Source organism: Lytechinus variegatus, chromosome 4, assembly GCF_018143015.1.
Source record: "Lytechinus variegatus isolate NC3 chromosome 4, Lvar_3.0, whole genome shotgun sequence".
Taxonomy (NCBI): domain Eukaryota; kingdom Metazoa; phylum Echinodermata; class Echinoidea; order Temnopleuroida; family Toxopneustidae; genus Lytechinus; species Lytechinus variegatus.
The window spans coordinates 10,485,283-10,624,065 of record NC_054743.1 but is presented as its reverse complement, the minus strand read 5'-3'; the positions used below and the strand labels follow the sequence as shown (position 1 = coordinate 10,624,065).

At 36.6% G+C, this 138,783-nt stretch overlaps 7 protein-coding genes across 11 annotated transcripts; 3 read left to right on the top strand and 4 right to left on the bottom strand.

Moving 5' to 3' along the window:
• Positions 1 to 13,287: 13,287 nt before the first annotated feature.
• LOC121413353 lies at positions 13,288 to 33,685 on the bottom strand. 3 transcript variants are annotated; one of them, XM_041606140.1, is made up of 13 exons: positions 33,506 to 33,685; positions 28,948 to 28,999; positions 26,028 to 26,323; positions 25,195 to 25,354; positions 24,090 to 24,255; positions 23,692 to 23,855; positions 22,248 to 22,324; positions 20,809 to 20,909; positions 20,334 to 20,444; positions 18,836 to 18,953; positions 17,829 to 17,975; positions 16,418 to 16,504; positions 13,288 to 14,630 (listed from the first exon to the last, which is right to left on the bottom strand). In XM_041606140.1, exons 3-13 carry the CDS (start codon positions 26,227 to 26,229, stop codon positions 14,488 to 14,490), a joined length of 1,476 nt encoding a protein of 491 aa, XP_041462074.1. In that variant the 5' UTR covers positions 26,230 to 26,323; positions 28,948 to 28,999; positions 33,506 to 33,685; the 3' UTR covers positions 13,288 to 14,487. The 3 variants fall into 3 exon arrangements, with proteins under 3 accessions (XP_041462074.1, XP_041462076.1, XP_041462077.1); XM_041606142.1 differs by having other exon boundaries at positions 33,624 to 33,668; XM_041606143.1 differs by lacking the exon at positions 33,506 to 33,685 and adding an exon at positions 32,362 to 32,380.
• Positions 33,686 to 36,473: 2,788 nt separating this feature from the next.
• On the top strand, positions 36,474 to 39,365 carry LOC121412546. The gene is made up of 2 exons (XM_041605337.1): positions 36,474 to 36,568; positions 37,604 to 39,365. Exon 2 carries the CDS (start codon positions 37,622 to 37,624, stop codon positions 39,275 to 39,277), a length of 1,656 nt encoding a protein of 551 aa, XP_041461271.1. The 5' UTR covers positions 36,474 to 36,568; positions 37,604 to 37,621; the 3' UTR covers positions 39,278 to 39,365.
• Positions 39,366 to 44,190: 4,825 nt separating this feature from the next.
• On the top strand, positions 44,191 to 45,910 carry LOC121412545. Its single transcript, XM_041605336.1, has one exon. It carries the CDS (start codon positions 44,213 to 44,215, stop codon positions 45,806 to 45,808), a length of 1,596 nt encoding a protein of 531 aa, XP_041461270.1. The 5' UTR covers positions 44,191 to 44,212; the 3' UTR covers positions 45,809 to 45,910.
• Positions 45,911 to 54,994: 9,084 nt separating this feature from the next.
• Positions 54,995 to 65,591, bottom strand: LOC121413352 (gastrula zinc finger protein XlCGF58.1-like). 2 transcript variants are annotated; one of them, XM_041606138.1, is made up of 5 exons: positions 65,459 to 65,590; positions 60,164 to 60,289; positions 58,873 to 58,965; positions 58,193 to 58,327; positions 54,995 to 57,124 (listed from the first exon to the last, which is right to left on the bottom strand). In XM_041606138.1, exons 1-5 carry the CDS (start codon positions 65,478 to 65,480, stop codon positions 55,047 to 55,049), a joined length of 2,454 nt encoding a protein of 817 aa, XP_041462072.1. In that variant the 5' UTR covers positions 65,481 to 65,590; the 3' UTR covers positions 54,995 to 55,046. The 2 variants fall into 2 exon arrangements, with proteins under 2 accessions (XP_041462072.1, XP_041462073.1); XM_041606139.1 differs by lacking the exon at positions 58,193 to 58,327 and having other exon boundaries at positions 65,459 to 65,591.
• Positions 65,592 to 78,499: 12,908 nt separating this feature from the next.
• Positions 78,500 to 97,803, top strand: LOC121413350 (charged multivesicular body protein 1b-1-like). Of its 2 annotated transcripts, XM_041606137.1 has the most exons (6): positions 78,500 to 78,685; positions 83,393 to 83,490; positions 87,891 to 88,106; positions 89,627 to 89,778; positions 91,281 to 91,432; positions 97,709 to 97,803. In XM_041606137.1, exons 1-5 carry the CDS (start codon positions 78,670 to 78,672, stop codon positions 91,393 to 91,395), a joined length of 597 nt encoding a protein of 198 aa, XP_041462071.1. In that variant the 5' UTR covers positions 78,500 to 78,669; the 3' UTR covers positions 91,396 to 91,432; positions 97,709 to 97,803. The 2 variants fall into 2 exon arrangements, with proteins under 2 accessions (XP_041462071.1, XP_041462070.1); XM_041606136.1 differs by lacking the exon at positions 97,709 to 97,803 and having other exon boundaries at positions 91,281 to 91,458.
• Positions 97,804 to 98,588: 785 nt separating this feature from the next.
• Positions 98,589 to 120,126, bottom strand: LOC121413349 (four and a half LIM domains protein 2-like). The gene is made up of 5 exons (XM_041606135.1): positions 119,906 to 120,126; positions 118,992 to 119,178; positions 104,283 to 104,452; positions 102,870 to 103,056; positions 98,589 to 102,269 (listed from the first exon to the last, which is right to left on the bottom strand). The coding sequence occupies exons 1-5, from the start codon at positions 120,074 to 120,076 to the stop codon at positions 102,124 to 102,126; spliced, it is 861 nt and encodes a 286-aa protein (XP_041462069.1). The 5' UTR covers positions 120,077 to 120,126; the 3' UTR covers positions 98,589 to 102,123.
• An 11,505-nt stretch (positions 120,127 to 131,631) lies between these two features.
• Positions 131,632 to 136,802, bottom strand: LOC121413348 (gastrula zinc finger protein XlCGF57.1-like). The gene is made up of 4 exons (XM_041606134.1): positions 136,636 to 136,802; positions 135,346 to 135,438; positions 134,664 to 134,798; positions 131,632 to 133,601 (listed from the first exon to the last, which is right to left on the bottom strand). Exons 1-4 carry the CDS (start codon positions 136,739 to 136,741, stop codon positions 131,968 to 131,970), a joined length of 1,968 nt encoding a protein of 655 aa, XP_041462068.1. The 5' UTR covers positions 136,742 to 136,802; the 3' UTR covers positions 131,632 to 131,967.
• Positions 136,803 to 138,783: the final 1,981 nt, after the last annotated feature.

Below are 138,783 nucleotides of genomic sequence, written 5' to 3'. Positions count from 1 at the left end.
GAAGAATAAAACTGTTGGCTGTAAGTTTGTCTCTTAAGAAGGAACATACTCCGTAGCCATGGTCCTTGACAGTTATAACTCTTGTCAAAGAGGTATACGAGCCACATCAATTCTGGCAGTAACTGCAGAATATGATTACACCCGGTGGGAAACGTCCTAACTGCTACTAGTAGGACTTTGCCTCTTAGAAGGCGATCTGCGTGCGTTTGAATTCAGCTCGTACTCCTTTGTCCCCAATATGCTTGTCAGCATAATCGAGGCCTTGAGATTCAACTTCTTTTGGATCGGCCCCTGCGGCCTTCCGAAATTGAGAATCTCTTTAAGCGTGGCATGGTGAGTGCGCGGTAGCTTCTGACAGTCTTCTTGGGGTAGAGTGTAATTCACACCCGAAAGGGAGATAGCAGCCGTAAGGCACTCTCTAACCCCTGACGACCGTTCTCTTTTACTATGGGATCTCTTGACCGGACAGTCAGGGCCCTCAATTGAAGAGGAATCATTCTAGGTTGAAGGACGTACCGGTATTTTAATCCGAAATGTTCTCCTAACCCCACCTGAAATCTTGCATTATCCTGTGGAGCTTTGCCATTAATCTTTGGATTGATTCTCGTATGAAATTTGGGCTGGTAATTAGTGCCCCCTGTGGGCGATAATTCATGAAAAAGGTATTCAGAACAGCTCGGCATGTCCTTGAACATTTAACAGTTAAAACACGGCCGATAGTAGTTTGGATCTTCATTGCTGTGAAGAGTAAAATTGATGGCTGTGAGTTTGTCTCTAAAGTAGAAAAATGTTCCATAACCAATTCTTGAAATGTATATTGTCCAAGAGGCAAGCCTTCCTTCTGCAGTTGTAAAGTATGGAGAAAGAAAAATAGGGGTATAGATATCGTTACCAATACAACGGCATTCCCCTTAGTCACACTTACCAAATGCCGGATCATCAATAATCCTCATCAGACTTGGTCCACATTAAAGCACACATTTCCTAGGTGTTTAGTAGCATATGTACGATTATGTACATTTTGTATACAATATGTTAAGATCCATTCCATTGCCTGTCTCTTAGTCTGCAGATACGTACTTGTCACAGATGTCGATTTATGTCGATGTGACTCACCTATCTTTTCTTGTTCTCCATGATTCCTCATCCCTTGTTTGTACTCTTCCGCCTTCCTCCTAACCCGCTCAATTGTCTCGTTCATTCTGGTAGAAGTAAACTCAGGATAAAAGGATGAAGGCCGACTTCCTTTCAGTTTGTTGTATAGTGTTGACCTAGGTATCCTACATTGAGCTTATGCCTGCCTCTGGGACAGTTCGCCCAGACGAACCCTGTTCAGGGAATCCTCCAGTGATGCCTCTGAAGCCACGCGAGCCTAAAAATCAACAAGTAACATACCACTTACCTGTTTTCAGGTTGATGTGTCTTGTCCAATGACAAAATATTAAGTGGCATTATTGAATGTCTTGGAATAAGAAAGAGAATTTATGGGCTTTGCATCAAAGTCCTCCTGTACCTTATCAGCTTCTTCTCCAGTTAGCATCTTTTGATATTCACCAAAGCGTTTTGTATATTTGATAAATACTTCATCTAACTTGTCCGCCTCTCTGGTGACTTTGTCTAGGTTTTCTGGATTCAACTAGGATCTTACTAAATCTCCCCATACTTGAGAGAGCAATCAGGCATGTACATGTCTCATTGCATCATTATGTAAACTACCATTCCATGTTGGAGCATCAGGGTTCAATCCAATCTTAGAGGCACTTACCTCACCAGCGACATCGTTTCCTCCATCTTCCTCCTCTAGTAATAACTTACACTCAATCTCAGCCTCTTGAACCCTTGTACTGCCTCAACATTTGCAATTTGTTGTCCAAGTTTTAACTGTTCCATTTTTAGACGTTGTGTTTCCCTCATCTGTTCCAGTTTCAACTTAGCGACCTCGTCTTTGATTCTAGCGTCCCTCGGCCTCGTTGAACTTGTTGTCCAAACTGACTTGTTGCTCCCTGAGGACCTTAGCGACATGCTGTCATCCTCCTTTATGGGTTCGGCAATCATCCAGACTGATAATCGTTCATCAAACTATTCCTTGTTAATTCGCTTTGCATCAAAGTCCTCCTGTACCTTATCAGCTTCTTCTCCAGTTAGCATCTTTTGGTATTCACCAAAGCGTTTTGTATATTTGATGAATACTTCGTCTAACTTGTCCACCTTTCCGCTGACTTTGTCTGGGATTCAGCATCAATACCTCCAGAGGGGTGTTTCACAAAGATTTAAGTATGACTTAGTCTTAGAGTCGCACTTAAATGCCGAGTTGCGTACGGTATGAAAGGCTTGACCGCATTGGTTAGATCGTGCCATGAGGACGCGCACTACCGCGTATCTATCAATAAGATTGCGCGTTGCATATGATGTACGCGTCGGCATTTAAGTGCAACTTAAGTCATGCTTAAATCTTTGTGAAACACCCCCCTGTTCTTTATATGTTTAGAGAAAACATTCCAGCATCTACATGTATGTTAAGACGTGGATCAATCCTTATTTTGTTCACATGGGATTCCTCTGACATTACCACTCCTATGCTTGATGGAATTACTCCCTTTCCCGTGTCTTTATCACTGGAAAGCTTGTGGCTTATGCCGCTACATTCCTGCCCCAATGAGCTTTCCCATCTATTAGACCATTCAAACCATCAGCTAGTGGTATTATACATGACATCATAAATGAATGGAACATTAAAAAATAATTAATATAAACACTTCAAACTTATATGACTGAGATTTACATGTATGCAGCACGGGAACATTTTGGGTTGGGAGAATCTTTTACTTGACAATACAAAACAGTGCAGCGGAAGGGTTTGATACAAAGAATCCCCCTCCCTGTCCGTCTACAGAGTTAGAAATTAGATAAATACTTAATATGATGAATTATTTTAATATGTAATAATCACACATCACAGAATCAAACACCATCAATCAACAACATTCACACGATGTTATTAACTAATATAAATAATAAAATCTTGATGAAATAAACTCACACATTATATAAAGGATATATGTTCCTTTAATTCTAACAAATTAACATTATGTACATAATATTTTACAGTGATAAAAAGATGATGTAACTCTTGGTTACATAGCCATTCAAAAGACACAGTGATACCTAAAACTTATTAAACTGAACATAACTTTGAAACAGTTGTCAAACAACTACTGATATCAAGACTTACATAATTTTTTTGAGACATTGAGTGTCTCGGTGCAGAAATAAAATGTTTCATGGTGAGACATCTGGTGACCTGAAAATCATGAAAAGGAGAAGTTACATGAGAGTAACTTTATGGGGGATGTTTCCTCTCCATATCAAAAGTTATGAATGAGTTAAATAACCAAAATATGATTAAATATTTCTAATATTAAATGTCAAATATCACACTTAATCTCAACTAGGATAAGTAAATCATAAGAAAATCAAACATTAAATAAGATGTAGATTATAGAAATACAGAAGGTACTGTGATTGGCACCATCTTCTCTGCCCATAAGAATCTTCTTTTCCAAATAAACCTGGACGAAAGTTTGGGCTCCTTTTCATGAGCAAGAGATGATTTGTGGTGTGAGCGGCTCTTGATCATGAGCATCCATGCTCGGTTGGGTTAGTGGCCGAGCGTTCAATATGGCTTCCACTTCCGCCATGACTGTGGAGAGAACTTCGTCGGAAACAACTTGTTCATTGAGAAGGCGTTCTTGTGAGTCAATCTGATCATTCGCTCGCATGTGGCTAGCTGTCGCGTTATTGAATGATCACTCTATCCCCTTCTGATGGAGGATGCCTTCTCAAGTGTTGTGACATGGTGATTGCTGGGTAGAATAATAGGGTGCTTTGCTTCAACGTCAACGGGGGCGTTGCTAATACATCCTCCGACTCGTAGAATGCCATCCTTCAGTACTGGATTGAGTTTGTCGATCGATCTTTGTTGTGGAATTCTTGTTCCTGGACAAGTCTGATGATTTCTAGCTCTGCACACTGCAGTTCATCTAGCGTCAGGTTCTTCTTTAGAATCATGTGCGACTGGTCCCTTGGTCTTCGCTCGGAGAAGGGTGGGTTGGCTCGTTACAATATGATACATCCAATTCATGAGATCAAAATAATGAAGATAGGGATACTTGCACCAAGTCTGTCATTTCTCGCAATGTGTGTGGGGCACAAGCCACTCTTGTTTCGCCCTCAAAAACTCCTCATATGACATCTTGCATCGTTCGCCGTGATTTGATTTTAAACATAGACAAGATGTCTTTACCTCGTTTCTCTTCTCAACAAGAGCATAATTTGCTACAGCTCCGATGGTCCCTGACGCTGAAGCTATGCTCACTCCATGCATTGAATCAACGGGCGCGAGTAGTCCACCATTCCCAAAGAAGGAGAGGGCTATGAAGACCCGCAGGGAATCATGCAATGCCTTCGACCTGCTTGTCGGGTGTTCCAGACTCTCCCGCAGTAAATCAATCAGGTGTAGACGTCAACGTCTGCTAAATCTGTACCTTTCTTGTTACTCAACGTCACAATACAGATCTAGGAGGTTGGTGCAGTTCATCCTCTCCCCCTCAAAGCTCTGCCATCCTGCTGGTGAATCTCCTCTTAAAGACTGTCATGATGATCCTTACTCTACGCATTATTTTGCCCAGTTTAAGCAACTCTGATTCCTCATTTTAATTCACATGCGAAAAGCTCTCTTCACCATCTCTTGTTATTTACTTACATTGCTCATGTCATATATTGTTGATTTGATTTTTTTCTACTCTTGTAAACCACTATCATGATTTTAATTGTGTTTTAATAGTTTAATTGACTACAATTGAATACTTTCATCTGAGGGATCCACGATTCACAAGCAGAGCTTCACAGTGGACCTATTAAAAAAAATGAAACGTGATAATTAGTTTCCTACTAATGCTTTATTCTTGCACAGTGCCTCCTTTGTAATTCTCCCTTTTCTTTGAATCCAGATAAGGATCAATTTTCACAAGACTCCAAGGCATGTTTGGTGCATATAATTCACCGGAAATCTGTTAACCATATTCATTGGTAGTTAGTAGATGGGCTATCCACTATGTGGTGTTTTGGATCTTGTTCATTTATGGCACATTGCTTGACTCTCTTTCTTGTCCAATTGAGTACACTTGTCACATCTGTGGTCTGTAGAATATAACGTTGTACCCTTCACCATGGCTTTTGCAATCATCACCAAGCATTCATACCGTATACAACTTGGTTCAGAGTCAAGATAAATGTTCATGAAAACCCAAAACAATAGTTACCAAAACTTTGTCATCTTGCTGGTTGCTGCCAGCGGCGTGGACAGTCATTCCCTTGACTCTGGAGAATTCTATGCTCCGATTCCGGCTGAAAGCCCTCCTCCCACTCACAATGAGAAAAAGCTGATCGTTCTCATGGATAAGCCACCACGTCATGTTGACAGAAGATAGATCGATATGAATGAATGATAATAACGGGCGCAGGAAGTACCGTACCATGCCATTAATCGCTATCAGGCATTCATACCGTATACAACTAACTTGGTTCAGAGTCGAGACAAATGTTGATGAAAACCAAAAACAATAGTTAGCAAAACTTTGTCATCTTGCTGGTTGCTGCTACGGGCATGGACCTTCATGCCCTTGACTCTGGAGAATTCGATGCACTGGTTCCGGCTGAAAGCCCTCCTCCCATTCACAATGAGAAACAGCTGATCGTTCTCACGAATAAAGCACCACGTCATGTTGACAGTTGCGGGATTGTTGCTTGCAGAGGAAAGAAGCAGGAACGTCATGGGAATATGACGGGAATCCCGGGCATGTCTTGTGGAGCACATTGATGGCATTTATAGTATTTTCATGATGCTTGCATAGGCAGACATTGTGTGGGAGCTTTGAACTGAGGAGAACATGCTTGGGACGTAGCTCAGCAAATTAGGAAAAAACAACAAATAAAATAATAATCGATTATAATACGTTTATACTACGCTCTTCCTATTAATTGGACCATGTTTATTCACTTAGGACCCTATAGAAATATACTAGAAGTCTTTGACAAAAGGCTATGGTATGACGCATGCGAGAAAGGGTAATATGAATATTCATAATTCTAACTAAGTGGCGTAATTTCTTTTTTTGATGGATTGGCTGCGTGACAGCCAGTGAATGAATTACTATTTAACGACCTCTTGTTTTTATTTGAAAAGCTTCTTTTCATGTTTTTTTTTTCTTCATACTTTTCTCCTGTTGTAATTTTATTTCTTAGATCTCCCCCTTAATTTCTTTTCACTTTCTTTATTCTTTATCCCCTTTCCGTTTTTATTATTTTCATATTTTGTTTCTCTACTTTTCTTTTTCGTTTCGTGGTTGATTTTCTTTTCCTTTCTTTACTGTTTCCTTTTTAAATTTTTCTCTTTTTTTCTTCGTTTCTTGTCTTTTCTTTTCCCTTTCTTTTTCTGTTATTCTTCTTTTTCTTTACTTTTCTACCCATTGTCTCTATTTTTAAATCAGTTTCTTCATCTTTTTTTTTGAGAGAGATTATGGACGTGTTGTCGCACATTTTTTTATGCATAATTGAAAACAATATTAATTGCTACATCTTGTGAGTAAAAAGATGATTTGATAGCCTCACTTATGTGGTTTGTATTGGCGCTTGAAATAACAAAGCCTATTGAAATTGAAGTCTTATTTCAAATGACCAGAACTTTGCAATTCGACCAAAAAAGATCAGTATGGGATCCAGTTGACTGAGTGCTACTAGATAAGGACACAAGTAATAATATTGAGACCAGTAAACAAACTCCAGTAGACTAATATCAATTAAGACCACTTCAATTTCGAGTTAGTAATTCACGATCAGTTTGACAAAAGGAATTTCAACATGTAACTTTTTAAATGGACTGGTCTAGCTTAGTTCATCCAGTCTAAGTTCATATGGACAGATATTCGCGCAGTATTGAACCAGTAAAACAAGTAACCAATGTTGCAATTTCCAGATCGAGTTACCAGTTGAAATTCTACTGGTCAGACTGGTCCAGTTTAAACTGGTTCTTTGTGATTTATTACTTTCTCCAATATTTTGTGATGGAGGGCAAAGCACGTGCTCTTTCCAAATCCTGTCGGAAGAATTACCATGCTGTCTTTTCCAATTTGGGCCTCTTCCAGTGCCCTTTTTTGGGGCACCTTTAGTTTTATTCTGAATTCTTCTTCAATTTCCTCCATATTTGCAACGCGATCTACGTCTCTGACATCGATGTGGACTCAATATTGACCTAGATTCTAACTTATTACATCTCTAATTTAAGTTGAAATTCTACTGGTCAGACTGGTCCAGTTTAAACTGGTTCTTTGTGATTTATTACTTTCTCCAATATTTTGTGATGGAGGGCAAAGCACGTGCTCTTTCCAAATCCTGTCGGAAGAATTACCATGCTGTCTTTTCCAATTTGGGCCTCTTCCAGTGCCCTTTTTTGGGGCACCTTTAGTTTTATTCTGAATTCTTCTTCAATTTCCTCCATATTTGCAACGCGATCTACGTCTCTGACGTCGATGTCGACTCAATATTGACCTAGATTCTAACTTATTACATCTCTAATTTTAAAAAAAATGTATTTTGTAAACGCAGTCATGTTTGTCCATATATAGATTGAGATAAATATAATTTTGATGAAATTAATTCTTCTTTAAATAGTGTATTTTTTTTTCTATGTTAAATGCAAGCAAGAATGATATCCATCACTGAAATACCTAAATCGCGATTTATTTGATATGCAAGTTCGTAATTCGCCCGAAGTTTTCTTATCTTTTCTTGTAATGCATATTCATTAAACCTTAACAGTGACGACATCTTATAAATATTCATGTTGCGCATGCGCATATATGTTTTTTCATTTACTTCAAGATGGCGATTCGTGCAAAATCCGAAAATTGATTCTCTATTGTACGATTCCATCGAATTTTCGTAATTTTAAGGAGAACGTATCTTGAACCCAGTTTGTTTAGGTAAGGTCAGTCCTGACTCATAATTTTGGTTTCTTTTTATCATCTATGTTTTTGTAATTTAGGGATTAATCTGGTGCTATTATTTTCCTTTTGTTGTTGTTTTCTGCTAGCACGAAGATAAAAATCAATTTATCTCGTTGCCTTGTCCAAAGGCTATATCGATCCTCCATTGCTTCCTGTACAAACGACTTTTAATGCACACCGGAAAAAAATCCCTCCATTAGTTTTGGGACATTACTTCTTCATTTTGAGGATTGTGTATATTGCGGCTTAAGTTGTAAGTATGTATTGATTTCCTTCAGTACAATTTCATCCAATTTCATTCCTTTTCCTGTGAATCCTGATGCTCATCTGGTTTGATGCGGAAAGCTGGGGTGAAGCACCACGCAGCCCGAACACACCTGATTCACTCACCCTGTGCGTGCCTAGCCTGGCTTGCGCTGTGTTGACTGAGGTAGATCTTTCTACTATCGTGCCTTCGTGTGAGGTTTGCTGGGTTAGTTGGTTTGTTTGTGAGGTGGCATGATAGTGACCAGCTGCATTAGCTCCTTCTTCGTGTCCTCAGAGATGCCACGGGCTGATGCCATTTTTGGAACTGAATCCACCGTGTTCTCCCCATCTGTGATCAACTTAGTGATCTCTTTCCTGGCAGATTCGAAGAAAATATACCTCTTCGTATTCTTCCTGATCTTCATGTGAAAATTTTATGTAGAGACTGTCAGTTCCTCTCAGGAATTCTTCCACCCTCACTTCTCGCAATCGGACCTTCATATTTTTCTTAGACTCGGCATCAAAGTGGTACATGTGAGTGTGGTCCAGTACTATGCACTCATTTCCCTTTCGGGAAGACTTGATCTCATCCTGGTAGTCATGGAAATCATTTATAGCGGTCTTTGAGTTCAATTTCATTGAAATATTGCCATGAATGCTGTCTGCTGCCATAAAAGAATGCCCAGGTTCGAGGTACTTGATGGCAGTCTTCTTGACCTGATGATTTGGACCATCCACAATTCTGGTCATTGCTGAGAAGAGTCTAGTTTTTATTTTGGGCCGTACAGTTGTCAGCATAGATCTTAGATCTTGATCTCTTCCTTGTCTCTATTCGCTCGTACAAAGTGCAGGTAAGCACTAGCAATATTAAATACCATCCTGCCGGCTTCACCTTCATGCCAGAGAACACATTGGGGCCCTTTTTGGAAGGTGAAGCGAATGTCTTATTTAACAAGACAATCTTGCGGGCGAAATAGTGCTCCTTGGCTAAAAGTTTTGGCATAGATATTGCCTTCTGCATGTCAGCAGTAACAACCAAGACGTCTGTTTGATCCATGAGGGCTGTGTCTCTGTGAATGGCATCCCGTGCCTTTGCAGCTTGCACCTTGTGGGGGGGGGGGCATAATTTCTGCATTCTTCACAGTTACAGTCTTTGCAATTGTGTTCTTCATCATTTACATGTTTGTTTGTGTGTAGTAGGCATACCTGACAAAGGTCCATTTCAGGCTGGTTGAAGGATATGTTCTGCTCTTTGAATATTCTAAAGTATGTGGAATAGGAACATTCCTTTTCTGGTTGAGACGAAAAATGCTGATGAATATATTTGACAGAAAGTCCAGCCGGGAGATGCCTGCTGAAAGGGGCATGCTCCCTCTTTTACATAGTGAGATACTTGTGGCCTAAAAGTATTGATGTGCTCGATAATTTCTGCCTTGAATTTGTCTGTACTTTTGTTTGAAAGTACATGCTTCCCCTTTGATCTCCAGTAGTTCTCACTGCTACATTGCCTGGAGGCACAGAGATTTTTTTTGTTTAGAGCAAAGTATACTACTTTTGGAGAAAGTACTCAGAAAATACTTTTGGCAAACTTGGATAGCCCCAAACTTCAAGCTGCAGGCTAGTTTGGGTTTGGGACTTTGATAGACCTTTCTGCCTAATTACACATCGATCCCTCACCTTTCGATCTGGCAATAGGATGTATGCGCAGATAGACCCTTTTGCCAGATTAAATGAACACATCTTTTCCATAATTTAATCTGGAAAAAGGGTCTATGTGCAGATAGACCCTTCTGCCAGATAAGATACCAGTAAAATTAATTTGATATTGGTGTCCTCTGGTATCTTGAAAACGTAACACAAAGCTTGGCTATGAATGTAGGACAGTTTTATATGATTGATTTCATTGAATACAGTATGTAATTGTAAAAATCAAGCGTACTATTAATCGCTAACCTTTGTGTGATCCGACGGGTTGGAAAGCCAGTGGGATACAATTTATTGTACTTTAATTTCCCAGGCAACATGGCCTTGTAAAGTGTTGTTTGAATACCTAAATAAAATACCAGTAAAAGATGTTACTTAGGAAAGAATTAGTTTATATTTTTTGAACAGACAAAGAAGCAAACAACGCATAAATGTTTTTAAAGAAGCAATGTACTGCATAGATTTTATTATGTATAAATTGGAATAGGAAAGGCAAGCAGTAGAAAAACAGTGAAAAAGAAAAAATATTCTATTTCAGATCTGTACAAATGCAGGTATGCAGCCACTCACTCTTATGAACAAATATTTGGTTTACAAGTACATTTTTGTTATGCTATATAATGTACATTTGAATATGCTATTTATTGAATACAGTAATCTGTGCACAATGAAGAAATAAAATAAAGATGACTTTACATTATGTGTTCTGTTCTTGGTATTCTTTTGTGAGCTCACAATATTTGAGTACATGGACTTGTTGTACTGAAGGGGAAATTTACCCTGAAGAAAAGTTTGTGCTAAAAATACCGGAAAAAAATGAAAATAAAGAAATCAAAATTTGAATCAAGGAGATGTTGAAAATCAGCCAATTTTTAGGGAGTTTCCCCGACAATCAAGGAAACACATGGACAACAAATGTACATGTATGAATACAGACTGCAAAAACATCAGTGTTGATTTAACACCAGCCCAGAATCTATATAAGTCCACACCAGAGAAGTGTTAAACAGCACCAGTTTGGTTTCGGTCTAACACCAAATAGGTGTTAATACACCAATTAGTATTAAAACAGCATCGGTTTGATTCCAAACTGGTGTTGTTTCAATACTTCTCTGGTGTGGACATATATAGATTCCGGGCTGGTGTTAAATATACACCGGAGTTTTTGCAGTGTACAAACAAGGACATTTTAGCAATCACTTCACGGATGCTTTCTATAACACATAGAATCTTTTGTCAAAAGCCCTTCATAACAAAGCAGCATTTGTTAGAAATCAGTGGATCATAGCAACAGTGACGTCCTAGATTCTGGACATACAACATATTTGCAATAAGCCAGTTCGTAGTTCCACTATGCGCATGATCAGAGGAAGGTCATTTGTACTTAAGTGACATGGTGGTTTAAAATTTAATGAGATATGCACCGACTTCGATGTCTTGATTATTCATATATTCTTTTGAATTGTGTTTTTCATTCACACTCACAAAAAAAACATGCGTCCACGAATGACTGGTATATTTCAGTTTGCCAAGTACATTGTACAACATCCTCTAATATGCATTCAAAGTAGAAATGCAACAAATACCTTCATAGAGTGTTCATTGATGTGCTATTCTTGTCACCTGGTCTGTTCAATTTCTTCATCCCACTATGTAAGGCATCCTTACATAATATCTTGCTTTGAAATCTGCCTATCTCAATGAAAGAAATGAAATATCATTTGACCAAAATTGTCCATGAAATAACTACGAACCGGTCTATTTCTTGTCCGGTCCAGTCCAAATCTCAAGATGTGCTGTCCCAGTCAACCAACTTTCGACAATGACCTCTAATCTGTCCTTTGTGATTGTGATGGACACTTTCAATAGATTACGAATGTTGCAGAAAGCGTGTGTGAAGTGGCTGCTAAAATACGCTATTGTTTATCAAGCATATAAAACTGGAGAGAACTTGCATTTTCTACTGAATACTTTGATCTAACAAGGTGACTTCAAGATGTAGTTTAGATGAATCACACAATAGTAATGAGATTGCTCACAAATGAGAATAAAATACAGTTGGAATGAATTAACACGACTTGACGAATAATAAATACATCTGACATAAATAGAATATTAAAAAAGGAAATAAATATTTAAAAAAGAAATTAAATAAGTTGCGTAGGTACTGTACATGTATATTCATTTGCTATGTTTGCAACTCTTAAGTGATACAAAGATTTGAGATGGATTTCATTTCCACACTGAAATTTTGAAGAAAAATTAGCTTAATTAAACATTCGCTGATGTGGTTTACGATACACCATGTGGAGTGTTATAGAAACAGTGGATAGAAGAGAAGAAATGGATAGGCGAGAAAGTGGAGATTTGAGAGTAGAGTATTCTTCCTTGAATGTAGTCCTGAAAAGGACTAAACCAGAAGAGAATGATGAGTTGAGAACAGCTTGAGTAGTAGAGCTGATGAGGAGATGCTGGCTTGAGTCGGCGAGTAGAGATGATGAGTAGTAGAGAGACTCGACGTTTCGGACAGGTTGACTGTCTTCAAGAAAGAATACTCTACTCTCAAATCTCCACTTTCTCACCTATCCATTTCTTCTCTTCTTCTATCCACTGTTTCTATAACACTCCACACGGTGTACCTTAAACCACATCAGCAATTGTACATGCCACCATGCAAACCTTCAAACAACATCTTAATTAAACATGTTTGAGATGATCAATGAGTTCAAAATTGAGTAAAGTTTGCAAGAAGGTAAAAAAAAATTGATTTCATCTTCTCATAATAATATTGAGAATAAACTATTTTTTTCATACCCTTGTTCAATATTTGAATAACACAATTTATAATATTCTGAAAAATGCAATTAAACCATCCTTCATTTCCTTTCTGGAAGTAAAATATATGCCAACATAGAAATTAAGAAATTCCCAATTAAGACAGGTTCGCAATACGTGTACCTTGTAATGTATATAAAATGAACATCTCAAAGGGTTCTCCAAAGTCTCCTCAAACCTGTTCTTTACTGTGATTTTGTGAACACTGATCAGTGTATCTTTGTCATCTAGGCTCATAATGTACATATCCACGGTAGAAAAATAATTTATTAAAATCTTATTCATACGTATATCTCACAGTATTCAATTATCACCCAAATAAAATGTGAGATAATTCACAACACACATACATGTATTCAGTTTGTTTTATGTAAGCTCTCATGCTAAAATACCCCGATAAATGGTAATTTTCAGACACTACAGGCAATTCTATGCCACAAAAAATAAAAATTCTTATCATCCCCCAAAAGCCCATTATACTACCTAGTATGGTTGAAGGCACCAAAACCACACCCTTATTAATTCTTTCTCATTTCTTATTAAAATGCATGAAAAAAATGACTCTGCCCTAATTCATGAATCTTATTTTTGTTTTGATAATGTGAGTTTGTGACGTATAAAAAGCATCCATGTACATGTGCTTATCTGAAGACATTCTTCAAGGACATCAATCATTCAGCATGTCCACTTCTCATTCTTGAGTCAAAAACTCAAAAGAAAACGAATCCCCAATGAGAATATAGAGTTAATAAATCATACGAATGAGACATTCTTCTATATTCAGTCATGGTCATTTCTCTTTGGTTTTGCACCCCCCCCCCCAAAAAAAAAAATATATATATATATATATATATATAAATATATATATGTATATATATATGGGAGGAAAGACAGTACTAGAAATTTATTAAAAACTATGAAAATAGATTGATACATTCTTTACCTCATATAGATAATGATAATCAAGATATTATTACCAGAGAAGAAAAATTACTTGAAAATATGAGTTATTAGATAAATATGTTTATTACACAGGTAAAGAATATCAGTTTATGAATACACACTCGTATTTTATACATTTCATTGAAATCATATATTTGAACTATATTTCAGAATCAATGTAAAGGAAGCAACATATATATATGAAATAAGTTTTGTAGTTTATGATTATGGGATAATTCCGTTATTTAATTGGAGATTTGTCTTAAGATCTTACAATGAAGACAACGGAAATTAGTAACACTGTAAGACTTTCATAGCACACCTTTCTTTTCCATTTAAATATTTCATATTAAAATGTATTAAATAAAACTTGACCTTTTGCATGAGGAATAATAGTTGTATAAAAATTAGAAAACACTAATAGAAAATGTATAAAAATATGACTTTGTCACAACTTGAGCATACACTATACAAGCACATGTACAATTTACAAAATTATATGTGTATATGGGAACCTGGCAGGATCAATTCTTTGAATGTTCCGAGTGTCGTCGAAAAAAAAATGGTAGCTCGAGCTCAAGCTGGGGTTATAATTGCAGCACTTTGTATCCTCAGGCAGAAAGTGCTTTATAAATCCAGCTATTATTATCAATGAATATATTTCGCTGATTCAAATTATAAAAAGAGAAGTCTATAATCATAAAACAGGCCTGGGTATGTTGACCTGTATGTCAGGATATGAGTTGCATAAGCTGAGTAGTCTGCTGCCCTCTATGGTAAGAACTAGCGTATCTCCTTGTGCAGTGAGTTTGATTTCTTTGAGTTGTGCTTCAGGAAGATCTATCAAGACAAAATATCAAGGAATACATTAAATATGAAAAAAAGCATGCTGGTGGTGATGATGATGACAAAGATGATAGTGATGATTGATGGTGGTGGTGATGATGATGATGACAATGATGATAGTGATGATTGATGGTGGTGGTGATAATGATGACAATGATGATAGTGATGATTGATGGTGGTGGTGATGATGATGATGACAAAGATGATAGTGATGATTGATGGTGGTGATGACAATGATGATAGTGATGATTGATGGTGGTGGTGGTGATGATGATGATGACAATGATGATAGTGATGATTGATGGTGGTGGTGATGATGATGACAATGATGATAGTGATGATTGATGGTGGTGGTGGTGATGACAATGATGATAGTGATGATTGATGGTGGTGGTGGTGATGATGATGATGACAATGATGATAGTGATGATTGATGGTGGTGGTGATAATGATGATGACAAAGATGATAGTGATGATTGATGGTGGTGGTGGTGATGATGATGATGACAATGATGATAGTGATGATTGATGGTGGTGGTGGTGATGATGATGATGACAATGATGATAGTGATGATTGATGGTGGTGGTGATGATGATGACAATGATGATAGTGATGATTGATGGTGGTGGTGGTGATGATGATGATGACAATGATGATAGTGATGATTGATGGTGGTGGTGATAATGATGATGACAAAGATGATAGTGATGATTGATGGTGGTGGTGATGATGATGATGACAATGATGATAGTGATGATTGATGGTGGTGGTGATGATGATGATGACAAAGATGATAGTGATGATTGATGGTGGTGATGATGACAATGATGATAGTGATGATTGATGGTGGTGGTGGTGGTGATGATGATGACAAAGATGATAGTGATGATTGATGGTGGTGATGATGACAATGATGATAGTGATGATTGATGGTGGTGGTGGTGATGATGATGATGACAATGATGATAGTGATGATTGATGGTGGTGGTGGTGATGATGATGACAATGATGATAGTGATGATTGATGGTGGTGGTGGTGATGATGATGATGACAATGATGATAGTGATGATTGATGGTGGTGGTGATGATGATGACAATGATGGTAATGATAGTGATGATGATAGTGATGATGATAATGATAGTGATGATTGATGATGATGATAAAATGATGATGATGATAATGATGATGGTGATGATGGTGGTGGTGGTGATGATGGTGATGATGATGCTGGCCGATGGTGATGATGATGATGGTGGTGGTGATAACACTAATACATATTTGATATTGCTGAAAGTTGTGGTCACTGTAACGATGTAAATGCAATTCAGCTTGTGTGTCTGTTTATATTCTGTCTTACAAAAAAGATTGTGAAAAATATTCAATACCCCTTCAATTTTCTAATATCATTTTTCTTTATCTTTTTTTGTATGTATTGGGGAAAAGGTGCCGTGGCACATCGGATATGTGTTGGGACTTTGAACCACAAGGTCCAGGGTTCAAAACCCACTGCAGCACCTCCATCCTTTGGCAAGGCATTTATCTGTTTTACCACACAGGTGTAGTAAATGGGTATCCGATCAGAAGAAATTCCTTGAATGCTTTCATGCCCGAAAAGAGTAGCCGAGCTAAAGCCAGGCAAATAATATGCAGCACTTAAACTTTGTATTTAATGCTATGTTACATATCACCATAATTTGGGGTAAAGCACACAGTGGCAGGGCTATACACAGACAAGCCATGTGGTGTATTGCACAAATAAACAGGTGGGATGTACTTACAAATAATACTCTTTTCCTCAAAGGTGAAATTGTCCACACCAGGAATAAACATTTCTCCTTTTAGTGGCATCAGGAACACATCATTCTCTGCAAAAGACAAGACCGTCAAAATGATTTTTCACTTTAGATAACCTTCAAGTGAGAGGCCAAATAATTTACCAATTCAAAAGAAAACATAATATCAGTGAAACATGGTATCAGTGAAACAAAGCTTAGCAGTGTTTTTTTTTCATAGGCCCGTATTCTGAAGTCAGGTTTAACTTAGACCATAAACTAACTCTGCTAAAATTATGGGAAGCCGAAAGTGTCAACATTTTTATCATGTTGTATGTTTCTTGTATTTACTGTACTCTTTCCCGATTCATTGATGGTGAAGACAATCATCTATTTATACTTCCTAGACAATTATGAATGATTTGAGAGCCAAATAAGCTGAAATATGTTATCTCTACTGTTAGTGATTTATGTAACAATTGGCTATCCATCCTTAAACCACAACTTTAAACCTGAGTTTAAGTTAAACCCGACTTCAGAGAACCGGCCATTGTGTTTAGACATGGTGAGACATATCATCCAAATAAATCAATCCTAATAAAAGTACAAAACATGGTGATTGATCTGCATGTATAGGCATTGCTATCAAATACCAACTTTATGTACAGCTGATCAATTTAAGCCCCGCCCATTATGCAACCATAGAGTTATATACACATATGCATACAACGTACATTGTGTATCAAGGCCAAGGCCGGGTGGGATTAAAATCTTCGGACCTCTTTCAGGATGGTGTTTAAATGTGAACTCATTTTAAAAAGTGTATCAGGTATCTAAAAATAATTGTTATCTTGTCACTTTGTAATTACTTGAGCATTCAAGTTATCCGAAGTGTCTAATTGAGATCTGCCGAAAATTCGAACAGTGTAAATTTTGCTAATCGATTAGCAACCGGCAGTGAGCCATTCGTTCAATCGATGTTTACTCCCAGGCCTACCGCCCATCGATTCGTAAAGTTTTGGTACTATTTACGGCTCGGGGTAGTATCCCCTGCTTGTGGTGTCAGATGTCATGGATCACCTGTTCAGATTATTATCATGATGCACAACGCATGTAGAGCGTTGTGGCCCAGTGGATTAGTCTTCTGACTTTGAAACAGAGGGTCGTGAGTTCAAATCCCAGCCATGGCGTAATTTCCTTCAGCAAGAAACTGATCCACAATGTGCTGCACTCGACCCAGGTGAGGTAAATGGGTACCGGTAGGAAGTAATTCCTCAAGAAGCTGTGTGCGCTATGAACGCCTAGCTTAGCCGGGTAATATAGGAGCGCCTTGAGCACCTAACAAGGTGGATATGTGTGCAATATAAATACCCTATATTATTATTATTATTATGATGCATATACATGTAATTATTACCTGAGATGAAATTTGAAGCAGTGGTTCCCTGAATAGATTTATATGCTGATGATCCTTGGATGGCATTCTTCTGATTCTGTTTGTTTATCTGCTCAGCTTTCTTGGCTTGGAGAGCCTTCTTCATCTTGGCTGGGTTCCCAGAACCATCTGAAAAAAGGTTTCAGTAAAATAAGGAAACTTGTATGACCAATGTTTGTCTTAACTGCACATATTCAATTTTCACGTTTGTTTTGTGTGTATTTTTGTTGTAGGGTCTCCAAGGATAACAGTATACCAATTACTGATGGAGCCATCCTACTAAAAGAAGACTGATAAATAAACTAGTAAATAAATAAGTAAGTAAAGTACCTGTAAGGCAAGTAAGTAAAGTAAATAAGTAAGGTAAGTACATCAGTAAGTAAATAACAAAATAAATAAACAATTCTACCGACATGAATGAGATAAGAATTAATATGTCCTACAACAATGCACCATTATTCATTATGTGAGTATATATGTTTACTTGTATGTCCATGATTATGACATGGTTTCATTTTCAGTTAGGTTGATCCCTGGCTCCTGACTCGTTTCATAAAGACAATTTATCTTAAACAAATATACTATCTACCAATCAAATTGAATGATTTCAGTAGCTTTAAACTGATGACGATGATTATGACAAAGGTGATGATGATGATGGTGGTGGTGGTGATGATGATGATGGTGATGGTGGTGATGATGGGTAGTGATAATGATGAAGGTGATGACAATGATAATAATGATTATAATGCTAATGATGATGATGATGGGTGCCCAATGTAATTTCATCATTAAAGAACACAAGTAGAGCATCTCATTCTCCTACCACAAGGTTGGTGGCAGGGGCCGTGGAACAGTTTTCAAAGTGGGGGGGGGGGGGGCTGAGCCAAATGTGGGGAGGGGGCTGACCAAGCAAAAAATCAATCTTACGGTCATTTTTATGTTTTTGTACAAAGTTTTTGAAAAAAGTGGGGAGTGAGGCAACTTACTAATGATAACAGCTTTATCATCATATGCTTCAGCGCTGAAAAACATGGCCAGATTATAGACAAAAACCAGTGAAGCCCTTGAAAACATCTCTGATCTTGATAAGGTATTGATGAGCACCTACAAAGAGTTGAGATGAAGAAAATAAGCATGATTAAATTCATTTCACTTAATTCTTCCACAAATAAGTATTTCTCTAAAAAAATGAAAAAAAAGTCAAAACTGGCAAAAGAAATGAATGCAATAAATCTATTAAAATGAAGTAAAAGATATAGATTCAGAGGAAATATTCCATAATTCATTCAAAGGAGCATTTAAATTTCCATTTGCATGTACCATACATCACAGAGACTTGTTGATCAGATTTACATTCATCGGATGCATCCTAATGTAATACAAAATCATGAACACGATTGTGTTAGATTGAGTTTTTACAGACGTCTTATCAATCAGATATATGATTATTTACCATCCGCAAGACGTGACCATGAGGAAATGTCACAAAGATTTAAGTGTGAGTGTGTGACTTACAAGTCCCATTGAAATTCCCAGTGGTATAATCATGCTAAGAACACGTGTGCTATTGCATATTAATCAATAAGATTGTGCGTTACACATTATGCAGAGCTGCCAACCTGAAAAGGAACATTTCAGTATTTTTGAAGCTGAAAATCAGTATTTCGGTGAGGAAATCAGTATTTTTAAAAAATACCATAGGACCAAACATACAACTGAACTTTAGAAATCAGTATTTTACATGAAACTCAGTATTCTTCTCACTTTTCAGTACTAAATACTGAAAATCAGTACTACTTCGCAGCTCTGATTATGTGCACATTGAGTATGACTCCAAGGGGGTGTTGCAAATATTCTGTAGCAATTTTACAATGCATAGATCAATGAAGCATTAGCAAATCAGATTACGCTCCTTGTTTCAAGAAGCAGATAAGCAATCAATCACAAGTTTACAATTGATTACAAGAGATATGATTAATTTAGGCACTGAAAATGGACTTGCAATTGATTGCAAATTTCTTGCAATGCCCCATTAGTCAAAATTTACTTTGGTGAAACACCCCCAATGGTTTAAATCATCAATTCATAACTTCCCCAACGCAGCTTAGATTATAGATGCACGCCACAATATCCACTTAAAGAACACTTTAAGTTACAATTTCAGAGAAGCCAACTGTTGGAAATACGGATTAGGGATGATTTGAAACTAACAACAGACTATGTGCCAGGAGCGCTTGACTCTGCTGGCCGGGGATGCTACATGTAGATGCTCTCTGATGCAATCTGAGACTTATTTTGGCAGATTAGAGTTGATAATAGTAAGGGCAGGACTCTGGTCTTTTTCAGGGGCCTTCCAATGGAATCAAGAGAGTTGGTATCTCTGCAATTTATTCTATACGTGAAGCTTTCTACTAGCTATATGACATTGATGGGATAGATAGAGCTGTACATCGATAGAAATGAAGAGTGTATAAAGATACTTACAGGTAGGAGTATTTCAGCTTTCATTCTGTCAGATAACCGATTGTGTTGGTTTGTTCTTGTTTCCCAAACCTTGGCTCGCTTCTCAAAGTCATGTCCTGCTTCGACCTTGAACTTTATACAAAGACAACAATAAAATCACATTTATGACCAATCAACCCTGATACCAAGGGTTATGGAAGAAATCGAGGCAATTGCTGAGAAATCAGCAAAACAAGACAATGGGTCTTTTTCTAACCAATAATAATACACTGTCCCACATAAGCTCTGTATTGGCGATCTTCAGTGTGACTGCTTTTCAGCTAAGATTTCATGATTTCACAAAACATTTTGAAACTATATTTTCATTAAAATTTTCATTTTGGGGGTTATACAATAGCAAGCATACTTTTACATTGCTGATGAAATTTGAACATGGCTCATTTACATATATAACTAGTAATCATAAAAATTGTCAGAACTACAGTTAAAAACTCACTTTATTAGTGATATTTTGAATAGTAGATTTCTTAATCCTGATGGCTTGGCAAGGTCCTACAGCACGGACAGAGCATGTGTTGTCAATATTGGCGAAGAGACCTACGAGTGGACAACAGAATAAAAAAAAGTGAAAAAAAGGTCAATACGTGCAGCAAAATTGTTTAAAAATGTAGATTGTACTTGGACATATATTTCAGTTGAAGATTCAAACAGATGCCTGCAGAAATTGGAAAAAAATAAACTTGACAAAGAGATAGAGGTATCAGCTCATCAATATATTTGGATGAATCGACTACAGTAATGCGATCCAATCAAAAGCAAAGCAATAATCCATGTCATTAAAAGGACAACTCTTAAACCAGGGTTGTCATCCTAGACTTTCTTTATGACCAGTTCAAGGGAATGAAAACTAACAAGATTTCAGGGCTTTAAGATAAATTCCAGTTTTGGTTACGACCTCAAAATGACTTTTTACAGAATCTAATAGAATGACCACACAAGTGTCTGTTTGTATGAATAAAAAATATGGACCAAAGGACTCTGGAAGAAATTGTGTAATTGCTGAGAAATAAACAAAATAAGCGCGGATTCGGTCACTTCCGTTGGGTCTTTATTCCTGCAATAATAATACACTGTCCCACGTGTGCCTATCTGTGTCGGGGATCTTCAGTGTGATCGTATTTCAGCCTAGATTTTATGATTTCACATAATTCAGTTTATGTAACCGTACCAGATCTAGATCCACGATGATATAGTCATACTTAACCTTGGTTTTACAGACTTTCTCACGAAATCAGTGTTTTACTGCAACTACTATCATTTAGCCTTAAATAAAAAATTGTAATTTTTCATAAATCATATTCTTTGTCAGAAGGGAAATAAGTACCAGTTGAATTATAGCATTGAGAGTTGGTCTTGAGTATCAACCAGTGTGGTAGTACAAGACTGTATAATTTCAATTACATTCACATAATTTTTTTATCAGCGAATGAATTATACAATTAGTAGTTTTAAAATTTTTATAGTTACTGTTCCCTTTTAATAATTTAAAATACCTTAGTTTGATTCATTTAAGTAACAATATTTATTTATGTTACTAAGTATTGTTATCTTTGATTTAGATTTTGACTTTATTTTCATGTATGATTTGATGATTTATGTTGTTCTTTATGTTTTCATCAGGTCATCGATGAAAAACAGTTTTATACTGATCTTTTGTACCTGATTAAATATGTTCTAATAAATAAGTAAATAAATTTCAACTTTAACTAATGTCTGATTAACAGAAAGTTATGTGATCAATTTGTAAAGAAGCAAATTCAGAATTATCATATTTAGGTACACTGTATATGCATGATTGACACTTACTTGTTGAAGAGAAAGGGAAACAATGGGATGGCTGAATTGAAGTGAATTAGGATAATTGTTTATGGTTACCTTCTTCTCCAATCCAAAATGGCCACCTTTCAACATCAATGACTGTGATGGATTCTTTTTCTCTTCTGACCTCCACTCTGTCAAATAAAATATGCCAATCAAATTCTTATACAGTGTGTCCCAGAAAAACAACCCAGACAATTGTTGATGATCTATCATAATTTGATTATCTACATCACTAATGAAATAGACTGACCAACTTTTGTAAAATTACATTGTAAGAGTCTGCTTTTCCATCTGGTATAACTCAATGAGACAATGATAGGTTCTTGTATCATTTACTTGTGATTAGAGAATGAGAAATCCTCAATAATTCAGTTTCGTATTTTTGTTGGGACACACTGTATGATATAAGACTCAATTAGGCATCAATATTAAACTCTGGAGTTGAATAGGTATCAATAGTCTTCCAATTCCTGAAGGGGATTATAACTGTTACTGTGAAGTAATTCAAGCAAGAAATTCTACAGAGTGTCCCAGAAGAAAGGAATCTACTACGGTATACCCAGTTGTTTTATTCACAGACATATGGATAACTACATTTCAATTACATCTACCTACATAAATGCCTATTATTATTATTATACAAGTTAATGAGCAAGAAGAGTTTGAAATCTTTATGCGTAAGCAACGTTGCACAGAAAAATTGATTAATGATACCACAACAGTATTTATTCCATGATAAGATCATCAGCAATTCTTTTTTTATTCTTTGTTAAATATTTTTCACTCATCTCTACATAAGAGTATATTCAGATTCACACATTAGTTTCTTCTAATGATATTCATGGTTTTTAATCTGCCATGCCTAAATGATTTTGTGGTCTAAAATCATAGAAGGGAATCTACAATTACAGTAAGTGCCAAATTCAAACACAAAACACATCTGACACGATGGTTGAAAATTATAGGAACCTAAAGGCTATCGCACACTTTACGACTGGTCCGTGATCCGATTTTGGAGCAAATCGCACTTTGCTCATTTTCTGAAAATGTTAATGAAAATTAACTTGAGGTTCAAAATAAGAATACTAATATGAAATTTTTGATGCTTGCAAGCCTTTAATATACAGTAAAAGTCAAATTGATATCATATCATAGCCCATCGTACCATTGCTATGACGCCATTTCGACTAGACATTAAATTCGCTTTTATTTAAATAAGGATGATAGCATAGTCACAGATTTAAACATAGGTATTTGTACGATGATTTAGAACATTACACAGTAAGAAATTTCAAGTAAGTCTCAATATTAGCATCAAAGTCTACTATGTTTTATTCCAAAGTCGGTTTGCAGACCAATCGCAAAGTGTGCGGCGGACTTCAGAAACCTTGGAGCATCCATCATAGGCCCAGAGAATGCACTCCAAATATAATCCAAATATGACTGAAATTTACTATTTTTTTCAAATTTACATTTTTCAAATAAGATTGTGACTTACTTTCCTCTTGTGACGATGACAATCTCTTCTGATTTATCTTCCTCCATGACCATCATTGTCATATCTGGGATGAGTAAGACTGGATACTGTATACCAATATCATCCTTGCATTGTTTGACTAGTGATGAACATGCATCACCCTTCCATTTGCTAAAGAGTGGTATCTGAAAGAAGGAAAAATAAGTCAATAACATATTCAATTTATTTTTCATTCTTCAACATAATACAAATAATTACAAGATAAATCAATTCAATTTGAAAAAAGCATGAACAAAATTCAACATTAAATAAAGATATACGTATTCAATGAGTGATTCAAATATAAATTAACATGCATGTCAAATTTAAATCAATATAATCAATATGGTTAAATCAATATAATCATATATAATTGTTACCCTTTCCAGCGTGGTTAGACAGATCCTGTTCATGAGTTGTGCCTGGTCTAGCTTTCCGCTGGTATCAAAGTAACGTTGTCTGACGTAGTAGTCCATCAGGTCTGTTGATACCACCTCACCGGTTGCCTTCCGAAGGTTCTCTTCTTTCAGTAAGAGGAACTGAGCTCTGATAACAAGGAGGGGAAACATACTGTAGTAGCTATCACGAGTGATCACTTAAAGGTTGACAATTAGAAGGGCGTGTCATTTTAGCAACAGAAATATCACATACTTCTAAAAACCATAAAATCTGAACTCAACTCAACCTTTTATTGCCTGTATAAAAGCATATGACATTTTACCACATCTCATTACCCTTTGGAACTTGATTTCTTTCAACCCCTTTCAAAATATGAGAAATAACAAGAAGACACAATATTTTTAAAAAGATCATAAGAAACTAGAAAAGATAAAATAGTCACTAGGTCAATGATATTTTGTGCATTGTATCATATCGCTCTGCCTTGCTCGTTTTTAATAATCTCTAGGACAAGGAAACTTCCTGGGAGGTGTTAGCTAGGCAAGACATAACTCTGAATTTTTCCACTCTTAATGATTGAAAATGTAATACACTGTAGATAATCAAATTATGAAATACAATATATTATACAAAACTTTCTTGGAATACAGGTAAAGCCAGCCACATGTTCTTTCAGACCTGCCAACCTCTGGGAATGAAAAACTGTATTTTTCCCCAAGAAAATGCTTGGCGCACTCGCTCATTACGGCGCTCCAGCTGCATGCAAGCTAAAATGCGCACGGCTCTTGCAGATGAAAAAAAAAAAAAACATTGAAACATGTGTATACCTCACCCTGGTTTTAACAAAATGATTGAAAAAAACAAGTTACCTGAAATCATATTGATCTAATAACCATATTTGTGTACATTTTTTTCCAAAAAACATATTTTTTGAAGAAAAATGTACTGCTGCATTTTGTTGCAAAAACGTACTAAATACGCCTAAAACGTACTGGTTGGCAGGTCTGTTCTGTTGTCAGCAATTATGTCGACTTTCATCATTCCCTTCAAACCTCCATCTCCCATAATAGTGGTTTTACTACTTACTGAGCTGATGATTGAGCAGTCGCAGTGACAGGAACATAGAAGAGGGTCGAGATCTCTCCAAAGAACTCACCAGGAGAGAGAATGGCTACAGGTTCATTGCTGACTGATAGGACCTTGACTTGACCTTTGACCAGGATGTAGATACCCTTGGCTCGACCACCTGAAAAATTAATAGCAACAACGTACATGTAAAATAGTGAGTGGGGAAATTTTGTACTTTATCACATGTACATGACTTGTTGCATAATTGGGATCTTTTTAGTTTAAAAGGGAGCATAGTAAAACAAGGTGCCGGCATTAAAAAAAAGTTGAAAAAGTTCAATATGCAGTTAATAGTGAAGCGATTATCATGGGTATGAGGGATCTAGACATGTTCTGATTGGTCTACAGTACTGTCTTTCAAACTCTCTCTCTCTACTATAAGGTGTGGTGATTCTGTGTCTACTGTTTTCATTATCAAAATCTAACTTAAACTTTGTCTGATCTGTTTGATAAGAAATAAGTAGTTTATCCAAGTGACCGACAGTTTATCAAAGGAGACCAACTGGTTATTATACGAAATGGTGAGTGGACGAAATGGCAATTAGACAATGTGGATATTGGACGAACTCAAGGTAGACCAAATGAAAGTATAAAACAAGTTGGTGATTTTACGAATTGGCATTGGACCAAATGAAAATGAACCCCAAAGACCTACCAAGCCTAAATTCTACTCCGTCTGTTTACCTTTAGTCAAGATATTGATAAGATCATGGTACCCACATACTTTCTCCACTCCCTGGGGAATAGTCTGTCAAGACCCACCAAGCCCATTTTCCACACAGTCTGTTTACCTTTTGTCAAGATATTGATAGGATCATGATACTCTAATCTCTCCACCATTCTAGCAGCAGCAGCTACCATCTCAGCGTTGATGGTTCCTGGAGGGAACGGGAGGCTGTAAAGACATCTCTGTAGGAAGCGTCTCTCATCCTTGCTTAGGTTCAGTCCTGCTTGATCATCCTGGGTCTTGTTCTTGCTGGTACCTCCCCCCATCGCTGCTGCCGCAGGGACTGTCTGGGAGGTATTAGCTGGTTTGGGTGTTGTGTGTGTTGTGTCCTCAAGATAGACAGGCTTTTACTCTGTTAGGCTGTAATTGAGGTAATGGTAAGGTTTATTATTGAAAATTCATTCGCAGCCAAAGGCTGAATTGCAGAATATTTTACAAAACAAGTACAAGAATATATGATAATCAATTGCATAATGACAAAATGCTTAAGAAATAAAAATATTGAAGGGTAGTGGGGGGATGGACTCGTACAAACTGACTCCGGGTATCACACAATTTGTAAAATACTTTGTGAACAGATACGTAGTAGCTTGTATGGCTGTATAAAGATAAGGCATACACTGTACATCTTCATGTACATGGGGGTGGTCAATTATTGCTAGCCGGAATACCAACAGTTGGAGATACCTAACAATAAACTATTAAAAAAACCTACAGGTATAAACTGTAAAACAGTTACAATTTTTTACCTAAAGCTGGTCACGTTGAGGAGGTGTGTATTTATAGGGACGAAGTGAGAGCCCTGTTACAGTCACATAAAGAACTATTTGGGAAAAGCTATACAAAAATAGCACTATGAATATCAGGAACAACTTAGTGGCAGCTCCAATGCAGAGCAAGCGCACACTTCACAACAAATCAATTTTGCTCAAGATTGATGCTGAGAGTCTTTTGCAAAATAATGCATGCACAGTTTAATGACTTTGCTAGCTTGAAATAAGTCTGTATTATCCATTTGATACATATTCAGCACATTTTAATTCAAGTTTTCAGAAAATTTGTGCTGGAAAGCACTTCCAATTTTAACCCAAGAGCCAGGTGGAAAAGTTATATTTAGTTCTGTTGATAAGGGAACAATTATAAAGAATTTAGATGGGGAAAGTGTAATTAGCTTCTTAAAAAAATTGCTCCGTTATCTGAAATGTAAGACTTTTGTTGACTCTAGTAAAATATTATGTTATTTTGACTATTGATATTTGACCATAGGGCAATAATAATAATAATAATAATAGAACAGCTTTTGTATAGCGCATTACACCTTACAAAGGTCTCAATGCGCTTTAGAAGAAAAAGAAAGATGAGGGGTAAGCTGCTGGTAATGCTTTGTTAATATTCTTTTCAGTTAAATAAATATGTTTTCAATGCAGTTTTAAATTGCCCAATTGTGTCAACTTGCCTTAAATTTTGTGGGATGCTGTTCCAGAGTTCCGGCGCAGCATGCGCAAACCCCCGTTCACCATAAAACTTTGTCTTAACAATCGGTACGTTATATAAATCCTTATGAAGTGATCTAAGATTTCGAACAGGTTCATATTTTACAAGTAACTCTGACAGATAAGATGGAGCCATTTGTCGAAAACACTGAAAAGAGAGTAGTAAGATCTTGAACTTAATAAGGGCATGCTCTGTTGCTAAATACATGTACACTTATCCACAGAAGTATGTACTTGAATGTTGCAATTTGATATTATCAGTTGTGAACTTATCATAACAGAAACGTGAATGCCTTGTAAATTATACAGGTATGTAATCATTGAAGTCTGAACAAGAAATAAATGGCCAAACACCTCATCACTACAAAGTTGTTTTCCTTTAATGGCATTTATTTCATAAGCAGAATAAAAAATCCAAAGTTGTAGCCATCTTGCTCTATGCTTGACATGTATTATTCTGCTATGCTAAATGCATGTAATAGTGGAGTGAATTCAAGTGAGATGAATTATGTCTGTACAAGCATGTACAACATAAGAAATGTTTGACTCATAGTCTTGCTTCCCTAGCATTCCACAACACTTGTACTGTTTTCATAACACCAAATTATGTTAACCTCTACACTGACCCTCACTCAGAATCCAACTGACTTGAAAATACACTCAAACCCTCAGCCAAACAAAGACTACACTGAAAGCCCCAAGCAGTCACTTTCATTGTTATAATAACAGTTAAGTCATTCACACCTGCCCAATTAAAAAAAATACATAAACTCACCCCACGGTCAATTTTGCACAAATTTGCAGTTTCAGACAAACATCCATAGCTAATAATGGAACCAGTTAATAATGTTCTCCCATTTACAAGCCAGCAACAAAACTCTCCTCTGATTACTATACTACAGAAGTCAAAATTATATAAATATTTATGCATCAGAACAAAATTATCCTAATGAACCTGCTTTATATATTTGTTTGTATTTATCATATTTATGATTATTATCATTAATACTATTCTTGTTATCATTGCTATTATTAACATTGCTTTCTTCAGTACCAGTACTAAAATGGTTTTTTTTCTTCTCACTTCAAAAATCAAAGCAACATCCTTCCAAAATATCTCTCGGTTTGAAAACTATCCTAAGTCAGCAAGTAATTTTATTTCATGTGGGCAAATTATGATCTGGTTGAAAACCTCCATGAAAAAAAATAAGGGCCTACAATTTGAAAGGAGGTGTGAAAGCACAAGTGTAGCAGAAAATGTGCAAAAAAATGCAATGCTGCTGTGATTTTGAGCTAACAAGGTCTAAAGGATAAAGGAGTGGAAAAGGCAATTTGGTATCCACAATCACTACTTTGGATTTAAAAACCCTTTCAGACAGAGTCACTCAACTGAAGCCTATAATGAGAGTTTGAACAATACTGCACAATATACAAACTATAAGTGTACAGCACATATAGGATTTAATACCAGCAAGTTCCAATGATATTTACCTCACTCATGCAGAATATATCTTCATCTTGAGAGTGAAAATTGCATCCAGCTCTGAAATGAATAAAACACAGAATGTTCAAGATAACATGAGGAAATGAAATCAGACAGAAACTTTGGGCAATTTCATAACAACAGTAAGGTGTGATGCATCAATAGCTGCCCAGAAAACCAAACAAAATCAAGTCTAACTTCCTCCAGTTAAAGGGGTACTCTGGGCTGAAAATATTTATATAGACGTAAAATCACTGAGCAAAGTGCTGAGCATTTAAAATCTGACAATAAATAATGTACTAAAAATGAAGTAATTGAATTTTAATTTTGGCATTAATTTGTGAAACAAACCATGAATCTTGCCTGATTTACAATCAATAAAACATGAAAAATTAGCTTTTGACTACAAGATGGCATTTGATGTTCTTCTAGGTATAAATGTGAAAATACCTCATGATCAATGGTTCAACGTTTCAACAAAGTCATATAAGAGTGAAACATGATTTTTTTTCAACTGAAAACCTGTGAAAACAGAGAAACAAAAAATCATAAGATTAATAAATTGATTGTATAGCATTACAATGTATGAGAGCATGCATACAATTGATGCAGAGTGATTTATGAGGATTAACTTGTGGAAATATGCACGTAGGTGATATGAGAGCAAGTTAAACCAAAACTTAAAAAAGCAAAACAATGACGCACTGTATGTGACATGGCCTCAAATCATTTGACCTTTTGGTCCCTTGATGAAATTTGCCTCATCATCCTCACCATAAAATGGTGGATATACATGTACACGCAAACTAAAAATCTGGCAACTTTTATTGTGCATAAGCAATGTAGATGTATTGATGATTCTTAAGATTGCCCCCCCCCCCCACCCCCAAGTCAAGAAAAATTGAAATTCTGAAGGTTCAATGTCACTTTCCAAACACAGAATGAGAATCGCATATTATATGTTATCACAGCTAGTTCTTAAAAGGGGAAAGATTATACTTTATTTCACTGGACAAATAAATTCATGCCCATGTATGGCTCTGTCCTGTCCTTTAACATCATAAGTCATGTTTATTGTGTGGGTTAAGTCTGTCATCACCCCATGTGCTATATCAGCACAAGCTTGCCACAAATCAATATTTTTTCAACCTACTCTACGAGAATGGTTTGGTTTTTAGTTTGACTGAAAACAAAACCCTATTGGAATTGTACTAAATGTATAAGGGCAATACATGTTTAGGTAGCGTAAGAAATCCAAATAATTTCCTTGACATGATCTACACCAGAGCAGGTTTCACTTTCGGAAAACACAGCTAATTCTTAGTTTTCTCTTTAATAACTCTGTGCATTTTGTATGCAATGTTGCACATGAATGGAAATTTAATAAACCAAAAATTAGTTTATTCTCTGAACTCAATTTATTCTTTGAACTCAACACACTACTATAATAATAACTGTAGGCCTACCAGTACCATCTATGAAATAATTACAAATATCAAATTTAATATGGTCTACTCTCAGTGCTAATATCACAGGAAGCCAAAAATGTCAACATTGTGTTTACATCCTGTATCTCAGGTTCGCTGTGCTGTTTTCCAATAACTAAAAGTAAAGAGAATTATGAATCATTTCAGTAGAAAATAAGGTGGTAAATTGAACCTGTACTGTCAGAGATTGGTGTCACAATTGACTGTCCATAGTTAAACCACAACTTTTATACATGTAGACCACGGGCCCATCTAAAGTTGCGATTAATCCGATCGATCTCAACTATGGAAAGCCAGCAAAGTCAACATATATGTATGAAATGCATGATTGTTAAAACAAATTTCTAGATATGAATGCATAAATATATCTATAAAGTCACTGATTTATAGACAATTTTGTGTGTTTTCCTTTGTTTACAAAGGGCATTTTGCAAATATCCTGTAGAAAAAATTATGACACTGATGGATTTCCATAAAATTACGTCTTAATATTGGATCAATTTTAACTCTTTGTAAGACAGGGCCCAGTTCTTAGAATAAACCTCGGTTCAGAATATTGCCCATGAAGAGCTGAGTTGAAATCATTGACTGTAGAATGGATGTTCGGTACAGAATGATAGCATTCATTTATTTTAGAGTTTATTTGATTTTACTGTATTTTTACACTAACTACACATACATGTATGTGTACAAAAAAAAGAAAACTATCAGAAATAATGTCAACATGCTGATTCTTTTATTTCGTAAAAAGAGACAGCAGTTAAACCTATTGCCTCAAAGAAGACTCAGAGTTTAGTCTTTAATGCCTGTACTTTCCTAAAAATGTGTCTCATCTGATCCATTGTGATAGTTAGCAAAAATTAAAGAAAAAAAATCCATACACAGTCTATGTGAATACTTTACATGTACTTCAGAAAACCTTTTAATATAAAACTCTGACATATCCCAATGACTTAAAAAAAAACTTGCAAAAGATCTCACAATTATGTCTATTAATATACAAATTATTTGTGGCTATCTCTTTCAGGAAATTGCTTTCACGCCAGTGGTACTTTGCCCGAATGGGAAATAAAAATGTTCTTAAAGAGAGCTTGTACAGATATTCAACTTAATACAAAGTTCATGAATGGTGACCAATTGAGTTTGAGTACACAAGGGAAGTTTGCACAAATTCCCAACGAATTGTTAAATAAGACAGTCAATATTGATTTTGCAGATTACAGAGAACAGAACTGGGGATGAAATGTACTTTTTTTATACTAATTTTGAATCTAGACAACTGGTGTAACTGCCGCCAGTACCAACATTATTATTAAGAATGGATAATGATGAACTTCAAATGAAGAAGACATTTTGGGGAAAGTTCAAGGGACATATCCCCTCAGATGTCAAGAATGTGATTTACAGATAATTAAAAAAAAACAATTGCGATGATATCGTAGCTAAAAGCAAATCTCAAATTATGCAAATTCAAGCAAGCATCTGTCTTCATTTACATTATCTAAAATACATAGCACCTTATCTGACTTGCGACAAAAAACTCATCTACATGTAAAATCATCTGAATTTATTTTTGATCTAGACCCGAGTTCCTCTGTGCATAGACCCTAGATGGTCTGGTTCATTTTGCAATTGGTTTTACAGTCAGCTCACTGATTATGTAAATCATGTGATTTATCAAGTGATTGGTTTACTTAAACCTGGTAAGGGAAACCAGTTCAGTCCCATCCATTCATTTCAACGTGATGCAAACTCTTCTGACAAACAAGTTCTGGTGATCTCTTGATCTAGATAACATGATAGAATTGGTTTGGAATAGATCTAGTATTTAGCGTTTATGTCTATACCCATGAGTGCACCATACAACTAAGGGGGGACGGGACAACTCGGACCACGGGACATCTCGGACCGCGGGCTGATTCAACTAAGGCTTACCTTCACTTCAGAATCCAATGTCATAAATCGCTCGTGTGTGATGCCTCGTTCTAACATTACACATCAGTTAGTATCCATGCTCTCTCTCATAATCGATAATGACACTGGATTGTAAAGTTACTCAGACTACAATTACAAGACTACAGTTACAAGTACTAGAGTCTAGTCTACACTACTCTAGATCGATCTTAAAGATGCCAGTTGTAGACTTTGTAGCAATGATTTCAAAATGAGTTCGTACAGAATCCAATGAAATGACCACCAAAGTGTATGTTGCTTGTATATATAAAATATGTGCCAAAAAAAAGCCCAAAGGATTCTGGAAGAAGTTGTGTAATTGCTGAGAAATTAGCAATAAGCATGGGATTTGGGTCAAGAGTCTTGCCGACATTCAAAGCGATAATACACTGTAGCTGTCCCACATGCGTCTATATTATTTGTGTCGGTGATCTTCAGTGTGAACATTTTTCAGCGTAGATTTCAAGATTTCTCAAAGTTCAGTTTATGTAACAGTAACTGTACCAGATCTAGATCCACAATGATATACCGGTAGCAATACTAAAACTTAACCTTGGTTAGTTGGTTTTAGTACTGACTTTCTCGTGAAACCAGTGTTTACTGCAGAGATGTGAAGTTCAAAGACCAGCTATGCGTGAGATTTTCTGTGAATCTGAGTAAGATCACCGACATTGTGTACAATGTATATGGGGATAGGCTCTGATCATTGCGTGAGACGGAGATTTGAGGGGATGAACAAGAGTCCAAAATGCTCGAGTCTCACGCATAAATGCGTGAGACTTGGTAGCTCTGTTACTGCAACATTTATCATGTTTATCTTTAATCTTTAATTTATTTTGAAGACAATATCACCAATATCATTACAATATCTCTCTATTCTGCTATATTTATCATGATAAAATTTTGCCAACGATGCAACCTGAAATCCTTCCCAAATCCTACTTGAAAATCCAAGAATCAGTCACTGAACCGAGTGCAGAGTTCTACCACTATCGCATCGTCGCTCTCCCGTGAACTACCGGGGGCGAATCGCTCTGCCATGTCAGCTCCGCAAATTACCATTCTCAAGACAAACTGTTATAGTATAACCAAAAACAAGGAGTTTTAAGATTGTCAAGAAACTTACCAAATGAAAAATTTATAGTAATCATACTAGAATTGGTACAATATCGTGGTTTCCTCTCTATGATAATGCGGGCGATAAAATCAATCGGAGAATTCCAGTAATATATTGAAAGATGTACCGGTACGGTATGAGCGAATCTTGAGTTGACTGACGAGTGGCCAGTTTCCGGACCGGTCGCCGCTAGCGATAGCAGCGCAGCTCTAGCCCTGCCACTGCACTGTATCGGCACTGTATCTTTGACCCCAGTCTTAATTGCACTCGCTGGTGGTGGCGCAAGGACCACGCCCTTCAGGCTTGTTATCATTCCTTTACTCTATTTTACGGTGACCTCCCCATTCTCCAAAATGCGGATGTTTTGTATTCGTCATCAAATTTGTCCATTGATCGATTAAATTAAAGGCACAGCCTATATATATAATCGTTCGTGGACGGGGGGGGGGGGGGGGGGCAAAAGGCCGACAAGGGTTCATTGGCATTTGGCTGAGGCCTTTCCCGGGGCCTTTCAAATGGCTTTTAGTAAAGGCATTGGGTGCACTGCGTGAAAAAGCAGTGCATAGCTGTCTTTTAAAACCCGAAGAGGGTTAATGATTATATATAAATGTAATGGTTTAAGTTTTTGATTTTTTTTCCATCGAGCTTTGAAGTTCACCCAATTGAAATTAGGTCTCGAGAAATATGCAATAAAAAGAATTTGATATTATTAGCCCATGCATGCGAGATCACAACGTTGAGTTTATAACCTCTATCAAAATCCAGTAGGCCTAAATTTCATCAAATTTTACATTATAGGCCTATTGATAATAATATGAACATTTGCAATGCGCCGGTATCCAACATAAAAATATGCTCATGGCGCAATAAAGAAAAGGCCTATTTCATAGGCCTACTTAACAAAAATATATTTCAAAAGTTTGAAAAAAACAAATTTAAGAAGTACAATGCTGCACTTTATACCTCGGTCAATACGGCGGCCGTACGGCGAGTCGAAAAACAGCCGCTTTAACCTTTTTTGTATATAGGTGGTTTGAATAAAAATGAATAATTACGGCTGTTTTCAACTCGCCTTACTGCCGCCGTAGAGCAAATGAGACCGAGGTATTATTCATCAAAACCCATGTCTTTTCACCAAAGACAGCATGGTTGTAGAGAAAGGTATACTTAAGACTAGCATTAAACACTATTATAGGAGCAAAATGTGATTTAAAGAAAAAAACAGCCAAAAGGCTTTGTATATCAACGTGAGGATCAAAAATTCCACACCACTATCCCATCAAACTCGACGTCATCATTCGCCATAATAAATATGCAGCACTGCAAAGTAAAGTAGGACCTGTTCTGAAGATGTACAGGCGTTTCATGTAATTAATATATTATTTACTTATTTGATTTTCCAATAGCTTCAATTTGGTACCAAATAGCCCTATCTTATTCTTATTCCGTAAAAAAGGGAAGAGTCATAATTAAGAGGAATGTTAAAAAGTGGGCGTGGCATATGATGCCAATTTAAAAAATGCTTTAAAAAATGCTAAGGTGGCATCTGTCAGATTCTGAAATACACACCATCAACTACAATTTTCAGAGGGAGCACAATACGTTATGTTTGCTTCAAAAACATGATATATGTTGTATTACCTTATTGTGCCCCATTTGACCTTTATTAACTGATCTGGTGGAGGAGCCGTGGTGTAGTGGTTCTGACTCTCGCCTTGTAAACAGAGGGTGGTGTGTTCGAATCCCACCGCGGTCTGGCGTCCTTTGGTAAGGCGTTAATCCACACTTTGCCACTCTCGACCCAGGTGCTAAATGGGTACCCGGTATGATGTGAAAGTCATTGTAGCTTGTCCAGTACTGTGTGCGCCTCACAGGCGACTGACTGGAATACTCCCCAGGGAGTGGAGGATGTGCACACATTGTGTGCGGGAATGACTGATTGAATCCGATGACCGGGGTAATAATATATCTGTAAAGCGCTTAGACACGTCGTTCCGATGTATTAAGGGCTATATAAAAGCGGATTATTATTATTATTATTATTATTATCTATATAGATGAGTCTTGCATGGTGCCATGCGCGATCCATATATTTGCATTCGAATTTTCATCAACTTTAATTTGATATCAAACATGGTATGTTGATTCTGTAAAAGAGACAAATCATATTTAAAAGGATTGTGAAAAATTGTGCATGGCATAAGCCACCTATGACGACTTATACTATAGGGTGCCCAGATGGAACCTTCCGAATTATTAAAGAAAAGACCCTACCACTTTGAGCAATATATATATATATATATATATACATGTATATATATATATATATATATATATATATATATATATATATATATATATATAAAACCTTACGTTGTGGTTCTACTGTTTAGTGACAGAACCACTACAAGGGGTGCCGAATGCTTATTATCGGGACTCCCCTGGTAGGCCAATTATAGTAATAATTTTGAACTTTCTTTTTTAGTTACAGAAGACGCAGTTTCGAATCCCGCCTCCCTTGAAAAACTTCCTTTTCTCATCACAATACACAGGCTTGGAAAAAAACTAGCTCATAATTATTGCACGGAGAATAACATAAACCAGTAACGTAATCAGGATTTTTTAGGGGGGGGGGTTCAAGCTAAATGAAATGTTGATAATCCCCCCCCCCCCGCAAAATAAAGGTCTTGACCACCAATTTAGGTCGTTTCCTACCCAAAACAAATTGACGAGCAAAAAAAATGGTCTTCATCACAATTTTTTTTTTGTGGGGGGGGATTCCCCCCAAAATAGGGGGATAAATTATTAGGGGGGTTGGGCTATCAAAAAATTAAGGGAGGTTTGAACCCTTTAACCCCCCCCCCCCTGCGTACGCTACTGACATAAGCACTGCCAACTTGTGGTGTAGGCCTACCCTGGACTAGGCTTCCGACACACATCGCTAATGAGTCATCAACTAAAATTAACATTTTTCTAGAACAACCTCACTGTTCTGTGCATACCCCATGACATATTGAAGCGTGATATATGTGATATAGCTTTTCTGAATTGTTAGCCTTTGCCATATTGGTGGTAAGTAGTCTTCTATTATTTTCCTAAACGATAGGCTATACTGGGTCAATATATCAGTGATCAACAGTTTACCTTATGTTGATAAGTTTACCTTATAAATGTTGATCAACAGTTTACCGAGTGTATGAAGCCTAAGATTTCATTTGATACTGTTGGTGTAGTCTAAGATTTCATTTAACACTACCTTGTATTTTTTTGTTGAAAAGTGACTTCCGCTAACTTTTATCGACCTGGAGTACGTTTCATGAAACGACTTTTGGGACGTTTTATCATACAAATCCTATTTTACCGACAATAACCATAGTAATAGTGCTTTTCTGCCAATCAAAATCAGGAAAATTTGTCACGTCTGACAAGATGTCGGACAAAAGTGTTGATGAAAATCTCCCCAGGGGGTTGACACTTGACGGTTGTATCTTTTCTGTTGCCCCAACCTTCTAAGTATGAATAAGGAATGCTTTCTTTTGCAATTATTGGTCAAAATCATATTGTACAGAATCAACTGACATGATATTCTTTATTATGTGTTTTTTTCGGAGGGGGGACTATGTGCTAATAGTAAGTGCGATAGGTCTTGCTGCCATATCAATGTCTAAATGGTGACGGGTTTGTCAGCAAAGCAAGTTCAACCAGAATTTAAGTCATGCTCATCATGGAAGGATATCTGCTTCATTGAATTCCTATGAGACCCCTCAGATGACGTATATCCATTTTTGGGGGTGGGGTTGGCCAGACGAATACATTTTACGACAAGAACCCTTATGCTGGTATGCACTCAATTGAAGCCAAAGTCACCGGAGATTACAATCATCCGGTGTTTGTTTATACACCTGAATATGATTTAAAGATCCTTGAAATTGACTTTATAAATGTTGGTGAATAATGGCTTCCCTTTCATTTGCGCTCTCCTTTTTTTGTACGAGTTATCTTGGTAGTCTCCTTTATGCTGAATATTTGTAGCCAATTAATCTGGTAGGTTACTCAGTGGAAGCCATTACGGTCTAACGTTTCATTCACTTCATTTCATCTCTACAGATCCGATTGTAGACCTGCATGCTCGCAACCAACAGAATGGCATCAGGCTTTTCTGCTTCATCGGATGATACACGGTGTGAGGGTTGCTTCACTGAGGACACAGCTCATGTTTCCTACCGAGTCCTAGTGAGACAGAAACTCTGCGATGGATGTGCCATAGATAAAGAAAGTTCTATCAATGCAGCAGAATGGTTCTGTCAGAAACACGTCATGGACAAGGCGAAGATCTTCTGCTTGACTCACGATGCCCCTATCTGTGAGGCGTGTGCGATCACTACACACAGCAAATCAACATGCACCCTTGGTGACGTTGATGACACTCTGAAGGAACGGAAAGAGGACCTGGCTCGGTTGATCGAGATGAGTAAAGAGAATGAAGAAACGTTTAACAATCAGGTGAAATCGGTCGAGGAGGAGGTTGAGGGTCTGGAACAGCATTTTTCAATGGAGGAGGAGAAACTGCGACTAGCCTATGAGAGAGAAGAAAAGAAACTCAAAGACGCATTCGGAGATCGTCAGCGAAAGCTGAAGGACGTATCCGCTAGACTTCGTGAAATGACTGGGTATATAAAAGACCAACCTGATAAGAAATGCAAAGAACTTGTAGAGATGCGGGCACGGGCCGAGGAATTGCTAACAAGCAAGAGCGATTTGATGAAAGAGTTCCGGGACGTCAGTTCATCTCTGACATGTTTAACAGCCCAGGCTAACACCAAAATTGACATGAAAGTTGTGATGAAAAAGGTCACTGGGGTGGCCCAGAAAGTTTCCTTTGCAAAGAGCGACAACCAACAAATCGGAACCATTGATGTTCCAGTCGAAACCTGGGTCCAGAACGATGAATACAATCCTGAAATCGGAAAGATCTCCTACATGATGGGCGCTATCGCTGGCACTGAAATAGTCATCAAAGACACAGAAAAACACGCTATCTATGTCGTTAATATCGAGACCAAAATCAAGAAGAAAGTGATTAAAGGCAACAGTCCATACGATTTGTGGCGATGTGTGCCACTGAGAGACACTGCTCGTAGAATCGTTTGTGGGTCTAACGAAGGTGAGGTGGTCATTTGTGATCGTTCTTGGAAACCGCTCATCGTCATTACCGTAGATGAAGAAGAAAAGAAGAGTGTAGGCGGTGAGAAGTCTTCTGTATGCGTTGCTGTAAACAAAGATGGTCTGATCCTCGCCAACGCAGTCGGATCTGGAACGATCGGGATCTATAGCCCTGAAGATGGTAAAGCGGTTGCATCCATTGACATTGGGACTCCAATATACGACATTTGTGCTCTCTCATCGGGACATGTCGTCGTCCTCAACGAGTGTGTCGAAGGTATTGATATCTCGGTCTTGGACGACTCCGGTAAGATCCTTGCTTCAAAGCATTGCCATGGGGAAGGAATCAAGAGTCTAGTTGTAGACCGCGGACATGACCTTATCTATCTGCTCTCTTGGGACAGACACCACTCAGATTACAAGGTCTCAGTCTTGTCAACTTCTGCTGAGTTTGTTGCAGAACGAGTAGCCGTGTGTGAGCCATCGTTTTACAGTCCAAGTTGTGCCATTCCTAGACCTGATAGAATGGTCATCTACACCGATGGAAAGGTACTCTCCTTCCGGAAGACAAACAGGGGACTCCATCAACTTCTTGCTGAGATTAAACTTAAAGAATAAATATGAGTACGTGTGTTACGTGTACATCATTAAATATTTGTTCCTTTTAATGCAATCCATGTATTAATAGTCGATCGATATACAAAGGGAGATGCCGTGGCCGAACGATCTAAGGCACCTGGCTATACATGGAAAGTCCGGGGTTCGATCCCCGGCCGCGGCACCTATGCCCGTGAGCAAGGCATTTAATCTACATTGCTCTCTTATCCTGATTTCAAAATAAATGGAAATGTTATATGCATTATTGGTAACTAAGTGTGCACTTGTTTTAAAAAACATTAAACAAGAAGACGTTAACGCACTTTAATGCTGAATGGAAAGTCTACCCTCGAGTATCATTCGATGAGTTCGATTGTGTAGAAGGGGTTTATCGTGTCCTATGCATGAAGTTGAAGAGTATAAAAAGTTGTCTCACCATGTTCAAATGTCGCTCTATGTTCAAACATTGGAGACAATAACTGATTAAACTCTTTAACTTCAATTCGATATAGGTTCAGGAATACTCTGCAAAAAATGTTCCCAGTGGATATGGAAAAGGAAAGTTTTATACATACCTTACTTTAAACTGTGAGACGCTGTCTCATGTACGCCAAGCATTGATATTTTTCTTCTAATTTCAATATTCGAATGTTATTAGAACCAACCTGGGATTTAATGATATATATTCATTTTCTGTGGATTTCAACTTTTATCGCTTATCTTCATGTGTACAGTTGTGATTTATTGTGCATTATGTAAATTCCACCGTATGTGTCTAGTATCTTGAATTTTTGATCATCGTGGGGGAATCGAGAAATTGGCATTTCTATTGAAGATCTAAAGTACCTTAGGGATGTTGTGACAGAGTTGGATAGTTTCACTTGTGAATGAATGATTGGATGTAACAATACAGATAAACATATACATTTGTATATTTTGTTTGTATAAAACTATCATGGACAATTATTGGTAAATCAAATTTTACTAATGACGTCATCATTTTATTATCATCATCATCATTATTCAGTTTAATACTATCTGCGTCCGTACTGCAATAACTTTTTTTGTAATGGAGCCTTAACTGTCAGACTAATCTTAGTTTTCATCCATCCCTTTCCTCCTAACATTTCGATTGCCCCTACCCCCCCCCCCCCCTCCGTCACTGTCTTCTCCCCCCCTTTCTTCTCCCTCCCTCTTTTTCTCCCCTCTAACTGCCCCCTCTCTCTTTATCTTTCTTTATATCATTGATTTATTAATTCTTTTCAAACAGTAACGGGTCTATGTTTTAAAAGATCCTTTCACTTTCGAATATTTTTTGTCCTTACTTTTTTATGTTATGAAAAAAAATGAGATAGTTTGTCATTATAAATGCTTTGTAAAACAGATCCAAATTCTCTCTGAATTCCGTTTCTATATCATTCATATTCCGTATGTTGTATTATGCATTCAATTGTAGATATATATTCTTCCATAACACTTGCTCAATATTGGAAAGGCGACTCATACACCATCTTTCCTATGACAGCATTAGATTAAGTTTCTCGACAATATAGCTTGTATGTTTTATAATCACAACCACATCCCGGAACCAGATGCTATTTTAGTGAAAATATGACAACCGATATTAACTACATTCTTATAATCATGGGAATGTATTTTTATCGTATGATATAAACATCGATGTTAGTGATCAAAGGATGGGATGTGGTCCAAACAATGTAACCTGTTGTCATGACTACCATATCATATAATTATACTGCTGAATTAAAGTCGACACTTGTTGAAAAATAAATAGTTTTCATGACGGGGTATTCTGTCTGCACGAGTGTGTATCATCAAATTCTAGAATCTTGTATTACATTGCTGTTCGTAGATTACGCTTGACTTAATGCACGATTTGAACATTTTCTATGATGCCATTTTAGTACAAGAGAGAACAACTAATCGTAGATTAAAGGTCAAGTCCACCCCAGAAAAATTGTGATATTTGAATAAATAGAGAAATATAAAACAAGTATAATGCTGAAAATTTCATCAAAATCGGATGTAAAATAAGAAAGATATGACATTTGAAGGTTTAAATTATTTTTCACAAAACAGTTATATGTACAACTCAGTGACATGCAAATGAGAGAGTCGATGATGTCCACCACTCACTATTTCTTTTGTTTTTTATTGTTTGATTTACAATATTTCAATCTTTACCAATTTTGACATCAAGGACCAACTTAACTGAACCATAAAATGTTACAACAATGGTAATGCCACAAGTTCAGGGAGGAATACAACTTTGTTTCACAGGACAATGAGGAGAAAATTAGAATATTTCATATAATAAAATACAAAAGAAATAGTGAGTGAATGATGTCATCAGCCCCCTCATTTGTATACCGACCAGAATGTGCATATAACAGTTTTGTGAAAATTAAGCGAAAATTTATAATGTCATAACTTTCTTATTTTACATCCGATTTTGGTGAAATTTTCAGTGTTGGATTTTTGTTGGATTTTTTGTTGGATTTTTCTCTTTTTATTTAAATCAAATTTTGTTGGGGGTGGACTGGTTCTTTAATAACTTTATACATTCATAATACTACGCACCCCCCCCCCCCCTCCTCCCCCGAAGCTTACATATTGAAATTAAATTCACTTTGTGTGTTAGTGAGCAAGTACATGACAGCACGAAGGATTATGAGTTATCCTTTAACCATTGCATGATGATTACTAAGATCATGAAGATAATTAGAAACAGCCATCTTCCGCTGTAAGAGGAACAGGGACTTCCTGATCCAGGTAAACCATGTACGCATGCGTAATCTGACGTCACCTTCTAAATAAAACTTCGAAAGTTCAAAACAAATGCCCGCTCATTTTTCTCATCGCACTGTGTTGGTAAATATGGTCATGATTCCTGCGATTCTGGTGTAAAATTCTAAATAAACCTCGAAAGTTCAATTTTGAAAAAAAAATTGCATGAAACATGCAACAGCAACCAACATGCAATAGCAACCATTTTGGATAAAATCCTGCAGATTGGAAGATTTGCACCAAAAAGCTCGTGAAAGGAAGATAAAATAGGCGCAATATGTCCCGCATTGCAAAGCAATGTTTCATCCTTTGTGCCCTTCTTTACAGAGGCGCACTATAAGTAAAGGAATGCACCCCTATGAATTTTCATCTAGTAGGAAATGAGGAGAAATACAGGAAACAAGAGGGGGAAAAGAGAGAATAGAAGAATGAAGAGCAGTAACACGCTGGTCATGTAACTTAATAGCACTACTGGTAATCAGTTGAAAAAGTAAGTCGCCTTGTCTACCTCCCTATACCCTGTCGCCGACTCCGGCCTTCTTTGAAATTATTTGATTTAAATTAATCTTTTATTACACAGGCTTATAAGCACAACTTTCATCCTGCTTGGTAGGTCGACTAGGATATGTCTCAAAATAGAGGATTACGATGACCCGTGGATAATTGTGATTTTTTTTACCATTGTCTACCGTCCATTAATTTAATGGTGTTTTTCATTCAGTAAATTCTCTAACTGCTTAGTGCATTTTCATTTCACAATCGGTATTAGGTGGGGTTTGACTTTGGATGGGGCATCCGCAAAACTACGAAATTAAATAACACATAATAACAAAGAAGAATATCGCCACCTACGGGTGATAAAAGAATGAAATATTTTACAAAGATTGCACCCCAAATTTTTTTCCATGTATTTTTCAATACTTATATATCAGCAGATAGAGCATACGTCATTAGCTGACATAGTCACCAAAGGCAACAGAGTTACCAGGTAACATACTACCTAAGTGTGCCAAGAGGTGAGTTTTGTTATTGAGCGTTTAACCTGGAGATAAATATAAATTGATTGATTTATCAATAGATGGATCCTTCACTTTCTAGAGAGTAACTTTATGATAAATAAAATAAGCATCATTTTTTCTGAAGTAATGTACATGCTAAGTACCAGTCAGATATCTCATAAACAGAAAAGAAAGAAAGAAATGATGATGGAGATGGTGGTGAAGATAGTGATGATTAAGGTGATCAAGGTGGAAGTAAAGATAAACATGACGATGGTGGTGTTGACGGTGATGTTGATTGTAATGATGATGATGGTGGTGGTGGTGGTGGAGATGATGATGGTGATGATAATATGCTACTGCTGAGTGCTGATTATGTTGATGGTTATGATTGCAATATTACTCTCTAAAAAGGGAACAGCTAATTTAGCTCTTAAGGAGCGTGTATAGGGCGGCACTTCGCAGTGCTGATTTTCCTCGTTCAAATTTGAACTAGACAAATCAGCACTCCGAAGTGCACACACGCTCCTTAAGAGCTAAATTAGCTCTTTATGTTTTTTGACAAGTGTACTTATGATAGTAGCAATGGTGATGGGAATATATTATTGTGGTGCTAATAGTAATGATTTAAAGACAACAGAGGGGGTGGGGGCTCTGTCCCCCAAAGGAGTTAGGAAAAGGACAAGGAAAAGGGACATTTATGATACTATTTGTTGATTATGTCGAAATCTATCACATAATTATATTTTCATTTACAAAGGCCCAGTTTCGTTCCCAACTTTTTAGAAATAATCTCTATCCCACAAATGCTTTGTTGAGCCCCTCATACTTCAAAAGTTTAGGTACATTTTGCCATGCACTGCTGATGTTTTATGTTGATTATATTGACAGTATCAACATGATCAAGGGTTTTGAATGGTACGAAAGATGAAATAGAATCCATATTCTGCTTATTTGAAGAAGCTAAAAGGTTCTTTAAAAAGAGGTATGAGGTTCCACTCAGCTCATTTTTATTCTATGAGTGTAGATAATCATGTCAGTGATAATTATAACCAAGAGGAAATTTTTTAAAGAACTTTAAAAAATATTCTATAAAATTCTTTTTTACAGCAACCTTTGAGAAACAAGCCTTGTGATCTTTTAAAATATTATGGCATCTGGATTTTCAACGGACAGTAGAAATAAATGTGAAGGTTGTCAGTCCTACGGCAAAGCCCATGTCAGCTACAGAATGGAAGTCAGGCAACAGCTATGTGACGAATGCGCAAAGTTACAGGGTCATCTGATCAAGGAAGATGACGAGAGACACTGGTGTTGTGCCAAGCATCCACAGGAAATCGCTAAGGTGTTCTGCATAACCCATGATGTCTTTGTCTGCGAGCCATGTTCCTCGACAGAACATGAGAAGGGGTGTACTTTGCAGAACACTGTCGATACGATGGAGGTCCGGAAAGAAGAGCTGAACTTCCTGGTAGAAGAAGGACGGAAGCGGGAAGGTGAGATGCTGAAAAGAAGCAGAATCATCAAAGACCACGTCACAAAAATAAAGGCACATTATGCCCAGGAGGAGAGGCGGCTTAAGAAGGCATATGGTGATGAGATAAAGAAAGTTACGGATAGATTTGGAGTGCTTATGAGGGAACTGAGAGAAGGATCCATAATCGTTCGGGAGAAAGTGGACAAGCAGATTGAGGGTGCAGAGAAGGTTTGCAAAGATATGTCTGAAATACACACAAAGGCGGAAGAACTGATGAATAGTGATGAACTTTCTGCAAGTGAGTTCACCAACTTTACCCAACAATGTTGCAGTATGTTCGAGGGGGATATTGATATCAGTGTATCCGACCATGCTTTGAAAATTGCTGAGATGGTGAAATTCGAGAGAGAAGAAGGTGGGAAAATAGGACAAATAAAGATGCCTGTAGAGAGGTGGGAACTGGAGCGGACATTCCGTGCGGGACAGAAGGGTATTTCATGTATGATTGGATCAAGCAGCAACGATGACGTGGTCATCAAGAATAACTACGATTCTTCTATTCGATTGCTAAACTTTCAAGATGGCAGAGGTAAGAAAGTCATTGAAAGTAAGAACTCTCATGATTTGTGGAAGTGCAGCTTTCTTGAGGATGGTCGAATCGTAGGAGGCTCTTGCGATGGAGACGTCGTTATCTTCGACCAGACATGGAAGCATATCAAGACAATCAGTGTTGTTCTCTCACCAAGTGCTCGGGTATCAGTATCTGTTGATGAAGACGGGAATGTACTCGCCTCTGCCCTTGGACAGTCTATGATTTACATCATCAACCCAGATAAAGGAGAGGTCGTGGGGTCACTAAACATCAGCAACAAAGCGATCTACGAGGTTCAAGCGATAGGAAACAAGATTGCCATTCGTACAAGGTGTTCCAAAGGACAAGACGTCTGTGTTCTTGGTTCTGATGGTGTGGTCATTTCCACCATCCATCTCCACACTAAGGACATGAGAAGTATGGTTGTAGATAGTTCAGGGGACGCCCTCTACGTCATGTATCAGGCTTCTCCTCTTACATGCGCCATTGATGTAATGCCATTCGGACGAGCTGCTGGAGCAAGGAAGATAATTGACTGTTCGTCGACTCCACTTAGTCCAAATTTTGTTCTTGCAGGCCCGTCTCAAATTGTGCTGCACAATGACGGAAAGGTCCTCATTTACAAGAAAACAGATCACGGTTTGAGTGAACTCTTGAATGATTCTACATCAAGCTAAGATACTCTTAAATCCCCTTTTGAAGAAGAAGTTGCGAACTTAATGCTTCATTCCAGAGATCCTATAAGGTTTACTTTGGTATACATGGTATTAATAAAAGTCTCTAGCCGTCTCTACATTTATGTGTGTATGCTTATATTATCAAATCATATTACCATCCAATAGCATAATAGACATAGTTATAATCTTCTTAAGGATTATCTTCCTGCTCTCGGTGCTCTTTAGGAAATTTTAAAGCAAATATATAGCAATTACTAGTATATTATGTATGCGTAATATTATCATTTTTAACACGTGCTCACGTTGGTAGGCCTATCAATAATGCATGAAGCATTTTCATTTTGTCGATGCAAGAGAAAAGAGCAGTGTATATAAAATGCATTGGTAAAGGGCTGTGCCGGGAATCGAACCCCGGACTTTCATGGTGTAGTCGGGCGCCTTACCCAACTCGGCCACAGCAACTCGCCAGAAGAGATCGATATTGCCCGTTATTTTTTACTTAACAGTTTACATTTGCAAATTATCCTGTTACGGAGGTTAAGCAATATTAACAAAAACAACAAAACTTGAACAGAAACTACCCTTTTAGCTTGGCAATGCATCCTACGAATTCCACATAATAAGAGATAAATTTGGCATGTTTATTAAGTTATCAGATATCGATTATTGATGTGTAGAATTAAAACAACATCAAGCATCTCAAGTTGTTATCATTATTATATTATTACAATTACACAATTACTAATGAGTTTATCAATTTATCTTCAAAATAAAATGAATAAAAGAGGAGTAGGCCACTGCCGAGTGATCGAATTGATGACGCATGCTTGAATGTACGCAATTTCTCGATGTTTGGGCAAGTTTACAATTGAGATGAGAAATGTTCCCATTTCGGCTTTCCATATTTTGAGTCAATTGAATGCCAACTTTCATCATTCTCTACAGTGCGTTTAAAAAAAGTTTACACTTTGAAAAAGCCCCGGGAATTAAAAAATATACAACATGTGGGTAATTTTTTCACATATAATTATTGGTTTGGGTCTCATCTATCCAATGGAAGTAAAAATTTTGACAGAATGTTACACTTGAGTGAGCACTGTCCATTTTTGTAAAGCTCGCAGAAATCTGTTTGCGCAGAAATGCTCGTTTTCATGCTGTGTCAAGGGGAAAGATCGAAATCATACTTACCCTCCGAAACATTTCCCTTGCACCTTTAGTCTATTGAAATAAAACGGATACATTCAAGCATTTTGTAACAATTTTGCTACCCAAATTGAAATTTCAACACTTAGTAAGCACAACCTTTACCTTTTTGTACCAGCTGGATCTGAGGACGTAACTGAATCTGAACAAAAGTCTATATCAGACATCTCCAGCATTTTTTCAGTTTTTATCATTTAAATTGTGTTTACACTTCATTTTTCATTTAATACTTGTTTCTCCACACTTTTTCCAAGCTTGACAATGATTAACAAAATGAAAATCAATCCTAAGCCATTTCATGTAAATCACAGTTCATTGTAAAGCAAATATCGTCACGATGGCCTCGGTGTGTTGGGAGTGGGGTGGGGCGCAATGCACTCTTCGAAGTGTTTTGGGCAAGGAAACGAGTTTAAAAAGGTAAAATATACCTTCAAATCAATTTTACTAGCTACACTTCAAGTGTTCTTCGTGATTAAGGTCTATTTTTATTCGCATAACTATTTCAAAGTTCTGCGCAAATCATTTTTCACTAACTTTTCAAACGCAAGTGGTGCTCACTCAAGCGGAAATATTTTTCGACAGTTATATCGTCATTTCTTTAAATGGATCTGTACCAATATAAAAATGTGGAAAAATCTTGTAGATACTACAAATGTGTAATTTTACAGGATTTTTTCTAAGTGTAAACTTTTTTTTTTTGATACGCACTGTATTTGGGACGTCTTCATGCTTAAAAGCCGGGGTCCTTGGATTTTTTTTCCTGATAAAGGAGATTACTGCAGCTCATCGGTTCAAAAATTTGTGTAGCGTGTATGTTAGTTCTGATATTCACTGATTATTATTAACCACAAAATACCTACCATGTAAGAAAAAAATCCTGAAATTGTATATCGGTATGTTTAGTTCTTTAGCTATTTTGTTTGTTAGAGTAAACCTCTGTTAAGGAAAATGATATCTATGTTTCATTATTCACTCATAGAAATGAACTAGATATGCGTAGATATGACCAATTACATATTCGAGGTTCATTTCTAACGTACTATGATTATATCAATTGTGATACCGTTGATTTTCTGTTAAAAACCTTTTGTGTATTATGAAAATAAGCTGCAGGCCTTTATGTGTATTTGAGCATTTATCTTTAGCGATATAAGATTCTTTTAGGTGTGATATCTTGCTTATCTATATTTTAAAAAAATATGTCAATGTGGGTTAAGAACATGTATTTCGTAAACGAAATAACGATGTATTTTGTCATTGACGTTTATTCAATAAATTTATTTTTTTAATCTATTCCTTTCTGTTAATTTCTTTCTTTCAGTTTATATAAAGCGCGTAGAGACATATTATTATTACAGTTAAAGGCACTCAAAAGAAAACCTTAGTATAATCTTAATTATTCATAAAATTCATTAATAATCAGAGCAAATTGTGCATCATTACACGTGGCATATATGTACACGATACTTGTAGATTATATGTATAGTGCGTCCCCCAAAATGACCCTCTGATATACGGCTAAATTACTTCAAAAAAAAAAACAATTATTCTCAATGAAATGTATGAAATTAGAAAGCTCATCTCTTATTCTAACTTCTATAAAAGTTTCACTGGTCTCGCTTCAGTGGTTTTGAATACACAGTCTGTTATTGAACAGTGGTGCTTTTCAGCCCATTCAAAGTTTGCATGCATGCAGCACTGCTGTGTGTTCTGCATTTTGTAGCAAATCAACCCTCTTTGACCATTCTGACCAAGGAATTCCCTGATCTAACCAGGCTCATCAAATCACAACATTGAACATGTTCAGAAGGGCAAAGTTCATTTCATGTTTGATAACGGGAGAGTGCACAATGGTTGAGACAACGGGTCATGTCTGTTTCATGCCTATATACTGCATTTTTTGTTTTCATTATTTTTTTAGTTAATAAGCTACTAAGGTCGAGTTAATTCCATGCAAGTTTTTTAAAGAAAAGGAAGTCAAAATTTTCTCTGCTAAAGTTCCTTTCCACAAAGGGTGATTTACTTGTGGATTCTGCTCTATTTTTTCAGCTTATTTTACTCATTCATCATTCACATTTTCTTTCAGGTTGCTACACTGATTCCTCGTATCAATCATCAAACACACTTTTCTTTATGTTTCCTGTCCTTCTGAACATGCCCAAGTTTATGATTTGATGAGCCTGGAAATAATTAGAGAATGTCCCTACTCAGATCCTGGATGTAAAAATGCGGGATAACATGCCATAGACAATGCAGAAATGCATCAATGCTGCAAACTTGGAATGGGCTCAAATGCACAACTGTTACATAACAGAGGGTGTATTCAAAACCACTGAAGCACGACCAATGAAATTTTCATAGAAGTTAGATCATGAAATGAACTTTCTAATCATTCGTTTGAGAATACTACCACATTTTAGAATTAATTCAGCCCTATGTCAAAGGGAATTTTTTTGGGGACGCGCTGTATAATATTGAAAAAACATTAGTACGTAATGCATATAGACATTTTTTTTTTCTATATAGACTTTTTTTTTTCTATCATATAGACATGATAGAGTAGACACGATACCTTACATATAAATCTGTTTTGATTATTGTCATAGAGCCAAGTAGGGAAAGTGAAAAATGTTTGTCCTAAAGATCAGAGTGGGTTCCGACAGACTTGCCAGAAACTTCCTCGGTATTTCCTCATATCAAGTATCATACATTACGAACAATGTAATCTCTCATAATATTACATGTTACACCTTTTCCTTCCCTTTATACCAGCTACCATTCTACTGCAGCATATAAACAGGATGAACTACAATCATAGTTTAACCAAGGGTTGAAGAGCTGGTATCCAGAGGAGGGGGGGGGGGGGGGGGGCTTTAGGTGGTGAGCGGACCTGATAATTATTTTTACGGATTATTTTTTTTAGAAACACAACTATGTGAGGTATGGCTTTGTGACTGTACTTTTCATCTTCGTACATTTCATGTTCATGCTCCACACATGGCCTCTTATTCATACGCAGACATGGTTCTTCATCGTCATAAACAAATACGTCAGATGTCAAGATACTACAATCCCCAATGCATTGAAACACCTTACCATATTCACAAACCCTATATCCACACAAATCTCTTACCCCCATGCACATCGTCGCTACCCACACACACACATGGTGTACCCTAACACGCCTTCACCAACCTATGTCTATACACTCCACAACCCCAAACACTTCACCCATCTTCCCACACCTTAGCACAGCAACAAACTTCTCCATCTTCCAAACAGACCACCCTTAAATACCTATATGTAGCTCTAAAATTTCAATGTATTTCAAATGCAAGATAATAAAAAAATTAAATTAACCCCCTCCCCTCACACACACACAAACACGCTTACTTAAATCCGCTCCAACTTTTTATTTTCTAAAAAAAACCCCGTTAAACCATTCAAAAACTCTACTCACCCACCCATATCCCAAACCACAGATACACTTCACCCACCCTTCCACACATACACTTCACACATTCTCCCACACATACACTTCACCCACACTTCCACAAAAAACCCACCGTGCCCCACAGACACTTCTTCCATACTCCCACACTTTAACTCAAACATACACTTGGGCCGCGAATGATTTTTTTTTCAAATAAACCATTTTTATTCTATTCTAACCCACACATACACTTCACCCACCCTCCACACAAACACTTCACCCACACTCCCACACATCAACCCACCGTGCCCCACAGACACTTCTTCACCCGTCCTCCCACACTTAAACTCACACATACACTTCACCCACCCTCCACACATTATCCCCCACATAAACTTCGCCCACCCTCACCACACATTAACCCACACATACACTTCACCCACACTCCCACACATCAACCCACCGTGCCCCGCACAGACACTTCATCCATCCTCCCACACTCTAACCGACACATACACTTTACCCACCCTTCCGCACATACACTTCACACATAAACTCCACCCACCCTCCCACATAATAACCCACACAAAAACTTCACCCACCTTCCCACACAGTAACCCCCACACATACAGTTAACCCACCCTCCACACAAACACTGCACCTACACTCCCACACATAAACCCACCGTGCCCCACAAAGACACTTCTTCCATCCTCCCACACATTAACCCACACATACACTTCACCCACCATTCCACATGTACACTTCACACATTCTCCCACACATAAACTCCACCCACCCTCCCACATAATAACCCACGCATAAACTTTACCCACTTCCCACACAGAAACCCCACACATACACTTAACCCACCTTCCACACATACACTTCACCCACACATCAACCCACAGTGCCCCACAGGCACTTCATCCATCCTCCCACACTTTAACTCACACATACATTTTACACACCCTCCAAACATTATCCCCCACATAAACTTCACCCACCCTCACACACATTAACCCCCACACATACACTTAACCCACCCTTCCACACATACACTTCACACACCCTCCACACATTAACCCACACATAAACTTCACACATCAACCAACCGTGCCCCACACAGACACTTCACTCACCCTCCCACACATTAACCCACACACACACTTCACCCACCCTCCCAAACAGTAACCCCCACACATACACTTAACCCACCCTCCACACACACACTTCACCCATCCTCCCACACATACACTCCACCCACCCTCCCACACAAAAAATATCACTAACCTTGTACTGAATCACCCAAATACATCTTTCAGCGCAATTCTGGTTATAAAAAGTAGATAACAATAATATAACATTCGAATTGAAATGTCACTCATCAAATAAAGCAAACCCAAATGCGGCATTACCGTATCTATTCACATGGCTCACAAAACGCATCGATGGTTGATAAACAGAAGGCTTCGATGACAAAAAACATTGATTTTGAGAGTGATATTCAATCAACGATGACCAAGAAGGTTGTATGCAGAATGATGGCTTCCTGTCAGTAAATAAACTTAAAGGTCAAGTCCACCCCAGAAAAATGTTGATTGAATAGGTAGAAAAATATCAAGCAAGCATAACACTGAAAATTTTATCAAAATCAGATGTAAAATAAGAAAGACATGACATTTAAAGTTTCGCTTATTTTTCACAAAACAGTGAAATAGCATATAAGTAAGTCGATGATGCCCCTCACTCACTATTTCTTTTGTTTTTTATTGTTTGAATTGTACAATATTTCGTTGTTGTTTTTACAGATTTGACAATAAGGACCAACTTCACAGAACCATATAGTATTAAACAATGCTAATTCCATAACATCAGGGAGGAGTTAACTTTTTTCACTTGACAATGAGAAAATTTGAATATCATATTTCATATAATAAAATTCAAAAGAAATAGAGTGGATGACGCCATCAGTCTCCCCATTCGCATCCCAATCAGGATGTGCATATAACTGTTTTGTAAAATTAAGCGAAAATTTCAAATGACATTCTTACTTTATATCCGATTTTGATGAAATTTTCAGTGTTAAGTTTGTTGGACTTTTCCCTTTTTATTCAAATGATTTTTGTTGGGGGTGGACTTGTCCTTTAATGATGTTCCTCTTAGAAATGATAATTTGATTTTAAAGGCTATGGTAAAGTTTAAACCTACTAGTTGTTAGGAAATTCACATCCCCTCCCAAAATAAATATTTAAGCCCTTCTAATACATGCAGCACAGAAACACAACACACTGAGGGAATGCAACAAATTGAAAAGGAATTCAAGATTCTACATCTTGCTGTGGATCAACTAAAGTAATTTATTTAAAAGAGAAAACCAATGGTAGTTAAATCGAATTATAAAAGAAAAATTAAAAGTTTTTTTTTCATAATGTAACAATAAATAACTGAAGTGGGATAATTTGCACATCAATGATGTGGAGCTCATCTGGCATCTTGCAACTATATTTAACACAATTTTTAATTTCAGCCCAGTTGACACTGTAATGAATTATATTGGTGACATAAATTGAGGAAACAGAATTGATATTGATGAAGAAATGACATAGAACAAGTATTTTTGTGATTTATGAATAAATTTGGTATAAATAAGCATGATTTTCTGGTCAAAATTTCTCAATTCTGTGTAGAACCTTGGCTCATGTAGCTCTCAGGTGGAACCAAATAAAGTAAAAATCAGTCAACAAATAAGTATTTAAGTGAGATTTGAAATCTATGCATAAATTAGCATATTTAATTAGTTTCAAAGTCTGTGCTGAAATTTTGTATCCCCACCAAGAGCTTTCAAATAAAGGGAACAAAATTATATTCATCAACAAATGAAGGAGAAAAAGTTTTTTTTGGGGGGATTTTTAATTATCAATACATTTTGCATAAATAATTTTCTAGTCAAAATTTCAAAATTCTGTGTGAAAATTTGGGGAACCTAGTGTAGCTCTACCACATGGATGAAAAAAAGTCAACAAATAAAGAAGCATTTTTGTGATAATGAACAGTTTTGCATAGACTAGCATAAATAATTTTCTACTCAAAATTTCAAAACTCTGTGCAGAAGTTAGGTGAACCTCATGAAGCTCTACCAGATAAAAGAGAAAAAAAAATCGGTCAACAAATAAAGAAGCAACTTACGTGAATTTTTACAATACGCACAAATTAATTAGCATTAAAATTGTTTCTAGACAAGCTTTCAAAATTCTGTGCAACAGTTTGGTGAACCACATGAGGCTCTACCAAATGGGTGCAAAAAAAAGCATTTTTTTTTGGAAAAATGTGCATAAATTAGCATGTTTAATGAGTTTCAAAATTCAGTATAGAAGTTTTGAATCCTCTGCCTAAAGCTAAAAAAGCAAACAGAATTAAAATCAGACTTGAAATGATAAAGAAGCACTTTTAAATTTAGTTAACATATAAAGAAGATGTGATTTATGAATTTTGCATAAATTAGCATAATTAATTTTCTACTCAAAAGTTCAAAATTCTGTGTACAAATTTGGTGGACCTCATGAAGATCTACCAGATGGAAGATAAAAAAGATAAAAATCAGTCAACAAATAAAGAAGAAGAATCATTTTATGTCAATTTTTAAAATAAGCATAAATTAGCATCAAATTGTTCTAGAAAAATGTCAAAATTCAGTGTAAAAGTTTGGTGAACCTCATGAAGCTCTACCAGATGGTAGCAAAAATAAATCCAAATCGGCCAACACATAAACAAGAGGAAGCATTTCTTGTGAATATTGAAAGTTGAGCATAAATTGGCAAATTCAATGACTTTCAAACTTCTGTTTAGAAGTTTTGAATCCCCACCTAGTGATATCATACAAAGCAAACAGAATTGAAATCGGACTTGAAATGGCGAAGTACTAGTAGCATTTTGAAATTGTGGACGGACGAAAGACGATATGCCATGGCATAAGCTCATCTTGCCCTTCGGGCCGGATAAACTAAAAATGATCTGGCATTAGTCAGAGAAGTAGGAGTGCAATTTTATGTATTGAAAAATAATCTAGAATAACTTTTGTGAGGATATAATGAAATAGTTACAGGACCAGACTTTCAATTTATTCTCTTAAATTTATTCATAAATTTCTTACAAATATCTACCAATACCAATCACATTTGCACCTGTGCAAGGGCTATTGATATAGTCGATAGAAGCCTTACAATAGCATATTTTCAAAATCAGGCCATTGAAATCAGGAACATGGTCACATTTGGTCTTAGGAAAATAACTGAAGTCACAAAAAATATGTTATTCTATTTTCTGCAATTTTCCAAATTATGGATGATATGTAGGTAACACAGGATTGGTGGTAGGTTTGGTGGTATGATAGTAGATAGGATAGATTTTGTACTTGTGCAATTGAGGAATACTGCAACAAAAACAAAAATGCATATCAGGGTAGTACGCCAATGAAATAAAATGGAATTAACATCTTTTTTTATATAAATATTGATTGGAATAATGGACTATGTATTTTTTTTCATGAATAATTCCCCTCTCAATATTCCACATTACCAAGTTCTACTATTGATCAGTCTATCAGTGTTTAGTGTGCCGTCGCAGGTGTTTAGCAAGGCTTGATTTAAATGAAAATCTCTGATCACATTTTGAGCAAGGATAAGGTTTCTCCCCGGAGTGCACAACCATGTGCTGAGTAAGGTAGTCCTTGGTATAAAATCTCTTACCACAATCAGGACATAAGAAACCCTTTTGACCAGTGTGCCTTTGGAAATGCCTCACAAGATAAGACTTAATCGGAAATTGTTTATCACACTTGGAGCACTTATAAGGCTTTTCTTTGGAGTGTAGTTGAATATGCCTTTTGTAATTACCTGCATCGGCAAACACTTTCTTACATTCTTCACACTGAAACGGTTTTTCTCCTGTGTGAACAAGCATGTGTTCTTCCAAGGAAAGTTTGCAAGAAAATCTTGCATTGCACAAAGAACAACAATAGGGCTTTTCACCTTTATGAGTCATTATGTGACTTTTCAGCTGACTGTTTGCTCTAAATCTCTTGCCACAGAATGAACATAAGTAAGGCTTTAAACCAGAGTGTGACATCATATGATACTCAAGGCCATGTTTTGAAGCAAAGTGTTTACTACACTTTTGACATGAATATTGTTTTTCATTTGAGTGCGTTTTCATGTGACGCATCAGTTGATACTGTGTCGCAAATTTTTTGTCACACAATGTACAAGGATAATGTTTTTCACCTGAATGCACATGCATATGAACATTGAGATTCCTTGAATTGGGAAAACTTTTCTTACACACATTACACACATAAGGTTTTTCACCCGAGTGCGTTTTCACGTGACGCGTCAGTTGATACTGTGTTGCAAATTTTTTGTCACACAATGTACAAAGATAAGGTTTTTCATCTGAATGCATATGCATATGAACATTGAGATTCCTTGAATTGGCAAAACCTTTCTTACACAAACTACACACATAAGGTTTTTTACCCGAGTGTGTTTGTAAATGTCTATTTAGTCGAGCTTTGGTTGGAAATTTTTTGTCACACAATGTACAAGGATAAGGTTTCTCCCCAGAGTGCACAAACATGTGCTGAGTAAGGTAGTCATTGGTATAAAATCTCTTACCACATTCAGGACATAAGAAACCCTTTTGACCAGTGTGCCTTTGGAAATGCTTTATAAGAGAAGACTTCATGTCAAATTGTTTATCACACTTGGAGCACTTATAGGGCTTTTCTTCGGCATGTAGACGAATATGCCTTTTGTAATTGTCAGCAACGGCAAACACTTTCTTACACTCTTCACACTGAAATGGTTTTTCTCCTGTGTGAACAAGCATGTGTTCTTCCAAGGAAAGTTTGCAAGAAAATCTTGCATTGCACAAAGAACAACAATAAGGCTTTTCACCTTTATGAGTCATTATGTGACTTTTCAGCTGACTGTTTGCTCTAAATCTCTTGCCACAGAATGAACATAAGTAAGGCTTTAAACCAGAGTGTGACATCATATGATACTCAAGGCCATGTTTTGAAGCAAAGTGTTTACTACACTTTTGACATGAATATTGTTTTTCATTCGAGTGCGTTTTCATGTGACGCATCAGTTGATACTGTGTTGCAAATTTTTTGTCACACAATGTACAAGGATAAGATTTTTCACCTGAATGCGTATGCATATGAACATCAAGATTCCTTGAATTGGGAAAACCTTTCTTACACACACTACACACATAAGGTTTTTCACCAGAGTGTGTTTGTATATGTCTATTTAGTTGAGTTTTTGTTGGAAATTTTTTGTCACACAATGTACAAGGATAAGGTTTTTCACCTGAATGCGTATGCATATGAACATCAAGTTTCCTTGAATTGGGAAAACCTTTCTTACACACATTACACACATTATATGTTTCATCACAAGAAATTGACTTCTCAAAATCTGTAACCGTTTCTGCATCAATTCCCATGGGTCCTTTCTTACTTTGAATGCTTTCCAGGACATTGTCACCCTTGGATTCATATCTACTTTTCCCAAGGGTGTAAGTGGTTATCTTGTTTTCCATATCTGTGAGAGGACTGGAACCCTGGGCCATATCATCCAAACTTTGAGGCATGTTACTGGAACTGCAGCTAAAATCTACATATGGACACACAAAAAATACAAAAAACAAATTGTATTCAAAACTTATCAAGTATCCTACTAGAAAATAATACATAAATGAATGTATATTTCATACAAACAATAAAATGATTTGCAAAATTTTCACATACTTTCAGATTTCGAAAAGTAATTTCAAACATGACTTTTTCAGCCAGAAATGTTTTGCACCTTTATTAGAATACCTGAAGAATAGAACATTACAGTAATCCGGATTCTAAAAAAGAAAATCACCATGTCTAAAAATTTCAGTATTTGCTCTATAATAGGATTCTAGTCTCAATATTACAGAAATTGGTCAAGAAATATGATTGACCTTTAACTAAATGGGATCTGACAGATAGCCTGTTAAAATTCTTCATCTCATAAAATCATTTAAAGTTAAGCATTATTTCATATACACAAATCTATTAATTTCATTACCATTTTCTGAGATTGAGGTTCCTATTTAATTTTTTTCTTAAGACTTGTGATTTTCTTTTTGAAATTCAGATGCCCACCGTCCTGACAAAATGACTTTTGGGGTATCCTTTCTTCACATTGCTTTTACTCTCTCATGCATGAAAAAGAAAATTTATATTTTATTGTTCGAATCAGACATGAAATGAAATACTCTGAAAATTTGCTTTGCCCAATCAATCATAGGCCCGGCAGCCACCGTGCCGCGCCAGATCAACGAGGCTCTATCCCTTCAATTGTTGAACGCCAAAAAGGGTAGCAGTATTTCCAATCTTCTAATGTCTTTTGGTCTGAAGTGTTCAGGGTTTGAACTCCCAACCTCCCAGTGGTGGGACGGACACTCTACCAACTAAGCCAACACACTGTTTAACGAATGAGGAATCTCCTGTGTCATACCAGCTGGAAGAAAAGACTCTAAACATTACAATGACAGGTAATTGTCTATTGTATTTGTGATTTAATCTATGATAAATTTTCAATAATTGTGAAATTAATTTTTTTATGGGACTTACTCCATATCGCATGGAAGAGGAAGGAGATGAATGTTTATTCAATATCTAACTTGTGTGCTACAGAAATGCTCCTTACCTTGATCTGTTGATAGTATTGTAGTATGGCAGGGAGGCGTTTCTTCCGAGTCTTTTTCGATGAAGTTGGACAAGGTATTGAAAATACTCCCCAGTAGAAGCTCACTACATGCATCTCTGCTCACTTCACATTGTTCTAAGGAATTGGAAACAAGGGAGAACTATACTTGGATGTCTGATACTATTAATTCAAGATCAGTATCATTTAAACTACACATAACTTTGCCAGAGCAAAATCTTTGGGAAAAAAATGAATGACTTTAAATGGAAGGAGTATAAAAAAAAAATCTGTTGACACATAACTTCACAGCTCATCGATAATGGGTTAAACCAACTTGACACCTTCCCACCCGTGTAGCAAAAAGCTAGATTCGCCACTGATGATTGCTTTGTGCATAAGCATGTCTCACCCCTGCAAATCAATGCATGTGTCGTAAAAGTTTGCAAAACACTCTGTTGATCGGAGAGGATGCCATGTTGGTCCTGTATGTGTATAGGAAATTCCAATCTATTCATCCTAAAACTAATGTGCTATTCTTCAGAGAGTCAAGTGTTCACCCAATGTATTGCACCAGCCAATTCCCTAATGCTACTGTACTGAAGTGCAAGAACTCTCAAAATTCAGAGGCAGTGTGGCTTGAAGAATTTGTGCTTTGTAAGACATTTTGTTGTTTTATCTACCTTCATCTGTTTCTTCTTGCTTGATGAAGAATATTTGTGGTCCATTCTTGCTTGACAGTGACAGTTTTTCCAAGATGCTCTTAGAACTTTGATCTAGAAAAACAAAATAAACAAAATACCAAAGTCAATCAATGCATTTTACTTTTCTTCTGACTGAGGTGCAAAAGAGCAGGGGTTTTATATTCCAGTGAACCAGGTTGAATTCCCAATCGGTGTGCTAGTGCCCTTTGGTAAGGCAGCAATCCTCGTTACCAGGTGGCTTGGAGAGGACTGTAAGCCCTCGATCCTCTGCATATTTTGTTTACATTCTTCTTTCTGTAATCCATACGCAGTACTATCATTCATTTCTCATCTCCCCCTCTCTATCTCTCTCATTTATCCTCTCTCCTCCCAGTTTCTCTTGGTCTTGATTTGTTGCTAACTATTGTATATCTTGGTTGTTTTATTTTCATGATTTCTCCTGTTGGCAATCTTGTTATTTATTATTACTTTTATATTTTAATTTTTGTTCCTAATCTGTCATAATTTGAGGGGCTCACAATATATACAAGGTTTGCTTTTTAGCAAATAAATAAATTTTATATACCATATGATCCTTTTTTACATATTTTGCATGTAATTTTCTTATGTCTCTTTTAAGTAGATTTAATGATCTGGCATATTGTTTGTGGCACTTGCTTGTTATGATTGTATTTACTTTGTTTATATTTTGCAGAAAAAGAAATAAATGAAATATGGCATACTGATCAATTTCAAAATGTCACATAGCAAAAAAAAAAAAAAAACCAGATCCAAATTATCAAAACTTTGTAATTTCACACAGATTATATTGCCACTTTGAAGGCAGAATTTGTAATTTACATGTAATACCCAGGAGCAATTGTAGCCAACAGCATCCTTATTTTATAATGCAAGACGTCAACAATGCCTTGAAGCATTTTCACTGGCAGACAGAAGTATTTTGTCCTTGTGAATATAGATAGTATTTGGTACTTCATACTTTATAAAAGCATAGCCAAATTTTAATCCATATTGAAGATTATGAGATTACCAACCTATAATCTGAATGAACCAAACATTTGCCCCTATGCTTTTTGCTCATCCCCAATTCCTCCTAATAAGTCATCCTTAGAAAAAAAAGTGTTCGTGTGGAGCCCTGGATTAGGATAAGGAATAGGGTGAGGATTAATAGATTACAGGTAGATTTAATACTAGGTGGGCTTCCTGCACGTACTCTCTTAAGTAGGAGAAATTGTCATATGTAATCAATTGTCATGCAACAATGATTTACCTTGATGTGCTGATGAGGCATCAGGTTGGAGAGAAGAATAATCCTCCAGCTGTATTAGTTTAGTGGAGGCTTCTGTCAAGCTTTGCTTGTCTGGTGGATGCTGCATGAGCTTAGAGTAACTTTGGTCTGGAAGAAAGTAGAAGGAAACCTTTATATTACAAGTGACCCATGACACCAGGAATATACATCTGGGGGCCCTTTATTTTGAGAAAAGAGGGTTACCCTCACGATATCAAGGTGACATAAAAGACTAAAAATTTCAATTTTTAATCTAATAATTTAAAACTTGATTATAAATAATTACTATTGTAACAATAGAAATTTTCAATATTTGTAATCAAGTTTCAAATTTAATTATTTTGTTAAATAATAATTTGTATCTATAAATTGTTCTTCAAAATGGCATTTTGTAACATTGCTCATCGAAGCTACGTCAAAACAAAGCGGGTTAAGGGTCAAGCCTACGTATGTGCGGTGTTTACGGAATGGATCGAGGGATCTACAGGAGATCTGTCGGAAAAGAAACTTTTCATTTTTCACATTTTTATCAACTATTTTTTGCACCTTCATGCGCATTAATCATATTAAGGTGTATAGATAAATGAAATAAAACAAATTTATGTGATTTCTATCTTCAACAATGGATTTCCTAAGGAAATCAATCCTTGTTGACAAGGCCTGCTTTAATGTCGATGGCAAGGGTTTCAAAACTTCGTAATGAAGAAGTATATGTCAAAATATTAAAAAATATCATCATGAAGTCCTCAAAGTTATAGGTACCCCATGTCTGCCAACCCATTCACTTTGCACACAATTCTGGGATTTTCGAAAGGCTGCATTTGAGGCTGTCACATGAAATGCCAAAATTTCATCATTTTTCCAGCATTATCCTGGTTGAAGTCACCACCCCATTTACTGTCGTTTATTTCATCAGCGGCAGTGACTTCTTTCAACTCCCATTGGCATTGACTTTGTAACCGGGGGGGGGGGGGGGCACTCTGTATATAGTGCATAGTAGGTATGTGCCGCGGAGGGTACCCCCATTTTTACACTCAAATTTCTGTTCCAAGGCATAGCATTTTTGTCTTATTGAGAAAAAGAACAAAGAAAGCCGCTCCAAGGCATAGCTTTTTCTTCTTATCGAGAAAAAAGAAATCCGCTCCAAAGCTTCGCATTTTTTTTCGTTACGCAGTTCTGATCGCATTGGTCTGCTATAATGAGCTGCAATTTTGGTGAAAAGCGGCCGCAGAGCTCATCCTGACTGACGAAGGCCGCGCTAGCTGCATCATGCACGCATGACCATTCCATAGGCATAGGGATGCGTACGCACTCACACGCTGGCGATCCGTTCCAAGTTTTTGTCTCGCCCGGGGACACACCCTCACCATTTTTGGGGTCGAATGCCTCCCCCCCGGGCTTTGTATATACACAACTAGACCAAAAGCTTCGGTCTCTGTTATGTTGGTTGTTCAGCTGAACTCCGTTGGCTTCACTCACCAAATACAGAGACCGAAGTTCTAGCGCGATCTGTACAGGGGACTCAATGGCCATATGTTTATGTACTTAAGATCGGACAAAACGGGGAAGTGAATTTGCGTGACAGCCGAGGTAAGTCACTGTTTTTGTTCCTTTTAACTTGATTTTTCTCTGTTTTTTGGCAATTAATGCCAAGAGGGAATATTAATTTGCATTTTGGTTGCAATAATTGTCAATTTTTTTATTCATTAAAGACAAAAATTGAAGAGCCCCGACGGGGAGATTTTGCATTGCAAGTCCCCTAAAGGTGGCTGCACGATAGCGAGCTGTCTGTGTACGAGGAGAATTTTTTTTTTTAAATGTTTAAAAACTCCTCGAAACAGCCGGCTGCCAGCTGTCTAATAGTACACAACGAGCGCACACACACCGACACATACAAGAAGAGAGGACTTATTTCAGGATAAGGCCATTTTTCCAGCGTTTCGAGTTGGATTTTTTGATGAAAATCTTTCTACATGTTCTATGCACTTGTTCATTGCAACCATCTTGCCTGTGGGGAATCTACAGGTAGGACTATGGTATGCCAATGCTGCACATAGCACACACTTTGAAAAATCATCAAAATATCACTTTTGTCACCAAAATTACTAATTTCTATACAGTTGCAATTTATTTTTCATTTAGTAACTTGGGAATCATTTTTGTATTCACCAGAGCGCTCAAAAACTTGAAGTTTGGGCATATTCTTGTGTATGCCCTCTATTGATGGAAAGTTATATGGCAAGAAATTTTTCATTTTTCAATCTCTAATTTTAATTAAGAAAAAAATAATTCAAAGAATTAAATTTGCATAAGTGCCAAGTTATATGATGAATAGCTGTAATGGAAACTGACAGTGTAAGAAAATCAAGCATTTGTCCCATATAAAAAGAGAAATTAAGCCAAACATTGCCACCATTATTTTGCCACACATAGGTATGTAACTGAGAACAAGGTTATATCCACTCATTCAATGAACAAGGTTATGATATAACCTTGTTCTCAGTTATATCTCCATGTGTGGCAAAATAAGGGTGGCAATGTTTGGCTTATTTCCTCTTTTTCTTTGGGGAAAATGCTTGATTTTTTTACTCTGACAGTTTCTACACCTATTATTCATATTAAAACTTGGCTCTTATTTAAATTTGATTCATTAAATCATTTTTTTCTTAATTTAAGATAGAGATCAAAAAATGAAAATTTTCTTGCCATATTACTTTCCATCAATAGAGGGCGTACACAAAAATATGCCCAAAATTCAAGTTGTTGAGTGCTCTGGAGAATTCAAAAATTCTTCTTAAGTTACCAATGAAAAATCAATTTCAACTGTATGGAAATTAGTAATTTTGGTTACAGAAATGATATTTTCCTGTTTTCTTAAAGTGTGTGCTCTGTACAACATTGGCATACCATAGTCCTACCTGTACTATAGGGCACACATGAGTAATACAGACCCCCATTCACTCACGTGTTATATCATAGCTCATCAAAAAATCATTAAAAATCAATCCCTCGATAGATTTTGCTTTAATTCACTGACATTAGTCACAATTAACAGTGCATTAAGACTTGATATGTTAATCAGGTACTTGCCCAGCTCAATCAAAAGTTAAATGGCCTGAAATAAGACTAACCATAATTTCGGCCAGTTCATCGCCAGAAAAACCAGAACTGCATTGTGGGTAATAATGATTAAAATGAAATACAAAAATGCAGTCTAGCCTTCCCAAACGCCTTGATTATGAAAGAGTATGAACATAGCATTATGTCTATTGTTTTTCTTTTGATATACAAACATTTGATCTATTTTTAATGAATTATTTTAATCAACAAAGTCATGTGATCTTTACTTACGCCTGTCCGGCATGCATTGCGCGCAGATGAATTACACTCGTGTGCCCTATACTGTGGGTCAAATGACGAAAAGTTGAAAATTTTGGTCTCAAAAGAAAGAGTGAGTTCTCCTGAAGAGATTGATACCTTGCATTCAATACCTAATCTGACTAAACGCGTAAAAGAAAAGAAAACGTCTCATTAGACACCCCTCAATTTAATGTGAAAATGCAGTGTTCCATTCATATATTTTGTGCGCTTCCTATGGTATTGCAGCTACAAGTTCTACTTGCTTGATGTCCATCAATTGGCTAAATATGTATTGTGTGGATTTACAACTTCTTGTTTACATGTTTAATTTCGTTCGAGGTGATTTATTACCTATGTATTCGCATAAGAATAAACAAAGTAAATAAAAGAAAATTGATAACAAACAAAGATTGTAAGCATTTCTTTTGCTCATTCGCCACTCTTCCCTAGTATTATAACCGTTAATTTGGAGGAAGAAGGGGGGGGGTGTTAAAGGCATCAACCCCGCCCTGCTTTCAAGCCAGGAGGATGGGGGTATGTACCCCGACTCAGCACCCCCCCCCCCCCTCTCCAGTAGCTTTCAACGAAGTGAATAGTATTCAAGTGCGCAATCTATGATGTATCTGTCTGAGACAAGTTTATGTATTTTAATGTTTTGTTCATCTTTCTTTCTCTGCGTGCTCTAAATATTGAAAATAGGAATCCTGATGATAATTAGAAGTTATTCATCATTTTGAAGTTCCTACTAGTACTTGTTTCATTTCACACTCTCAAACCAACCGGATCTCCTATTGGGAGTAGAAACTCGCATTTCTGCATGATAAATGATAAGCATTGAATATACATTTGAAAGCGTCATTCCAGCATAGTAAGCGATAAATGCACTAAATGCCGAGTAATATACTTATCATCTGTTGTTAAACATAACCTATATCACTTTACATAAAACTGTTTAAAGCATTCTCACCACCGATTTCTAGCAGACGACGCCCAGCCATAGCAACGACAGTGTAGAAGTGTAGTCGCGATATAGGGCACACATGAGTAATACAGACCCCCATTCACTCACGTGTTATATCATAGCTCATCAAAAAATCATTAAAAATCAATCCCTCGATAGATTTTGCTTTAATTCACTGACATTAGTCACAATTAACAGTGCATTAAGACTTGATATGTTAATCAGGTACTTGCCCAGCTCAATCAAAAGTTAAATGGCCTGAAATAAGACTAACCATAATTTCGGCCAGTTCATCGCCAGAAAAACCAGAACTGCATTGTGGGTAATAATGATTAAAATGAAATACAAAAATGCAGTCTAGCCTTCCCAAACGCCTTGATTATGAAAGAGTATGAACATAGCATTATGTCTATTGTTTTTCTTTTGATATACAAACATTTGATCTATTTTTAATGAATTATTTTAATCAACAAAGTCATGTGATCTTTACTTACGCCTGTCCGGCATGCATTGCGCGCAGATGAATTACACTCGTGTGCCCTATAGATTCCCCACAGGCAGGGTGGTAGCAGTGAAGAAGTGGTTATTATCATAACCTTGTTCATTGAATGAGTGGTTCTATGAGACTATTCATTGCATGTGCATGATGTGTAAAGTCTGTGTTCGTTGCATATCTTCTTACTTTAATCGCGCACATACGCAAGAGCGAATGGGAACTTACCATACGCCACTATAAGCAAATGGGACTTGGCCTACCGCTATTATAGCTGACCCGTATGCTGCCTCTACTTTCGACCGGAACTCCGGCATAGGCCCTGGCAAGATACGCTGTGATTTTTAAGTTCAGCTAGGCCTACACCTAACACGCCATGCAAGACCATCAATTTAATTTTAACTCAAGAAATAGACATTAAAACCAACTTCAGTTCATTGAGTAGTCATGCAAACTTACTCACCTGCAATATCCCTTGAATTCATGGCTTCCTGTCATTCCTGAAGGACCACTTTCCCGAAAAAAAACTTTCGACGCTCGCTAAGACAGTCTAAGACAACATGCAGTGAGAAGCCGCAGCTAGGGGCCGATTGCACGAAAGGGTCTTTGCAAGGACCGTCGACGCTTTCGTGTCGCCCATCTTTTATGATGCGCAATGTGAAAAGCATATTAAATAAATCATCTGCAAACATATTTCATTCGTCCGTTAAATTAAGCAAAATATTTGTTTATAAAATGATGTGATTTATCATGAAATTGTATAAAATTTGATTTAAAAGCAAACTAACGAATCTTATTCTTTATCATAAATTTCAGAAACACCCCGCCCATAGCGTATCATAAAAGATGGGCGACACGAAAGACGGTCCTTGGAAAGACCCTTTCGTGCAATCGGCCCCTGATCTCCAAAAAATCAAGTACATGTAGTTCTTACAATTGCAATATTCTTATGAGAAACTAAATCATCATTATGTTCTACCCATAGAGATGTATACTAATTATATCTATGGTTCTACCCTATCATGTGAACATAAAATCAGGTATAACTTCAGTTAAAGAAATCTACCTGTCTTCATTTTTTGAATAAAAAGGGTGATTTTTCTTTACCACTAATTTATCGTGTAATTTATTCATGTTTTATGTGAATTTCAAATTTTGCAAAATAGGTAAGATTTACAAGAAAACCATCTTGTGCAATATTCTTCTGTGAAACTAAATTTTCATGATACCCTAGCTACCATTTGAACTATTAACGTTTAATACCTATCTTCACATTTTTAAAAAATATTCTTTTCCAAAAATTTCTTTGTGGATCTAAACCCCTTTTGCAACCAAAGTTAAATGGGTCTAACCCCTTTGGGAAAAAAAGTGAATATTCTTTGCCATTTTTGTTCACTCTTTAAAAAGTCAATGGGAAGTCTACAACGTACTGTCTATAATATACATCGAAACAAAAATAAATTTGATGAAAAATGGATCTAACTCCTTTTGCAACTGAACTTTTCATTGAATCAACGAACGTGAACGTAGAGGGTGTCAACACTTTGTTTGCAGTCAATCACCCAACAAAAAATGGGTGATGGGGGGGGGGGGCGGTGGGGGCGGTCGCCCCCCCCAAAAAAAAAAAAAACGTCCCCAAAAAGAAGAAAAAAAGAAAAAGAGAAAAGGAAAGAGAAGAAAGGTAGCTTTTTTTTTCCTTTTTATTTATTTTTTGTCTAAAAAAGAGAAACTCCTTCATTCTCGCTCTTATTTTTACATGAATTTTGCTTCCGCGCTGCGCGCGGTTAAATGACAATATTGAAGTTCTCCATTGTTTCCCCCACCCTTTCTCTAACCCTATTTTCCACCTCAGCTATATGTGTTTCTTGCCAGTTAAAGTTCAAATGTATATAGGGCATGGATTTAAAGTAAGGTTAGGCCGAAGTATATGAAGTTATCCTTTTTTTTATTGGTCACGCAACTTCTGGTCGGGTCAGCACCGGGCGGGTAAAATCTTTATATCACTTTCTGCCGTCACCTCCATAAAGTCAACTTCTCCTGCTTTTCAGCTCATTACTAAACAACCATAATTTTGGGGCAAACAGGTTCATAATTTAAAAAGAGAAAGGTATAAAATCAAATTCTTTTAAATTTCATGTCATTTCCCTGCAAATTCATCTCCTGTCCTGTTTTTCGCCCTCAGTTTTAAATTTTGAATGACACTTACGTTTCTTTGATTCAAAATGAAGCGCTTCAGGATAAGTCAAAGAAATTAGGCATCTTTTTTATATAATTTCAATAAATCACAGAAGTTTCAACTTTTTGTGCACTATTTTCCTTGTAATGAAGTTCAATAATCGTAGAAAATCAATTGAAATAGAGCCGACGGGGTACAAGATACCTGCATTTGATGAAACGTCCACCCTTTGAAATTTCAGAGTTTCATTGTTCTGCGCGGGAAGGAATATCTTCCTCCCGACAAATACATTTCTTCTCTTCTGTTTTGCGAGTTAAAGATATGCGCTGTCGCTAAATTGCTCGTAATCAATTCTGATCTTTCCAAGAGAAGTATTCAATATATCTTTGAGAATACCCTTTTCTCGGGACCCTTTCCATGGAAAAAATGATAAAACGCTTTAGCTTCCGCGCTTCGCGCGGGGTTATTAGTATTTAAATTTCCTCCATTGTATTCCTTTTTCGTGCGTTCACAATCACTTTGAAAACAAGGTTCAAAATCGTCAACTTAATTTGAGCTTATATAGGTACTAGAGACAAGAGATGGCTCCTTTTCATTTTAATTTATGAATCACCAAAAACTTCGCGCCTTGCGCGGGAGGGGGAAACTCCCCCTCCCTGCACCCACCCCCTAGGGAGCGCTCTTCGCGTGCTCTGTAAGTGTTGGCACGCTTTGCGTGCATTTACCGCCCCCTCCAAAATGAAATCCCGGCCACGCGGTTGGGGGGGGGGGGTGATTTCAAGTACATTTGCGGTGGAATGTGACATTTTACCGTCTAACTCCAGACCATTCTGGAATCTTGCTTATACCTTTAATAATGGGGAAAAAGAAGCGGAGAGAGGTCCTTCATCCTGGAAATTCAATAAAAGTATATCATTAAGGCGGATCCCCTATTGGCGGAGCAAAAAAAAGGAAAAAAGGGAAAAGAAAGGGGGGAAAGAGGGAAAAGAGAGGAGAAAAAAGAAAAAGGCGGAAGACGAGTGTACGAAATTAGATGAGGGCGAGACTTGGAAAATAAAAAACTAAAAAGAGAAAAAACAATCTTTCATGTCACTATATAAATTTTCGCTCGCGCTTCGCGCTCTCATTGCCTGTTAGGTGACTTACATATCTTGCTCAATACGGAGCTTAAAATATCAAGTTTGGGAACAACTTCAAAACATATTTCAGCTCGGAAATCGAACTTTCATTATTTTGTTTGATATACAAATTTATTTTTAAAAAGTGCTGAGTAAAAATGTCACCTTTAAGGTATGAATACTCACATTTTCTACTCGCTATGCACGCTCGCAAAATTTTATTTGTCAGGTACTGGTACCTATTATTTTCGTGTATTCCATAAAGTTCTCCAAACATCCCCTTGATTCAGGGCTGATTGTCAAAATGTATCAGCTAGCACTGCACGCTCACATTTTGATGAGTGAGCTATGCATATCTTAATAATGATTCTAGGACATCTACCCCCCGGACATCTACCCCCCGGACATCTACCCCCGGACATCCACCCCCGGACATCCACCCCCCAGACATCTACCCCCCGGACACCTCCCCCGGACACCTCCCCCTGGACATCTACCCCCCGGACATCTACCCCCGGACATCCACCCCCCGGACATCTACCCCCGGACATCTACCCCCTGGACATCCACCCCCGGACATCCACCCCCTTAGGACAAGTACCCCCTAGGACAAGTACCCTCTAGGACATCTACCCCGGACATCTACCCCCTCATCTTTAAATTGATTTTGAATTGATAAGATATATATTTTTTCTCGTCTGTGAGCGATCATAACGAACGAGCAATTTGACAAAAAAAATGACAGGGGGTAGATGTCTGGGGGGTAGCTGTCCTAGAGGGTACTTGTCCTAAGGGGGTGGATGTCCGGGGGGTAGATGTCCGGGGGGGGGTGGATGTCCGGGGGGTGGATGTCCGGGGGGTAGATATCCGGGGGGTAGATGTCCGGGGGGTAGATGTCCGGGGGGTAGATGTCCGGGGGTGGATGTCCGGGGGGTGGATGTCCTAGAGGGTACTTGTCCTAGGAGGTACTTGTCCTAAGGGGGTGGATGTCCGGGGGGTGGATGTCCGGGGGGTAGATGTCCAGGGGGTAGATGTCCGGATACGCTTAATAATAATTCATGACAGATTATAAAAAAATTTCGGCTCGCGATTTGCGCTCTTATTAATTGTTAAAAATATAACTAATGCATCCTATGTACACTTGCTTCCCTCAAATTAATTGTTGCAAGCTTCAGTTCATATGTTTCTTTTTTTATATTCTTAACTGACCTGGATTGAGGTGAAGGGGTGTGGGAAGAAGGCCTGTGGGCCATGGTAATTTAGTTTAACTTTTCCAAACCCAGGCAGCCACTTCATCTCTATTCCAGCTCCTTTGTACTATGTCACATGTCCTATTGTTTGTGTGATTTGTATTGTTCTATAAAGTATTTTTAATTGCCGAATAAAATAATAATAATAATAATTACCAAGTTCTTGAATTGTCCAGTTTTTCAGGCCATAATATTAACAGATTTCGGGCTAAGCTAGGCTTAATTAATGAGACATTGATTTAATAAGGACATTGTCCCTTCTTTTCAGAATGGAATATCGACAAGTTTCATTTCAAGCTTATAGGAAGAGAAATAGGAAGATAGTCTTCATTTTATATCATGCATGACATAATGTCCCAGTCCTATGTCAAATCAGAAAGTAATCATAATGAAAAATATCAGGGCCCTGTTGCATAAAACTTTTGCCAGACTTTTTTTTGCCGAAGTTTCCAGATTTTTGCCGTAAAAAAACTCCGGCAAAGGTTTTATGCAACGGGGCCCAGGTCTTTATTAAGTGCGATTTACATCCACCTCACAATTTTCCTACAAAGTGCTTAAAATATAGAGCTTAAATTGATACCCTTTTCAGATTCCGGAATATCAAAGATTGCAAGCTCGCCGCACTTCGCACTCGCTTTATTGATTTTCACGATGAAACATGTATTTAAAATGCCCATATTCTATAGGTCTAAATCTGAAACACGCACACGCATGTTTATTCAGATACGTAGCTTTTTATCTATTTAAAACATCCAGTTTAAGATTAGAATATCAAAAAAAAAATCTGCTCTTGCTTTGCGCTCGCATTACTAATGTAGGAAGATCCCAAATTATACTCATCCTTTTCATGATTTATGAAAAGAGTGTCACATTTTTAAACCAAACTTTCGCGCTCCCATCAATATTGTTTAGTTATATACCAATCATAACAAAAAGTGTTAAGAATTTTCAATCTTTAGGTAGAAATGTCAAAAATTTTCAGCTCGCGCTTCGTTCTCGCATTATTATTTTGATTGTTGAAATAGTAACGTCGTCATGGCCAACTGCAAGCAGTTCAACAGGTACCTTTTTGATCAGTTTAAAAGTATATTGCAAATTCCATATAGTTGCATTCACATCTTGTTCAGGATCACCAATATTGACCAGAATGTTCAAATTTTAGGACAAAATTCATAAATAAAAAAAAATAGCTCGCACTATTTCAATGATAAGGACTATGAGATTACCATATATTTGTGTTGAATTACGAGAATAAAGCTGAGAAGTGACTACTCGGACTACAAGCAGCCGATCGGGGAAAATATGGTTGAAAAAATTCCATCTCCAGCCTCCCCCCCCCCTATTGGCTAGGCTGGATCCGTCCCTGGTATGATTAAGAAAATGTTTCTGCTACTAGTATATGGAAAATTAGTTGAAAAAAGCAATTTAATTACTTATTGCTTTTATTGGGGTTTTATCAAATTAAAGATTAGAGAGTATACTCAAAATATTCTAAAGAAAAGAAAAAGAAAGAAATAAGAAAAAGCTGACTTTAGAGTCAGAACAGCAAAGTGCTGTGCGCAATAACACCGATGTTTTGTGGAAAATTTTGGACAAAAAGAGGACTCCTTAATAAGACGTTATTTGACGTTGGCCTTGATGGTCTCTGTAACGTGCCGCCTGGAGTGAAAAGGGGGAAAAGAATCCTGGTGGGTGTTTCATAAAGCTGTTCGTAAGTTAAGAGCGACTTTAAGAACGACTGGTGATCCTTTCTTGTGGTATATGATATATTCATTGGCGGTAGTTGAGCGCGTAAGAAAGGATCACCAGTCGTTCTTAAAGTCGCTCTTAACTTACGAACAGCTTTATGAAACGGCCCCTGCATTACAAACTCGTGCTATCAAATAAACGTAATCTGCAGAAAATCAGCACTCGTACGGTGCAATCACTATACGTACAAGCACTGTATTATTCGCACATCAGTTTTACAGTGTTATGCATTTTGTTCATGAATCAATAATAAATTAACATGTTCACGTAATAACAAAGATATGAACACGTTTTAAATGTGACGATCGCAGATCGAGATAATATAGGCCCAGAATACCGGACAAAGACTGACAATTAAATTACACATAAAGCATTTTAACTTTGAATAAAATTAATATTTTTAAGAAAAAGTATAGCTTTTATTATATATTTTCTGATAAATATTCATTACAAATTGTTTTGAGAAATTTCTGGAGTGAAATTTCAGTTATATCACATTATTCTAATAATGAAAAGGATTCAAAGGAAGATTAAGTTACTGTATAATTTATAAAGGCAACCAGTATTAAAAAAATGGAGTTAGGTGATTTCTAAAACATAGGCCTATATCAATAATACTTTCTTGAAATCATGTGCATGAAAACGAACTTACATGTATCTCTGCTATCGATCGGTATGCAGAATGGCGGTCACAGCATCCAATTTTGGTGATTTTATGGCCTGAAAATCACCTCGGGATTTTGTTTATTTATTTTATTTAATTTCCAGGTACACATACTCATAACAATAGTCAAATTCATTACATTGAAAACAATCATCATACAACATCCAATATAAAATATCAAATAAAGAAAAAAACACTAAAAAAAGGAAAGAACACCGGTTAATGCCTGGGGATTATAAAAAGAAATTAAGTTTCTGTTAAAAGACTCTCATTGGCTGGTGCTAAACAGAACACTAACATTAAAATACAGTTCAACAAATAAAAATGACAGTTGAAGACATAATTTGCTAGTGTTTCGGAATTACGAACATTCGGAATTGCGAACCTAATTCGGAATTACGAAGTGTAACCGTTAAAATCACTCACAATTTCCCGGTTCCCCAAATTGTAAGAGTTGATGAACCACCCATTTGTTTTGGTTGCATAAATTAGGCGGTATACCATGGCCTATTCAATTCAACTGTTCCCAAGTAGACATGATTATATCATGTAAAAAATATTAATTACCCGTATACTCACTTCATTATCTTGATATATTCGAAGTTGCTCAATTCGAAAATGAAACAATAAGGAATAATTGAAATATAAAACATGAAAACAGGTTATTGTATTTCAGAAAATGGTACGGTAAAAGAATAGTGAAAGTACGCCATTTAACCGAAAATGGATCATGGAAAAACTCTGAAAGTATTATTACAGACCTACCATCAATGAATTCTCTTTGTACCTTATTTCAATGTGCTAAATATGCTGGGGGCATAGGGAAAAGTGCCCTTTTTTTAAAGGGCACTTAAGACAATAAACAACCTAGGCCCAGGTTAATACTGAACTAACAAAGGTTTGTAAACACTGGCGTAAATCCGTGTTCATGGGTGGGGGGGGGGATGACTGAAATATTTTGACATTTTTTGCAATCATGTATTTAGATATGCAAGGAATTGTCATTGATATGTCAACAGTGGTGTACCGTGGGTCACGGCATTATGGGGGCACCAGAAAATTTTTTAATCACTGAGTGAGCGCGCGAAGGGCGCTCATTTGACAGTTATATTTACCTATTTGAGAAATTTTAAGGACAATTTCATTAAACGGATATGTATCTCACTGATCAAACAATGCGAGCGCGAAGCGCGAGCTGAATTTTTTTATATTCACACCTAAAAATGGACATTATAATCAAATCTGTGTAATCACGATAGGTAACTGTCTTGCTAAATAAAGCGAGCGCGAAGCGCGAGCTGAAATTTTCGCATATTTCGACCCCAAACACCGAGATTATAAGGAATATATTTCAGGAATCCATTAAGAGTATGCATATCTCACCATAGTCATCTAATGCGAGTGCCAAGCGCTTGCTGATTTTATTAGAATTACATCTGAACACATGAAACACTTTTTGTAGTCATTACAATCATAATTATCATACGCATCTCACTAATCAAATATTGCGAGCGCGAAGCGCGAGCTGAAAATTTTTGATATTCAGATCAGAAGAAGGGACATTTTAAGGACTGATTTTAGGAATTCATGAAGAGCAGACATATCTCACCAATCCACTAATGCGAACGTAATCACGGACAGGAAATGTTTCATATATACGAAGACCTAAACATGGGGCAATCACTTTAGTCATAAAAAGAAGCATATGTCTGTCACTACATATAACAATGATAACTCAAGTGCTAGAAAATATATTTGGTTTGTATTGACTTGAAAACGGGATGTTTTAGTACTTCAGGATTATATATCTCGTTAAATAGACAATGCGAGCACTAGGAACAATGAAGACGTAGGCCCTGGGCAAATTATGTTTCATAAAGTTATGATAAAAATGTTTCTTATGTAATGTAACATAATTATAATATAATATAACATAGTAATGAATAATATTTTCTTCTTTCCCACTACGTTTCTCTTCCTTTCTCCCTCTTTTCTCCTTTTCCCCTTTTTTGGGGTCAGCCGATGGAGAGGGGGGGGGGGGGGTATGTGCCCCCCGTAGTTACGACAATGTATGTCAACATGGCAAATACCCCTCCAATATTATTATTTTTCTTACCCCATGATGGTTCAATGGTTTTATTAGAGATTACATTAAGAGATTACATTGACCATCTTAATCCCTTCCCAAAAACCCCAACATTGATGAATTGGAAGAAACGATGGTTTCTCTTCAATGTTATAATAAGGACATAAGTATTTCATTTGGAAATGGTGAACTGGCTCTTTATTTGCATTTTATGATTCAATAATATTGTTTTATTTGTTAAGCGGTATTTTAGGAAGAATTTTTACCAATAAAGCAACTATCTCTTGTGATTTTTTTTCATTTCTTTCGTAAAAAGTGGGAGGGGATGTTTGTACAGGTCATCCCCCCTCCTCGAAAAATGGGGGGATATATCCCCCCATCCCCCCGGGATTTACGCCAGTGACCCTAAACAAGTATTTCGTTCTAAAATTGCACCCTTTAATAAGTAGGCTATTAACGTGTGAAACCGCGTACCCTTGAGTATTGGAAACAAAAACGTCGGCTTTATAGGTTGACAAAAAGTCTTCTTTTCTTACTTATGAAGGGAAATTCAAAGTTAAAAGAAGTTTAAAATGAAAAAAAAAGTAACCCAAGCTTGACAAATTTTTTGGCGACGGTTTCCCCCCCCCCGTGGAAAATCCTAGGTACGCCACTGAATTTACCACAATTATGTTTTGTTTTAAAATGGTCACTTTCTTGTCTCAACCCTTACGCCATGCAGTGCGCGTATTCCTTTGTATTTACACTCAGTACCGACAGACACGGATCAAAGAAGAAAAAAGGCTGCAGGCTCAGTTTGATGCCACAGGGACCCGGGGGGGGGGGCACTTCCATTCACAAGTGGATACCATGCGCGACCATGGGGTCTCGAAAAGCACCCTAAACACGTAATTTCCATATTCTGAAAATGCACCCCTTAACAAGTATTGGCGTGTGAAACCCTACCCTTAACAAGTATTGGAAAAAAAAACGATACTCTTGGCAAATATTCCCTGAAATGAACCCCTAAACAAGTACAGGAATGTTTTATTGTTACGGTTCCTTCGGTCGTCGGCTTTACCTTATTTGGTTTACGACCCCACTTCTACACCTCGCGCAAATCGGAATCTAAACACGAAGTGTTGGGGCAAAAATGACACCCTTTATAAAACATTTTAATTTTGTTTTATCATCCCCGCAAATTAGACCCTAAACACGTAATTTTCCTAGCGAAATAGATACCCTTTTTTCATTATTTTTGTGTTTTTGGCACCCTTATCACGTTACGTACGTAACGTGCCCTATCGTGAAAAAGACATCATTTTTACGTGTTTTTTTGGTCGCACATGGTATCCACTCGTCAATGTAAGTGGCCCCTCCGGGATTGGAAACAAAACGATACTCTTGGCAAATATTCCCTGAAATGAACCCCTAAACAAGTACAGGAATGTTTTATTGTTACGGGTCCTTCGCTTTACCTTATTTGGTTTAGTACGACCCCACCTTCTACACCTCGCGCAAATCGGACTCTAAACACGAAGTGTTGGGGCAAAAAGGACATCCTTTAAAAACATTTGAATTTTGTTTTATCATCCCCGCAAATTCGACCCTAAACACGTAATTTTCCTAGCGAAATAGATACCCCTTTTCCATTATTTTTGTGTTTTTGACACCCTTATCACGTTACGTACGTAACGTGTGCCCTATCGTGAAAAAGACATCCTTTTTACGTGTTTTTTTGGTAGCGCATGGTATCCACTCGTCAATGTAAGTGGCCCCTCCGGGCACAGGGACCGGGATAAAATGTGTCAGACATAGGTTTCATTTAATATTTCTTGCAGATTGTAGCCAAAAGATCACTACCCTATCTGGTTTGATACAACAGTATACTTTTGTAATGATATATTACTTTCCTTGTCTCTGGTCGGGTATTATGCCAATTTTTAAGTATTACAATATTATTTGAAATTACTAGACTGGCCGCAAGCGGCCACATCTGTCACATAACACCACTAACTGATAAATTTCCTCAAACTCATTTTTTTTTGTAATGTGGAAGTGTGTGCCAAATTTATAAAATGATGACGTAAACTTGTCAAATTCCTAGAGTTATTTTGCCCCTTCGTGACATGATACGGCTTTGAAATACATTTCGTCATGTGCTTCATGTAATCCAAATTATTTTGTGATAAAATGAAATTTGAAATATTCTCAATGGCAATGATCAATTTTCGGCACAAATCACGTTTCATTTTAACCTTGAAACTGGCTACACATGGCCTTCAAAGGCAGTGGCAGTGGCGTAACTACGCCGGGGAGCGCGTTTCCGTTTTACACCCTGGCGAAGGCATTTTCCGGAAAAGTAGCCAAAAAGCGACTAGTGAAGAGTCTACGTCTACGTTTGTTTACATTATCAGCTGGGCGCGCGATCCAAAGTCCGCACCGAAGTTATCCGCAGAACATACCGTACTTGCAAATGCGGTTGAGCTTATATTACGAATGTTTGCCTTGATCATTTGCCTTGCCGATTTGCTGATGTCTGTCTTTCTCTCTATCTGTCTATATATCTATCTCTCAAATTCTATCTCTATCTATCTATGTAACTGCAGTATCTATCTATCTAATAATCTTCTCTGTCTCTCTCATTCTTTATCTAACATCTATCTATCTCAAATTCTCTATCTCTATCTATCCATCCATCTGTCTGTCTTTCTCTATTTCTCTCTCTCTACCTACCTATGTAACTACAGTATCTATCAGTTAATTTGTCGCTCTTCTCTCTCATTCTTGATCTATATCTGACATCTATCTCTCAAATTCTCCAGCTCTCTCTCTCTGTCTGTCTTTCTTCTATCTATTTATCTATCTATCTATGAAACTACAGTATCGGTTAATTTGTCTATCTTCTCTGTTTCTCTCATTCTTTATCTATCTAACATCTATTTATCTCTCAAATTCTCTATCTCTCTCCCTCCCTCTATCTATCCATCTGTCTGTCTTTTTCTCTATTTCTCCTTTTACGTCCATATATCTATAACATATCTCCATCTCTCAAGTTCTCTCCCCATCCATCTATCTATTTATCTATCTATTTTTATAACTTCAGTATCTATCTGTTAATTTGTTAATAATCTTCTCTGTCTCTCTCACTTTTAAATCTATTTAACATCTATCTCTCAAATTCTCTATCTCTCTATCCATCTATCTATCCATCTGTCTGTCTTTCTCTATTTCTCTCTATCTATACGCTGTGGTTATCTATCTATCTATCTGTTAATTTGTCTATCTTCTCTGTCTCTCTCATTCTTTATCTTTCTATCTATCTAACATCTATCTGTCTCTCAAATTCTCTCTCTCTCCTTCTCTAGCATTTTCTCTCTCTCTCTTTGCCCGTCCATATTTCTATCTATAACATCTCTCTCCCTCCCTCTCTCCCCCTCTCCCTCTATATATCGACCTCTCTGTCTCTCCCCCTCTCTCTATTTATCTATCTATCCATCCATCTCTCCCTCTTTCTCTCTCTTTCTATCTATCTATCCACCTCTCTCTCTCTATTTCTATCTATCTATCTATCTGTCTTTCTTGTCTCTATCTATTTATCAGTCTTCTATATCTATCTTTCGGCAGCTTCTAAGTGTATCAATCCATCAAACTTCAATTTGTCTTTCCATTATAAGTATCTGTTTATTTTGATTTTGTCTGTCATTCTATTCATTTAGTTAATAATTTATTTTTGGAAAAAAAACTATCATAAACAACGCGACTGCAAAAGCATGTTCGGATTTCACTCCTGACTGCCACATGAAGTGCCGAGGAACTCTGTGCTCTGATCAGTAACTGTGCAAATTGCATGCGGTGCATGGTGGACTCGCCTGTGTCGCACGCTGCATGCAACCAGCGACGTGTGTAGACTCTTCACTAGTCGCTTTTTGGCTACTTTTCCGGAAAATGCCTTCGCCAGGGTGTAAAACGGAAACGCGCCGCCGGGGAGGCATGTATGCATGCAGGCATGTGCCCCCTGCAATCCACCTTGCAAAAAAAAAACAACGGGGGGGGGATAAAAAAAAAGAAAGAGGAACGTAGGGGGGGGAGAAGAAATTTTTTTATCAAATCTCATTTTAACAGATGAGTTGTGGGGAAAAATAAACAAAGTTGGTAGTTGTGTTTGGCAGTCATATTTATTTTTAGCAATTTGTTCACTGGTTATAAACTATTACCAAGCTGTTGTTATTTATTGTAAATGTCTGAATAAATAGTCAAACATTGTTTTTTCACCTACATATATTTTTGTATGTCTGAATAATCTACGTCTATATTTAGCTTCACTGTTTATGAGTGTATAGATTTAAAAAAAAAATGAAATTCGAAGAGTAAAGCTGGAGTGAGGTTTCTTATCTATCACTTTTTTTTATTTGAACGAATAGAACAAGCCTACACTAGGAAGTGAAAAAGTCGTAAACATCGATCTAGAGCTAGAGCGAGAGCCAGCCAACGAGGAATCATTTTCATGTGATCTTACTACATTATAGTCTTCGTTGATTTTTCACTTCTTGACTGAGACTTTGGACAAAAGTTATACCTTTCATTTCATCAGGTCAAGGAGATCAGACGTTTACTGTATTCTTGCCTTCAAGTTCCACGAGATCGCAAAGATGAGCAATTTAGAAAGTATCCTTTTCAGATCCTGTCTACCGTCGAGTTCACGAAAAAAAGGCAAACTCAGCTCAGCTCCATACGATAATCGGTGTGTGCAATTTAGTATACGTGCAGACGAATGTAGGTTTTCACGTTTAGATGCAAGATGTTTGCCTACCTTGACTGAGGCTTGAGCTTTATTCGAGTAAATGTCAATGGAATCGCAAGGGAGCTGCATTATTACAATAAGTATTGCGAGAGAAGAGTGAAGGATGGATGGTCTGTGGTATTTAAACAGAGCTACCAAGTCTCACGCATTGTGCGTGAGACTCACGCAGTATGGCAGTGTATCCTATTGCCGGACACCTTTATTTCAGTGCTTTAAAAATGACAACTAGAGGAAATACAATGAAGAAAAATTATACCTTGCTATTCCAAATATTCTGAAAATTATGAATATGAAGAAAATATTTTATATTTTCCAACCGTTTTCTTTGCACCGCACTTGCCGCATACCCCTCCGCGAAAAACAATTATTTTCGTGCGTGACAAATTACATCATAATTCCGGACGGGCGCCGGACGGGTAAAAATATTCTTGATTATAAGATGTAAGAAAGAGTTGGTGTGATTTTTTTCATGATATATCATCTCATGAGTAAATTCTAAGTTTTGTTTGCTTTCTTATATCGATTTTGAGCAGATCTTTGTAATAAATTGGTGTTTGCTAACGAATTAAATTTTTGAAAAAAAAATTGATCGCGTGTTCGATATGGCACTTTCCAGTAGTAATGCTCGTTCATATCGTGACCCTCAGTCAAGTTCTATCGATGCACAGACGATCGTTGACGGCTCTCTATCTACCTCGCGCACGGACGGCCGGAGTACATACCTTGCATTGAGAACTAGCCGTCGACGACCTGAACGATGGAGCGGACGAGATTGAAATTCGGCGAATCAGGCCCGAAATTAGGTCCCTATTGCCATCAGAAAATAGATCAATTGAATCATTTGTTAATGCAAAACCATGTTATATGATATTTTAAGCATTTTCTGTCATTTTAGAGAAAATAAGGTAAAAGTTGGATTTTTTCTCCTTGTTTTTTGCAAACTTGTTCTTTGAATTGATCTGTAACATTGAACTGCGGAAGTCTTACGGTACGAAATTGATTTCGTACGCAGTAATATGCGCGTCCGGAAATATGATAGTGTCCGGTGATACAATACATGACTATACGCATTCAGGGTCTGTCTCACGATCTCACGCATGGCACCCATTTTTCTCACGCATCGGGACCCGACAGAAAAAAAAGAGAGAAAAAGTAGCATTATTCGCCAGATTATACGACTGGCCGACCGCCTTCGCGTCTAGCCCAGCATGCGAGACGAATCAAAAGTGCAGTCAGCGCACAGCTAGTACGTGATACGATGAATAGCGTGCGTGCATCGCATGGTTTTGAAGCCCATATCTCATGCGCGCGCGCGTTACGCGCGCACCTTTTCGCAACGTACGAGTGTAAGTACTGGCTGCGCTCACACAGAGACGTCGAGTCATGAAAATCTCACGCATTACATTTTTTTTAACTTGGCATCTCTGTTTAAATATAAATGTTGACAGCTGTTCCATGTTTTGACTAGTCTTCGGCTTGTTGGCAGAAATTCAGATTCAGAAACAGGTGAGGAATATTCACAATTGCAAGGCCCCGGCCCAGGCCAGGCAGCAGGGCAGGGCCCACTCACACATATTGCGAGGTTAGTATACTATACTAACCTTGCACCACTTGTTCACTGCAACCATCCTGCCTGTGGGGAATCTACAGGTAGGACTATTGTATGCCAATGGCAATGCTGTACATAGCACACACTTTGAAAAATCATTAAAATATCACTTTTGTGACCAAAAATGACTGATTTCCATACAGTTTCAATTTATTTTTCATTAGTAATTTGGGAATAATTTTTGTATTCACCAGAACGCTCAAAAAACTTGAATTTTGGGCATATTTTTGTGTACGCCCTCTATTGGTGGAAAGTAATATGGCAAGAAAATTTTCATTTTTTAATCTCTATATTTCATGAAGAAAAAAATAATTTAAAGAATTAAATTTACATACATGTAAGAGCCAAGTTATATGATGAATACCTGTAAATGAAAACTGACAGTGTAAGAAAATCCAAAATTTGTCCCATATAAAAAGAGAAATTAAGCCAAACACTGCCACCATTATTTTGCCACACATAGAGATATAACTGAGAACAAGGTTATATAATAACCTTGTTCATTGAATGAGTGCCTTGCACTACGACTACGAACGTGCTTATGCAACAGATTTTAGAGTTGTCGGATAACTTCGCTTCATGACGCGAATAATGTTAGCCGAAACTCATTCCGCTACTCACCAGGGTCTTTTCTGGTCAAAAGCGTTCCATTTTCAATTTTACAAATATGTTCTATGTATAAAGCATATAAAAAAGAGACAAATTGCTAACCTTAGCCTGGAAAATTGCTTCGCATGTCTCTTCCACAAAAATAAAAGGTCATTAATGGTGCTAATATAATTCACAACCTTAATTCAGCTTGTCATAATTTTTAAACCTAGATTCTTGATTCATTGTATGCGCAATTCCAATGATTGTTTGATAAAATATAGACACCAATAAATGCAATAACTTAAAAAACGTACCTTTCATATTACTTTTGCTGATGATGACAATACTTTTTTGAAAACATTCAAAGCAATGACAAATTAAACAAAGAATATAGAAAATTCTATGTACCTTAAATGAAGCGCCGCAAGTGCTACCGTTCGTTTGTCAATTAACGTTCCACCAAGTAAAAAGATTGGACACTTTGCCGACTTCGTGTAACGCTCTGCATCAATTTACGTGTAAAATAGTTTTAGTGCCTAGTCTTTCCCTTGTGTCTTTAATATGAAGATAAAATCGCGCACCCTCTTTAGCTCATTAGACGAAAAATTTGGGAAATCGTACATTTTGTAAGCTCGCTCCGTAGTTTGTCAACAAGAAAAAAAATAAACGCTTAAATGAGGTTATTTGAGGGTTATTCATCGTAGGGGGAATTGACTTCACATCGTTCGGTAAGTTTCGTAGGACTTGATTCTATAAATCCTGTTATGAAATTTGCGGGAGTTTGTTGCAATTTTGCATTTCTCTTGTTTTGGACATATTATTCTACCTCTACGAGTTAAATGTCTAACCTACACTTATACTGAGTCATGCATGTCCGAATTTCAGTGGCATTGCTGCAGAGGTCGTTTTGAAATCTGCCGTTAGAAAACGTGCATTAAATAATGATGAGAAAAAATAGATGAAAAGCAAACAGTCTCTGTTCGTCTTGAATGATCGTAATTTCTTATACTCACCGTACTCTCATCTCTAATGAAATGCATGAGATAAAGAAGGGAGATTGTGAACAAGCAGTGTGTACATTGCGATTTATAATGACATGTATACTATACGGGGCACGACACTGGCACTGGACTGGTCCGACAGTCCCAGACCAGTAAAAATTGCTGTCGTGCCAGTAACTTTTCAGAAATAACAAGGTTTACTGGTCCAACATGACTAGTAAAAAATATATCAAGCTGATACAAATATTTTCTTGTCTTTTGTAAATTATAAAAATGACTCGCATGAATTACATGCATGTTTTGTGTGTGTAGGCTACTGTTTGTATACCTGTTGTTTTTTTTGTTGGGGGCAATAAAAACAATAAATGACAGCAAAATAAACTTTTTTTATGGTGTTATGGTCTTTTTTATGGTTTTCTTTATTTTGGGGGGCCAGTAAATCTAGGTTTGGACCAGTAAAAAAATTTAAAAATTGGGTATCTACTGGTCCGACATGAACAGGTTGGACCAGTAGAAAAAAAGGGTTAGTGTGGAGCCCTGACTATACAGACATATTTTCATGTAGGCATGCAAATGCTACTCATTTTTAATTTCATTTGTAGTTTTCACTGTTATGTAGGTCAATAGTATAAGTATCATAGTGTTCCCACCTGAAGATTTACTTTAAAAAGTGGAAGTCAGATTAAAGGGGAAGTTCACCCTGAGAAAAAGTTTATTGTAAAAATAGCAGAAAAAATAATAAAAAATATTGCCGAAGGTTTGAGATAAATTCATCAAATAATTAAAAAGTTATTAGAATATCAATTATTTGATTTGTGACATCATATGCGAGCAGCATTCCTACATAGCAAATGGTAAAAAATCGATGAGATGTCATTTTTTCAGAAAATTGAGAATGGTTTTCACTGTACCTTTTGTATATCAATAGACAAATCATTTCACACCCGATCATGAATAGAAAACAAAATTAATTTATCAGGAACCATAAAAAAATTGAAATTCATGCATTTTATATTACATAACACATGGGGCAGCTGCTCGTTTATGACTTCACAAATCCAAAACTTTGAACTCTAATAAATTTTTTACTCTTAAACAGATATTCCTCAAACCTTCACCAATATTTTTTACTATTTTTTCTGCTATTTTTACAACAAAGTTTTCTTCAGGGTGAACTTCCCCTTTAAAAGTTCGATGTGATGGCCTGGAAACCTTCACAATCATATCAGGAGGAGAGACTCTCGGGTCACATTTATTCAGCTCTTTTAGCCTTCCAAGCACAGGTGTTGCCAAACAATGATAATCAATGAGATTTTAGAGTACATGTGATGCAGATATGAATGGTTTTCTTAACCAGAACTTGTTTTCAGAACAACTCTTCAATTTGAGGTTTGCAGCCAAGCAGTTGGAGAGATCATCTAAGAAATGTGAGAAAGAAGAGAAAGCCGAGAAGCTGAAATTAAAAAAGGTAAGTTGTAATTTGTAAATTAAGCAGGAGGTGTGCATGTAGACAGGAGTCGAAACCCGGGGGGGGGGGGGGGGGGGGCCACCACTTACATTGACGAGTGGATACCATGCGCGACCCCAAAAACATGTACATGTAAAAAGGATGTCATTTTCAAGATAGGGCATGTTACGTATGTAATGTGATAAGGGTGTCAAAAACACAAAAATAATGAAAAAAGGGTATCTATTGCGGGGATGATAAATCAAAATTAAAATGTTTTATAAAGGATGTCCATTTTGCCCTTACACTACGTGTTTAGAGTCCGATTTGCACGAGGTGTGGAAGGTGGGGTGCATTTTCAGAATATGGAACATACGTGTTTAGGGTGCTCTTCGAGACCCCATGGTCGCGCATGGTATCCACTCGTCAATGGAAGTGGGCCCCCCCCCCCCCCCCCGGGGTAGAAACAATGCCATGACAAGGTGATCGTCAAATTTGTGGAAAAATTACAATATGGGGGCATTTTTCTCTTCCGTCTATGCCTGTATTAATCATGTACATCCAGAGGAAAATGCGTAATACATGTATGTTCAGAAGAAGTACTAAGACAGATTATTGAATTAAATCAATGATACATCAATGCCTGCAATTTTTGTCTCACCTGCGAAGCAAAGTGAGACTATAGGCGCCGCTTTTCCGACGGCGACGGCGGCGGCGACGGCGGCGGCGGCGGCGGCGGCGTCAACATCAAATCTTAACCTGAGGTTAAGTTTTTGAAATGACGCCATAACTTAGAAAGTATATGGACCTAGTTAATAAAACTTGGCCATAAGGTTAATCAAGTATTACTGAACATCCTATTAGAGTTTCATGTCACATGACCAAGGTCAAAGGTCATTTAGGGTCAATGAACTTAGACCATGTTGGAGGAATCAACATCGAAATCTTAACCTGAGGTTAAGTTTTTGAAATGTCATCATAACTTAGAAAATATATGGACCTAGTTCATGAAACTTGGACATAAGCTTAATCAAGTATCACTAAACATCCTGCATGAGTTTCACGTCACATGACCAAGGTCAAAGGTCATTTAGGGTCAATGAACTTTGGCCGAATTGGGGATATCTGTTGAATTCCCATCATAACTTTGAAAGTTTATGGATCTGATTCATGAAACTTGGACATAATAGTAATCATGCATCACTGAAAATTTTGTGCAAGTTTCAGGTCTCATGATTAAGGTCAAAGGTCATTTAGGGTCAATGAACTTTGGCCGAATCGGGGGTTTCTGTTGAATTACCATCATAACTTTGAAAGTTTATTTGTCTAGTTCATTAAACTTGGACATTAGAGTAATCAAGTATCACTGAACATCCTGTGCGCGTTTCAGGTCACATGACCAAGGTCAAAGGTCAATGAACTTTGGCCGAATAGGGTGTATCTGTTGAATTACCATCATAACTTTGAAAGTTTATGGATCTGATTCATGAAACTTGTACATAAGAGTAATCAAGTATCACTGAACATTCTGTGCGAGTTTCAGGTCACATGATCAAGGTCAAAGGTCATGTAAGGTCAATGAACTTTGGCCATGTTGGGGTTTTTTGTTGAATAACCATCATATCTCTGTAAGTTTATTGGTCTAGTTCATAAAAAGTGGACATAAGAGTAACCTTGTATCACTGAACATCTTGTGCGAGTTCAAGTAGTATTCAAAGTCAGCACTGCTGCTATATTGAACCGCGTGGTGCAGGTGAGACGGCCAGAGGCATTCCACTTGTTTTTCCTTTGGTCCACTTTCCAATAGCCATTGCATGATGGCTAGATATAAAGGTTTACTTGACTTTGCAGTGCATCATGGGGCATCATGCTGAAACTATGGCCCGAGTTCACAAAGGTGGTGGTTTGAATCTGTGTTTTCACACCATGATTTGTACAGACTTCCACTTTATTGTGCTCATTTCAGCACATGTATTCTGAGAGCGTCAAGTAATGAGTGCACATACCGTCGCACGCACCACGAACCGTCCTCTCTGCGCACTTCGATGCGAAAGTTAAGCGCACTGTATCTATTCCACGAACCGTCCTCTCTGTTACGTTGCCCACTGTGGCGTAAATAATTAACTTCAAGAAAATATAAAGATACGGGATGAAACTTTGGAACCTGAACTTTTTAACGAAAACACTGGTAAATGATTTGCTCTCCTTGTACATATAGGTGCACTTATTGCTGGTTTAAAAAAAACTTTTCTGTAAATGCGTTTTCTGCAAAAGTAACTTTCGCATCGAAGTGCGCAGAGGGGACGGTTCGTGGTGTGTGCGACGATAGTTCATGAAACAGACATAAGGGTTAATATCAAGTATGTTTTGCACATGTCTTACATGTAGGTCATATGATTATGGTCATGTTGGGTCAAAGGACAGTACTTCATTATCATATGAGTGTTTTTCTTTTGTGAATAATTATGCAATAGCTGATTTAATAAAAGTCAGCACTGTTGCTATATTGAATCGCGTAATGCAGGCGACACTGCCAGAGGCGTTCCACTTGTTTTGTCATAGTTGATACTGGATATGCTAGTGCATTTGGGCAGTTCCACGGTTACGGAGTGACATTCAGAAACAACTTTTTTGCATTTAAACAAAGATATCAACCATATTTGAATAGTTATTTGGAAAGAAATGGTATCTGACAGTAGTTACTGAAACCCACTTTTCAAAATGATAAAATTCATTATTTTGATCCACTGAATTAATGAGATATGAATATTCATAAATCATGGTTACGGAGTGACGCAAAATGGACATGCATATTTGAGGAGAAAACATATTGCTCAAACTCTGAATTTTGAATTGCTATCATACTTTTGATTTATTGATTGGATTCTATGTTGTTCTAGCTTTAATATGCTGCATTACATTAAAAAATTGGTGTATTATTTCATTACTTACAACTTAAAATGTAAACCCATACCCGATGACATGAGAAATATCCACTAACTGGCAACATAAAATGAACTTATATTTTAAAACTTTTGTTTGATATGATGTAAAATGATGACCTTCAGATTATCCAAAAGAAAATTTTACATAACAAGCAATAGATTTCTGTTAAATTGAAATTAAGTAAAAAAAACAATATATGTAGTCCCATGTATAGAATTTCTTGTATAGTTCGGATTCTCCTATAAGGAGATGCATAAGGGAAAAAAATGTGACTAATTATGTTCCCCTTTTGTATTTATGAAATTCCATGAGTATTGATAGAAAAATTTGATCCAGATTTGAAATACACTGTAGAGCCAATATAAATGTTAGGAAAATGTCCACTTTTGCTTGGAATTGCCCATTTATTACATATACATATTACTTAGTGAGATGCACAGGGATGTACAATACTGTATATTGTATTCACCAATTGATTCAAATATCTCCTCTGCACATGACCTCTTAACCATGAATCTATGTCATTGCTTAATGCTCTGTAGTGAAACCCGGGGGGGGGGGGGGGCACTTCCATTCACGAGTGGATACCATGCGCGACCATGGGGTCTCGAAAAGCACCCTAAACACGTAATTTCCATATTCTGAAAATGCACCCCTTAACAAGTATTGGCGTGTGAAACCCTACCCTTAACAAGTATTGGAAACAAAACGATACTCTTGGCAAATATTTCCTGAAATGAACCCCTAAACAAGTAAAGGAATTTTTTTATTGTTACGGGTCCTGTGGTTGTCGGTTTTACCTTATTTGGTTTAGTACGACCCCACCTTCTACACCTCGCGCAAATAGGACTCTAAACACGTAGTGTTGGGGCAAAAAGGACATCCTTTATAAAACATTTTAATTTTGTTTTATCATCCCCGCAAATTCGACCCTAAATACGTAATTTTACTAGCGAAATAGATACCCTTTTTTCATTATTTTTGTGTTTTTGACACCCTTATCACGTTACGTACGTAACGTGCCGTATCGTGAAAAGGACATCCTTTTTACGTGTTTTTTTGGTCGCGCATGGTATCCACTCGTCAATGTAAGTGGCCCCCCCGGGAGTGAAACAGTCCTTTGGTAAACTTTATTCATTACGTAACAGTTACTTTTATAAACAAAAGCCTTTGTACGTGTAACAATATTATGAACCTTGTCAAAAGTCTGTGCCATGTTTTTAGCAGGAATAAGGGAGCTGTGAATCTCCCATGTCTGTGATTAAATGTGAGAATTAGTAATTACATGTACACACCACTTGCAGGTTCCCTGCGGGAATGATGTACATGTACATGTAGTGCTGACTTTTGACAAGGTATCCAAGCCTTTTGGAAGTGTGCATGCAATCTCTTCATAAGATACTCAAGGAAAACATGCAGTATTTGAATTATTTCTAAAATCAGATTAAACAAACTTGATTTTTAATCGTTGATAGGCTATACAGAAGGGCAATGTTGACGGCGCCAGGATACACGCTGAGAACGCAATCAGACAAAAGAATCAGGCCTTGAACTTTCTTAGGATGTCTTCAAGAGTTGATGCAGTATCTCAGAGGGTCCAGTCAGCCGTTACTATGAAAAAGGTCACTTCATCAATGTCGGGGGTGGTCAAGTCTATGGATTCTGCATTGAAGTCAATGAATCTTGAAAAGGTAATAAATTATGAGTCCCTCCAGCCCAATCAGGTAATTTTACTCATACCAAAACTGACTCAGATTAAAGTGATTGGTTAACATTAGTTTGACTTTTAAAAAATCTGAGCTAGAAGGTCACACTTGTTACCTGTGTCTGTGATATGTTACAAAAATGAAGCCCAGAAAAAATTGCGTTCGAAAATAATTATTTAGTGCTTCAAAAATTGAAATATAAAGTGACCGAAAACACCATCTTAATTTCATTCTATACACCTATGTGTACTATTTAGGCATCTATAAGACATCTATTTAAAAAATCAGGGTTTGTAGTTTCAGCTTTTCATTCTCAATAATGGTTGTTTTCAGGGTTTATTAGTTCTAATACATGCACTTGTACACATGTTTCATATTGGTTTGAGAATTTTTTATATCGGCTGCTCACAAAGTTAAACAATACCTTTAAGTTCTATTTTGTAGAATCAACAATGATTGGCCCATTTTATCTCCCACTTGCTTGAATTTGATTTTGACGTGGAAGAAAAAAAAACATCTTAGTTCATGGTTCTCCTTTACATCTGACTTGCTGAATATACATGTATGACCTCTAAATCTTATTTTGTTAAAGTGTACCTGAATTTTGTCTATTAAGCTTTATAAGTGGATTGCGTATATCCAAGGTTCAGCCTGAGGGATTTTGAAGGGTAAACTAAAGACATGAGTTTAAAACTGTTGCAGTTACTCTGTACTGTAGATAATTAACCTTACCATTTTACAATGATAGTATGTTTGTTATATATCTCTAGATTCAATTGTATTATACCCTTGTACTCTGTGAACTAAACATATGGCTTATCAGAATTGACCCCCTTTTTTCCAGCTTCCTAAATGGCATAGTTTCACAAAAGTTTAACTGTTTGTTTGTGAGGATTTCTTCTAACAAGCCATGTATGTGCTTCTTTAAAAATCCTCTCACCAGTTATTAACATTACTGTGACAATGGGTATCATTTGAAAAGCTTTTTATGAAGTGGAAATAACAAAATGAAAATCATTAATCGGGTTATGTTTCATACTCAATAGTTATTGAGGGTGTATTCTGTAGCTACTACTTGTTAAGGGTAGGGTTTCACGCTACTTGTTAAGAAATGCATTTTCAGATCATTCAAATATATGTTTGAAGTGCTTTTTCAAAGCCCGTGGTTCCCGGGGTCATGTTTATTACTTTCCTGTCTGTATCGCGTACTTCGCACACAATAAGTCACATGTTAGTGAAGTTGGTAATTAGTAGTTTATTTCTATTTTTGTCATTATGGAACAGGATGGCAAGATTCAGCTCAGACACGTTGCAATTACCCTTATCCCTCAACTTTGCATGATTATCCATCCTCATCATCCATCCTCCACCCAAGCCTCATACTCTCCTCCCCCAGTCTTGGTTTTTCTATGTCCTCCTTGAATTTAAAGCTCCCTGTACATGCGTGACTCTTGAAAACTCTAAACTTTTTCATTGACGTAGAATTTCTTGTCTGTGTGTTGTAGGTCAGTGCGTTGATGGAGAAGTTTGAAAAGCAGTTTGAAGACCTGGACGTGCAGACACAAGTTATGGATGAATCTATGGCTGGTAGTACAACTCTCAATACCCCCCAGGCTGATGTAGATAGTCTTATGGCACAGGTAGCAGATGAACACGGGTGAGTAGTGTATAATAGAACAGATATTACCTACCTAGAGTTGCGCGCTTCGGGCAAAATATAATCCGGAGGGGCAAATATAGCTTCGGAGGGGAGTTGAAATGTTATTTATTAAAATGATAGACCAGGCAATATCTGTTATATTACATAGTCCATGTGGATTCACCAACCTGGCTCCAACCTGAAATTATTGCTACAGCTCTGATCCATCTACATGTACGTCATAATATAATATTTTTTAAAAATACATCGCGTTCTTAATGCGCGTTCTGAATGCAATCGACGTGTTAACACTAGCGCGTACATCAAATAGACTACCTGATTACGCAACTTGTAAGCATGTGAGTGATGTCACCTTAGTGAATATAATTGACAATACAACGCAGTTATATTCACTGAGGTGAACGTCAAAACCCAGAATATAACAAATTTGATCCTTGCAGCTATGGTCATGTGATGGCGTTTTGACCTATCACTGATTAGAATCTACATAACCTATGTAATATTAATCCTTATTGTACAGACCTCCTCTTATCCCTCTTTAGGCTCCCCCCAAAAATGAAGCAGAGTTGGTGAGATATAAAAAATAAATCTACCAGTGAACTTGCCCAAGTGGAATCTATTGGAACTAAAGGAATCTTTTCAGGTTGGATGCAATGCAATAGAAGATGCAAATAACACGTTTTGCCTATTCTGATCCGAAAAAAAATGTGTTGACATGGTTGATAATATTCAACTTATAGAAGGTCAACTATATTGCAGAGTCTACAGTATTTTGTCTTTTGTATGTGGTGGGGACTTATCATAGAGCCAATTGTGCAGAAAATGATTTTAAATTGAGAATGATGGTCAGTCATACACAAGTGTCCTCTTGTCATGAGATGGGTAATGTTATACCCTCCCATTTTTATTAAAACAGAAATAGAAATCAAGAAATAGGGATGACAATTATAATTTTTTTTGGTCAAATTTGGATGAAAATAACAGGTTAATATTAGGGTTGGTCAAGGTATGACAAATCAACCTATAATCCTCAATTTAATAAGGATGTAGTATCCTGATATGAATTAGAAGAATATTGTTCATAAGAATTTTTATTACTGATTTTCATTAAACAAGGTGAAGAATACACAATGTCTTTACTGTTGCCCAGAGGCATGCTAGCCCTCATAGAAAAAAATCATTGAGAATATACTGTCCAATTCCATTGGCAAATAGAATGATTATTATTATTATTTGTTTGGCATCACCTTTGCCTGAGAGTCGAAAAGCGAACTGAATTACTATGAAGAAAATAAAGTAAGTCTAAAGAAGTTAACCGTGTGCAATTAAATCCAGTTATTGAGACTTGATAGGAAAATCTGTCCAAATTTCAAATAAAACAATAAAGTCACTCTGTCTGTGATGACCCAGTTAACAATCTTCTTGATTTCTCTTTTTCTTCACCATCTATCCTGCCTCTGTTTTTCCTCTCTCTTCCATATCTTTTCTTCATGTATTAGATTGGAGTTAAACATGGAACTTCCCTCTGGTCAGACAGCAAGTATTGGTCAGTCAACAGCGGCCTCAGAACAAGATGAATTGTCAGCAAGGTTAGCGGAGCTCAGGAAAGTGTGATGATCGTACAGGAAATTCTACTCCATTCCTGTGAAATGTAATTATTTTGAGAATCATTCTAGACGTGACCATCTTTTTCTAGAAAGAATTATGGGGATTTGGTAATAGGCAGAGTAAGTGAAGCCCGCTGCACACTTAATGTTACAGCTGTCACTTATTGTTTGAGGATCAAAATGCAATTTGCAGTACAGCTAATTTTGGATGTTTAAAAAATTATCTGTAATGTGAGGTTCTAAAATAACATATTATAAACTGAAACATAGCTTTTTTTGAGCTGCAATCCTTTTGTATGCGTAATGACCATCTTAACTTCAAATATATGTATGTCCAATCAAATGAAGTATTGTGTTTCGATTTAAAGGTCAAGTCCACCTCAGAAAAATGTTGATTTGAATCAATAGAGAAAAATCAGAAAAGCACAATGCTGAAAATTTCATCAAAATTGGATGTAAAATAAGAAAGTTATGACATTTCAAAGTTTCGCTTATTTTCAACAAAATAGTTATATGAACGAGCCAGTTACATCCAAATGAGAGAGTCGATGATGTCATTCACTCACTATTTCTTTTGTTTTTTATTGTTTAGATTATACAATATTTCAATTTTTACGAATTTGACGATTAAGACCTCCTTGCCTGAAGCACAAAATGTTAAAATAATGGAATTCCATATGTTCAGGGAGGAATGAAACTTCATTTCACATGACAATGATGAGAAAATATAAATATTTCATATAATAAATTACAAAAGAAATAGTGAGTGAGTGGATGTCATCAACTCTCTCATTTGGATGTAACTGGCTCGTTCATATAAATATTTTGTTGAAAATAAGTGAAACTTTAAAATGCCATAACTTTCTTATTTTACATCCGATTTTGATGAAATTTTCAGTGTTATGCCTGTTGAATTTTTCTCTTTATTCAAATCAAGTTTTTGTTGGGGTGGACTTGTCCTTTAACTATAAATCATAGCTGATCACAGGTGGCTACTCAGACTATCAAAGTAGAAATTAACTTGATTTAACTTGATAATCGCTCATATTATTCATGGATTTTAACTTGATAACTTGGAATGTTATATATTTTTTTATGTTCATATTTAGTAAGTTGTAAGAATTAAATCAGATTGCAGAAAGATGGTTTAATGTACGATGGGCTTTAGGGTTATATACATGTAACTGAGAGCAGTGTCATGTATAATAATCATCATCCATGATCTCTTTGCTTGTATTAAAAAAGATACATGATTTAATTGGCTATTTACCATTTGACTACCACAGAGTATTGTATGAATCATTAGTTATTTCTGTGATTGTTTGCTCTCGGCCAATTGGATTCAATGATTTTAATAGCTTTTAACAAAATGATGATCTCCCTCTCAATAGAAATTATGTGTACGAACTGAATATGGAGAAGACCTGGGGAGCGTTTCATTAAAGTTGTCAGCACTGACAAGTTGGCTTTCTCTGATAGTGTTACCATAGTAACAGTCAGAGGCAAGTGTCTCACAGCCAATTAAAACCAAGGATTTTACTGAAATTGTCAGCACCGACAATATAGTCAGTGCTGACAACTTTCATGAAACACCCCCCGTTTGAAGTTGGCTAAGAATGTCTCAGTGTGATATGCACAGGAACTTTAAGACAATTTGTTCTCTTAATAGTTACCACCCACTAAATACACGTGACCAGCCACCCCAAAAATAAACCAACAATGAGTCTCCAGGGAAGGTTCTCTGTAAATAGCCAAAATAATCATTTGGTCTTAAAAAAGCAAAGAGTTAGCCTACCTGAAAGAGTAATTCCTCTTCTATATTATGTCAAAATTTCAAGTTGTAAAGTTGAATAGAAACAAAGACAGAAGGGTTTCTTTGACACATTTTTTTTGGACTGCCTGGAAGTTTCACTGAAATTGCAGTGTATACATCTCATGCTCGTTTTTTCCTTAAGTGAATTTCATCTACATTTAATCAAATACTTGTATGGATTATTGTAAATCAATTCTGACAAGTAATATATATCATGTTAAAGCTTAGAATGTGCCTTTTCAAACTCAATGTTAATCTCAAAATTCATTTTTGGGTGACTTATTGTTGGTTTTCGGATGGCAGGACACATATAGCCTTTAGCCTCTTTTGAAGAAATGAATATGATATCCCTTCCTGGAAATCACAAAATGCACCATAGACAAAAGACTGCTCCTGAAGAGTATAGAATGAACATTTCCTCCGAATTTCAGGTAGGCTCTAACCATAGTTGCTATTACGCTCCCTGAGTTTTTTTTATATATTTTTTTTTAACTTTCATTTAGATGAATGAACATATATATTGTTTATATAAATACAACATATTTTTGCGAGTTGTCTTTTCTAGAATGCTTGTAAATGTTTGTTTCATATTAACTCAGCTTTTTTGGAAATTTTTTTAAAAAAATGTGAAGTTGCAAGTATAGAGTGCTAAAATGCAATGTCGTCTTTTTTAATTTTGTGTTTCAGTATTCTCAGGAGCATATTTTGGTATACAATGGTAAAAACGCGAACATGCCAATTTTAACATGAATAGCTTCATAGTGGTCGAGGGTATTGATATTCAACTAGCTTTATTCTCAGACCCCCAATGATCTGACCCCAACAGAATTTGAGCGGGTGGGTGGGGGGGATACGTTATGTTTTCATTGTGTTCCAATGAGACATGGTTCCAAATACACAGAAGTGTAGAAAAATAGATTAAAAAAAAGTTAATATAAATTATGTTCTTTTGTGACATCATTGCTTAGTACTCTAGACAGTTTCTCATTCTAAGGAAACTATAGCAACTAGATATGGTTACCAACAAATATACTAGTTCTCCTGTTAATTGGTTTTTTTCTTTAGTATATATAGTATATATTTTTCAAGATATATTTATATTTAGATTTAAATATAACTGAATAATATGGTATTCTTCAGATACAATGTGGATACTTTCATTAGATTAGATCTGGAATGCTGAAAAGGCAAATCCACATTGATATTTGCATGAATTTTCATTTGAAAATAACGCCCCCCCCAAAAAAAAAAAATTATAATGACATTAATGTCGGAAAACCAGTGTGTAGATGTTTATTATTATATAAGCAACGATTTAAGAGGTATTTCAGTGTTCTTGTTTCCTTATGTGTATGTATAGATATATTTATGTCTGTGATATAAAGATTATAATTTTGAAAGCTTATCAGTCTCTAGACAGCTGAAATACATCAGTTTAGAGGAGTTTCTAAACATTTGTTTTTACTTTTAAGAGAAGGTGTAGTGAAGCCAGATGTGTTCTTATGGGACAGTCAACAAAACAGAGACAAGAGCTTTACATGTAGGTTTAAAGGACAAATCCACCCCAACAAAAACTTGATTTGAATAAAAAGAGAAAAATTCAACAAGCATAACACTGAAAATTTCATCAAAATCGGATGTAAAATAAGAAAGTTATGACATTTTAAAATTTCGCTTCATTTCACAAAACAAGTTATATGAACAAGCCAGTTACATCCAAATGAGAGAGTCGATGATGTCACTATTTCTTTTGTTTTTTATTGTTTGAAATATGAAATATTTTGATTTTCTCGTCATTGTCATGTGAATTGAAGTTTGATTCCTCCCTGAACATGTGGAATTCCATTATCTTAACATTTTGTGCTTCAGGCAAAGAGGTCCTTATCATCAAATTCGTAAAAATTGAAATATTGTATAATTCAAACAATAAAAAAAAAATAGTGAGTGAGTGACATCATCGACTCTCTCATTTTGATGTAACTGGCTCGTTCATATAACTATTTGTTAAATAGCGAAACTTTGAAAAGTCATAACTTTCTTATTTTACATCTGATTTTGATGAAATCTTCAGCATTGTGTTTGATTTTTCTCCATTAATTCAAATCAACATTTTTCTGAAGTGGACTTGACCTTTAAGTAATCTTGTGAATATTTTCAAGTGTATCAAGGCTGTTTCAGTTGTTGTTAAAATATTAATTGTGCAGCACATTGTTTTTGTGATAAATGTGATAATTCTAAATTCTACAAGTGATTAGATTTATATACTTTGCAGATGCTTAACATATATTCCTATAACCCTTTGAGTATGAATGTGTTGAATCTTAACCATTGGAGTCTGGCTGGTTTTGCTGAAACATTCATTTTTCTTATATCCCTGCATGCAAGTATGCAGGCCCAGTCTTAAATGGGTTATGTATTTTTCTTATTAACAGGTTTCTAGCAATAGATGTACTGTATATGTTTTTTTTTTAATATTATATATTTGTGTTTGTTAACTCCTTTGTAACTTTTGATGAAAAAAAATGTCTCTGCAGGGGAACAAAGCCTTATATCTCAACAAAAGAAGGTCAAAAGGGAAAAATATGAAACATGCCTGCCATGTTTAATTTATCCAATGAGAGAGTTTGCTTTCCTGGGGAATCCTAGTGGAATCATTTATGCAGATACAGACAAGCTAAGAGACAATAAAGTCTTCATGACCTGTTGGGTGTTTCATAAAGCTGTTCGTAAAATTACATACGACTGGAACATGTTCTTGGGTCAAATCAATGCTATATGGATATTGCATAGCTCAAGAGAGGATCACCAATCTCGCGTAAAGTCATTCATATCTACAAACAGCTTTATGAAACACCCACCTGGTGGGTGTTTCATAAAGAGAAGTTTCATAAAGCTGTTCGTAAGTTAAATGATACCAAAACCCAAGAAGATAAGTAATCTTATTGGAAAGAGTAAAATGAGAGGAACAATTCAAAAAAAGTTTCATCAAAATCGGTTATGAAATAAGCAAGTTATGGGAGTTTGAAAACTCTTGTTGTACTTTCTATGGGCATCCTCAAATTGGCAAACGTGCATCAAAATGGCTGATTTTGTGGACAACTCTCCATTTGTTTATACACAAATTTTCAGATTTTCCTCATCTTACAAATTGCATCTTGCCTCCTTCTGAGCACAACATATCTCATGGGAAATATAATCCACACCATATATGTCAAGGTCAGGAGGAGATAATGTGAAATGGGAAAATCTGAAAATATGTGTACAAAACAAATGGAGAGTTGTCCACAAAATCAGCCATTATTCTTGAAAATCGGCCCCTATTTAAGCCGGCTTGACTGTATAAGGCTTGGTTTAAACTGGACTGTGTGGGTGTTTCATAAAGCTGTTTGTTAAGATCAACTGGTGAACATTTCTTATGCGTTAAGTAATCATCAATGAACATATCATTTACCACAAGAAAGGATCACCAGTCGTTCTTAAAGTCGCTCTTAACTTACGAACAGCTTTGTGAAACGGTCCCAGTAAACATAACTTTATTATCTAATCATCAAAAAATTGATATACAAGATACAAGGCCTTGCCAGTCCAGCCATAGTATGCTTGTATGTTATTGAAGTAATATTGATTATAGTTTGTAAATAGTGATGAAATAAATATTTACATGTAAAACATCAGAATAATCTTGTCATTTCATGTTCGAATGGCGAGTCTACCTTGTAAGTTTGATGACCCATAATATGAACCCCAGTTTAATTTTATTTCTCATTTAAAGCTGTGTTGAATTATGTGTAGTTAAGTATAACACAATCTAAGACTGTAGAGCTGCAAGCAGCACATTTGGCACACTCTGAGGAACAAGAAATCCACTTGTTCAAGAGTGAAGATATAACAGTGTAAATTTAAAGCCTGTGTATAGCTTTGGTAAAGGGTCAATAATGTGATTGATAATCGAATATCATCTAATATGACAGTCTTACTGAAGCGTAGAGACCGTTAGATATTTTTTCCAACTGCACTTCTCTGAGAAAATTTCAAATATTCAAATCTTTGATATATAGCCCCCTCTCTCGGCGATGCTTGTTTTAAATTAAAAAAATGGGCATTCAAGCACTTATCTTATAAATTTAGTGATTAGATATCCAAAAGTTACAAAGAACATATCTTGAAAGTTTCAGCCCATTCCATGATTTGGAATAGGATTTAATTGAAATACAAAAACACACAGATATTTTAATTTGATCGGGTGACCCAATCAAGTTAAATTTCCATGTAAAATCGCAAAATTTATCCTGTAAAACACATTTTCATTTCATATCCTCCACATCATAACTGTTATAGGGCATATCCATTCATATTAGCTAGCAATGAATTGGAATAGTGATAGGTGCATTTTGGTGGATTTACCAAAACTATACACAAGCTTTAAGAAATATGCAAATGTGGACAAGTCTTTACGTAACTGGTTTCCCATAGTTTTAGCAGTCTTTAATTGGTTTTTGGATTACAGGTTACTGGAATTAAATGGAAACATTATCTGAACAGGGACTTCATCATCGCACCATGATATCATTTCTATCACCACTATCATCATCACCAGCACCTTCATCATCATTACCATCATCTTCACCATCTTCACCATCGTCATCACCATCATCATCACCATCATCATCATCATCACCTTCATCATCATCACCATCATTATCATTACCATCATCTTCACCATTATCACCACCACCATCATCATCACCATCATCATCGCCATCATCATCATTACTATCATCTTCACCACCACCATCATCACCATCATCATCACCATCATCACCATCATCATCACCATCATCATCAACCATCATCATCACCATCATCATTACTATCATCACTATCATCATCACAGAGCTGCCAAGTAGTACAGATTTTCAGTATTTAGTACTGAAAAATGAGAATACTGATGGTTTCATGCAAAATACTGATTTCTCAAGTTTCAGTTTTATGTGCTGTCCTATGGTATTTCTTTGAAAATACTTATTTCCTTGCCAAAATACTGATTTTCAGCCTCGAAAATACTGAAATGTTCTTGTTCAGGTTGGCAGCTCTGTCATCGTCACCAGCACCTTCATCATCATCACCATCATCATTATACTTTCAATGTATATTGTACTTTCTTCTGGGGATATCAAGATTACTTAGCCTTCACCCAAAATAACTTTATTTTCTGTTTGGAAAAGGATTCCAAATTAATTAATTGGCCATTTTTAAAATGATATCTGTCATAGATTTAGCTTTCAGCAGATGACCTCCAATAGAATTCACATGCCAGCATATATCACTCACAAAGACATGAAAGTAAATATAGAATGATACACAATAACCATGACAACACTGATTGATTAGATTAAAACTGTCTGGAAGAGAATTTTAATGCACACTATACATATCTAGGAAGAATAAAACTCATAGTTTACCTAAACAATACCAGTCATTTTAATTTATCAGAAACTAACTCATCAATGTATGTATCTTATTTACGAGCCCAACATTGATTTAGAGAAGGAAAATGATATCAATATTAGATAATTCAAAAAGAGTTTATGCATTGATATATCATCTGAAATTACAAGATACATGAACCTGTTCATTCATGCAATATTGTTAAGTTTACACTACTAACTTGAATCATACATTCATTACTGTCTAGCAAATAATGAGATTCATTTGTATGCGAGTTATTTGAAAGAAAAAATCAATTGATCAGTTAATTAAAAACTGAAATGTTTATATCTTAGAAAGTTTTAAATGACAGAAAGGATCAACAGAGATTCTATTATTTCATCAGGTACGTTTCATGAGATGTTGCAATTTTCTACTCAATTAAAAGCTGCAGGCATACTACTTCAGTTGGAAAGTATATTATTATGTAATACAAATACAAAGGTAATTTAGAAGAAGGGAACATCTTATTTTACAAGAAATGATCGGTCATATCCACAATAGCTAATGAAAGACTACTGAATTAATACCACACTACATAATTGTATTGGAAAATTGAATTAGAATAGACTTGAAATAATTTATTAAAATGAGAAAAAAGTAAAGGTAATTTTGATTGTCAAGCCTTGCTCTCTTAAATAGTCTGATGTTTAATACATGATTTCATTTTCATTTATAATCATTATAAGACTTGAATATTGCTATGAAGTTATGCAATGAAGACCAGATATGTAGAAAAGACAAAATCGATTTTACCTTCTCAAAATTATGTCAAATTATATACATTTACACCAAGTATGATTTCACAATGAGAAAAACTTTTTTTTCAGAGTATTTCAGAAGGAAGATTATAACTGCAAACTTGAGAAAATGACTAAAAGTTGACAGTGTCAATTGGCTGTATGCCTCTTTGAAAAATTAATGTTTATTATCTCTCCTGATTTAATCTACTTTCAATAAGATCCTTTAACAGTATTCAGAATCTTAAGTTAAACCATCATTGACATTCCTAATAAAAAAAATACAATGACAAGCATTCCGTTCTTACCAGATATTCACTCTCCTATTATCACAATTTTCTTTTCCCAGACTTTTGACATACATGTATTTCTGATAAAACTCGCTGATTATTGTACCCTTGCCTATATTACAAGCAACAATCAATCTACATTCTCCACTCTATCGTCTTCCAGAATATTGATATTATTGCTTCATTATACACTATCAGGAATCAGAAATGATCATATCTATCGCTATAAAAACAAATTCTGTTATTGTAACATTTGATACAATGTTCCACTTCTAATAATACTTCAGTCATACCAACAAAACCGACTCCAGAGAGATCAAAGTAATTACATTATTTTAAATGGCATACCATCGAGCGGTTTGGAGTCGGTATTGTTGGCGAGACTGCAGCGAGACTTGGTTCAGTGATATTCCTTGCTGCACAATTTTTTATTCAGAAAAAAAACTCTTGAAAATAAGCAAGTGGACAAATAAAATTCCCTTTGCACAATTTACTCTGAAGTGTTGATTTGTATATAGCTATATAAATTGTAAGAGATCACCCAAAATCAGATGACTTGTTCTTTACCAGTGGTGTGAGTGACATTACTTGTCTAATAAACTAAACATATCTTATTTACAATTTCATTGATGGAAAGAAAAAAATGTGTGATTTTTTATCTAAAAGTATATAAAACTCTAATTGAAATATCAGAGTTGAAGATTAAGATATTTCTCTGTACATGAAGAAGTTCATTTATCAGTTTAAAATTAGATAAAAAGATGACAATACGTTTATTACAATGCCTGTTTTGTAATTGTTTGATAGTGTCAGGCAAGAAGTTATGAAAGAAAAGCTTGTTGTAAAGTCAGGCAAAACTTGGCTTATTGTTTGCCACTTAATGCAAGTCTTATGCATCCATTATAATGCTGCTATGCAGAGTGTCAGTATAATAACTGACATTAAAATGAAATATAATATCATACAAAGACTAGTTATCTACAATATTGTTTTTTTGCACTTCACGATCAAAACAACAAAAAAAGGTTTAATTCATAAAAACATACTACAAACTAAATTGCAACATTTAGTAAGCAATAGTCATAATAAATTAATCAAAATGTACATTTCCTTCATTCAACATACACTATCAACAAAAATCACTGCATAGTTTTAGCCAGATATATCAGAAAACGTGATTTGTTCTCTGCATTCCCATTTGCATTTTTCATTCAAAAAGAAAAATCACTTAACTGGGTGCGTTATCAAAAATTTATTGTACCCCTACATCAAGCAGATATTATGCAATGAATTAACAGTAATAAATACTATATTTAAAAGTATTTTCCTTCAAATCATATGCATACTTTATTCTATTTTTTCATGATTTATTTTTTTTATAAATACAACAATCTAGTAAATAGTACTTGTGTTATTGACATAAAAAAAGTCCAACAAGACAGTACTGCCAAGGCATGTTTTCATTTTTTCTTTGCTCTATTACAGACACAGTCACATAAGTTCAATTGATTAAATAATAAATAAATAGATTTAAAGATGAATGGTTTCAATTTTGTCCAAGATAAAGAGACTGTCGGTAATAACTACAATAATAAGTTTGATAGTACTATAGATAAGAGTCAATATTTCAATATATATATTTTTGTCAGGTATGCTAGTTTATCATTCCTACTTCAAAACAGATGATGTATATCGTAACTCATAAGCATGCATACAAGAGCTCAATTGAAAAGAAATTTCAAATCCAATAATCGCGTCAGCCATCGCCTACCCTATCTCCATGCATTACTTTTCATATCCATCTGTCATATTTTATCGACATAATTGAATTATTAAAAAGGAATCAACCAAATTTTCATCACATTAGAGGTAAAGCCACTCGGTATGAATTTCATTCATTTAATTTTCAAACCATACAAAAACTTGTTGGGGCAGAATGCATATATTGCTTCTTGTATTTTTTCAGTGTCTGGTGATGTTTGACAAAAACATCTGAAAATTCTACAGATCAATAAAGCAGTTATGTATATATTCACTGCTCATTCAAACTGAGTATTCTTCAAATGTATATTAAGCATGTACATGCATTGTTAGAGAAAATTGGATAGCTGGTTTAAAACCAATTCATGTTTCAACACTTTAGGTGGAAATTTTTTTTATCAGAAACTTCAATGATTACAAAAGAATTCAATCCACTGCCAGTCATTAAATTCTTGTCTGATATATGGTCCAAACAAAAGACGATGAAAAACATGGCAGAAATGATAAACTAGCAATTAATATTCTGATTGACTTGCTACGTATTAAGGGTGGGGCCTAGAGGTTGGGTGTGGGTGGGAGGGATTGTACGGCAAGGGGTAGGGGAGGGGGTAAGGTGGGCAGGGTTTTTAAGAAGTACTTCTTCTTTAGCCTTGTGCACAGTTAGGGCAAATAATATCTTCTTCCGTCACAAAGCACTCGTTCACCAGTGAGACTTGACAACGTTTGCAGTTGAAGCATTTGTTGTGCCAATTCCTCTGCTCAAAACAGACGTATTTAGTTCCGCCTTGACCTGGGAAAAAAAAAGAAAATGAAAAATGGATATCAAATATACTTGTGTATAGAATGCCTCGATCAAGCTAATATAATGAAGAAAAACATGAGAGCATGATTTTTTTTAATCTTTGCTCTTCTTTATCCCCTTCTGTCAATGTGTTAATGTATATCTGTCTGTATCTCCCTCTTTCAATCCACCTGAATAAGATGAAAAAGTATAATTATTAGTGATATTAACATTCCAGGGGGGGGGGTAAAAACCCAGACATGTTACTACGTAGTGTCAATACTTAGCTCACACTTCTAATTAAGTAGCCTTTGAACCCTTTGAGTAATAACTGTCACAATTAAAACATTGGGTTCATCCAATATCCAACAATCAATGGGTATCTCTGATTCTTCAGTGAAACCAAGCCTAGGTACTAGGGGTGTGAGTGGTTGCAAATAAAATGATCTGAAAAAAGCTGAGGAGTGGTGAAAAAGTTTGCAATAGAACGAGCTCCCATTCTTTTTGTACGGAGGAAAGCCAAAAAAACTAAAATTAAGCTGAAAATCAAAACAAAAAAATCTGAAATCCGACAAAAATCTTAACTCTCCCACCCCTGTAGGTACTTACCAACAATGGGTTGCTTGCACTCCGAACACTTCCTGGCGTACCTCTCTCCGAAGCAATCAGCGCAGAGTCTCTTATCATCTCTGACAGTGAAGCGAGTATTGTACAGAGACTTGCCACACTCGGCGCAACCAAAGCATTCTCTGTGCCAAGGCTCATTCTTGTACTGAAGTCCACCGGTAGAGATGATCTATGAGAAGAAAAATACAAAATGGGATGATGATACCAAGATCAGACCTTGGATACACTGCTAATAATTAGGTGTTCCATACATGAAACACCAAGCTAATATGTTGAATTCTTGTTTTTGTTACAGTGAAACCCTTGGTCCTCACTTCAAAATCTTAAACAATTTGAGATGGGTCAATAATCTGTTCCAAATTCGTGTGGATTTGAAAGAAGAAGAATACACCCTTCCTGTTCAACTAGGAATTTATTTGCTCTTTAGTAAGGCATTGCCCCTCAATTAAAGATCCCTCTGTAGATCTGTCAGTCTGCTGGTTCATTATCTCTATTATGCTTTCTGAGAACTTGGGAAAAATCAATAACACTAATAATTTAAAACAAAAGAATCAGATACTAAAGCTCATGACAATGCCCCTATTCTCTATGATGAACAGCAAGGCAATTAATGCACAAGATAACGCTTCAAGCTCTGTTCTCTAACATTTGTATTAATCACATTCAAATTATATTTCTGTTGAGAAGTTTAAAAATCTACTCGACACCCTTCTTTCTAATTCTTGATTCTCTTTGCCCCAGTCTACAGAGTGAATTTGGCATTTTTAAAGTCACGCCATAGCTATTTGTATACCAGTAGCAGAATGTAGTTGAGGGCAAGGAAGACAGGTGGAGTCAATCGAATATATTCACTTAATGTATTCATGTATCCACTTAATAGCTCCTGGTATATTCCTGTCTGCATGCTTGAGTACCCACCCTAGATTGTATTGTTCCACTGTGGTGGCACCGGGGGGGGGGGGATCACTCGACCCAAAAAGTGGTGTGGGTGTGCCGCAGGCGAGACAAAAAACGGGGGCCTTGGAGCGGGCTTATTGTAAAAATGAGGGCCCTCGGAATGGGCTTCGGAACTACAAATGTTTGTGAAAACGGGGGTCCTTGGAACGGATCGCCAGCGTGTGAGTGCGTATACTTCCGGGGGTGGCACTTTGTTTCATACAGTAGGTCAGTGATTGGTGTAGCATTGTGGGTGCTCATGCATGCAGACATGGTATATTTATTTTAGTGATGTATGTATACTACATGTATGTATTATTTTGATGTATTTATAGTTTGTGAATGATTATTATTACTTTTTTAAATGCACTTTTTATTAAGAGTCTGAGGAAAATTTTTGTGTTTTTATACATGACAATAAAAATGAAGTGAATAAAGCTAAAGATCGCCCTCACGTACCTTGCCACATCCAGCGCACTTGGTACCGAAGGTCTCCTCGTAGCATGAACTGCAGTAGATGTTATCTTCCTTGGGTACGAAGATCCCTCCTCCAATATGTTCATCACAAACCTTGCATCGGAAACACTTGTCATGCCATTCCTTGCCCTGGAAACCAAGACGTTTCATTCCTAGCAAAAAACAATAAAATTGGATGGTATTTAGCGAAAAAGTATATGGCTTCCATTGAATATTAGATTTGAAATTTCAATAAAAAATGCGAGAAATCCAAAGAGATGCTCTCATCTGGTAAATTGCCAATTCGTCTACTGCCAACTTGTCCACTCATCACATGGTCTACCTTCATTTAGTCTAATGCATTCCATCCACCAACATTTCTTCTAGCAACCAGTTAGTCCAATAACCATTTGGTCCAATCATCACTTTATTTAGTCTATGACTATTTCGTATCATAACCAGTTGGTCTAATACAAATGTTATTTTCACCATTTCACCCAAACAACTCTTAGTCCAAGTAGACCAAATGGTATATGGACTAAATGGCTATCGGACCAACTGGTTATTAGACAAAATGGTGAGTGGACGAAATGGCATTTAGACCATGTGAATAGTGGACAAACTGATGGTAGACCAAATGATAGTAGACCAGTTGGTTATTGGATGAATTGGTATCAGACCAATTGAAATGAAAGTAAACCCTCTCATCCTATCAGGTTAATAGGTCTCTCAAATTGTCATGGTTTGGACTACAAATAGAATTGCAATACAAGAAAATCCAGAAGCTGATCTGAGAAATGGAGATGTTATATCAATATGGACGATGCGGTGATGAAATGAACAGTCAAATAAAGAATACTCTCTTTTTCTCCTTGTCGGCATAAAATATGACTGTTTTTACATGTGCTTCATCCATAAGGGCTTCAAAATCAATGAGCAAGTCAGAGATTGATGTGAATCACTTGCATGTGTGGGTAACTCATTTTACTCATATTCCTATTAATGAATTTCTTGGGAGCAAGGGGCCTGCATCAGAAGAACAAGCAGTTTCGGGGGTGTGGCACACGGAGTTGGGTGTGACATAGAGTCACCCTTGAATGTCTTGTTACACGGTGAATAGAAGCCATCATCGTATTAACTAATTCATGCTAAAAGGACGCGCACTCGCTACAGCGTATTAATCAATAAGACTCTAAGTCATACTTTTTAAAAGCGGGCTCAGCAGCCAGTCAAAATAAGTTTCCACGGTGATTACCAAGCACCAAATTTACCTTTGTCATCATAGTCTACATGAAACAGACCCCTTGATTTCTCACATGATTCTCAAATATAGAATGAGTCTCTTGCTATGAAAATACATTTGAAAATACTAAAAGGAAAATGAAATAGTGAAATGTAGATATAGTATCTCTTCTATTATTAAAACCCAGTTGCCTTGATAATGCAATCACAAACAGACATCTATCAAGTAACAACCTACGACACCTGTATAATGAGAAACATATCTAGACATCTTGCAAGATTTAATTCACCTGTCTAAAAAAAAACCACTAAAAATTTCAAATATTCACATGTACATTTTCTTCACTATTGTCTTCATCCTTTTTGTTTATTACATGGGAAGACTTTATAGTAGGCCAACAATTTGTCTATTGATCTGTGTGCAAAGAAAATTTCAAGTAGGACTTCAAAGTAAGGATACATAAACAGACAGATGGACGAATGGACTGACATACTGAATGATAGATAAATAGATCGATAGAGAGATAGGCATACCAAAAAGTGTGTTGCATCGGGTGAGTGTGCCACGAGTCCAACTCAACTATCTGCGCATGCACTTATCATCCGCAGCCTCCACCATATAACCATGTACATTAATTACAAGAAACCCATAATTATCAGCTTTTAAAACACTCATATCTTCTTCAGTTTAACTTTATAAGAAACTCTGCTGTACAAGAACTGTTTGTTTCTAGTTTTCTGGCCAATTTTGTTTGAAAATAACCTGTTTATCGATGTTAACACAAGCCAAAACACCCTCCCTATACACACGTTTCTACAAATTTATCAATGTATATACAAAGATAAGAGTTTTTTTGTGATTGGTTCGGAGTGTTTCTGAAAGCGAAAACCACTTAAAACGTTTCTTGAAAGAATACAAGTTCTAGTTTGGATCTTTCTATCCCGGCTTTTCATTGGCTCCACAGAATTCTGGCCAATATCCTCAATGTAGTTTGTTATACATCTGTCTAAGAGCAGCCGAGAAAGAGAACCTCTCCTTGTTGCCAATTTGAATTTCATGCAAATGTTTCAAAATAATGAACAATTAATTGCAAAAAGAAATTGTTCAATATCTTCATACATATGCTACATACAGTACTTTTGATGTTTTTCATGACCGTTTTACTACTTAAATGAAAAATTCTGAAATAATATTATTAATCAGTACATTATTTATTCCTTGAAATTTAGAAAAATACCAATCTACATGTGGATTATCCCAGCGCACACCTCGCGAGCATCGCACATGATGACCTTCAAGTACGTGGATGCAACAAAGCAGGCGAAACCTATTGACATTAGATAGATAAATAGATTAGATAGTAGATAAATAGATAGATAGGGAGAGAAAAATAGAGAGAATAAGAGAAAAGAAAAGGGATGAAAATAGAACAGAAAGAGAGAAAGATAGCAGAATGGATAAAGAGAAGGGACTGGAGCGGAGTGAAAAGGAAAAACAAAAATACAAAATAAATCAGGACAATGGGTTCTGTTATGATATTTTTTTCTGGGGAGGAGGGGGTGTGTTTAATATTCAAAGGAAAAGGAAATATATAATTTGTAAATAACAATTAATCCATAGGGAATGTAATACAATTTAGTCATTATATGAATGTAAGTGTGCATGTGCATGGTGCTGCGGCAAGCAAACCTATGAGTGAAATTGATAATGAAACAGAGAAATAAAAACTCTTTGATGTATTCAATAATTTTCAATTCACTACTCATTAAAATATATCCCATAAGCAAAATACAGCGCCAATTATCCCCATAATCCAAGGAAAAGCACCACCATCATCATTATCGTCATCATCATCATCAGTATTTCATTAGGGTGGTTACTTTCAGTGTGAACTTTCTACCATGGGATATTGATACAATATTACACCTGTCCATCAGGCACTAATTTTACCACTGATAACGGAAGTGATATGACAATAGTTTTAATATTTAAGCCATGAAAACTCACTAGTGTTGGAATCCCTTCAACTCTGGTCAGCCACCCCACCTCCCCTTAAAATAATTCACCACTAAAAAGTTTTGGGTAACAACTGAATCAATCTATTTAAGATAAAGAATGAACATAAATATCATAATTTGATTTATTTCCTAGTTGAAATACCCCTAAAAGAAAGTTGATGTCTAATCAGCAAAACCAGGCCAAAGTTACATTCATGTCAATTTTTTCTACACGTATGTCCTTTGAGAAAATGTGAAATGGTCAAATCGGATTTGACATTATTCAAGAGATGTTTGTAACCCAAAAGTGAGGTTTATAGAGATAAAATAGGAAAAAACCTTAATGTTGTACTAATAACAATCCTTGATTAGAATCTGAATTAAAAAGGTCAAACATTAGTGTACGAATATAAGAAAAAAAGACCCAATACCATTCTAAACTTAACATTTTTCACTTTAATATTTATGATTTTAGTTAGGGGACTTAAAAATGGTAGATCATAATTCAAGAAGCCAGGAAGAATGGTATGAAATATCCAATAAATGATTAATTGTTCTGCATGAGATATAATCATGGTTTTGATTGATAACAAGTGTACAGCACAAAACTTAGAATGAATTTTTATGAACAACTTTTCATACTTTCACGAAATCATGAACTTTTCAAGAATGGCAAAGTACTCTGAGTGACGAACTTGACCAAAATCTGAAAATGGAGTATTCAAAGATTGGAATGATAATGTATGAAATGTATCAAGACAAACATCTCTTTATGTTTAAACAATGAGAGAAAAAAGGATAAATTGTAATGTGTAAGTTTTAACACACTAAACACAAAACAAAAATGAGGTATCAACATGCCTACAAAACCACCCAGAATTTGTTTTATAGTCAATAAAATAGGTTGGAGGGGAATTATAATTGAACTAGACATGCTAATATTATATCTTATGTTATTAATACTCTCTGATAATTTGGATAGGAAGATAGGAGGGTATATATAAAACATCCCCTGAACATTAATTTGTAAAGAACTGGATAGTTTACTTCTTTAATAGCATCTGATTTACTTTCACATATTGCCAAGCAAGATGATGTAAATTTTCCTTGACTAAAGCTGATTCGGCAATTGTGTTTAGCAGCATTTAGATATGAAATATTGGATGAATTTATTTTAAAAAGATGTCTACTCATGCATTTAAAAAAATACTTTAACATGTTTTGATGAAAAGTGTGATTACATCATTTGAAATCATTTAAGAACTGATTGTCACATATATTTCACATATTGGTGATGATAGTTTATCAAAATAATTAAATACATGCTCCAGTGTTTATCTCTATTTTGGAAAAGGGTCTGGAAATTTAATTGATAAACTTTTCTTTAAATTCTGTTACAATATTTAAAATGAAAAAAAAAAACATAACGAAGGGGATTAAAACACACGCAGAGTTAGTGCTTTCCCATGAGTTTCGCAAGGCGCAATGCAAAAATAGTAAAAAATCGTGTTACCTTCGCCAGCCTGACCTATACGAACAAAAATGACAGGTAATCTAGTCACACAGACATGTAACAATGACATTTTCTAGTAAGTGCATAAACAATAACATTGTGACAAAGTGAATGTGCAGGACTATAAAAAGCAATGGTTACATATTATTGCATTTTTGTCATAATAATATGCAATATTTATATAGCGCTTAACAGGTTTCTAACCGCTGCATAATATCATACTTTTAGCATAGCTACCCTTATCGGAAGCACAAGCATTAAAAGAATTTCTTCCTAATAGGTACCCATTTACTACACCTGGGTAGAGAGTGGCAAATGTATATAACTGCCTTGCCAGAGGATGCTAGTGCTGCAGTGGGATTCGAACCCTGTACCGAGCCACAATCACTTTTATTATTATCATTATTGCATAAAGATCTCTAAATATAGATCATTATACAATGTATCAATGAGTCAATGAATTAATCATGTCAGAATTTCATCCTACTGGGTAAATCATACTCAGCTGGTAGTAAGTGCATTAAGAAACATTGGTGTTGCTACAGTCACACCTACAGAACCGACTCCAAAACGACCTATGATATGTCATCGAGAATAATGCAATAACTTTGATCGGACTGGAGTCAGTTTCACAGATGTGACTGAGGCAAATCAGTGAGGGTTAATGTTGATGATACTTTCTGATATAAATTAATACATTATCACATTACATGTCATTAATTGTGATATTTAATCCATTAATATTAATAGATCACTCTGCTATATATCATTGTAATTAAAAAAATTTGAGTGGTAAGCTAAAATATTGCAAGCTGGAGTATCAATTGCAGGGGAAAGGTTCAGTATCTGTTAGACAAAAAACATATATACTAAATGTGCTTACTGTGTTAAGAATAAAAAAGTTATTTTTTCTATTTGCTACAATGATCTTGTGAAATGTTATTATCAAACCAACACATCCATTAAATATCATAGCCAGTTAAGTGTATAGCTTAAGAAATGCATAAGTAATGAGGCATCTGAAGAGAAAAAATGGTTGGAAATATATACATATGATTACTTTTTTTTATACCGAGGTTTTTTACCCGACTGCTAAGAAAAAACAAATGTCTGTGAGCAAGCAACCAGGGGACCAAAGGCTTAAGGTCCTCTCCGAGGGACCTGGTAATGAGGATAAATGCAAAGGGCACTAGCGCACCACTTGGGAATCGAACCCGAGTCACCGGAATCTGAAACCCCCGCTCTATCGACTTCTTTTTTTAAATTACAGATTGATGGACAATATAAAAGGTGATAGAAATTGTGCAAATCAAAATCTTCTTGAGGCAAGCTTCTCACTTCTGTATCTCCTTAATGATACCTAAATAATCCCCCAGGTACCGCATTTATTCACTGCAAGGGAAAATTACAACTGGTCAATCAAGGAATTTATATCGTCAGAATTCTACCATTATAAACCCTCTCACTTCACAGCAGACATGTTGAGATATATTTTGTCTGTTAACAATCTTCTGTGAAGCACCAGACAAGGTGGAAGATACCTCGCGCTTCACTACCTTTGAATTTTGGCTGTCACCTGAGAGGATAATATAACCAATTTAATATGGAGGATATACCCCGCTATGATCTCAACAACTCCCCCTAACAGTCATATGCCCTGCCCACATGTCATCCCTACCCTCGGTGTGTGCGTGGGATGGAGGGAGTCGTCTGGCTTTGCGTGATTCAAGGATTTCCTTGCATTCTCACCAAGTTTCTTTAGTCTTTCCCTCATCTGGTAAGAATGTTGTTGAACCCTAAACACATACTGACATACCATCTGTGATGATATTACCTTCTATTACTATCACGATACATCATCCACATTTCAACTGATTTGTTTGTATATTGACTCCCAAGAATGCTAGACTTAAAAAAAGATTTCTGTATTGTATTAACAGAAAAATATTTCCTACCTTTGAATATGAAAGAAAGAGGCATGTCTGATAGCAATTCAAACTGAATAAATTTGAAGACAAAATTATAAGCCCTAATTCCATATTTAACTCGAGGAGAATACTAGAACATGCATTACGTTATCTATCAGGAGCATTAGTTTGTCACTTTAAATCCGATCACATACTCTGTTTTGTCTTGAACAAATGATCAGGTATTATCATGGGGGGGGGGGGGTTATGGTATGCATATTATTCATCATTAGAATTCAGTCCTTCAACTCAATGGAATTGGGAAAATTTGAAACCTTTATTGCTAATATGGCAGCAAAGATTTTAAATTACAAACATTATCCCACAGGAATCCTAAATAAATATTTCAAAGATGTTATTCCATGGTACAAGATCTATATTTAGGTAGAGAATGAAAAATTATTAGTCGAGGATTGATATAGGAAATGGTAGAGGATCGGTAGAGGACTGGTAGAGGATTGGTAGAGGGTTGGTAGAGGGTTGGTAGGGGATTGGTAGGGGATTGGTGGAGGATTGGTAGAGGGTTGGTAGAGGGTTGGTAGAGGGTTGGTAGGGGATTGGTAGGGGATTGGTGGAGGATTGGTAGAGGGTTGGTAGGGGATTGGTGGAGGATTGGTAGAGGTTTGGTAGAGGTTTGGTAGAGGGTTGGTAGAGGATTGGTAGAGGGTTGGTAGAGGGTTGGTAGGGGATTGGTAGGGGATTGGTAGAGGGCTGGTAGAAGGTTGGTAGAGGTTTGGTAGAGGATTGGTAGAGGGTTGGTAAAAGGTTGGTAGAGGGTTGGTAGGGGATTGGTAGGGGATTGGTAGAGGGCTGGTAGAGGGTTGGTAGAGGGTTGGTAGAGGGTTGGTAGAGGATTGGTAGAGGATTGGTAGAGGGTTGGTAGAGGGTTGGTAGAGGATTGGTAGGGGATTGGTAGGGGATTGGTAGAGGGCTGGTAGAAGGTTGGTAGAGGTTTGGTAGCGGATTGGTAGAGTGTTGGTAGCAGGTTGGTAGAGGGTTGGTAGGGGTTGGTAGGGGATTGGTAGGGGATTGGTAGAGGGCTGGTAGAAGGTTGGTAGAGGTTTGGTAGAGGATTGGTAGAGTGTTGGTAGCAGGTTGGTAGAGGGTTGGTAGGGGATTGGTAGGGGATTGGTAGGGGATTGGTAGAGGGCTGGTAGAGGGTTGGTAGAGGGTTGGTAGAGGATTGGTAGAGGGTTGGTAGAGGGTTGGTAGAGGATTGGTAAAGGATTGGTAGAGGTTTGGTAGAGGATTGGTAGAGGGTTGGTAGAGGATTGGTAGAGGGTTGGTAGAGGGTTGGTAGGGGATTGGTAGAGGGTTGGTAGAGGGTTGGTAGGGGATTGGTAGAGGATTGGTAGGGGGTTGGTAGAGGATTGGTAGAGGATTGGTAGAGGGTTGGTAGAGGGTTGGTAGAGGGTTGGTAGAGGGCTGGTAGACGGTTGGTAGAGGGTTGGTAGAGGATTTGTAGAGGGTTGGTAGAGGATTGGTAGAGGATTGGTAGAGGATTGACTGGTAGAGGATTGGAAAGGTTGGTACAGGATTGGTAGGAGATTGGTGGAGGTTTGGTAGAGGATTGGTAGCAGATTGGTAGAGGGTTAGTAGAGGGTTGGTAGAGGATTGGTAGAGAGTTGGTAGAGGGTTGGTAGGGGATTGGTAGCAGATACCCGACTTTTTAAGGTTGGAGAGGTCGGACGTGTTTTAAAAGTGCTCTGACATTTTGTGCAATTTTACCGTGTTTCCTGACATTTTGTGAAAACGTTTTATACGGTTGCATCAGAAACTGGATAGTGAATATCAAGGATATACTCATTTTTCATTTGGATTACTTATTTGGATACTATCAAACATTTTTAACTTGAAATTTTGATCATTTTGGAGAAGAAAGTGTCAATAGACTTCTAAAACTAGCATCATTTACGCGTCATTGCCTAGCAACTCATCATTATACGCATACTGGCTTGGATGGAACGCATCACTGGTATCTCTTTGCGCAACCATTCTTTGTGCGCTTAATTCTGATCGTTTCATGTAATTGTGACGTCACGATGTCTGGGAAGAGAAAGTCGTCGAAAAACAACTCTGGTGATAATGAAGAGACGAATGAAAACTATCTTCTATCACTGATCAAGAATGAGCTAGGGAAACTTTCCAATTCCTTGAATGCAAAGTTGACCGTCTTGGAGCAGTCGATCGACAGTATACGAGAGGGACAAAGCAGTATTGTCAACTCGCTGTCGTTCCTCAACGAGAAATTTGAGGAAATGAAGTTGAAGGCCGAGAAGATAGAAAAGGAAAACAGAGAACTGAAGGAACAAAACATCTGTCTTCAGAAGAGATTCAGTGAGTTGACCTTCCAGCTTAACGAACTTGACCAGTACCACAGAAGAGTCAACTTGGAGGTGGCAGGTGTACCAGAACGACAGGGCGAGGTTCCTGAAAGGATCGTACTTAATATCGCGAAACACATCAGCCCTGAGCTTGCAGCATCCGACTTCGATGTGGTTCATCGGCTGGGTTCCAAACGCCAAGCTGATAACAAAGCCCGCCCAATCATCGTGCGATTCACCACAAGACGAGCTCGTAACATCATGTACGATGGGAGAAGGAAGCTGAAGACTCTCTCCACAAAGGATCTTGGATACAACAGCGATGGCAAGATCTACCTCAATGAAAACTTGATCGCTTCCACTAAGGAGCTAATGAAAGATGTCAACAAGGCCCGCCGAGATGCCGGATACAAGTTCCTGTGGACCCAGAATGGCCGAATCTATGTAAGGAAGGATGAGAAGTGTCAACCCATCATCATTCATTCCAGAGAGGACTTTTCTAAGCTGTAGAAGGACTATCCATGTTTTTCCATTTTCCAGTATTCTTTTTATTTCTTATGAAATTCAAGTCACAAAATTTTTCGCATCGATCAATACTTGTGTTATTTTCCGTGGTATATTTTGCATTCTTTCACTGCCCTTTCAATAATGTTTCAATACCAGACATTTCATGGAGGTCATTTTACTTATTTTTGTGTGCAAATATTCTTCATCAACCGTTAATAATTGTATCAAATAATCTTTCTTTTGTTAAATATTACAACTGCGGTATTTTTCAAACTCGAATTTGGGGTCATGACGGTATCAAATCTAAAAGATGCTTCATATGCTCAGCTTACAAAGATTTTGATTTAAAATGGCAATATATTCTATTTCATAATGGTGGATAATATGCGTGATTTCCCATTTTATCATCTGAATAATGATGATTTCTTATTACTAAATCATCCAAGTCAGGATAAAAGCAATATTATCTCAAATCATCATACTCCATTTGATAGATTTTCTACTGATATTCTTACAAATAATTTTGATGAACTTCAAGTTGAATTCGATATTCATGATAAAGCATACAATCTTTCCTCTTCTCCATATTATACAGAAAATTCATTCAAAGACTATGCTAAATTGATTGGAGAAGATGATGTTTTTATTTTGCATTTGAATATAAGAAGCGCTAACCAAAACTTCGAGAAATTACGATTATTATTAGAAAATACACAATTTGCCAATCCCCCAATAATTGCTCTTACTGAAACTTGGTTCACGGAAACACCTAATTCCTTATGCACCATCCCGAATTATGATATTGTTATAAACAATAGGAAAAATAAAATTGGAGGTGGACTAGCATTATATATTCCGTCTTCATTTGATTATGCAATTAGACATGAATTTGAATATATGAATGATATCATCGAATCCTTATTTGTAGAAGTAAAACTTCAAAAAGATAAGAAAACTGTAATAGGTGTCATCTACAGACCTCCTCAAACTTCTTGTATAGAAGATTTTTTACTTGCTACTAATGAACTTTTGCAAAACGGAGAATTGATAAATAACAATTGTATCATCACTGGTGATTTCAATATTAATCTCTTGACCAGTAATCACTCTGCAACAAACGATTTCCTTGAATTAATGTTAACTTCTACTTTTTTGCCGATTATTTCTAGACCAACCCGTATTACTGATCATTCTGCTACGCTTATAGATAATATATTCTGTAACTCTCACCCTCTTCCGAAAGCTGGCATTGTAACGACAGACATATCCGATCATTTTCTTATTTTTACCCATATCCAAACAATGCAATCACTCGCAAAAATGGAAAAGAAATATAGGATCTGTCGCAACTTTAGTGACAAAAATATTGAACGCCTCCAAGAAGATTTAAGCTCTGTTGATTGGTCTGACGTTTATAACTCGAAAGAGAATGTCGATGACTCATTTGACATATTTTTGAAATGTTTCAATGATTGCTTAGATTCTTGTGTTCCTTTAAAGAAATATCGAAATTACGACTATAAACGTGTTCCAAAGCTACCATGGGTTTCAAAAATGATATTAAGGTCTATCAATCGGAAAAATAATCTGTATGTTTCTTATATATCAAATCCAAATGATGTTTCACGGAATAGATACACGTCTTATAAAAATACCTTAACAACTACTCTCCGAATAGCAAAAAAGAGGTTTTATTCAGAAAAATTACAATCATATAAAAACGACCTTAAAAATACATGGAAAACAATAAATGGGGCTCTAAACAAAATTAACAAATCTAGTGCTGTTAATAAATTATGTGTAGATGGAAATATGGTTGAAGATACTCATTCTATAGCAAATGAATTTAATTCATATTTCTCTCAAATTGGACCAAAGTTAGCTGGAAATATTATCCCTGTAGAAAATTCGTTTAAGGACTTTTTGGACAAACAAAATGATAATTCAATATTTCTTACTCCAGTTCATAGAGAAGAATTACTTGAGATTGTATTTAATTTGAAAGCAGGAAAGACACTCGGATATGATGGCATTACAAATAAAGTATTGAAAAACATTATATATTCTCTTGCTGATCCCCTGCTTCATATATTTAATTTATCATTGCAGCTTGGCCAGGTCCCAAAGAAGATGAAAATAGCTAAAGTTATACCCATTTTCAAGAAGGGGGACCAATTAATTACTAGTAATTATCGCCCAATATCTTTGTTAACTTCGTTCTCAAAAATTCTTGAAAGGATCATTTATAAAAGGACAGTTGCTTTCCTTAAGAAATATAGTATTATATGTGATAATCAATTTGGTTTTAGAGAAAAACATAATACAACTCATGCTATATTGACATTAATAAATAAAATATCTACTTCTTTTGATAATTCTGATCATACTGTAGGATTATTCCTTGACTTCTCAAAAGCATTTGACACAATAGATCATGAAATACTGTTATGTAAGCTATCAAATTACGGTATCAGAGGGACAGCTTTACAATGGTTTAGGAGTTATCTTACTGATAGAATTCAGTTTGTTACAGTAAATGAATCAGAATCTCCAACAAGGCCAGTTTCCTGTGGAATTCCACAAGGTAGTATTCTTGGCCCCTTGTTATTTATACTTTATGTTAATGATATGAAAAATTCATCTCATGTTCTCTCATTTATTCTCTTTGCTGATGATTCCAATATTTTCTATACACACCATGATCCACATGTACTTGTGAGCACTATGAATACAGAATTTAAAAAAGTAACAAACTGGATTAAAGCCAACAAATTGTCACTGAATCTGCAAAAAACTAATTATATGCTTTTTAGTCATTCATTGAAACATCTACCGCATCAAATACTTTTAGATAATACTGAAATCAAAGAAGTGCAAACAACAAAATTTTTAGGTCTTACTATTGATAACAAGCTTACGTGGAATGCTCATATCAACAATACTTGCAAAACTGTGTCAAGAAATATTGGAGTCATCAATAAGCTTAAATACGTTCTACCAGCACAGGCGCTATCCATGTTGTATTGTGCATTAATTCTACCATATCTTAATTATGGAATTCTGGCATGGGGTAATGCCTCTCAAACGAGACTAAATAAAGTCTTGCTACTTCAGAAAAAAGTACTGAGAATAATATGCAATATGTCCTTTACAGCTCATACGGATGAATTGTTTCGTCAGAAACGTATCCTTAAAATCAATGACCTGTACCGCTTGCAACTATTCCAATTTATGTATCAGCTAGATAGAAATAGTTTACCTGATGTCCTACAAAAGAAATTTATGAGAAACAATACTTTACATTCATATAATACGAGACAATCAAATGACTATCACTTACCTAAAAGTAAAACAGTATTTTCTAGCAAAACTGTATTTTTCACAGGACCAAAACTCTGGAATTCTCTGGACAGAGAAATGAAAGAGGCAACTAATCTTATACGATTTAAATTACTCATCAAAAAATTTCTTCTGAATTCTTATTGATTCAATCTAATATTTGTGAACTTCATACTTATCCACGGTAGTATTGAATATTTTTTTAAGTCAATATTTAATTTTGTATATAGTGTAAATACATTTGTGTTACAGTGTTTATATCTATATAATTTTATAGAATTTTGCTGATTATTTTACTCTATTTGTATCATATTACCCTTGTATAAAGTTTTGATAGGGGGTCTACATTTTACAAGCTCTGCTTTTTAGTAGGCCCCTCCACTTTTTTCATTTCATTGCTACGTTTCAATCCTGCATATGTTATGCATTTTTTTCATTGTAAACATGATTACGAAATGTACTTTGATGATTGTGGAATATGAATATATCAATAAATAAATAAATAAATAAATAAATAAAATTGGTAGCAGATTGGTAGAGGGTTGGTAGAGGATTGGTAGAGAGTTGTTAGAGGGTTGGTTGAGGGTTGGTAGGGGATTGGTGGAGGATTGGGTGAGGATTGGTAGAGGGTTGGTAGAGAGTTGGTAGAGGGTTGGTAGAGGATTGGTAGGGGATTGGTAGGGGATTGGTAGAGGGCTGGTAGAAGGTTGGTAGAGGTTTGGTAGAGGATTGGTAGAGTGTTGGTAGCAGGTTGGTAGAGGGTTGGTAGGGGATTGGTAGGGGATTGGTAGGGGATTGGTAGAGGATTGGTAGAGGATTGGTAGAGGGTTGGTAGAGGGTTGGTAGAGGGCTGGTAGAGGGTTGGTAGAGGGTTGGTAGAGGATTTGTAGAGGGTTGGTAGAGGATTGGTAGAGGGTTAACTGGTAGAGGATTGGAAAGGTTGGTACAGGGTTGTTAGGAGATTGGTGGAGGTTTGGTAGAGGATTGGTAGCAGATTGGTAGCGGATTGGTAGAGGGTTAGTAGAGGGTTGGTAGAGGATTGGTAGAGAGTTGGTAGAGGGTTGGTAGGGGATTGGTAGCAGATTGGTAGAGGGTTGGTAGAGGATTGGTAGAGAGTTGTTAGAGGGTTGGTTGAGGGTTGGTAGGGGATTGGTGGAGGATTGGGTGAGGATTGGTAGAGGGTTGGTAGAGGGTTGGTAGAGGATTGGTAGAGGGTTGGTAGAGGGTTGGTTGAGTATTGGTAGGGGATTGGTAGGGGATTGGTAGAGGGCTGGTAGAAGGTTGGTAGAGGTTTGGTAGAGGATTGGTAGAGTGTTGGTAGCAGGTTGGTAGAGGGTTGGTAGGGGATTGGTAGGGGATTGGTAGAGGGCTGGTAGAGGGTTGGTAGAGGGTTGGTAGAGGATTGGTAGAGAATTGGTAGAGGATTGGTGGAGTAGGGGATTGGTAGGAGATTGGTGGAAGTTTGTGGTAGAGGGTTGGTAGAGGATTGGTAGAAGATTGATGGAAGGTTGGTAGAAGATTGATGGAAGGTTGGTAGAAGATTGGTAAAGGGTTGGTAAGGGTTAGTCGAGGATTGGTAGGGAGTTGATATGTAATATGTAAAGGGTTGGGATTGAAATATAGATGGGTGCATTTAAAGATTAGTCAATGACATTTATTCTGACACAAGTTTATGAAAGAATTAGTCAGCTAGTAGTCATTAATATTACATTGGTCTTGTTTACAGTAACATATGCAGACTGCATTCATCAATGTCAGTAGATGATCCTTTGGTAATCTATAAAATATCATAAACAATATACCAGAACCTTCTTGGACATACCAGGCTTTATTAATTCTCCACATGCTTGACAGTTCTTTGCCAAGTTCTTCTCATAACATTGGAGGCAGCAGAGTTGTCCATCCCAGTTACCAAAGGCCTTGTCTGCAAGAGATGCCTTACACATAGAACATGTGTAGCGGGCTTCAAAGCATGTCTCATGATAGTGCTTCGACTTGAAAATGAGATCCTATGGTAAAAAATGTAATGAACAAAAGCCATCAAAACTATTAAATGAATATACGATTAATAACATAAACAATTGGGGATATAATCATTAGATGGACTTCATCAACTTTACATTCTCATCTTATCCAATTAAAAACATGTCTTTTTTTATCTCAATAATGACTGATTTCAAAATTTCTATTATAATAATAGAGGAAGGAACAGGGTCCGATAGTAAATGGTTTGAAGAATTTCAATAGTTAAAAATAGCACTGAATGGATGTGGCTGAGGACATTCCTAGTCTAATCAGAATTTCTTTTATTATGATCTTATAATACCCCTTTTACAAACCCATCCTCCAATTATCCGCCTAAGAGTAATGCAGATAATTCAATAAAAATTGCATTCACAAACTCCGAAAATAATCCGCACTATATTTTACGAGCGCCCAACCTGAAAAAGGCGGATAATTGTCATGGCAACTGCACACAACCCCTCCGAATGGGTTGTGTTGGAAAAGGGTGACCTTGTGACCGACCATGGCAATTATCCGCATTACTTTGGAAATGCGTTCAAAAAGGCAAAATCTGGTCCTGATGCCGCTATTATGCGGATAATTGCAGCATCGAAATAATGCGGATAACTCTGGTCCCGCTCCGAGTTTACGACAAAATTATGTGGATATTCTCCGCATAATTGGGTTTATGAAAGGGGTATAAAACGTAATTTGAATCGGAGATATTCTTACCTTACTATCGTGTCCAATCTTCTGGTTACATTCAGCGCATTCATTAGCAAAGCAGTTATCGTAGCAAGCCACACAGAATGGTTTCTCTTCTTTTAAGATGTAACTCTGGCCACTCAGTGCTTTGTTACACTGCTCACAGCAGAAATGACCACTATGGAAGTTTTCGTTCATGGCTCTTACGTATTCTCCAGTGAAAATCAGCTACAACGAAAGAAGAAAGAAATTCAAGTCATTATTTTGGCAAACATAAATAAACGAGTGATATCTTAACAGTGTTAAACTCTCAACAAATGTATGTAAAATCGAATTGAATTGAATGGAAAAGGTTTATTGATGATTGCACTTTGCAGCCAAGAGGCTGAATTGTATATGATTTTCAGGCCACTCATAGTGGCTAAAAACATCAAACATGAAATAACTAATATATTGCAAGTAAATATAGCCTAATGAGTGATAATGCATACTAAAAGGAAAAGGTTTAAGTAAAATTGAAAGTACTTTGGAGTTTATTTTGATTTTATCCATTATCAATACCACCACCAGCAGTACCATATCTGTCACCTCCACAACCACTACTACCTACAATACCATTACCACCATGACCTCCACCACATTACAACCATCAACACCCCTCTACTTCCACAATCCCATCCACCACCATCATCATCACCACCAACACTACCACCACCATCACCACCACCGCCAACACCACCATCATCACCACCATCATCATCACTATCATCATCATCATCACCACCACCACCACCACCACCACCATCATCATCATCATCATCATCACCACCACCATCACCACCACCAACACCACCATCATCATCACCAGGCTAACATCTTGCACATCACCAGGCTATCATCTTGCACATCACCATCTGGCAGCATACTAGTATATCGCTGTAGATTGAAAGACTAAAACAAGCACAAAGATATTCTGAAAGTTAATGATTCACTAGAAATGAATATATATATGTTGCTAGATACTGCTGTGCAGCGTGCATATCAACAAACAATCATAGAGTTATATGAATAACAGTTGTAAAAACTTGATCAGCCTAAACACATACCCACACACAATGGTATGTTGAGATATAGATTTAAGTTGAGTTACGCTTCATGAAGTTATGTTATGAATGTTTGGAATTCAGCAGCATGCTTCTCCTTCAAAATATCCCACACACTCATTAAAACCCCAATCAAATACGAATATGTCTGTTAGCTTACAATACGGGCCCAGCATGTATACATTCATGTATGTTATGAAACGTGATGACAACATGACCTTAAAGCTCCCTGATACATATTGGTTAAGGTCATACAAAGTTTATCTACACCTTTTTCCCATCTTGGAGAAAAATAGGGTACTTGGTACGAAAAAAATCCTTCCTGTTATTACAGTTGTTGTACTATAAAGCTAGGGTAATGATGTTGCTAACACTTAGAAATTGCAACTGATATGATAATGAGAGTATGTTCTTGTATAGTGCCATATCACATTACAATGTAATAATGGCTCTATGCGCTTCCATAGGGTATTATTACCCTGGCATTAGCCTAGCAGCGTTTTTTTCGGCGCAGAAGCACTTCAAGAAATGAATTTGTGTTAGGTAACCCTTAACCTCACTTGGGGCAAGTGTGGAAAATGTAGAATACCTTGCCAAAGGACAGTTCTGTGGCAGGGAATTGGTACAATGCCTTAGTTTCAAAGTCTGAACCACAACACCTCTATTATGCAATTTTCAAATGAAAGTAATTGTTATCTTCATAATGAAAACAATGGAATATAATTTGAGACAAGCACAAAATAATTATCGATCAATATTCAAAATAAGCTATTACCTGCAATGAAATAATTATATAATATTGACTGGCCTTGAGGGGAACATCAAATATATTGCCAGCAAAAGAGTCATATTGGCACGAGTCTTTAGACGAGGGCAATATGGGTCTTTTAAGGGCAATATATTTGATGTTCCCCGAAAGAAAAGCCAGGCAATATTTTCATTATCATCCAAATCAGATATCTAGAGCAAAAATCATGATAATGGTGATATTTCTTTTTAAAATAGTTCTATTGTGTCATGTTAATATAAGGGTCTAGGCTCTGCACTTTTCCATTATGACGTACTTGCAAGCGCTCGGATCCAGTGATGTCTTTATTATGACGTATATTGTTGGTGCGCAGATCCTTATGAAGCGTATCTGTTTATACGCATCCTCAAATGCCCGGATGTGAGACCAGGGAAAATACAAAGGTATATTTTGCGTCATCTCTGCATGCAAAGTGAATACGCGCATTGAGGCCGAGGAAAATACAAACAATATACCTACCCTTCCCGATATTCAGAAAATGTAGGGCAATACGGTTTTGTAAATGACCAGCTCAGATGTCTGATACGGGTAATAACAAATATATATTGGGTGCTTAATGAGGTGTTTCTGTGCACTCATTCCTGTTAAAAAAAATTGGCAAAAAAATAAAATGGGCAGAGTAAATATAACAATTTATAAAACGGGTTCAAGGATGTAGCCAATGGTGAGTGCGTATTCAAGTCACGTGTTCATGCTTTAATTACGCGCAACCTTCCAGTCGTGCATTTTTCGTGCAGCACTGTACATTTTTTGTGCAGCACTGTGCAATTTTTGTGCAGCATTAGTTCCAATATAGCACGTAAAAACTGATACGCCTTCAGTAAAAGAGGCTGGCTAGGATTTTGACGCGCTTACTTAGGCGCGCATAGTAGATACGCCTGTGATGTCATAATTGACAGTCTTGTGATCTCTTCGTCTGTGCGATCGTACACAAGTTGGAGGGATTTGAACAAGATTTCCATGAAAAATTCATTTTGCCGACCCGTTTTATAAAACAATTAATGCACATTTTAAGATTCGTGATGTTAGTGACGATGCGAGCAACTCTCGGGCATTCACAATATTATGCAAAAGCACGTACTCAGCGCAAGCGCCTCTTGCTTTCGCATAATTGTAAATACCCTCGAGTGTGCTGCATCGTCATAACACACTCATAAATGTGCATTAATTGTATAATATATAGGAATTATGAATCAATTATTCAAAAGAAGCTCATAAAGACTAATAAAAGGGAAGATGATTCAACCCTAAAGAGGCGGTGCTGCACCATCCCGAGTTTGCTCAATCTCGAGATTTTAGCCCGATCGGCCCTCTTCGCGATTCAAGAAACCCCATCTCCACCATCGCAAGAAGAGCGAGGCATCGATGTATTATGGTTTGACGCCATGAATAAATAATCCTGGGTGGGTCTGCACCTGCGAATTAGCGCGATAGTTCATAAAATAGCGCACTATTTTGCAAATAATCCCAAGTTGACTTGGGATTGCAATCTTGAGATTAATCCTACGAACTAGCGCAATAATTGCATCTCCATTACAAATAATCTCGAGATTGTTCAGATCGGGATAATTTTCCGGATCTAAAAAATAGAAATTTGAAAACTGTGGATGGTGCAGACGGCCCTATAGAGGGCATGCTGAAAGCAAATTTATATCCAACTACTCATCAAGGTTCTCGCTCTCACTAATTACTTTGACAACAGACGTGAGCAAAACATGTCATGGAGGGAAAGGTCTGGTACATACCAACGTCTTCAAGAGTCGAGGCGGATGAAACAGTCCCATCCCCCTTGAGGGGGACAAATTACTATCATTCCCTATAATGGAGACAATTTTCTACTTCTGTTCATAATTCACACCAAATTTCATTTACATTGAATGTTGATCAATTTACAGGGGCACTTTTTGCAATTTAATGGGCCCTTTTTCACATTCAGGGGGGTGATTCACCCAACTCCCCCCCCCCCCCGTGCTTTCGGTTCCCTTCTCCCTCTCCTCCATTACTCTGAATGTCACAATCTTAATAGAGGATGATGGTGGGATGGTTGCAGGAAGGGTCAAGTACCTTTGGAAAATCCCTTCCTACATTCTAAAATACATTCTAATTTACCTGCTAAGTGATATAAAGGATATGATGAAAGTCATCGGAGCCCACCCCCTCCCCCCCCTCCACACCTTTTCACCCATAGCAAAGTTCACTTTTGCAAAGGAATATCTTCAAGAGATCACTAACTTCTCATCATCATTATACTACTAGCACAATGGTTTGTAACATATCTCTGCTAAAACATTGCCTTGCTTGTGAGAGGACTGCTGACATAGAAAAAAAAGATAAACCATTAGCGGCTGAGGGTGAGGAAAAACTTTAATCCATGAAATCTCCATTCTTCTTCAAATGATACAACCAACTGCATCTGAACGGCATTCATGAAGGTCAATACAGAATTTAAACTTGAGACACTTGTCTCTGAACATCTCACCTTTCTATTATCATCTGCTGTTAATATCTATTTGGATGACAAGCATCTCTTTGATAAGCCATTTTCGAAAGAGCTCCTGCTAGACGTACACATCCTATTAATGATGTTGACAGACAGATTTTGTCCTTGTTGCAAAATGGTCACTTAGAGACTACTGCATAAATTATAAAGCTGCTGCTATATCAGGTAGGTACTACACAATGTCTTTGATCCACGATCGTTTATTGGTATAAGCATGTCATTGGGCTTTTCATATTCACATTGATCAATGATCATTATTATTATAATATCATCCCAGCCATGGCATAATTTCCTTCAGCAAGAAATTTATCCACATTGTGCTGCACTCAACCTAGGTGAGGTAAATGGGTACCCGGCAGGATTAATTTCTTGAATGCATGAGCGCTGAAAGGCAGCTTGAGCTAAAGCCAGGTTAATAGTAATAACAACAATGTGCCTCGGAATAGAATATATCTAGATAGATGGCGCTATATAAATGCCTATTATTATTATTATAATATCATCCTGAAATAAAGATAATTTGTAGGTTAATAAGTTTGGCTTCTTAATTATACTTGCTTATATAGCATCAGCATCAAATCCCTCTTTATCAGAAGTCTCTCCAAAGGGCTCCATAATAAATGCAGCATAAATACCCTAGCTTGAGCCAAGCTCCTGTTAAATGCTCAGTGTTTGAAGGTACCCATTCACCTTACCTGGGTTGAGTGCAGCACAATGTGGAGCAATATCTTGCTGAAGGAACAACCAAAGACCACAATAGATGGAAGGGTGTCACTTTTAGCCCTTTCATATGTGGGGGGGGGGTGTTCACTGGTATCATAATGCAGGAAGTGGGGATGGGGGCAATTTTTGCATTGCTTTTGCCCTAGGTTTTCTTAAACAGTCACTGTATGACAGAAATTGGTGAGACATTTATATTGGTAAGGTAAGCCTACTAACTTCAAATCAATATTACAGATGCAGATGACAGAATAGAGAACCCACTTTGTATGAGTGATGTGATGGTGTCCTGATTTCTCTCAATTGATTTCATCTGACACTGGTTCATCCTACCGACGACCCATTCCTTCCCATCATCCTCTCATCTCAATACCATGCCAACTATGTCTACTAGACTCTCTAACCAGCAGTTTTAATGAATTATGTATTACTTGCACTGTCAGGGGCTTAATAATTGAGTGCAAATTCATTTGTAATATTTTTTATTTGATAAACGTAACTTCAGGTGATAGGCCTAATTCAATCTTGCATTCCTGTGCAAATAGTGTAGATATTTCATTTTGGGGGCATTCTTCTTGCAGTTGATTCGATTTGTTTGTGTCTATCAAATTACAAACGAATGAAAGTGAAAGAAGAGATAAAATATTTATGGTAGAGACAGAAATGTAAGTGAAACTTTTGAGAATGCTCAGATATTTTGACAAGTTTATTCAATGATAATCATGCAATTCAATAACTTTTTAGTCAGCAGTCATTTATTGATATGGTTTAATGGCATTGTTGCCTAGACTCCTGCCCCAGCCACCTTGTCGGATTTAACGTTACAATCGTTTCCATTACATTGGGACATACAGATGTAAGCAATGCCAGCTAGACTTGTTACCCCAGTCACCGAGAGAGGAGACATCCCTGGGAGGCCACAGACCATATATAGGCAGACAACAGACTGGTAGACTACTTAGCTAAGGGGGTCATGTACATGTAAATCAATGGTGGGTAGATGAACGTGAACGTATGGATTGATTAGCAGAAGGAAAGATCGATGAACAGATGAATAAAGGACAGATAGGGATACAAGGATGGATGGATTTGTGTGAGAATGAAGGCAGGTGGGTAGGTTGACGGAGACACAAATGGAGAGCTGGGAGAATGAAGAGTAGGAAAGATGATAGATTAGCAGAGGGAAAGGGTGACCAGATGAATGAGTGGCAGATGAGAGAACGATGGATGGACAGATAGATGGAAAGATTGATTGATAATGTATAGAATAGAGATGCCCAAATGGGCAGAGAGATGGATGAATGGACTATGGATGCATAGCATGGTGGATGAATAGAAGAATTGATTGATGAATGAAATTTGAACTAGACAAATCAGCACTCCGAAGTGCAGTCACTATACACGCTCTTTAAGAGCTAAATTAGCACTTCATTTTTTAGAGTGTACTTAAATCCGCTCCAACTTTTTATTATCTAAAAAAAAAACGTTAAACCATTCAAAAACTCTACTCAACCTCTCATATCCCAAACCACAGATACACTTCACCCACCCGTCCACACATACACTTCACACATTCTCCCACACATACACTTCACCCACACTTCCACAAAAAAAACACCGTGCCCCACAGACACTTCTTCCATACTCCCACACTTTAACTCACACATACACTTGGGCCGCGAATTATTTTTTTTCAAATAAACCATTTTTATTCTATTCTAACCCACACATACACTTCACCCACCCTCCACACAAACACATCACCCACACATCAACCCACCGTGCCCCACAGACACTTCTTCACCCGTCCTCCCACACTTAAACTCACACATACACTTCACCCACCCTCCACACATTATCCCCCACATAAACTTCGCCCACCCTCACCACACATTAACCCCCACACATACACTTCACCCACACTCCCACACATCAACCCACCATGCCCCGCACAGACACTTCTTCCATCCTCCCACACATTAACCCACACATAAACTTCACCCACCTTCCCACACAGTAACCCCCACACATACAGTTAACCCACCCTCCACACATACACTGCACCTACACTCCCACACATAAACCCACCGTGCCCCACAAAGACACTTCTTCCATCCTCCCACACATTCACTTCACCCACCCTTCCACACGTACACTTCACACATTCTCCAACACACATACACTCCACCCATCCACATAATAACCCACACATACACTCCACCCACCCACATAATAACACACACATACACTCCACCCACCCTCCCACCTATCTTCCATATTCTCACACTTTAACTCACACATACACTTGGGCCACGAATGATTTTTTTTTGTTCAAATAAACCATTTCTATTCTGTTCTAACCCACACATACACTTCACCCACCCTCCATACAAACACTTCACCCACACTCCCACACATCAACCCACCGTGCCCCACAGACACTTCTTCACCCGTCCTCCCACACTTAAACTCACACATACACTTCACCCACCCTCCACACATTATCCCCCACATAAACTTCACCCACCCTCACCACACAAACACTTCACACATAAACTCCTCCAACCTTCCCACATAATAACCCACACATAAACTCCACCCACCCTCCCACACAGTAACCCCCACACATACGGTTAACCCACCCTCCACACATTCACTTCACCCACCCTTCCACACGTACACTTCACACATTCTCCCACACATAAACTCCACCCACCCTCCCACATAATAACCCATGCATAAACTTTACCCACTTCCCACACAGAAAACCCCACACATACACTTAACCCACCCTCCACACATACACTTCACCCACACATCAACCCACCGTGCCCCACAGGCACTTCATCCATCCTCCCACACTTTAACTCACACGTACATTTTACACACCCTCCAAACATTATCCCCACATAAACTTCACCCACCCTCACACACATTAACCCCCACACATACACTTAACCCACCCTTCCACACATACACTTCACACACCCTCCACACATAAACTTCACACATCAACCCATCGTGCCCCACACAGACACTTCATCCACCCTCCCACACATTAACCCACACACACACTTCACCCACCCTCCCAAACAGTAACCCCCACACATACACTTAACCCACCCTCCACACACACACTTCACCCATCCTCCCACACATACACTCCACCCACCCTCCCACACAAAAAATATCACTAACCTTGTACTGAATCACCCAAATACATCTTTCAGCCCAATTCTGGTCTTAAAAATTAGATAACAATAATATAACATTCGAATTGAAATGTCACTCATCAAATAAAGCAAACCCAAATGCGGCATTACCGTATCTATTCACATGGCTCACAAAACGCATCGATGGTTGATAAACAGAAGGCTTCGATGACAAAAAACATTGATTTTGAGAGTGATATTCAATCAACGATGACCAAGAAGGTTGTATGCAGAATGATGGCTTCCTGTCAGTAAATAAACTTAAAGGTCAAGTCCACCCCAGAAAAATGTTGATTGAATAGGTAGCAAAATATCAAGCAAGCATAACACTGAAAATTTTATCAAAATCGGATGTAAAATAAGAAAGACATGACATTTAAAGTTTCGCTTATTTTTCACAAAACAGTGAAATAGCATATAAGAAAGTCGATGATGCCCCTCACTCACTATTTCTTTTGTTTTTTATTGTTTGAATTGTACAATATTTCGTTGCTGTTTTTACAGATTTGACAATAAGGACCAACTTGACAGAACCATATAGTATTAAACAATGCTAATTCCATAACATCAGCATGATCAGGGAGGAGTTAACTTTTTTCACTTGACAATGAGAAAATTTGAATATCATATTTCATATAATAAAATTCAAAAGAAATAGAGTGGATGACGCCATCAGTCTCCCCATTCGCATCCCAATCAGGATGTGCATATAACTGTTTTGTAAAATTAAGCGAAAATTTCAAATGACAGTCTTACTTTATATCCGATTTTGATGAAATTTTCAGTGTATGTTTGTTGGATTTTTCCATTTTTATTCAAATGATTCTTTGTTGGGGGTGGACTTGTCCTTTAATGATGTTCCTCTTAGAAATGATAATTTGATTTTAAAGGCTATGGTAAAGTTTAAACCTACTAGTTGTTAGGAAATTCACATCCCCTCCCAAAATAAATATTTCAGTCCTTCTAATACATGCAGCACAGAAACACAACACACTGAGGGAATGCAACAAATTGAAAAGGAATTCAAGGTTCTAGATCTTGCTGTGGATCAACTAAGTAATTTATTTAAAGAGAAAACCAATGGTAGTTAAATACAAATTATAAAAGAAAAATTAAAAGGTTTTTTTTTTCATAATGTAACAATAAATAACTGAAGTGGGATAATTTGCACATCAATGATGTGGAGCTCATCTGGCATCTCGCAACTATATTTAACACAATTTTAATATCAGCCCAGTTGACACTGTAATGAATTATATTGGTGACATAAATTGAGGAAACAGAATTGATATTGATGAAGAAATGACATAGAACAAGTATTTTTGTGATTTATGAATAAATTTGGTATAAATAAGCATGATTTTCTGGTCAAAATTTCTCAATTCTGTGTAGAACCTTGGCTCATGTAGCTCTCAGGTGGAACCAAATAAAGTAAAAATCAGTCAACAAATAAGTATTTAAGTGAAATTTGAAATGTATGCATAAATTGGCATATTTAATTAGTTTCAAAGTCTGTGCTAAAATTTCGTATCCCCACAAAGAGCTTTCAAATAAAGGGAACAAAATTATATTCATCAACAAATGAAGGAGAAAAGGTATTTTTGGGGGGGATTTTTAATTATCAATACATTTTGCATAAATAATTTTCTAGTCAAAATTTCAAAATTCTGTGTGAAAATTTGGGGAACCTAGTGTAGCTCTACCACATGGATGAAAAAAAGTCAACAAATAAAGAAGCATTTTTGTGATAATGAACAGTTTTGCATAGACTAGCATAAATTTCTACTCAAAATTTCAAAACTCTGTGCAGAAGTTAGGTTAACCTCATGAAGCTCTACCAGATAAAAGAGAGAAAAAAAAAAATCGGTCAACAAATAAAGAAGCAACTTACGTGAATTTTTAAAATACGCACAAATTAATTAGCATAAAAATTGTTTCTAGACAAACTTTCAAAATTCTGTGCAGAAGTTTGGTGAACCACATGAGGCTCTACCAAATGGGTGCAAAAAAAAGCATTTTTTTTTTGAAAAATGTGCATAAATTAGCATGTTTAATGAGTTTCAAAATTCAGTATAGAAGTTTTGAATCCTCTGCCTAATGCTAAAAAAGCAAACAGAATTAAAATCAGACTTGAAATGATAAAGAATAAGCAGTTTTAAATTCAGTGAACATATAAAGAAGATGTGATTTATGAATTTTGCATAAATTAGCATAACTAATTTTCTACTCAAAAGTTCAAAATTCTGTGTACAAACTTGGTGGACCTCATGAAGATCTACCAGATGGAAGATAAAAAAGATAAAAATCAGTCAACAAATATAGAAGAAGAATCATTTTATGTCAATTTTTTAAAATAAGCATAAATTAGCATCAAATTGTTCTAGAAAAATGTCAAAATTCAGTGTAAAAGTTTGGTGAACCTCATGAAGCTCTACCAGATGGTAGTAAAAATAAATCCAAATCGGCCAACAAATAAACAAGAGGAAGCATTTCTTGTGAATATTGAAAGTTGAGCATAAATTGGCAAATTCAATGACTTTCAAACTTCTGTTTAAAAGTTTTGAATCCCCACCTAGTGATATCATACAAAGCAAACAGAATTAAAATCGGACTTGAAATGGCGTAGTAGTAGCATTTTGAAATTGTGGACGGACGAAAGACGACATGCCATGGCATAAGCTCATCTTGCTCTTCGGGCTGGATAAGCTAAAAATGATCTGACAATAGTCAGAGAAGTAGGAGTGCAATTTTATGTATTGAAAAATAATCTAGAATAACTTTTGTGAGGATATAATGAAATAGTTACAGGACCACACTTTCAATTAATTCTTTTAAATTTATTCATAAATTTCTTTAAAATATCTACCAATACCAATCACATTTGCACCTGTGCAAGGGCTATTGATATAGTCGATAGAAGCCTTACAATAGCATATTTTCAAAATCAGGCCATTGAAATCAGGAACATGGTCACATTTGGTCTTAAGAAAAAAACTGAAGTCACAAAAAATATGTTATTCTATTTTCTGCAATTTTCAAAATTATGGATGATATGTAGGTAACACAGGATTGGTGGTATGATAGTAGATAGGATAGATTTTGTATTTGTGCAATTGAGGAATACTGCAACAAAAACAAAAATGCATATCAGGGTAGTACGCCAATGAAATAAAATGGAATTAACATCTTTTTTTAATATAAATATTGATTGGAATAATGGACTATGTATTTTTTTTCATGAATAATTCCCTTTTCAATATTCCACATTACCAAGTTCTACTATTGATCAGTCTATCAGTGTTTAGTGTGCCGTCGCAGGTGTTTAGCAAGGCTTGATTTAAATGAAAATCTCTGATCACATTTTGAGCAAGGATAAGGTTTCTCCCCGGAGTGCACAACCATGTGCTGAGTAAGGTAGTCCTTGGTATAAAATCTCTTACCACAATCAGGACATAAGAAACCCTTTTGACCAGTGTGCCTTTGGAAATGCCTCACAAGATAAGACTTAATCGGAAATTGTTTATCACACTTGGAGCACTTATAAGGCTTTTCTTTGGAGTGTAGTTGAATATGCCTTTTGTAATTACCTGCATCGGCAAACACTTTCTTACATTCTTCACACTGAAACGGTTTTTCTCCTGTGTGAACAAGCATGTGTTCTTCAAAGGAAAGTTTGCAAGAAAATCTTGCATTGCACAAAGAACAACAATAGGGCTTTTCACCTTTATGAGTCATTATGTGACTTTTCAGCTGTTTGCTCTAAATCTCTTGCCACAGAATGAACATAAGTAAGGCTTTAAACCAGAGTGTGACATCATATGATACTCAAGGCCATGTTTTGAAGCAAAGTGTTTACTACACTTTTGACATGAATATTGTTTTTCATTTGAGTGCGTTTTCATGTGACGCATCAGTTGATACTGTGTCGCAAATTTTTTGTCACACAATGTACAAGGATAATGTTTTTCACCTGAATGCACATGCATATGAACATTGAGATTCCTTGAATTGGGAAAACTTTTCTTACACACATTACACACATAAGGTTTTTCACCCGAGTGCGTTTTCACGTGACGCGTCAGTTGATACTGTGTTGCAAATTTTTTGTCACACAATGTACAAAGATAAGGTTTTTCATCTGAATGCATATGCATATGAACATTGAGATTCCTTGAATTGGCAAAACCTTTCTTACACAAACTACACACATAAGGTTTTTTACCCGAGTGTGTTTGTAAATGTCTATTTAGTCGAGCTTTGGTTGGAAATTTTTTGTCACACAATGTACAAGGATAAGGTTTCTCCCCAGAGTGCACAAACATGTGCTGAGTAAGGTAGTCATTGGTATAAAATCTCTTACCACATTCAGGACATAAGAAACCCTTTTGACCAGTGTGCCTTTGGAAATGCTTTATAAGAGAAGACTTCATGTCAAATTGTTTATCACACTTGGAGCACTTATAGGGCTTTTTTTCGGCATGTAGACGAATATGCCTTTTGTAATTGTCAGCAACGGCAAACACTTTCTTACACTCTTCACACTGAAATGGTTTTTCTCCTGTGTGAACAAGCATGTGTTCTTCCAAGGAAAGTTTGCAAGAAAATCTTGCATTGCACAAAGAACAACAATAAGGCTTTTCACCTTTATGAGTCATTATGTGACTTTTCAGCTGACTGTTTGCTCTAAATCTCTTGCCACAGAATGAACATAAGTAAGGCTTTAAACCAGAGTGTGACATCATATGATACTCAAGGCCATGTTTTGAAGCAAAGTGTTTACTACACTTTTGACATGAATATTGTTTTTCATTCGAGTGCGTTTTCATGTGATGCATCAGTTGATAATGTGTTGCAAATTTTTTGTCACACAATGTACAAGGATAAGATTTTTCACCTGAATGCGTATGCATATGAACATCAAGATTCCTTGAATTGGGAAAACCTTTCTTACACACACTACACACATAAGGTTTTTCACCAGAGTGTGTTTGTATATGTCTATTTAGTTGAGTTTTTGTTGCAAATTTTTTGTCACACAATGTACAAGGATAAGGTTTTTCACCTGAATGCGTATGCATATGAACATCAAGTTTCCTTGAATTGGGAAAACCTTTATTACACACATTACACACATAAGGTTTTACATTATATGTTTCATCACAAGAAATTGACTTCTCAAAATCTGTAACCGTTTCTGCATCAATTCCCATGGGTCCTTTCTTACTTTGAATGCTTTCCAGGACATTGTCACCCTTGGATTCATATCTACTTTTCCCAAGGGTGTAAGTGGTTATCTTGTTTTCCATATCTGTGAGAGGACTGGAACCCTGGGCCATATCATCCAAACTTTGAGGCATGTTACTGGAACTGCAGCTAAAATCTACATATGGACACACAAAAAATACAAAAAACAAATTGTATTCAAAACTTATCAAGTATCCTACTAGAAAATAATACATAAATGAATGTATATTTCATACAAACAATAAAATGATTTGCAAAATTTTCACATACTTTCAGATTTCGAAAAGTAATTTCAAACATGACTTTTTCAGCCAGAAATGTTTTGCACCTTTATTAGAATACCTGAAGAATAGAACATTACAGTAATCCGGATTCTAAAAAAGAAAATCACCATGTCTAAAAATTTCAGTATTTGCTCTTTAATAGGATTCTAGTCTCAATATTACAGAAATTGGTCAAGAAATATGATTGACCTTTAACTAAATGGGATCTGACAGATAGCCTGTTAAAATTCTTCATCTCATAAAATCATTTAAAGTTAAGCATTATTTCATATACACAAATCTATTAATTTCATTACCATTTTCTGAGATTGAGGTTCCTATTTAATTTTTTCTTAAGACTTGTGATTTTCTTTTTGAAATTCAGATGCCCACCGTCCTGACAAAATGACTTTTGGGGTATCCTTTCTTCACATTGCTTTTACTCTCTCATGCATGAAAAAGAAAATTTATATTTTATTGTTCGAATCAGACATGAAATACTCTGAAAATTTGCTTTGCCCAATCAATCATAGGCCCGGCAGCCACCGTGCCATGCCAGATCAACGAGGCTCTATCCCTTCAATTGTTGAACGCCAAAAAGGGTAGCAGTATTTCCAATCTTCTAATGTCTTTTGGTCTGAAGTGTTCAGGGTTTGAACTCCCAACCTCCCAGTAGTGGGACGGACACTCTACCAACTGAGCCAACACACTGGTTAACGAATGAGGAATCTCCTGTGTCATACCAGCTGAAAGAGAAGACTCTATACATTACAATGACAGGTAATTGTCTATTGTATTTGTGATTTAATTTATGATAAATTTTCAATAATTGTGATATTAATTTTTTTATGGGACTTGCTCCATATCGCATGGAAGAGGAAGGAGATGAATGTTTATTCAATATCTAACTTGTGTGCTACAGAAATACTCCTTACCTTGATCTGTTGATAGTATTGTAGTATGGCAGGGAGGCGTTTCTTCCGAGTCTTTTTCGATGAAGTTGGACAAGGTATTGAAAATACTCCCCAGTAGAAGCTCACTACATGCATCTCTGCTCACTTCACATTGTTCTAAGGAATTGGAAACAAGGGAGAACTATACTTGGATGTCTGATACTATTAATTCAAGATCAGTATCATTTAAACTACACATAACTTTGCCAGAGCAAAATCTTTGGGAAAAAATGAATGACTTTAAATGGAAGGAGTATAAAAAAAATCTGTTGACACATAACTTCACAGCTCATCTATAATGGGTTAAACCAACTTGACACCCCCCCCCCCCACCCGTGTAGCAAAAAGCTAGATTCGCCACTGATGATTGCTTTGTGCATAAGCATGTCTCACCCCTGCAAATCAATGCATGTGTCGTAAAAGTTTGCAAAACACTCTGTTGATCGGAGAGGATGCCATGTTGGTCCTGTATGTGTATAGGAAATTCCAATCTATTCATCCTAAAACTAAATGTGCTATTCTTCAGAGAGTCAAGTGTTCACCCATGTATTGCACCAGCCAATTCCCTAATGCTACTGTACTGAAGTGCAAGAGCTCTCAAAATTCAGAGGCAGTGTGGCTTGAAGAATTTGTGCTTTGTAAGACATTTTGTTGTTTTATCTACCTTCATCTGTTTCTTCTTGCTTGATGAAGAATATTTGTGGTCCATTCTTGCTTGACAGTGAGAGTTTTTCCAAGATGCTCTTAGAACTTTGATCTAGAAAAACAAAATAAACAAAATACCAAAGTCAATAAATGCATTTTACTTTTCTTCTGAGGTGCAAAAGAGCAGGGGTTTTATATTCCAGTGAACCAGGTTCAATCCCAATCGGTGTGCTAGTGCCCTTTGGTAAGGCAGCAATCCTCATTACCAGGTGGCTTGGAGAGGACTGTAAGCCCTCGATCCTCTGCATATTTTGTATACATTCTTCTTTCTGTAATCCATACGCAGTACTATCATTCATTTCTCATCTCCCCCCTCTCTATCTCTCCTCCCAGTTTCTCTTGGTCTTGATTTGTCACATAACTTTTGTATATCTTGAATGTTTTATGTTTTATTTTCATGATTTCTCCTGTTGGCAATCTTGATATTTATTATTACTTTTATTTAATTTCTTTTCTAATCTGTCATAATTTGAGGGGCTCACAATATATACAAGGTTTGCCTTTGAGAGGCATCCTGCATTTTAGCAAATGAATAAATTTTATATACCATATGATCCTTTTTCACATATTTTGTATGTAATTTTCTTATGTCTCTTTTAAGTCGATTTAATGATCTGGCATATTGTTTGTGGCACTTGCTTCTTATGATTGTATTTACTTTGTTTATATTTTGCAGAAAAAGAAATAAATGAAATATGGCATACTGATCAATTTCAAAATGTCACATAGCAAAAAAAACAACAAACAAACAGATCCAAATTATCAAAACTTTGTAATTTCAGATTATATTGCCACTTTGAAGGCAGAATTTGTTATTTACATGTAATACCCAGGAGCAATTGTAGCCAACAGCATCCTTATTTTATAATGGAAGACGTGAACAATGCCTTGCAGCATTTTCACTGGCAGACAGAAGTATTTTGTCCTTGTGAATAGATAGTATTTGGTACTTCATACTTTATAAAAGCATAGCCAAATTTTAATCCATATTGAAGATTATGAGATTACCAACATATAATCTGAATGAACCAAACATTTGCCCCTATGCTTTTTGCTCATCCCCAATTCCTCCTAATAAGTCATCCTTAGAAAAAAAAAGTGTTCGTGTGGAGCCCTGGATTAGGATAAGGAATAGGGTGAGGATTAATAGATTACAGGTAGATTTAATACTAGGTGGGCTTCCTGCACGTACTCTCTTAAGTAGGAGAAATTGTCATATGTAATCAATTGTCATGCAACAATGATTTACCTTGATGTGTTGACGAGGCATCAGGTTGGAGAGAAGAATAATCCTCCAGCTGTATTAGTTTAGTGGAGGCTTCTGTCAAGCTTTGCTTGTCTGGTGGATGCTGCATGAGCTTAGAGTAACTTTGGTCTGGAAGAAAGTAGAAGGAAACCTTTATATTACAAGTGACCCATGACACCAGGAATATACATCTGGGAGCCCTTTATTTTGAGAAAAGAGGGTTACTCTCACGATATCAAGGTGACATAAAAGACTAAAAATTTCAATTTTTAATCTAATAATTTAAAACTTGATTATAAATAATTACTATTGTAATAATAGAAATTTTCAATATTTGTAATCAAGTTTCAAATTTAATTATTTTGTTAAATAATAATTTTTAACTATAAATTGTTCTTCAAAATGGCATTTTGTAACATTGCTTATCGAAGCTACGTCAAAACAAAGCGGTTTAAGGGTCAAGCCTACTATGTGCGGTGTTTACGGAATGGATCGAGGGATCTACAGGAGATCTGTCGGAAAAGAAACTTTTCATTTTTCACATTTTTATCAACTATTTTTTGCACCTTCATGCGCATTAATCATATTAAGGTGTATAGATAAATGAAATAAAACAAATTTATGTGATTTCTATCTTCAACAATGGATTTCCTAAGGAAATCAATCCTTGTTGACAAGGCCTGCTTTAATGTCGATGGCAAGGGTTTCAAAACTTCGTAATGAAGAAGTATATGTCAAAATATTAAAAAATATCATCATGAAGTCCTCAAAGTTATAGGTACCCCATGTCTGCCAACCCATTCACTTTGCACACAATTCTGGGATTTTCGAAAGGCTGCATTTGAGGCTGTCACATGAAATGCCAAAATTTCATCATTTTTCCAGCATTATCCTGGTTGAAGTCAACACTCCATTTACTGTCGTTTATTTTATCAGCGGCAGTGATTTCTTTCAACTCCCATTGGCATTGACTTTGTAACCCGGGGGGGGGGGGGGCACTCAGTATATAGTGCATAGTGGGTATGTGCCGCGGAGGGGACCCCCATTTTTACACTCAAATTTCCGTTCCAAGGCATAGCATTTTTGTCTTATTGAGAAAAAGAACAAAGAAAGCCGCTCCAAGGCATAGCTTTTTCTTCTTATCGAGAAAAAAGAAATCTGCTCCAAAGCTTCGCATTTTTTTCGTTACGCAGTTCTGATCGCATTGGTCTGCTATAATGAGCTGCAATTTGGGTGAAAAGCGGCTACAATGAGCTGCAATTTTGGTGAAAAGCGGCCGCAGAGCTCATCCTGACTGACGAAGGCCGCGCTAGCTGCATCATGCACGTATGACCATTCCATAGGCATAGGGATGTGTACGCACTCACACGCTGGCGATCCGTTCCAAGTTTTTGTCTCGCCCGGGACGCGCGTTTCCGTTTTACACCCTGGCGAAGGCATTTTCCGGAAAAGTAGCCAAAAAGCGACTAGTGAAGAGTCTACGTCTACGTTTGTTTACATTATCAGCTGGCGCGCGATCCAAAGTCCGCACCGAATGTTTGCCTAGATCATTTGCCTTTGCCGATTTGCTGATGTCTGTCTTTCTCTCTATATCTGTCTATATATCTATCTCTCAAATTCTATCTCTATCTATCTATGTAACTGCAGTATCTATCTAATAATCTTCTCTGTCTCTCTCATTCTTTATCTAACATCTATCTATCTCAAATTCTCTATCTCTCTCTATCTATCCATCCATCTGTCTGTCTTTCTCTATTTCTCTCTCTCTACCTACCTATGTAACTACAGTATCTGTTAATTTGTCGCTCTACTCTCTCATTCTTGATCTATCTGACATCTATCTATCTCTCTATCCATCTATCTATCCATCTGTCTGTCTTTCTCTATTTCTCTCTATCTATTTATCTATTTTTTAACTAGAGTATCTATCTATCTGTTAATTTGTTAATAATCTTCTCTGTCTCTCTCATTCTTTAATTATCTATTTAATATCTCTATCTATCTATCTATCAATCTGTCTGTCTTTCTCTTATTCTCTCTATTTTTTTAACTTATCTATCTGTTAATTTGTTAATATTCTTTGTCTCTCTCCCTCTTTATCTATCTAACATCTATCTATCTCTCATCTATCTATCTCTATCTATCCATCTG

What these genes read in the sequence shown, in the direction of transcription:
- LOC121413348 (XM_041606134.1), bottom strand. Translation starts at nt 136,741, where the DNA reads ATGCAGCATCCACCAGACAAGCAAAGCTTGACAGAAGCCTCCACTAAA. An exon ending in TGCCTCGTCAACACATCAAG is followed by an intron (nt 135,439 to 136,635) that starts GTAAATCATTGT and finishes TTGTTTTTCTAG; the next exon opens with ATCAAAGTTCTAAGAGCATC. An exon ending in AATACTATCAACAGATCAAG is followed by an intron (nt 133,602 to 134,663) that starts GTAAGGAGTATT and finishes GTCCATATGTAG; the next exon opens with ATTTTAGCTGCAGTTCCAGT.
- LOC121413349 (XM_041606135.1), bottom strand. Translation starts at nt 120,076, where the DNA reads ATGAACGAAAACTTCCATAGTGGTCATTTCTGCTGTGAGCAGTGTAAC. An exon ending in TGGAGAATTAATAAAGCCTG is followed by an intron (nt 104,453 to 118,991) that starts GTATGTCCAAGA and finishes GTTTTTTGCTAG; the next exon opens with GAATGAAACGTCTTGGTTTC. An exon ending in AGTGCGCTGGATGTGGCAAG is followed by an intron (nt 103,057 to 104,282) that starts GTACGTGAGGGC and finishes TTCTTCTCATAG; the next exon opens with ATCATCTCTACCGGTGGACT.
- LOC121413353 (XM_041606140.1), bottom strand. Translation starts at nt 26,229, where the DNA reads ATGGGGGGAGGTACCAGCAAGAACAAGACCCAGGATGATCAAGCAGGA. An exon ending in ACTGCTCAATCATCAGCTCA is followed by an intron (nt 24,256 to 25,194) that starts GTAAGTAGTAAA and finishes CCTTGTTATCAG; the next exon opens with AGCTCAGTTCCTCTTACTGA. An exon ending in GTCTAACCACGCTGGAAAGG is followed by an intron (nt 23,856 to 24,089) that starts GTAACAATTATA and finishes TCCTTCTTTCAG; the next exon opens with ATACCACTCTTTAGCAAATG.
- LOC121413350 (XM_041606137.1), top strand. An exon ending in AGAAGCTGAAATTAAAAAAG is followed by an intron (nt 83,491 to 87,890) that starts GTAAGTTGTAAT and finishes AATCGTTGATAG; the next exon opens with GCTATACAGAAGGGCAATGT. An exon ending in AGTCAATGAATCTTGAAAAG is followed by an intron (nt 88,107 to 89,626) that starts GTAATAAATTAT and finishes TGTGTGTTGTAG; the next exon opens with GTCAGTGCGTTGATGGAGAA.
- LOC121412546 (XM_041605337.1), top strand. Translation starts at nt 37,622, where the DNA reads ATGCTCGCAACCAACAGAATGGCATCAGGCTTTTCTGCTTCATCGGAT.
- LOC121412545 (XM_041605336.1), top strand. Translation starts at nt 44,213, where the DNA reads ATGGCATCTGGATTTTCAACGGACAGTAGAAATAAATGTGAAGGTTGT.
- LOC121413352 (XM_041606138.1), bottom strand. Translation starts at nt 65,480, where the DNA reads ATGAATTCAAGGGATATTGCAG. An exon ending in GCAAGAAGAAACAGATGAAG is followed by an intron (nt 58,328 to 58,872) that starts GTAGATAAAACA and finishes CCAATTCCTTAG; the next exon opens with AACAATGTGAAGTGAGCAGA. An exon ending in AATACTATCAACAGATCAAG is followed by an intron (nt 57,125 to 58,192) that starts GTAAGGAGCATT and finishes GTCCATATGTAG; the next exon opens with ATTTTAGCTGCAGTTCCAGT.